We start from the raw sequence: 144,179 nt of genomic DNA, 5'->3' as shown, positions 1-144,179 counted from the left end.
AAGGATTTCATTTCCATGAGCTCATGTGTGATTTTTATTGCCATAATATACAATATTAAAAAACAGAAGACTATTCTAAAATATAAAACAAACACATGGCGCTCAGAGGGGTTCAGCTACAGAGCTCCTGCCCCTTTTCATTGTAGAATATGGACCAGAGTAATCCAAATTTACCATGTGGTAATTATATAGAATTACTCGTGTTTATGTCAGACACGTTACGAGACCTCAGGCTTGTAATTCTTATGTCAATATAATGGAATTTGCACAAAAATACAATACTTTACCTTGTAGCACAGAAACATTACAACCCCGCCAGGGTTCAGAATTTAGCTGCATCATCGCAGACTATAAAATCGAAACACTGTTAATCTCCGAGCTATTTTATTAGCCGCCTTGTTCTTAGAAACCAACTGACAGGTATGAAATGTTGTTTCCTTACGCCAGATTGGGCAAGGTTCACAACCCCATTGAGGATTATGAAAAAAAAAAAGCTAAAAATGTTGTTTGCAAGCAAAAATAAATAAATGGAATTCGAGATGAGTGAATCGATTCTCAGGACCCAGGCGCAGCAGCCACGTCAGTATTTTATGGCCAGTAGATGAGAACTGTCTTCTACTTGCTGGCATCCGCGGCTCCTGTAGCAGATAATTTGTGGAGCTCCTGTCCAGTGGCCATGGAAAACTGATCTGGACACTGGACAAGGGTCTTGCAAATCAATTTGTTCGTCTCTACATGGAATCTGTCAGCCTTGAAATGCTGTACAGTCTATGGGCAACAGGATATAGAGCGGGAGGACCTGAACAGAATGATACATAGGTTGTAGGAAAAGATTGAATGTTAGGACATGTAAAAAAACAGACCAGTTACATGCACTCATATACATGGTCTCTGTGCACAATGAGCTCTACACTAGCTGACAATATGTTGGAGTTCACAAGAACACTAAATTCTTTGGTTACTAATGTGCATAACTGTTTAAAGGGAATCGGTCAGTAGGATCAGCCCTCACAAGCCGTCTATATGGGAATGTAGGTCATAGGAAGCTGAATAAAATATTGATATTTGTGATCCGATGTGTTATTCCAGAAACACCATTTTCTTATATGTAAATGAGCTGTTATACATGCAGCCGACTCACTCCTGTCGGGAGAGTTTGCGCTGTGTCGGGTGATGCAATGCGATACTCGCACAGTGACAGTCAAAGTTCAATCGAGTCCATGAGCCATGGACTAGAGTGAACCCTGACGTCACCGCGAATATGGCCATAAACAGCTGAAGATTGCCGAGTGACGAGCAGTGCAATGAATGCCCCTGGAAGTTAACAGGACCTTCCATGATGTCATAGCCAAGTGAGCTGTCTGTAAGCCAATGTCTGCACAACATTCACACCAGTCTAGTCACATGGCTATGGTGTCATGGAAGGTGTTACGGGGAAACTGGCTTATTAGGATAAGGTGATATATATCCCAATCGCCAGTCGGGGCCCACCATGCTCCAGATGACAAAGGAGCTGCTGGCAACCCAAAGGTTAGGCGGAGAATACAGAGCTGGGTGGCTCTAAACTAAATAGGAGCCTGATCCAAGGGAAGTAACACTTGGATCAGGAGACTGTGAACCCTGTTAGCGTCACAGGGTCCATAATCCAGCCCAGGAACTCCCTGTTAACGCCATAGGGATCCTGAGGTATGCTGTCCATGCATGTAGTGCGCACAACCGGACAGATGGCGCAGCAGCCACAGCCCTGTTAATGCCACTGGGCTGCACTAGCATAACTGGACAGTAGGAGGGAAGCGCGGCGCCTGACCCTATCATGCCCAGCCACGGGTGTCTTGACGTGGCTGGCACCGGACACCTATCCTTACCTACTGCTTCCAATCTGACAGGCTGTAGACGCAATGGCCTCTATACATGGAGGTGTGCTAACCACAAGCATATGAGAAGACTGCGCACCTCCATGTTGTCTCCAGTCCTTTTATTACCTAGGGTCCGCCCCAAGACCACAATGACACCTCCAGGAGCCAATAGCAGACTGCCACGTCATCAGTGACATCACCAGCGGCCTATTTGGAACTGCCACGTCACTGATGACCTCATTGCAGCCACACCCCAAACACCTCACCAGTCATCGTCTGACGACCAATGATGAGATGCCAAGTCATAGGGTTGAGCTTCTGCGAGCCAGTCCAGCGTGGACACATCATCAGGATACCTGATGCGTGCCGGTCTATCAGGGCCTGCCACCTCACGGACATGCCCAGTGAGGTCCTTACCAGACCTAGCCTCTGATGCACTAAGTGCTTGAGCATGCTCAGTAGCCTGAACAACTGTCTCAGAAATCAGACTATCAGTCTGAGCATGCTCAGTAGGCACAACATAGGACTTAGACATGGCACGAAGTCCAAGTACCTGTGCAAACAGACTTTTTGCACTAAGTGTGGGAGCATGATCAGAAGCCTGAACTGAGGACTTAGCCTCAGAAATTACATAATCAAGCTGAATATGCTTACTAAGCGAAACACTGGACTTAGGCTCTGGCTGGGGTAAATCAGCGTGCGCATGTGCACTAGCTGTCTCTCCACACTTAGATATGGAGCAGGAAGCAGCCAGCTGGATGACCCAAGGCACGGCCAAAAACAGCAGCCGGCGCCTGCGCGCCTGGAACCGTAGCAGGCTGCTTGCGGCTATGGCGGCGCTGATTCGTAGCAGAAGGCCCTTTAGTCAGTGGTGGTTACCCAGGAGTACAGCAATGATTGGACGTGGAAGCAGGAGCGACCGGGAGACAGAGTCTGCAGGACACGTTTCGGGACCTGTATGTATAATCATAATGTTTTTTAATAATGTGCTTTTTTTTTTTTTTTACAACCCCTGGACCCAAACAGGACCCAAACTGTAATGCAAGCTTCCCAGGAAAGCTCATGTTTAGGATCGTGTGCACGATCACTATGTGCTCAGTACGGACCCCAAACTTTACAGTTCGGGTTCACCCATCACTATTAATCAGCCGAATAGGCAATATTAGACTTTGTCAATAAACATCTAAAAAAGCAAGTCCAGTTCTTGAAAAGCATTGTTCAGACAGATGAAACCAGAATAATGGAAAGAAGAAAGTATGGGGAAGACCTGGAATGGCTCATGGTCAAAAGCACACCACATCCTCTGTAACACATAGTAGAGGCAGTGTGATGTCTGAGCATACATGGCTTCCAATGGCCCTGGGTCACTTTTTTATTGATGATCTGACTGAAGAAAGAAGCAGCTGGATGAATTCTGAAGTTTACAGGGTTATACTTTCTGCTGAGATTCCACCAAATGCAGAAAGGTTGATTCGACAGCGCTTCACAGTACACATGAATAATGACCCAAAACATACTGCAAAAGCAACCCATGAGTTTTTTTAAGGGAAAGAAGTGGAATATTCTGCAATGGCCGAGTCAATCACCAGCTCACCCCACGGAGCATGTATTTCACATGCTTACCACAAAACTTAAGCAGAAAGACCCACAAACAAGAAAAATTTGATATCAGCTGCAGTAAAGGCTGGCAAAGCATCACAAAATAGGAGACCAAGCTTTTGGTGTTGTCTATGGCTCCCAAACTTCAGCAGTCATTGCAAAGGATTTTCTACAAAAGTATAAAAATGCACATTTTATTTATAGTAAAGAATTTTTTTTTCCAATTACTTTTGAGCCCCTGAAATAAAAAGCGTTTGTAGAAAAATGGTTGCAATTTCTAAACGTTTGACAGGATACTTTTGTTCAACCACTTTAATTAAAGTCTACACTTTAATTGTCTCTAAGTTATTTCATTCTAAAGAAAAAAATAGTGGCACCTGGAGCCCAAATAATGAAAATTTGGTCATTGTCAAAATATTTTTGGACCAAACTGTATATGTCTATCTTCCAATTAAAACTGCAAAACATTGAAACAGACAACGCGCCAGATCAGAAGCCTATCGGATCTACATTGACTTTAAATGCAGTTCATTGGGTTTGGTGAGACCAACTCTAACCTCTAACCTTTACCATTACTTATCCTTATTTTACCCACAGTAGGGGATTTTTTTTTTCACATTTTAACTGCTAAATATGACAATCTGTGACCGTGGTTATCGAGTCTGAAAAATAATGGGACAAAAATTCCATCAAATGTACGGCTAAGTAAAAATTTCAGTAACCATTTGGTTTAAAGTCTTTAATGCTTAGGTTAAGTTTGTTTTCACTAGAAAAAAAAAAAAAGAGTGGCATGCTGCACTAATTTTCTGTTAGATTGCGCATTATTCTAGTGAAAACCAAGCGGACACTGTTATAGCCAATAGAGTATGTCTAGTGTCCATCATGAGACAAAGCAGTTTCCTTAAATTTCTTTAATTTCCATTGTTCTGTTATTATAAAGAATCTCTATGGTTGTTTCCAAGGATGAGTCTTTGGTGAGTTTTTGATGCTGCGCATTTTTGATGTGGCAAAAACGCAACGTCTAACAGTTCTCTCAAAGTGTGGGAGCATGATCAGAAGCCTGAACTGAGGACTTAGCCTCAGAAATTACATAATCAAGCTGAATATGCTTACTAAGCGAAACACTGGACTTAGGCTCTGGTTGGGGTAAATCAGCGTGCGCATGTGCACTAGCTGTCTCTCCACACTTAGATATGGAGGAGGAAGCAGCCAGCTGGATGACCCAAGGCACGGCCAAAAACAGCAGCCGGCGCCTGCGCGCCTGGAACCGTAGCAGGCTGCTTGCGGCTATGGCGGCGCTGATTCATAGCAGAAGGCCCTTTAGTCAGTGGTGGTTACCCAGGAGTACAGCAATGATTGGACGTGGAAGCAGGAGCGACCGGGAGACAGAGTCTGCAGGACACGTTTCGGGACCTGTATGTATAATCATAATGTTTTTTAATAATGTGCTTTTTTTTTTTTTTACAACCCCTGGACCCAAACAGGACCCAAACTGTAACGCAAGCTTCCCAGGAAAGCTCATGTTTAGGATCGTGTGCACGATCACTATGTGCTCAGTACGGACCCCAAACTTTACAGTTCGGGTTCACCCATCACTATTAATCAGCCGAATAGGCAATATTAGACTTTGTCAATAAACATCTAAAAAAGCAAGTCCAGTTCTTGAAAAGCATTGTTCAGACAGATGAAACCAGAATAATGGAAAGAAGAAAGTATGGGGAAGACCTGGAATGGCTCATGGTCAAAAGCACACCACATCCTCTGTAACACATAGTAGAGGCAGTGTGATGTCTGGGCATACATGGCTTCCAATGGCCCTGGGTCACTTTTTTATTGATGATCTGACTGAAGAAAGAAGCAGCTGGATGAATTCTGAAGTTTACAGGGTTATACTTTCTGCTGAGATTCCACCAAATGCAGAAAGGTTGATTCGACAGCGCTTCACAGTACACATGAATAATGACCCAAAACATACTGCAAAAGCAACCCATGAGTTTTTTAAGGGAAAGAAGTGGAATATTCTGCAATGGCCGAGTCAATCACCAGCTCACCCCACGGAGCATGTATTTCACATGCTTACCACAAAACTTAAGCAGAAAGACCCACAAACAAGAAAAATTTGATATCAGCTGCAGTAAAGGCTGGCAAAGTATCACAAAATAGGAGACCAAGCTTTTGGTGTTGTCTATGGCTCCCAAACTTCAGCAGTCATTGCAAAGGATTTTCTACAAAAGTATAAAAATGCACATTTTATTTATAGTAAAGAATTTTTTTTTCCAATTACTTTTGAGCCCCTGAAATAAAAAGCGTTTGTAGAAAAATGGTTGCAATTTCTAAACGTTTGACAGGATACTTTTGTTCAACCACTTTAATTAAAGTCTACACTTTAATTGTCTCTAAGTTATTTCATTCTAAAGAAAAAAATAGTGGCACCTGGAGCCCAAATAATGAAAATTTGGTCATTGTCAAAATATTTTTGGACCAAACTGTATATGTCTATCTTCCAATTAAAAGTGCAAAACATTGAAACAGACAACGCGCCAGATCAGAAGCCTATCGGATCTACATTGACTTTAAATGCAGTTCATTGGGTTTGGTGAGACCAACTCTAACCTCTAACCTTTACCATTACTTATCCTTATTTTACCCATAGTAGGAGATTTTTTTTCTCATTTTAACTGCTAAATATGACAATCTGTGACCGTGGTTATCAAGTCTGAAAAATAATGGGACAAAAATTCCATCAAATGTACGGCTAAGTAAAAATTTCAGTAACCATTTGGTTTAAAGTCTTTAATGCTTAGGTTAAGTTTGTTTTCACTAGAAAAAAAAAAAAAAGAGTGGCATGCTGCACTAATTTTCTGTTAGATTGCGCATTATTCTAGTGAAAACCAAGCGGACACTGTTATAGCCAATAGAGTATGTCTAGTGTCCATCATGAGACAAAGCAGTTTCCTTAAATTTCTTTAATTTCCATTGTTCTGTTATTATAAAGAATCTCTATGGTTGTTTCCAAGGATGAGTCTTTGGTGAGTTTTTGATGCTGCGCATTTTTGATGTGGCAAAAACGCAACGTCTAACAGTTCTCTCAAAGTGGATGGGAGTTACGGAAATCTCCTGCTCACTGTGCTTTTTTGTTACTCTGTGTTTGCTGACCTGCAGTGTAGGTTTCAAATTTTCAACACGTCAATATCTCTTGTGGGTATGCTGAGTTTTACACACAGATTTTCCCTGTAGAACTGCATTAGATTTGGAAATTCTACAGGTAAAAAACAGATGTGCGCTTTTAGTATATTTCCGCTGTTGTGTAATCTGCACAATCTCAAATCCAAAATCTAGAAGGTATCAAAAACAAAGCTGCTTTATTTAAACATTACAGAACAAAAAGAGACCATCACACTGACAAAAATGTGATAAAAATACGTAAAAAAAAAAAAAGCATGTAACCTAATTTACTTAAGGCCCTGTACCCACACTCCGGATTTTGAAGCGGATTTTGACGCAGAATTTCAAAAATCTGCTTGTCCATTGTAAAGCCAGTAAAGTCTATGAGAATTCAGAAGTGCTCTGCCCACGTTGAGTATTTTTTCCTTGCGTATTTGGTGCATATTTCTTTTTTTCTGCACCAAATCTGCACCAAATACGCAAGGAAAAAATAAGCAACATGGGCACAGCACTTCTGAATTCTTATATACTTTGCTGGATTCACAATGGACATGCAGATTGTGCTGCAAATTTCTAAAAATACTCGTCAAAACTACACAGCGTGGGCACAGGGCCTAATAGGTACAGAAATGTTGTTAAGAGTCTGCAACATAACAAACTCACCAAAAGCTCATCATTGAAATGTGGCCTCAATGCATGCTCTAGTACCTGAAGCTTGTGGTAGGTTTCCAAACATTTTCAATAAAATAGTGATATTTCACATTTAATGGTAAATTTATTTATCTTTAATTGGATTGTTTCTCTTTTACACCTGATGATGTCTTAGCAAAGGTTATAAAACGCTTTGAAGATAATTAGATACCCATAAAGAGTTTACAAACTTACAACTTGGCATATCTATTTTGGCATTAGTTCTTGTTTTTATCACATTCTAAAGCTTTGTGATTCACCTGTCAGTAATGTAAGGTGTATTCATTGGATTAATAAATTATCGTGAAAAAACAGAATACAGCAAATAAATTTGGAAAAACTGAGAACACCAGTGGTGTCAAATCTTTATATACTATAATATAATATATATATAATATATACATAATATGCACTGCATTGGTGAAAATAACACTGTACAAGTCAAACGTATATCCGGAATCAGCCCAGACTATAGGGATATATTTCAGAATCTCAAAAAATTACATAAATTTCCTGACTTAATTTGATTTATTTTAATCATTTTAACTACTTTACCTAAACATTTTTCAACACCTTTGGGATATTCTGCAATGCCTTGAATGTTTCTCTGCATATTTCAAGTTCAGTTTCCACGTTTTTTAATCTCACTATTTATAGTAAATTCCATGTTTGTGTCTACAAAACAGCAGTTACTAGAAAGTAAAAATTTTACTTCAACAATGAAAAATAAAAATCTACTTTGTATGGTAAAATTACCCGAGTAACTGGAGGAACCAATACGTTATTTTTCATACGGAATTTCCAGCATTGCTAAAATAGTGGCTCTCCATTCATTCCCACTACCAAAGTGGATCAAATGTGCAGAAAGCAAACCAGTCTCCAGCTATCACGATGTGACTGTAGGATAGCAACGTGCAAGGGTCTGTCCTTCATGCTATGCAAGCGTAGGCTATTCCTGTCCTCAGGATTACCCTGAATAGTGGAAATGCCTGAGTCTCATGCCTTACTATACTCATACATAAAGCTAATCTGTTTCCATCCCAAGGAAGGATGGAGCTGGAGTGTAAAGGAAAACACAGATTTAGGCATCTGCCACACTTACGTGACAAAACGTAACGTTTTTGTCACGTACGTGTTAAAGGGGTGGTTTGTTCCCCGTGTGCCGTGTTTATGGCACGTACATGTTCTCCGTGTGTTATACGTAATAAGACACTGAGAATGGAAAGCCCCGCCTTACCTGCATCATCCAGCGCTGTCTGGGGTGCTGAATGACAGCGTCTGGCCAAAGCCACAACCCGCTGACGCTGCTTCCAGCCCCCAGTGAAGGAGAAGCGTTGTTCAAATTCACTGGGGGACGGATGCAGGGGACAGCCGCGACAGAGACTGCAGGTATGGTGGAGGTATGTGTTTTTGTTATTGTTACACTGACACGTGTCTTTCTCCGGCGCGTGTCACACGGGACCGCATCCACACTACATCCATGTGGAACGGGTGCGGCCCGTATGACACCCGTGCTGCCGGAGCAACATGGACATGTCAGCGTTTTTAAAAAACAGACACACGTAAGTACAGAACGGACACACGTTCCGTTCCTGAATACGTACGTGTGTCCAAAACAATAACAATACATAGGACCACGTGGACCCGTGAAAAAAAAGGCACACACGTACCGGAGGCACGGATGTGTGTCGTAGGCCTTAGACACACAGGAATAACAGGAACTCAGTCCCACTGCACAGTCTCAGGGATTAACAGTAAGAAACTAAAGTGAAAAGCAAGTAAAGCAAAGCAAAGCAGCAACACAAAGACAAAATGGGTTAACACCAAAACTGCTCACAGCAATATTACACACAACCACCAGTAAGCCTGGGTAAATCCACTTCTCCAGTCCAAAATAGACAAGCTATAGCTGGCACTATAAGAACAGTCCAGCCAGGATATATAGAAGGAGAGTGAATAGGACTGGTTCTCCCATAGCACATGACTGAAGGAGATTTTGCTAACCTGTCTAAAAGCAACAAGTTTAAGGGGTACTTTGCACGCTGCACCATCGCTAGCCGATTGTAGTGATGCTGAGCGCGATAGTCCCCGCCCCGTCGCAGATGCGATATCTTGTGATAGCTGCCATAGCAAAAATTATCGCTACGGCAGCTTCACACACACTTACCTGCCCTGCAACATCGCTCTGGCCGGCGACCCGCCTCCTTCCTAAGGCGCGGGTCGTGCGGCGTCACAGCGACGTCACACGGCAGGCGGCCAATAGAAGCGGAGGGGCGGAGATGAGCAAAACGTAAACATCCTGCCCACATACTTCCTTCCGCATAGCCGATGGAGGCAGGTAAGGAGAAGTTCCTCGCTCCTGCGGCTTCATACACAGAGATGTGTGCTGCCACAGGAACAAGGAACAACATCGTACCTGTCGCTGCAGCGAAATTATGGAAATGACCGACACTACACAGATCACAGATTTACGACGCTTTTGCGATCGTTTATCGGTGCATCTAGGCTTTACACGTTGTGACGTCGTTACTGGCACCGGATGTGCGTCACTTTCGATTTGACCCCGACGAGATCGCAGTAGCGATGTCGCAACGTGCAAAGTACCCCTAAGAGTCAACTCCCGAGTCTTCCTGCACTGATCACAGACATCAGAGAAGTTAGAAAACTGAGTGCAAATATCTGGAGTTTCCACAAATCCCGACAAGGCCATGACAGTCTGCAATGCTTGCAAATACCTCCATATGACATGAGCCCTCTGTAAAATATTAATAACCATGAACAATTAATACTTTCTAAAAAAAATAACAAGTATAACCCCCATCTCCACAGAACATGTGGTAAAGAATGCAAACAATATGTGTTGGTGTTAACCATATAAAATACAGTATAATTGGAGTGATAACATTATTTTGTCTTCTTTTTGGCATATCAGGGGCTGCTTACCGTATTTTGGATGAGAAAACATGAAAAGCCACCAATCATGGGTATGGGCGGGGTTATAGAGCTAACAAGGACAATGAAAACTATGACCAGGGTAAAAATATAACAATGGAGAAAATGAAAATTTTTACCAATAGTAACACAGATCAAAATGTTTGTTTAAGAACAAGTAAATCTATGCAAAGTCAGAAGGTGTGGATTTTTAGGCCACTGGTCTCCTAAAGCAAACAGATAGGCTAATAAACAAATGAGGCTGAAAGCTCAGGTTAAGGGACTCGCAGTAAAGGTACCGTCACACTAAGCGATGCTCCAGCGATCCCACCAGCAACCTGACCTGGCAGGGATCGCTGGAGTGTCGCTACACGGGTTGCTGGTGAGCTGTCACCAGCAACCAGTGACCAGCCCCCAGCCAGCAGCGACGCGTGGAAGCGATGCTGTGCTTGGTAACTAAGGTAAATATCGGGTAACCAACCCGATATTTACCTTGGTTACCAGCGCACACCGCTTAGCGCTGGCTCCCTGCATTCCTAGCCAGAGTACACATCGGTTTAATTACCTGATGTGTAGTCCGGCTATGTGTGCAGAGAGCAGGGAGCTGTCACTGACAGCGTGAGAGCAGCGGACGCTGGTAACGAAGGTAAATATCGGGTAACCAAGGAAAGGGCTTCTTGGTTACCCGATATTTACATTGGTTACCAGTGTCCACAGAAGCCGGCTCCCTGCTCACTGCACATTTAGTTGTTGCTCTGTCGCGGTCACACACAGCGATGTGTGCTTCACAGTGGGAGAGCAACAACTAAAAAATGGTCCAGGACATTCAGCAACAACCAGCGACCTCACAGCAGGGGCCGGGTTGTTGCTGGATGTTACACACAGCGACATCGCTAGCAACATCGCTGTTGCGTCACAAAAGTCGTGCCTCAGCAGCGATGTTGCTAGCGATGTTGCTTAGTGAGACGTGGCCTTAAGTCTTGGCATTTCAGTCCATTGACCGTGTCATGCAAAATTGTGGGCACCCCGGGTCAAAATTACTGTCATTGTGAACAGTTAAGCAAGTTTAAAATGAAATGCTTTCTAATGTTGTATATTTAACGGTCTTCCTTTAGTAGCTGTAAATATTTCATATTGTTGCTTGTAATGCCAAGTTTAAATGACACTAAATTTATATATAAAATCCTTTATTTCTATTTTCTTTGGCCACAAAATGCTGAAGCAAACCAGAATTAAAATAAAGACATCCTGGATTTGCCAGTGTGTCACATGCATTTAAGGCTGGTCCAAATATAAATTCAGATCTACAGGTCCTTAATAGGATATGGGCTGTGGAAATAAGAGTGCAATAGGATCTTACCTGATATAAAGGATAGAGGTAGTACTTGGATTGTACTCACCTGACAGGGTTGTGAGAGTCAGAATCCCTTATAACGCTTGTAATAATGGTGGTCACCAGCAGCCCCGATATTTTTTGGAGATGAACCATTCAATAGGAAGGAATACGGGTTAAGCCGCACTAAAACCACAGGGTCTGCTGTTCCTTTTATGTCCTGATGAAGGAGATGGATGTCTCTGAAACACGTTGACTTGTGAACAAATAAAAAGGAATTGATCAATCTTTTGGACCCTGTGGTTTTAGCACGGCTTAACCCGTATTCCTTCCTATTGAATGGTAGATCTACAGGTCCAGGAGCACTTGGGCAATAGTGACCATAATACGGTAAATTTCACTGTAATATTCAATAGAACATTTGAAAGGGAAAATGATAAAACCTGGAATTTTAGAAAAGCTGATTTCAACAAGTTAAAGTAAGATCTTAATGGCATAGAATGGTTCAATGTCATAGTAACTGGGGTTACCGAATATAAAAGGGGCAAGTTTAAGGATATAGTACTAGAGTCCTGAAAAAATGTATACCCTCTGATAATAAAATGTCCAGGAATAAAAAGAAACTACTATTGATAAATAAAACTGTACAAAGTATAATAAAACAAAAACAAAGGGCATTTAAAATCTTGAAAGCTATGATTACAGAAATAGTATTTTAGGAGTATAAATTTCTCAATAGGAAATGTAAAAAAAGAAATCAAGCTAGCAAAATTAGCTACTGAAACAAAAATCGCCAAAGACATTAAAATAAACCTCCCAAAATTTTATATATACATTAATGCCAAAAGGAAAAAAAGATGGTATCTGCCCAATAGAAGATAACAGGATAATTATAGAGGACAAAAAAAAGGCTAAGATATTAAACAGGCACTTTTCATCAGTGTTCACCAAGGAGCTAACTGTTGCAGGAATCATTCAACAAGGCAACAATCAAAGAATCCCTTTGAAATACTATTTTTACACAAGAAGTACTTTAGCGTCTGAGTAAATTAAACATTGACAAATACCCCGGGCCAGATGGCATTCATTCGCAGATATTGGGAGAACTGAGCTCAGAAATTGAATGCCACTGTATATTATTTTCTTAGACTTACTTCTAATAAGATTGGTATCTCAGGATTGGAGAATGGCCGATGTGGTACCGATATATAAGAAAGGTAAGATGGTTTATCCAGGCAGCGGGAATGAGATGCGCAAATATAAGAGATTTCCATGAGGTGGCAGTGATGTCAGCTCATGGAAATCATGTTATCATGCCCACAGAAGCGTGATAACACAGAAGGAAGGCTGACTAGTTGGGGCTAAGCAATGCCCTTGCGACTATTCACAGCCCTAATTAGCATAGAGAAAGCGTAACTTATAAATCCTTTTTTAAAAACATTGCTTTTACACAATATTATTAGACAGGGCTGGTTAAGCAGGGATTTTTGGCCCAAACATGTCCATGCTGCTAGGTTAGAGGGCATAGGGGACGTGACAGGTTCCCATTAAACATCACAAGGATGAGAACATAAAAAAAAACAAGTGTCAGATTTTTTTTTTTTCTGAAGATGTGAGATTCCCCTGATCTGGAAGTTGTTTCTGTTTTCAACATGAGTAATGGCTAAGGAGAAATATAACCTGGGTATTTCTAGTAAAATCACAGTTTTGTGTAGTATCTGAAATGGTTTTATGTATCATGGTTGATCTGAAGAGGCATATTTTGGAGACTTGAATCTGCTTTTTAAGTTCCTCAATTGTGTTTAACAAGACCGATCGTTGCAGCTCTAAAGCGCGGACAGATTGCTTTAATTTTGCTTCATTGGTCTGCAAGTTATCAATCGTTCTCTCGAGAATATGGATTCTGCCCTTCAATACCTAAAAAGAAAATTAAAGAATGTATTTAAAAAGTAACAGTCTTTTTAATGGTCATTCCATAAATCAATGGAATATGAGATAATAAAAACAAACTTTGTAATATATCTTATGATAGTAATCTGTTTCTTTGTTCACCAGGACTAACCATTCTTTCTCAAAATTCCAAAATTCTCAATTCTAAAGGTAAAAACTGAATTCAGTGAAGACACATTTTCAAATAACTGACATATTAGATGATGGTTGGTGCTTATAAACTTTTATGGAAAAGGGAGGGGAGGTTAAAAGGGTAACCTTTCTTCCAAAAAATATTTTACTATTGTGAGTACAGGGCTCATATACAGATCTATATGTCTTCATGGATACAGACTTCTAACTGGCTTCTGCTTGTCAATTTGGCTGTGCACCACAGCAGCGGTCCTATCTCCGCATGACAAGAGCAGAATGTGCAGAGACAGCTTTGTACATCCTGTTCTGGGCATATGAAAATATGACCACTGTAGCCTATCACTGACAGTAGCAGTGGTGCCTTCTGCAGCACTTTGGTTATGGACTAGTTGCAGCGGATTCATGCCTTTACCGGCCAGTGGAGGAAGAAAGTTGGACAAATCTTTTAACAAAAGTAGCTATGGATGGAAGGGAGATTTATATCTGCAGTGCTTGTATGTGTTGGTTTGCAAATGAGCATTTTTAGGTGCAAAAAAACAAAAAAGTTTGAAAAGTTACCGTAATGTTTATGTAGGAGAGAAGAAGGTTGGACTGCCCTGCCTTTAGGTCATACATGGATTTAGAATGCGCTGTGGTCCCAGGAGATCTACCCTGGGGGAAAGACGGTGCCCTTGTCCTGCCAATGGTGAGTGGTCCCCCTATCTGTACATCGACATTCTGACGTAATCCAATGGAGTAATGTCCCGCAATGCCCATTAATTCCTATGGAGCTGCATTATGAGAACGTTCTCAGAAGTACGCTCCATAGGTCACTGCCAATCAGCAGCAGCCCAGAATTTCTCACGAGCATTGACGTCACTGAGTTACTGACAGCACCGCCCATGAGAAATTCAGAGCAAAGACTGATGCAGGGTCTCTGACCATCTCTGCTCTGCAAAATCTGACCATCTCACTCAGATGTAGCAGAACTGAGATGGTCACGGAGAGGAGAGCTGAGATGGTCAGGAGGAGGAAAGGAAGAGGAGAGCTGAGATGGTCAGGGATGGGAGAGGATAGCTGAGACATTAGAGAGAGGAGAGGGCAGGAGAGGGAGAGAAACAGGGAGAGAGAGAAGAAAAGAGAGAAAAAGAGACAGACAGGGAGAGAGAGAGAGAGAGACAGGGAGAAAGGCAGGGAGAGAGACACGCTATTAGTAATGTCACTGCTCGTGAAAAACGAGGCAGCATTGGCGTTACTGCCGGTCAGTGGTAAGTACAGAATTTCTCATGCGCATGAGAAATTCTGGGCTGCCACTGACCGGCAGTGACATAGGGAGCTGCATTTTGTGAAACTTCTCAGAACGCCATTCCATAGGAATGAATGGGCGTCATGGGACATTACTCTTCGGTTTACATCGGAACTTAATTTTCAATAATAAATTGGTGAACGAGGGAGTGTTTATTTCCAAACTGGATTACGTTGGACCTTCTAAGATTTTTTATTAATAAATTGGTGAACAAGGGCATTTGGGGTGTGTTTATTAAAAAAAAAGTTATTTATTCTCGACTACCCCTAGGCTTAATGCCAGCTGCCAATTCACAGCTGACATCAATCCCAAAAGTATTACCCCGATTGCCACCGCAACAGGGTAATAGGGAAGAGTTGGGTAAAGCGCCAGAATTGTCCCATCTAAAGCAAGCGCCACTTTCGGGGTGGATTGGGGCTGCTATTTTTAGGCTGGGAAGGGCCACATTACCAAGGACCTTCCCACCCTTATAATACCAGCCCCCAAGTGCCTGCTTTACCTTGGTTGGTTATCAAAAATAGGGCAGAGTCCATGCCGTTTTTAAAAATAATTTCAATAATTTTAAAAATGCTATGGGATTGCCTCTGCTTTTGATAACTAGCCAAGGTAAAGCTGACAGCTGAGGGTTGCAGCCAGTCGCTGCTGCTCTGCTCACTCTGGTTATTAAAGATAGGTAGGATCGCAAGTGTTTTTGTTTTTTTTTCATTTATTCCCTATCCACATTTGTTTCTAGGGCAATTGTCCCCTTTTTGCTTCCTTTTGCAGCCGCCTAGACCGAACTACAACCATTTTACAGCACACAAGTTTGGATCTCCACTGACTTATCTGAGGTTTGGCGTCCAGGGTCACGTTCACATCACAAACCAAACTTTTTTTTTTTTCTTTTTAAAGTCCGGCCAAACCAGGCAAACCCGAGCATCAATGGGTCCGTTCATTATCATTATACATTACATGTTACATGGATAAGAAAGAAGGCAAACACTGATTCAGCAGAAAAAAACAGAAGTGTTGTAACAGACGGGGTTATTTGTATCTCTTGTTGTGTACATACCTGTAACTCCTTCAACAGGTCAAAGTTCTGTTTGCGTAAGGTATTGTTTGTCTTTTCTAACTTATTTATTCTCTGGTTGTCACTGAGCGGAGAAGAATCAATCAGTTCATCCTGCAGTACATGATATTCCACCTCATAGTCCTGCAATGTCCAATTAAAAACCTAAAGAATGAAAGAACACATGCTATTCTAAATATCAGATAAATTAAAAAGAGCCTGTGGAGGAAAGGGCACAATAGGGTCTTACCAGGTAGACAAGGGGAGAGATGGTGACTATTGTACTCACCTATAGGGGTTGAGAAAGGGTCACAACACCTAGAACAGCATGTAATGGTGGAGATAGCTGCAGCACTGGAGATTCAGGCAGATAAAGACATCAAATGAGACTAGTTGTCATCGCCGCGCTTTTCACCACTCAGTAGACGAAAATTAAATCATCTGAGTCTTTATTGAAAGACCTAATACAAGTCAACACGTTTCTGGGGTCACAGCCCCCTTCTTCAGGACAAAATAGCAGGACAAGGATAGATAATTAATAATAATTTTATTCATTTATATAGCGCTATTAATTCCACAGCACTTTACATACATTGGCAATACTGTCCCCATTGGGGCTCACAATCTAGAGTCCCTATCTGTATGTCTTTGGAGTGCGGGAGGAAACCGGAGAACCCGGAGGAAACCCACGGAGAACATACAAACTCCTTGCAGATGGTGTCCTTGGTGGGATTTGAACCCAGGACCCCAGCGCTGCAAGGCTGCAGTGCTACCCACTGAGCAACCGTGCCACCCATAGAAAGACTTTTTAATACACCAACCAGTGAAAGCAGGAAAACCATAGGCATAATTCACCTACTGGTACATCATAGGTCGTGTCCCTCCCTTGATGCATGCGCTCATGCTGAGCTTACATCTTTCCCTGCACATGTCGGCTGATCTGTTCAGCTATCATATGCCTCTAACAGTAGCGGGCATATCTGAAATCTGCCCATCACTGTTAACCAGTTAAATCCTGCTGTCAAACACTTGCCAGAGAGAAGCACATCATTCCCCGCTTTCAATGGCGGCCCCCCTGACATGACTGTGAGGCACCGATGGGTTGACATGACAGCTAGGGGTCAGCTGATGACCCCTGTCACTGTCATGATGAAATTCCTGTGAATGCCGACTGTGACCGGGCGTTCATAGGAAATCAGTATTTCTGCTGTACAGAGCGATGCTGATGCACTGCTCTACACAGCAGAAGCGATCAGAAAATAGCAGCTTCAAGTCAACTTAGGGGACAAGGAAAAATAATAAAAAAGTGGGGAAAAAAGTTTTAAAAATATATATATAAAAAAAACAAAACACAAACGTTCAAATCACCCCCCCTTTTGCCCCATTGAAAATAAAACAATAAAAAAAATAGAAAAATGTGGTATTGTCGCTTTCAGAATTGTCAGATCTATTAAAAAATAAAGTAAAATTAATCTCATCTGTAAATATCATAATGAAAAACAATTAAAGACGCCAGAATTCGTTTTTTGGGCCTTCGCAACATTGCATTAAAATGCAATAGGAGGCAATCAAAACATCATATCTATCCAAAAATGGTATTTGTCAAAACGTCAGCTCAGGGTGCAAAAAATAAGCCATTTCAAAGCCTCATATCCTGAAAACTTTTATGAGTCTAGGAAAATGGTGACAAAAGCGCAATTTTTTTTATTTTACACAGTTCTGAATTTTTTTAATTAATTACATTAAAAAAAAAAAAGCTATTCATGTTTGTTATCTAATAATCTAATAATAAAAAAAAAAAACAATCATGGAATTGCACTTTTTGTGCAATTTCCCCACACTTGGAATTTTTTTACTTTTTTCCAGTACACTATATGGTAAAATTAATGTTTTGGATTTTTTTTTTTTTTTTTTTAAAGTACAGCTCATCCCGTAAAAAACAAGCACTTATACAGCTATGTTAATGGAAAAATAAAAAAAGTTATAGCTGTTGGAAGAAGAGGAGGAAAAAACAACGAAAAACGGAAAATCGCCCGTTTGTAAAGGAGTTAACATGCTCAAATTGGGGAAGAGACCTCTAACTCAAACTTTATACTTTCTGGTTATGTGATCACACTCTAGAGGTAGGCTTCGATCAGTCTTTTGAGCTTACAAAAGTTTTCTACAAAGGTCAAGTGTATAGACACAGCTGTTTTCTTGTATCTCATTCACTTTCAGAACCACACCATAGTTCGGAGCTGAGCTCTCCATTCTTGACGCTTTTCTAAATCCTTAGGTGTTACTTCCTTTACCTGCAGCTTAACCCTCAGCGAGGGAGCGTCTCTGTGTTGGCCACAACCTGTCCCTTAACACAATACAAGTGACATACTTTACCAAGAACCTTCACATTGTACTGAGGAATATACACAACGGATCCTATAATTATGCAAAAAAGAATTACTTGCTTTACCTTTACTTAACCTCACCATATTACCTTCCTACAGTCATTTCTGAGATATTTCTGTCCTTAGAAAAGTAGCTGCTCCCATTTGACAAGGGAAAATAGTCTTCAGAGATAGTTTATAGGTTCATACCTTTAAAGAGTAACTAAACGTTCTTTTTAATTTTTCATATTTAGCAGACACTTGAATGACCTACAAATTGGTGGAGGACCGGATCCTGAGACCACGATCATACAATGGACCCCTGACAAATGCACAACTTAACAGACAGGAACTCCTGTTGAAGCGAGGACAGAGACTGCTCTCTCCAGATAATTGCTTTCTATATAGTAGATAGATGTTCACCTCCCTCCTCTCCTTTTCAGCTTCTGTAGAGGTGCAGCTTTCACTGCAGGTCTACTAACCACGGTTCTCCACTCTTGCTATCTGACCTGTGTGCTAAAGGCTGCTTTACACGCAGTGACATCGCTAGCAATGTCGCTCGTGAAAGCACCCGCCCCCGTCGCTTGTGCGTCACAGGCAAATCGCTGCCCATGGCGTACAAAATCGCTAGTACCCGTCACACATACCTTCCTAATGACGTTGCTGTGGCCAGTGAACAGCCTCTTTTCTAACAGGGTGGTTCATGCGGCGTCACAGCGACGTCACACGGCAGGCATCCAATAGAAGCGGAGGGGCGGAGAGCAGCCACATGAAAGTCACGCCCACCTCGTTGCCGGAGGACACAAGTACGGTGTTGTTCGTCGTTCCTGGGCTGTCACACGTAGCGATGTGTGCTGCCTCAGGAACGACAAACAACCAGCATCCAGAACGAGCAACGACCTTTGGGAAATGGACGACGTGTCAACAATCAACGATTTGGTGAGTATTTTGCATCGTTAGCGGTCGCTCGTACGTGTCACACGCAATGACGTCGCTAATGAGGCCGGATGTGCGGCACGAATTCCGTGACCTCAACAACATCTCGTTAGCGATGTCGTTGCGTGTAAAGCTCCCTTTATACCTAAATGCGCTATAGCAGAACTTGTGCTGGGTGTAAAAGCCAAAGTCCTACTAATACTTCAGTTCTATTCACCAGATCGGTTACTCAACGCGAAGAGCCTGTCCTGACAGAAATAAGAAAGTAAGGTATCAGTGAAGAGATTGACGAGACAACCAGAGAATAAAGCGGGCTTTACATGCAGCGACATCGCTAACAAGATGTCGTTGGGGTCACGGAATTCGTGACGCACATCCGGCCTAGTTAGCGATGTCGTTGCGTGTGACACGCACGAACGACCAAAAATACTCACCTTATCGTTGATTGTTGTCCGGTCGTTGTAATCCCGATTATCATTGCTGCTTTTGCACGCAGGTTGTTCATTGTTCCTGAGGCAGCACACATCGCTACATGTGACATCCCGGGAACGACGAACAACATCTTACCTGCGTCCTCCGACAACGAGATGGGCATGTCTTTCCTTCGGCTGCGCTCCGCCCCACGCTTCTATTGGCCACCTGCCGTGTGACGTTGCTGTGACGCCGCACAAACTGCCCCCTTAGAAAGTGATGGGGCCAAACGATATTGTGCACCACGGGCAGAGATTTGCTCGTAACGCACAAACGACAGGGGCGGGTGCAATCGGCAGCGTGTAAAGCCCGCTTAACCCCTTATATAGGTTCTCTCAACATTTTGCTTCAGGAACACACCGCTCTCCCGTTTTCTGGATTTCTGCTTGCTAGAGGACAGTGTATTTATGATTGATTAACAAATCAGACCAGCAGCATGTTTGCATCACTGGGCTAAACTGTGGACTCTTTGATGCACCAGCAGAGGCAGCTTTTTCTCTGCAGCATCAGAAAAGCTGCCGCAATTCTGAAGATGGCTAGATTTAGCCAGCTTTAGGGTAGCCTTTACAAGCTCTATTGGAAAGAGATTGTAAGCACTGTACTCCTTGCAAAGGACAATAAATTAGAAATTCCTTGGTCTTGGAGAACCAAGAGGACTTTTAATGACTAGTAAGTTGGAGGAAAAATTACTGTTTTTTTACAAGAACGTTGCGATTTCTCCCAATAAAGAACTTTATTATATTATTAACAGGCTAATCTCACTTGCAAAATAGACAGAAATACACATAAAATCAAGCTGAGTGGCTTAATTGATGATCACAACACAAGTAGTTATTTAGTCCAAGCATAGATCAAAACTGCTTCTCAGTTGCGACCCCCAATAACTACTGGGGCACCACATGTCAAGCCCAAGCTCATAGTTTGAGAAACACTACATTTGTTTGCTACTCTCCATGTTTCAACCCACATAAAGTTGATATCACTAATGAATTTCTACTCTCCGCAACTCTATATCACTTGCTCAGACACTTACCTCCAGGGCGCCACTCAGGACTTTCCCTTTCCCTTTCTCCAGCTCTGAATACTTTCCTTTAAATCTCCTTTATCAGAGAAATGCATGAATTGACTTAAATCTGCCACCACTTCTGTTCCAATATCTATAACTCCTCACAAAAAAACACATTAAATGGAACCAGTTTAGTGATTTATGTCGCCCAAACCACGGGCAATATGAATCAGAGCTTGGGTTCACTAATGCACCCAGATATATAGACAAATTTGCAGATCGTGATGGGGACCAGAGGCAGAGACAAGATTAGTCTGGCACCGACCCAAGTTGGCTTTTTCCCACCCCTTTTTAGTGATTGACAGATCTCTCCCTATGTATATGTGGCGCCCCTGACCTGGTCAGGTAGAACTGAGTACTGCACCCATGCAGTAGTAGAGGGGACCCTTGGGCAGACCCAAGAGGGGGCTTGCCTCCATATCTCATCAAGGGGTGTAATGGAGGGGCTGAGAGCTAAGGTTGCAGAGGCTGTCAGGAAGGAAGTGGAGTGAGCCAATCTGGTAGCAGTGAGTGTGGTTGCTAGGAGACGCAGGCGCTCGCACACTCTACTCAGACCCTGCACGTGAAGTAGCTGTTAGAGGGGGAGAACAGTTACCAGTCAGTCAGTCAGAAAGACGCTGAGGGAGTCAGCCGGTCGAGTACGATGACTGCTGGTGACTAGGCACGCACGGGGAACAGGTCCCTAGAGTAGACATCCATTTATTGATCTGCTAAACCTGCTGGTGAGGGGAACTAGAAGTCCCTCACCAACCATCTAGAGTCCGAGCCTCAGCAGCAACGAGGGGGCCCATAAGGGGGATCAAGCCTGGAGCCATCTCCCTTTGTCCACGCTGCCAGCAAACAGGCCAAAAAGGGGAGAAAAGGCAGTAGCGACTTCCCTGGATGAATCCCACGGTACTTCAAGTCAGGGGTTATCCGAAACAAGAAGTGCTAGGAAGGCGAGTTAATGGCTACCCTTAGACCGTCCTAAAGGATACCTGGTTTCACCTGGTTTAATCTCAGCATCGCCCGGGTACCTCACAGAACATCTAAAAGTGAGTAAAAGCAAGTTGAAAGACTTTCCGGACTAAGACTGAGTTATTCTGGGAACTGTTGTTCTACACACCCGAGCCCCTGGAGCCAGCCTCACTCACGGGAGGCCACACCATCCGACTGCAGACTCCATCAGCCCCAGACGCTCGTTAAACCTGCAGTGGCAGTCACCCATAACCCTGACCGCAAACTGTGAGTGGCGTCACGACTCCTATACATACAAAACCGACATACCTGTTGCCAGAAATACCCAAGTGAAGACCTTATGGCGTTTCTGAAGGTGGAGTGATGTCCCTGGGGCGATTGCTGCGGGTGGGCTCCACATATACATATGGAAGAGACTGCAATCATCTAGAGTGGTGTCGGCACATGATGGCAATTGGGGGTTCCAGACTAGTCTGGTCTTCAGTTATGTTATATCCCCATCTGGATCATCAAACCATATTTTATATACTTCACCTCAAGCATGCAGTCAGGTTGCGATTCTTGCTGTCCATGGTTTGGGCAACATACATCAGCTGAGTGGTTCCTATTAATGCAGTACCCAAACTATTTTACCTACCACTATATTACTAGGTGGCAAAATAATGCATCTAAGTTCACTCTATTGACAAGGGTCCCGGTGTTTTTGTACCATAAGCTTTACATCATCTATAAAATCATAAAAAAAGATTTATTTCTCCACCTTAGTATTCAGGGTTCAGAAACACTAGGAAACTTGTATTACCAGCCAACAAAATCAACCTCGTGTGTCTTCCCAATGCCAAGACTTTTCCATCCTGTCTTAATATGTAAGGCTACTTTCACACTTGCGTTGAACGGTATCCGTTGCATTGCGTTGTGTAACGGATGCAACGGATGTGTTGCATATAGTGACACAACGGATGCAACGGATGCTGCAAAACAACGCAATTCGTTTTGATTTTTTTTTTTTTTTTTTTCCCGGTTTTACCAGCGGCAGACTATAGTGAACGATCAGCTGATCGTTCCCTGCAGCCGGCCGCTGGGTGATCAGCTGATTGCTCCCAGTAGCCGGCCGCCGGGTGATCAGCTGATCGCTCCCGCCCGCCGGGTGATCAGCTGATCGCTCCCGGCTGCCGGGTGATCAGCTGATCGCTCCCGGCTGCCGGGTGATCAGCTGATCGCTCCCTGCAGCCGGCTGCCGGGTGATCAGCTGATCGCTCCCGGCTGCCGGGTGATCAGCTGATCGCTCCCTGCAGCCGGCTGCCGGGTGATCAGCTGATCGCTCCCGGCCGCCGGGTGATCAGCTGATCGCTCCCTGCAGCCGGCCGCCGGGTGATCAGCTGATCGCTGTCACTTGCCGGCGCCCGGGCATGCCGGCGGGCGGGCGCTCAGCTGAGCGCTGTGACTTGCCGGCGGCCGGGCATGCTGGTGGCCGGTCATTCAGCTGAGCGCTGTCGCTTGCCGACGGCCGGGCGCTCAGCTGAACGTTTGCCCACCGCGAGCCAAAATAAAGTTTGATTTAAAAAAAAAAAAAAAAAAAAAAAAAGAGCATGCGCAGTGAAATCCAGAGGATTCCGCTGCTCAAAATAACGTTACATGCTGCGTTCCTCCCGCTGGGCGGAAGCAACGGAGCGTCGCCCAGCGGAAGCAACGCAGCTCCTTTTGGTACAATCCGTCAACCATACAAGTCTATGGGAAACAGCGGAATCCGTTAACGGATTCCGCTGTTTCCCAAAAGGGCGGATTGTAACGGAAGGAAAATAACGCAAGTGTGAAAGTACCCTTAGGCAGTTGCTGCAAATGCTCTGCTAACCGATTGCTCAGAAGAAAACATGGAGAGTAGAGATCACTCTATTTCTCATCAATCGTATCTATAGAAAATGCCAGAGCAAATTTAAAGAGAAGACGTCTGTACAAATAAGATATTGTTATTATGATAGAGGTTGTTTCTTTAGGCTACGATTCATCAAATAAAATGTATAAATGGGAAATATCTGCAAGTCTAGCGGCAATTCCACAACATTCTGCCGGACAAGCTTGGGAATTACTGGGGGGGGGTCATTTAATTTATTTGTCCATATTAAAAAATAACTACACTTTGCCACTTAAGTCCACCGTATAAGTTAATTTCCTGTTGTTTCAACAAACTTGCCATACATTAATAATAACATTATTAAACTAGGAAAAAAAATAAAAGTGCAATGAAATTGGAAAAAAACTGCAATTCCCCAATATTTTTTTATTTCTTTTTTTTTGGGAGGGGGGGTTTAGTTACAATGCTCACTATACTGTAAACATGACCAGGCTTTTTGATTCTCCAGGTCAGTACGAGTATGCTGATACCAAACAGGTGTACTTTTACTTTTATTTAAGTGGTAAAAAAAACCCCAGAAATTTGTATATTACAAACAACAAAAAAAAGTCCCTTTTGTCACTATTTTCTGAGACCCGTAGCGTACTCATTTTTTGAGATCTGGGGCTATGTGTGGGCTTTTTTGCTCCCTAAGCTGACATATTTATGGATACCATTATTTGGGTCGATGCGATGTTTTGTTCATTGGCATTTGCATTTTATTGCAATGTTGTGGAGACCAACAAAACATTATTCAGGAGGTTTCATTTTTTTTTCCCATTACGCTGTTTACCGATCAGATTCATTTATTTTATATTTTTGTGACGCCCTGGCCGGGCCAGGGAGTCACAAAAAGGGCCGCGCATTACACCTGTCCCTCATAGGTAACATACAGCCAAACATTAAAACCCTAGTCACCCTTCAGGGCTTGATGGACACACCAGGGGGCGTAACCAAGCGGTTGGAAGATGCCCACCTAGGAGTCTCAGACAGCCCGGGGCGGGGAAAAGTCAGTTTAAGTCTAGAGTTCAAGTTGGAGAGGTGTGTGGGCTGGAGCTGTGGGCAGCTCCAGCAGAGGAGAAAAACCAGTTTGAGCAGGTGCCGGGGTAAGAGCCTTGGTACCTTTGGCTAGAAGGCAGATGGTGGTCTCCGTCTGCAAGAGCCGGGAAGACGGCTCGGTGGAACCGAGGTGGACCGAGACAGGGTAGTGGCCCACCGGTACCGACCCGGGGAACCGACTCGGAAACCGGAGCATAAAGGGGCGTACTCAGACCCTGAAGCTAGGTCCAGAAGTGACTGGGGGCTAGCTAATTAACTGATTGCGGCCAGGACTAGAGGTCCTTCCCACCCAAAGTCCCGACTGAAGGCAACAGCCCAACAAGGGGGATAAACGGCCACTGCCACGGCTCAGAAATCCAACGGGCCAGCGTCTGTGGGCAAGGGGCTCCTAAGGTGACAACAAGCAGGGAGCGGACTCCTGAAGTTGCAAGCACAGGCAGTCCACCATCCAGCACAGGTGCGGGAGAAAGACAGAGACCACCAGCCGAGTGGGGGACCAGACCGCAGCCGGCTGCGGGCACCGACCACCATCACCTTGGTTTACCAGAGACTCGTGTGTTTACTAATAGTGAGTACATCAGCATCCTCCGGTCGCCCGTCTCCCTGCACCGCCAAACATCCCCCAACGGGTCCGGGGCCACCATCCCTGCCCACGGAGGGGTTAACAACTTGCTGTGCAACATCTCCCCCGGGTGCCCCGTAACTGCAGCGGTGGTGTCCACCTTCCCCACATCCCGTGGATGGCGTCACAAACTTAATACGGCCTTGGCCATACATCTACGTCCCCAAACCACAACCCCCCTTTTAGTTGAAGTGACCGCGAGACCCCCGGTTCCGGACACCCTCGAGCCACCCACTGAAGGTCCAGATCCGAGTGGCTCGGTTGCCGAGCACGGTGCGGTACATTTTTATAGATCGGACATTTCTGAAAACAGCAATAATAGAAATGTGGGGGGTTTGCATTGTTTCATTTTCAATGGGGCAAAAAGGGGGCATAAGCACTCCTCAGTATACATGAAAACATCATCTCCACCGGTGTTCACAGGATCATCATGTCAGACATAGGGGTCATCAGCTGACCTCAGGTTGTCTTCACAACCCATCGGCGCCCTGTGATGCCATTATAGGTGCACCGATGGAGGCGGGGAATGAAGCGCTGCCCACAGGTGCATTTTAAATCCGGCTGTCATAGTTTGACAGCGGAAATTAACTGGTTAACAGTCGTGAGTGGATTTCCAATCCATGGCCGTTAGAGGCACTTGTCGGTTGATCAAATCAGCCATCATATGTGGGGAAAGATGTGGTCTCCGCATAAATATACGTCATATGTCATGAAGGGATCAAATCTATAATGATTCTAAAGCTAAATTTTGCTGCGTAATTACAATGGAAAAAATCCAACGTGTAGACTTATCTTTAGTTCTGAAAGTATCCATTGTATATAAAGCGCTCGCTCACACTTAGCAAGTTTTATAGTTTATGAATGCAAAAAAACACTTCCACAGTAACAGCAAAATTGAATCAGATTTCTAATTTCTTTGGTTTGTTTTCTAAATGCAGCACGGAAACACTTTTAGCATTTTTGTTGCAGATTTTCCCTGTCTAAACAGATCAGAACCCCCAAAAATGTGAATAATTTATGTTATGGTTTTCCTGTAATAGCGTGCAGTTTTCATGGAGAAAAAGTACATCCAAATAAAGCTATGTGTGACTATACCCTTACAATCAAAATAAGCAGCAATAGGAAACAGCACGCGAATAAGAAAACATTACTACCTACATTGAACGCTTTCCAACACCTCTGCTTCTACTAATCTAATTTAATCCTTTTAATAGTGATGAGCGAGCATGCTTGTCACTACTCGGTACTCGCACGAGTATCGCTGTACTCGGGCTGCTCGGCGGGGACCGAGTAATCTCGCGATACTCGTGCTGTACTCGTGGTCTTCATTTCTGCATGTTGGCGCTCTTTTGAGAGCCAGCCCTCATGCAGGGATTGGCTGGCAGACCACTGCAATGCCACAGCCCTGTTAGTTGTGGAATTGCAGTGATTGGCCGGCCTGCACAGCGTGACCGAGCCTTTATATCGGCCGGCGCGCTGTGCTCTGCTCACAGCTATTCAGACAGTCAGTGTAGGGAGAGTGTCGCTGATTCAGGGAAAGCTTTGCGGCCCTTTATAGCTTTTTCAGTTGCAGGGCTGCAAACAGTGTGACCAAAAGTCCTTCTCAGGACTATTCTAGTTGTATACAGGCAGGCAGGGTATAGGCAGGTCGGAGTACAGTAGCAGAGTCCTTCTCAGGACTATTGTTGCTATATACAGGCAGGGTATAGCCAGGTCTGAATACAGGCTAGTGACCAAAAGAGTCCTTGTCAGGACTATTGTACCAGTATACAGGCAGGCAGGCAGGCAGGGTAGTGGTGACCGTATACCAGCCTTCATCATATCTGGGGCTGGTGTACACAGTGTAAAACAGTCCAGATAGTGTCTGACTTGTCTGTAATTGTCGCTCCCCAAAAAAACCTGTTAGGTTATTATTGCGTCCGTGCTTGGTTTTTAAAACCGCACGTGTGTGCCTGTTGGTGGCAGCGTACAGGTGCACTTGTGTGCAATTTCCACACACTTTGATATAACGCACAAGTAGTGAATATACACGTCAGCAGTGCACAGCATTGCAAAATGCGCAAGGGCATTGGCAAGGAACAAGGAAGTGGACGTGATGGTGGTGCAGGCAGAGGCCGAGGTCGTGGGCAAGCTCTAATTTCGCCACAACAAAGGGCCACATCTAGTCGCTCGCACGTCCTGTCCCAAATTCTTGGGGACCGCAGCAGTACACCGCTCTTGAACCAAGACCAGTGTCAACAGGTTGTTAGTTGGATAGCAGATAATGCTTCCAGTCAGATTGGCACCACCACAAACACTCTGTCTTCCACACGGTCAAGTGTCAGTAGCCGTGATACTGCACCGCACATTTCTGAACCTGATCCTCCTTCCTACCACCAGGCTGAGTACACGTCCTCCTCGGACATTAATGATCCCACACTTGGACACTCGGAAGAGCTGTTCACGTTTCCATTCACACATTCTGGCCTCTCGCCAGCTCATATTGAAGTGGGTCATGAGGAGATCGTCTGTACAGATGGCCAAATATTTGAGCAGCCACGTTCTCACGAAGTTGGCAACGTGTCTCAACAAGTGGTGGACGATGATGAGACACAATTGTCAGCAAGTCAGGAGGAGGAGCAGGGTGCGGAAGAGGAAGACGACGTGGTGGATGATCCAGTAACTGACCCAACCTGGCAGGAGGATATGCAGAGCGAGGACAGCAGTGCACAGGGGGAGGGAGGCGTAGCATCACAACAGGCAGTAAGAAGCAGGGTGGTGGCCCCAGGCAGAAGTCAGGCAACCGTTCCCCGGAACAACACGACGACACAAGGTGCCTGTACAAATGTTAGGTCTTCCCGAGTCTGGCAGTTTTTTAAGTTGGATCCAGATGATTCAAAAAAGGCCATTTGCAACACCTGCCGTGCCAGCATCAGCAGGGGTACCAAAACTAGCAGCCTGACCACCACCAGCATGATCAGGCACATGTCAGCCAAGCACCCGACTTTGTGGGAAGTACAACAGAGTCGAGGAGCAGTGCTTGCTGATGTCACTGCTACGTCTTCGCTGGTTGTGCATGCGAGCCAATCCTCTGTCCATGCTGCCTGCGAACAAGCCTCCTCCACTCCTGCACCTGCAGTTGCCTACGCAGAAAGAACACCATCATCAAGCACGTCCTTGTCCCAGCGCAGCGTTCAGTTATCCATTCAGCAAACCTTTGAACGCAGGCGCAAATACACTGCCAACACCCCACATGCCACAGTTCTAAATGCTAACATTTCGCGACTGCTTGCGCTGGAAATGTTGCCTTTTAGGCTGGTGGAGACTGAAGCATTCCGTGACCTGATGGCGGCAGCTGTCCCACGTTACTCGGTCCCCAGCCGCCACTATTTCTCCCGGTGTGCCGTCCCCGCGTTGCATAACCACGTGTCACAAAACATCACACGTGCCCTGAACAACGCTGTTTCACCCAAGGTCCACCTAACCACAGACACGTGGACAAGTGCTTGTGGGCAAGGCCGCTACATCTCGTTGACGGCACACTGGGTTAATATTGTGGAAGCTGGGACCCAGTCTGAGCGAGGGACGGAACACGTCCTTCCCACACCAAGGTTTGCAGGCCCTACCTCAGTCAGTGTTTCACCCACACTCTACAGCTCCGGAATGTCATGCTCTTCAGCCTCCTCCTCCTCCTGCGCATCCTCATCCACTGTGCCCTCCACACCAGTCACAAGCTGGAAGCACTGCAGCACTGCCTCGGCGAAGCGGCAACAGGCTGTGCTGAAGCTAATCTGCATAGGTGACAAACCCCACAATGCAGAAGAGCTGTGGACAGCTCTGAAACAGCAGGCAGATCACTGGCTCACACCTCTGAACCTAAAGCCAGGAAAGGTCGTGTGTGACAATGGCCGGAACCTGGTGGCGGCTTTGAGGCGAGGCCAGCTGACACATGTTCCATGCGTGGCCCATGTGCTCAACCTCGTGGTTCAGCGGTTTATAAAGTCATACCCAGAGCTGTCTGATCTACTGGTAAAAGTTCGCCGCCTGTCTGCACATTTTCGAAAGTCACCTACTGCTTCAGCCGGCCTTGCCGGCTTTCAGCGCCGTTTGCATCTTCCGGCTCACAGACTGGTGTGTGATGTCCCCACGCGTTGGAATTCAACTCTGCACATGTTGGTCAGGATATGTGAGCAGAAGAGGGCAGTTGTTGAGTACCTGCATCACCTAAGCCGTCGGGAAATGGGTCAAACTCCACACATAACACCTGAGGAGTGGAGATGGATGTCAGACCTATGTACCATCCTCCAAAACTTTGAGGACTCCACCAAGATGGTGAGTGGTGATGACGCCATTATTAGCGTCACCATACCGCTACTCTGCCTTCTAAAACGGTCTCTGCTGAAAAACAAACATGATGCATTGCAGGCGGAGCGCGATGAGTTGCAGCAAGAAACAGTAGTGGGTGTGGGTGATAAAACACAGCCCAGCCTCGTCTCATCACAACGTGCAGTGGAGGACTATGACGAGGAGGAGGATGAAGACATGGAGCAACTCTCCGGCCAAATTGAGGATATGACATGCACACCAGTCATATCCTCGGTTCAGCGTGGCTGGCCAGAGGACAGGGTAGATGAGGAGGAGGAGGAGGAGGAGGAGGAGGAGGAGGACAGCATGTTCAGTCATCTTGTTGGTCAGGCTACTGAAGTCCTGGCTGTTAAGAGTCTGGCGCACATGGCTGACTTTATGGTAAGCTGCCTGTCTCGTGACCCTCGCGTTAAGAACATCTTGGCCGACAATCATTACTGGTTGGTAACACTGTTAGACCCACGCTACAAGGAGAACTTTTTGTCTCTTATTCCCGTGGAGGAGAGGTCAACCAAAATGCAGCAGTTTCGGAAGGCCATACTCACGGAAGTAGGCAAAGCATTCCCCTCACAAAACGCTAGCGGCATAGGTCATGAATCAGTGGACAACCGAGGCGTACAGCCGAGAGAGGCACAAGTCCAATCCGCCAGAGGTAGGGGAACAGTCTTTAAGATGTGGGACAGTTTTCTCAGCCCCTCACGTACCACAGCCCCTGAGGTGCGGGGTAGTGCCACAAGAAATCCTAAGTTTGCCCAGATGCTGAAGGAGTACCTTGCAGATCGAACAACAGTACTCCGACATTCCTCTGTGCCTTACAATTATTGGGTATCCAAGCTGGACACGTGGCATGAATTGGCTCTCTACGCCTTGGAAGTCCTGGCCTGCCCTGCTGCTAGCGTTTTGTCAGAGCGTGTTTTTAGTGCCGCAGGTGGAATCATTACAGATAAACGCACCCGCCTGTCAACTGAAAATGCTGACAGGCTGACTCTGATCAAGATGAACAAGGGTTGGATTGGGCCAGACTTCACCACACCACCAGCAAATGAGAGCGGAATTTAAAGTTTGCCATGTACCTCCACTCACCCATGGGTACACACTTCTGGACTTTGGATAATCGCTGGACTCCTCCTCCTTCTCCTCATGCGCCACCATGATGATGACCGTTACAAATTGCAATACTTAGGCCTTTGTTTCAGGTATACCCCCAGTGGTAAATTTTTTCACCCATTCTTTGCAGAATGGACATTACAACGACAGGAGACCCGCTCCTTTGCAATGGGAACAATGTTTTGAGGCCCTCATGCACGTTTCTACCCAGGGACAACGTGGAGCCTCCCAATTTTTGGCTGCCCTGCCTAAGGGCTATACTATAATACACCCACTTCCTTAAAATGGACACTTAATGTTTTGAGGCCCTCATGCACGTCTCTACCCAGGGACAATGTGGAGCCTCCCAATTTTTGGCTGCCCTGGCAAAGGGCTATACTGAAATAGACCCACTTCCTTACAATGGGCACTTCAGGTTTACAGGCCATCATGCACGTCTCTATCCAGGGACAATGTGGAGCCTCCCAATTTTTGGCTGCCCTGCCTAAGGGCTATACTACAATAGACCCACTTCCTTCCAATGGGCACTTCAGGTTTACAGGCCATCATGCACGTCTCTATCCAGGGACAATGTGGAGCCTCCCAATTTTTGGCTGCCCTGGCAAAGGGCTATACTGAAATAGACCCACTTCCTTACAATGGGCACTTCAGGTTTACAGGCCATCATGCACGTCTCTATCCAGGGACAATGTGGAGCCTCCCAATTTTTGGCTGCCCTGCCTAAGGGCTATACTACAATAGACCCACTTCCTTACAATGGGCACTTCAGGTTTACAGGCCCTCATGCACGTCTGTATGCAGGGGCATTGGTGAACCTCACAATTTTGGACTGCCCTGGCAAAGGAAAATACTACAAAGACTCACTTCCTCAAAATGGGCACATTAAACTCAAGAGGCCTTCATGTACGTCTCTTCTCAGGGACATCGGAGTGCCACACAATGTTTTCACGTAAAATCTTTCATGTATTAATCTCAAAAAGTAACATACACCAGCTCTATCTCACTATTGGGTATGTGCCCTTAACATTTCCGCCATGAAAAATCATTTTGGGGTCATTTTGGAAGGTTTTCTGGTGAGTCCGTAAAAATGGCGTAAAACGCGGACAAAATTGTTCACAGCTGTGACTTTTCAGTGATAAATGCTTCAAGGGGTCTTCCCCATGCTGTTGCCATGTCATTTGAGCACTCTTCTGAGACTTTTGTGACATTTTTAGGGTTTCTCCATGCTGCCGGGGGGTCATTTCACAAAAATACTCGGGTCTCCCATAGGATAACATTGGGCTCGTTGCTCGGCCCGAGTACACGAGTATCTTGGGAGGCTCGGCCCGAGCTTCGAGCACCCGAGCTTTTTAGTACTCGCTCATCACTACCTTTTAATAATAGACAAATTTTAATTCTCTTCCAATAATAAACAATTGGTTAATCAAACAATCCACACACATCCCGTTAAAGCCACATAAACCGCTATAAGTATCTCATAAAGGAAACACTAATTGGAGATGGGAAACTTTTGAAATTCAGACTTGAAACCTTTCTCAAAATAATCAGATTTTCCGCAAATCTAAAAGTACTGGAAAATGTCCAACTGCCCTGAAAGGATGTGTGCAACACTCTGAGGTCTCCTAGGGCTGCCTCTATACTGCAAACACAGCCTTGGTAATGTCAAAGTGATCTTCACATATATGACTATGGGCAGGTCCGCCACTAGGAATTTCAGGGCCCCATACTGGCAAAATTATGGGGCCCCCTTGAGATTCCGCCCAGGCTCCATCCCCGCTCCGGCTCCACCCCAAAAACATTCCACAGTCTGCCATTACTCTTGGAAAAACATGATAAAAAAAAAATATATATTACATATTTTTACTCACCCTCCCCGGCTCCCAAGTTGCGCGGCGTCCTCTCTGAGTCACGATGCATTTCAGCTGGATATGCGCCCTCCAACGCACATCCAGCTGAAGCAAGGTGGGGACCGGGGTCAGCGATCGTCCCGCACCTGTCTTCGGCTCACCGAGCGAATACCTGTCTCCGCCGGTTATCGAGTCCTCGCCACCTCCACGGCTCTGCTTTCCTGCAGCAGTGTGATGACCTCATCACACTGCTGCACGCTAAGCCCTGCTCTGCCCCTGCCTCCAGCACAGGAGCGGACACTGAAAGCTGTGCAAGAAATTGTGCCTGGGCATCCCTTTTCTTATGGTTTCAAAGCTGCAGATTTATAAATATATACATACAGTACAGACCAAAGGTTTGGACACACCGTCTCATTCAAACAGTTTTCTTTATTTTCAGGACTCTGAAAGGCATCAAAACTATGAATTAAAAGATGTGGAATGAAATACTTAAACTGTGAAACAACTGAAAATATGTCTTATATTCTAGGTTCTTCAAAGTAACCACCTTTTGCTTTGATTACTACTTTGCACACTCTTGGCATTCTCTTGATCAGCTTCAAGAGGTAGTTACCGGAAATGGTTTTCCAACAGTCTTGAAGGAGTTCCCAGAGATGCTTAGCACTTATTGGCCCTTTTGCCTTCACTCTGCGGTCCAGCTCACGCCCAAACCATCTCGATTGGGTTCAGGTCTGGTGACTGTGGAGACCAGGTCATTTGGCGTAGCACCCCATCACTCTCCTTCTTAGTCAAATAGCCCTTACACAGCCTGGAGGTGTGTTTGGGGTCATTGTCCTGTTGAAAAATAAATGATGGTACAACTAAAAACGCAAATTGGATGGAATAGCACGCCGCTGCAAGATGCTGTGATAGCCATGCTGGTTCAGTATGTCTTCAATTTTGAATAAATACCCAACAGTGTCACCAGCAAAGCACCCCCACACCATCACACCTCCTCCTCATGCTTCACGGTGGGAACCAGGCATGTAGAGTCCATCCGTTCACCTTTTCAACAAAGACACGGTGGTTGGATCCAAAGATCTCAAATTTGGACTCATCAGAACAAAGCACAGATTTCAACTGGTCTAATGTCCATTCCTTGTGTTCTTTAGCCCAAACAAGTCTCTTCTGCTTGTTGCCTGTCCTTAGCAGTAGTTTCCTAGTAGCTATTTTACCATGAAGGCCTGCTGCACAAAGTCTCCTCTTAACAGTTGTTCTAGAGATGAGGTGTGTCCACACTTTTGGTCTGTACTGTATATATCACATAGTGCCCTCTTTTGTTATGTACAGCACCATTCCTTACATATTGGATTGTCTTGTCCTTTTTGTTATTTATAGAGCTGTGTCTTTATTTAATAGCGTCCTCTCGTGTTAGATATAAAATGGCATGACTGCTGATGGAACATGGTAAGCTTCTTTTCTGATGGACTGGTCTTCTGGTCAGATGCTGCTCCATCAGCAGTCATTTTATATCTAACAAGAGAGGATTATATAATAAAGAGAGGGAGCTGTGAATAACACAAATAACGAGAATATGCTATATAGGAGATGGTGCTATACAGAGAAAAAGAGGACACTATATTATAAAGGACAGCACCATACATAACTAGCGAGGATGCTAATAAGGGACAGTGTTATACATAATAAAAAGAGAAACAATGTACTTAAGGACGGCGCTTTACATAGTGAGTACACTAAATAATGAGGTTGCATCCTGCATTCGTGTGCAGTGTCAGTGTGCTGCCTGACTTTTCTTTCTCGGACAGCGCACAGACCCATGGAGTTTGTCCTATTCCTCATAATCAGATCAGAACAGCACATGCTCCGAGTCTCGCAGATCTCATTGTCAGAGCTGTGATTTTCACAGATATGTGAATGGATCTATGAAACTCTAGGGGTCCGCATGCCGTCTGATAAAAAAAAGTCTGGCAACACACGAAAATGTCACACAAATATGATAATGTGGCCTAACGGATTTAACAAATAACAGCAATACTCCAAGTCATACAGTACAGAATAAATGTTTTCAGAAAGTTACTTACCGCTGACGTCTCATCTGGTAAGTTATTTTCTGTTGTCTCTTCTCCATCTGCTCAGACCTTCATGTCACCATCTTACAGCCACTACTCCTCTTGTCACATTGATCACCGCAGCCCTGAAAATAACAAGGTCACATATATTGTATGCATACATTTACCCCACACTGTGCCCCTGAATATAAATATGTACCAGACTATACATTATACAATGAGACACACACCATTCAGAATATAAGGTGATAAATAAGCCGCACTGTGCCCCCCATTAGCTATAATCTGTCGCCTAATAAATATAAACTAATCAGTCTCTGTGACACTCCCCCAATTAATTATAAGGCTATGTGCACACATTGCGATTTTGTAGTGGGAAAATACGCAGCGTTTTACAGTCGCAAGCAAAACGCATATTTATGCAGTGTTCTTCTGCAAACACATCAGCACTTGCAGCACAATTTTATGCTGCAAATACTGAATGTGTGCACAAAGCCTTAGTCCCTGTCATGTGTCCTCCCCCCACAATTTATCATACGTCCATAATAGCTTCACAATGAATTGTGTGGGGACAAGACACAACCAGGGCTATATAATGAATTTTAGTTTGGGTAGGAAGTTATCAGGGCCATATAATACATTTTGTAGCGGAAGCTATGAGGAACTTTGCATCCTCACCCACCATCCAACTCATTTTAAAGGAAACCTGCTGTCAGGTCCTCTATTCCCTCCAGCAGCATTCACGTCTGTATGTAAAAATTCCCGGCCTCACTAGCCCTGTGTAATGTAATTCACTAAAATAAATGTTTTAAAAAAGAGGATTTATAAACTGAGCTGTTTCCATGCTAATTAGGTCTATGACTAGTCGCAGGGGCATTGCTTCCTTAGACTAGTTGGACCTCTTATGCTATCACGCCCCTCTGGACATAATAACATGATTTCCACAAGCCAGTGTCATCGTCAGCCCCTGGAAATTTTGCACATGCGTCGCTGTGTTCTCTCACATTGAGCCTCATCTGAAGTTGGGTGTACACGTCCCGGCTTCAGAGAGGCGCACTGTACATGATCGGAGCAACAGCTTCTGCACCTCTGACCATGCTCAGTGCGCCTCTCTGTAGCCGGAACGCGTGGGTGAGTGAGCACAGAGGTGCGTATGCACAAAATTTCCAGGAGCTAGCGGTGACGCCAACTTGTGGAAATCATGTTATTATGCCCACAGGGGTGTGATACCATAGAAAGATGGCAGACTAGTCTGAGGAAACAACGGCCCCTTCAACTAGTCACAGGCCTACTTAGCGCAGAAACAGCTGCTAGCAAAGCTGGTGAGGCAGGGAATTCTGAGAATATATATATATATATATTTATATATATATATATATGTTTATATATTATATATATACACACACATACACACATTTTTATATATATATATATATATATATATATATATATATATATATATGCTGTATATATATATACACATACATACAGTCATATGAAAAAGTTTGGGCACCCCTATTAATGTTAACCTTTTTTCTATATAACAATTTGGGTTTTTGCAACAGCTATTTCAGTTTCATATATCTAATAACTGATGGACTGAGTAATATTTCTGGATTGAAATGAGGTTTATTGTACTAACAGAAAATGTGCAATCCGCATTTGAACAAAATTTGACCGGTGGAAAAGTATGGGCACCTCAACATAAAAGCGACATTAATATTTTGTAGATCCTCCTTTTTCAAAAATAACAGCCTCTAGTCGCTTCCTGTAGCTTTTAATGAGTTCTTGGATCCTGGATGAAGGTATATTTGACCATTCCTGTTTACAAAACAATTCCAGTTCAGTTAAGTTTGATGGTCGCCGAGCATGGACAGCACGCTTCAAATTATACCACAGATTTTCAATGATATTCAGGTCTGGGGACTGGGATGGCCATTCCAGAACATTGTAATTGTTCCTCTGCATGAATGCCTGAGTAGATTTGGAGCGGTGTTTTGGATCATTGTCTTGCTGAAATATCCATCCCCTGCGTAACTTCAACTTCGTCACTGATTCTTGCACATTATTGTCAAGAATCTGCTGGTACTGAGTTGAATCCATGCGACCCTCAACTTTAACAAGATTCCCGGTGCCGCCATTGGCCACACAGCCCCAAAGCATGATGGAACCTCCACCAAATTTTACTGTGGGTAGCAAGTGCTTTTCTTGGAATGCCGTGTTTTTTTGCCTCCATGCATAACGCCTTTTTGTATGACCAAACAACTCAATCTTTGTTTCATCAGTTCATAAGACCTTCTTCCAAAATGTAACTGGCTTCTCCAAATGTGCTTTTGCATACCTCAGGCGACTCTGTTTGTGGCGTGCTTGCAGAAACGGCTACTTTCGCATCACTCTCCCATACAGCTTCTCCTTGTGCAACGTGCGTTGTATTGTTGACCGATGCACATTGACACCATCTGCAGCAAGAAGATGCTGCAGGTCTTTGGAGGTGGTCTGTGGATTGTCCTTGACTGTTCTCACCATTCTTCTTCTCTGCCTTTCTGATATTTTTCTTGGCCTGCCACTTCTGGGCTTAACAAGAACTGTACCTGTGTTCTTCCATTTCCTTACTATGTTCCTCACAGTGGAAACTGACAGTTTAAAATTCTGAGACAACTTTTTGTATCCTTCCCCTGAACAACTATGTTGAATAATCTTTGTTTTCAGATCATTTGAGAGTTGTTTTTGAGGAGCCCATGATGAACAAGACATGCGGGAGGGCACCAAGGGTAAGAAAAAACATATAAATGGGATCAAAAAACCACTAGCACATTTTGAACGAGCAAATTGAAAAACAGAGGAGAAAGAAAATGTGCAAAAAAGTGGGATCACCAGAAATAACAATGCAGTAACATTTTATTATATCAAAAAGACATACAAAAACACAGATGTGCGATAAAAACAATTAAAAAAGCCAAAGCTTATACACATGTTTGGTGCCAATGGTATATGCCACCAAAATACACCCCACCCTCTCAACAAGCCACAAAAAAACCAAGATAATAAGTCAGGGCAAATGTAATAGCCAAAAACTTGCTCAATCTGTAACAAGCAGTAAGTATAACATAGTAGATTAAACTCAAGCAAGATAGATGATAATACTGCATACAATTACATCAAAGCCACACAATAATGACCTGCCTTAAAAGCACATGCATAGAACAAATTTAGAACCTAGCACATACCCAGAAAAATTTGCAAGGGGTAAATGGCAAAGAGGGTGCGTGAGAAGGGTGGGGTGGTGACAAAAAGTTGTAGCTTCCTCAGGGGAAAGTGAGGCATACTGTGGTGAGTATGTCTTAAATATCTGTTTTAATCAGAAGAGATTGCTTACCAGCATGAACACGGAGGGAGGAGAGGAGTGACCATGCGACCGGAGGACGCCGGTGGATGCCGCCATTGTATGCCACGTGACCTGATCATGTGATCCTGTGACGTGAAACGTCCCAGCCAGAGCGCATGTGCCAAAATACCGGCGCTACGCATGCACAAGACGATCCCATAAAGAATAGAATAGGCGTGCAAGCACGCACCAGCCTATTAAGGCAAAAATATCCTCGCAATCGCAAACCCATAATCTGTGCGCACAGAGCAGATAATACGCATGTGCTGAAAAAGGTATCGATGTGAATTATGCAAATTATTTATTCAGAAAACCCCACATATAAATGCGCATGCGCAGTAGCCATAAGGTGTCCCTGAAAGGACATTTCCACATAAAGGATGGATCCTACAAGGGAACAATATGCACAGCACATGAGCAGATCACGAGGCACCATTGAAAAGACATAAGATGCAATACAGTCGCCCAGACAGCTGTCATATATTTGCGCAATACTGGTATATCAAAGATACCAATTACGACCTGTGCCTCGTGACCTGATCATGTTATCCTGTAACATGAAATGTCCCACCCAGGGCGCATGCGCCAAAGTACTGGCGCTACATATGCATAAAACGATCCCATAAAAGATGGAATGGACACAAGGCACGCACCAGCCTATTAGGGCAAATATATCCTGGCAACGCAAACTCATAATCTGTGCGCACAGAGCAGATAATATACATGCGCTAAAGAGATGTCGATGTAAAATAGTGCAGATTATTTATTCCAATAGCCCCACATATAGATACGCATGCGCAGTAGCCATAAAGTGTCACTGGAGGGACATTTCCACCTAAAACGTAGATCCTACAAGGGAACAATATGGAAATGCACAGTACATGAGCAGGTCACGAGGCATTGCTGAGAAGACATGATAAGATGTGATACAGTCGCACAGACTGCTGTCCTACATTTGCGCAGTACTGGTATATCGAAGACACCAACAGGATATAATGTCCAATATCCTTGGGAAAGCGCATGCGCAGTAGCCATAAGGTGTCCCTGAAAGGACATCTCCACATAAACAATAGATCCCACAAGGGAACAATATGCACAGCACATGAGCAGATCACGAGGCACCGTTGAGAAGACATAAGATGCAATACAGTCGCCCAGGCAGCTGTCATGCATTTACGTAATGCTGGTATATCAAAGACACCAATTACGACCTGTGCCTCGTGACCTGATCATGTGATCCTGTGACATGAGATGTCCCAGCCAGGGCGCATGCGCCAAAGTACTGGCGCTACATATGCATAGGATGATCCCATACAAACATGGAATGGACGCAAGGCACGCAGCAGCCCATTAAGGCAAATATATCCTGGTAACGCAAACTCATAATCTGTGCGCACAGAGCAGATAATGTACATGCGCTCAAGAGATATTGATGTAAATAATGCAGATTATTTATTCAAATAACCCCACATATAAATGCGCATGCGCAGTAACCATAAGGTGTCACTGAAGGGACATTTCCACCCAAAAAATAAATCCTACAAGGGAACAATATCAAAATGCACGGTACATGAGCAGGTCACGAGGCATTGCTGAAAAGACATGATAAGATGTAATATAGTCGCACAGACAGCTGTCATACATTTGCGTAATACTGGTATATCAAAGACACCAACAGGATATAATGTCCAAAATCTATGGGAAACGGAGTCCTGTTTAGACAAGTTTCTTCAAAAAAGGTTGGCAGCTTGAGTGTAATCACCATCAAAAAATAGGCATGCTCCACTTTAGGCCATGATTCAGATGATCCAATAACTCCCGGAACCGGAGGAGGAGGACATAAAGAGGCAAACTCCAATCAATGCGCCGGAATGAAGACATCAGGAAAAAGTCTTCGCAAACCAGAGTCGACATATGTTAAGGAGGAGCCCATGATGCCACTCTTCATAGGAGATTCAAATAGGAGAACAACTTGCAAGTGGCCACCTTAAATACCTTTTCTCATGATTGGATACACCTGCCTATGAAGTTCAAAGCTCAATGAGGTTACAAAACCAATTTAGTGCTGTAGTAAGTCAGAAAAAAGTAGTTAGGAGTGTTCAAATCAAGAAATTGATAAGGGTGCCCAAACTTTTGCACCGGTCAAATTTTGTTCAAATGCGGATTGCACATTTTCTGTTAGTACAATAAACCTCATTTCAATCCAGAAATATTACTCAGTCCATCAGTTATTAGATATATGACACTGAAAAAGCTGTTGCAAAAACCCAAATTGTTATAAAGAAAAAAGGTTAACATTAATAGGGGTGCCCAAACTTATTCATATGACTGTATATATATATATAGCTGAATGTGTTTGTGCGTGTGTGTGTGTGTATATGTCCGGGATTGGCATCTGCACTGTCGCAGCTACAGCCACAAAACTTTGCACACTCACACGTCTGGACCCCGAGAGCGTCATAGGCTATGTTGTGAGGTGAAATTTTAACCCCGCGAGTTCCAATTTACTAATCAATTTTTCCCTTATCTACATAATGGGAAAAAAAGTGAAACGAAAAGTGTATCCACACCGTCGCATTTACAATCACGAAATTTTGCACAGACACCTCATGTGACCCAGGGAACATCGTAGACTATGTTTGACAGGAAAATTTAACCCCGCGCTTTCCAGTTACTCTACAAAAAACATGCCTCCATTAAAGTAAATGGAGCCTGGAACTACAGGTTATTAGTAGGAGCTGTGATTGGTTGCTATAGGAACAAAAGACATTCATAGTATAAGAAGCTTATATGTGAGGTAATAAGATGTCGGTAGGGAGACGGATAGAGAGAGACAAACAGAGACAGACAGAGAGAGACAGACAGAGACAGACAGAGAGAGACAGAGAGACAGACCTGGAAAGAGACAGTTAATTAACACATTAGTCCCAACTTCAGATTAAGGAGCATCACTCAATTTAAACATCTACAACCTTGTCTCCGGATTTCAAATCAGGAGATACTCAGAGTGTATTTATGGATGATAATAAATTTAATAAACTTTTTTTAGGATAAAACCCAAAATTTTATTAAGCAATCAGATATACAAATATTAAAATAAACAGGGAGACACACCTTGTTGAAGGACGAAAATAAGCCCCTATTTCAAACACACATCAGTATTACTAATCAGATAAAGTACAAATATCATTAATCTTTTTTGCTCTTATTCATACATCCAGTGATTACTGTCAATAAAAGGTCAATACTGTTGCCCAGACATTAATGCTGTACAAATGCAAAATGCCACTATTTCAGTGAATTATTTTACCACCAATATGCTCAAACTCCAAATCTTAAATAGTGCACATCATTGTTGCCCATAACTGGCAATAGCCAACAACATAAATATGTATCATCAATTATCCATATATAGATGTACCAATGAGCACACAATAATCAAAATTTTGGACAGTGCTGTCAAACTAAAAGGCAGGTATAGTACTAAGCTATTGCCTACAAGTATGTATATGCCGTTGCTGTCAAAAACCGGCTGTATGCAGCGCTCATCATAGGAGATATTACCACATATGTATATTACAATAAGTAATCTATAACTGCCATATACATCCAAGTTAATTCAAATCACATGCAAAATGAAGTGCCACAGCATGCACATGGTCAGAGGCACAGATAGCAGTGCATAAAAAGGACTTTTCATTATATCTATAAAGGCACCACGTCAATATCGTGCTCAGCCCAGGTGCATGTAGCACACATATTATAGTTCTTTAAACATATAGATAAATCAGTTGTTAAATATACATAATATACTATTACTCGTATATATGGACTGCCATCAGTGCACTCAAACCATGCGCATCTAATGCCCTTAAGGTTGAAAAAATATATAAGTTATTTATAATTGCAGACAAATTTATACCGCACCATGGATGTGCATCCTTAGATGTTAATGCATAAGTGTACTCATGGGCATATTTTAGGAATAATCAGTATACTAATTTATATTTAACCCATGGTATCTTCAAAATCTCACAGGGTTTTTAGTTTTAAAAACATATGTCAGTGTATATTAACACTATTGTAACCCGGCTATGTATTATACTCCCAATGCACATCCACGTTGCTTGGTCACTTATAGATTTATAACATACATATAATCACATGCGCAGCCAGCACTATAATGAACAGACTGCCTGCTGTCGCGCTCAATTAGGGTGTAAATAACACACCTGTTCACAGTCACTGAGCGCACATATATACCTAGTAGTACAAGATAAAAAAATTGTTTAAAAGAACAGAGAGTCCTCAGTGGTTGATACCTTTTAAGGGCTAACAGAAAAGATGGTAATAATAGGAAGCTTTCGAGACTACTCAGGTCTGTTCATCAGGCATGGTATAACACAAAATCTGAAGAGTCACATATTTATACACAACAGGACTTAGAATAGTGCAGTAAAAAAAAAAAAAAAAAAAAAAAGAACAAGTTATATGAAACAGAACTATCTCTATGGCAGGGGGCAAACTGTTGTGGGGCCATAAATACTGCTGCAGTTCAGTGTGAAAGTTTTATTGTCCTCTGATCAGGGTCTGGTCCGGGCTGTGACATGCTCGGATGGTCAGAGGAGCACATCTCTTAACTGATGTAAAAAGACATGAATCCATGTGACATATTCATTCCTTCTCTGAATGTGTCAAAGGTCATCATAAGTTTGTATTCCCATAGTCTCCTGTCTCTCTGGGACTTGAAATTTCCTTTCAATACCAGCAATTTCATGTCCATGATGCTGTGGTCTGGGTTACAAAAATGTTTGGCCACAGGTAGATCCATCCTTTTTTCTCTAATTGTGTGGCGGTGAGAATTCATCCTTGTCCTGAGCTGTTGTCCTGTCTCCCCTACATACAGACCCCCAGTTGGACATTTGGTACATATAATTAAGTACACCACATTGGTTGTGGTGCAGCTGAAGGTACCTGGGATCTTGTAGTCCTGATGTGATCTGGGAATCTTTATCTTGTCCGTTGTCAATATTAACCCCTTAACGACCGCGGGCCGTAAAATTACGTCCTAAATGACATAATCTTACTGCCCGCGGTCCTCCGGCGGCAGCATGCCGCGATCGGCACACATCTCAGCTGATTTTCACAGCGCGATCGCGGTAAAGTTTTACTTACCGCCGAAACCGGAAGTCACGTGACGCGATCACGTGACTCCCGATAGTTGTCATGGTAGCACAGGGTCATGTGATGACTCCTGTACTACACATGAATTGGTTTCACTTTCGCTGTGCCCGGGGCACAGCAAAAGAGAAAGACAGCGTATCTGCTGTTTACAGCCTTCCAGCTGTGATCAGCAGATACTGCAGAGCGATCGGAATGCTGATCGCAATAGCCCCCTAGGGGGACTAGTAAAATAAAAAAAAAAGTAAAAAAATAAGTTTTAAAAAATTAAAAAAAAAACAAAAAAACCTAAAAGTTCAAATCACCCCCCATTCGCCCCATTGAAAATGAAAGGGTTAAAAAAATAAAAAATATACACACATTTGGTATCGCCGCGTTCAGAAACACCCGATCTATCAAAATATAAAATCAATTAATCTGATCAGTAAACTGCGTAGCGGCAAAAAAAATTCCAAACGCCAAAACGACGTTTTTTTGTCGCCACAACTTTTGCGCAAAATGCAATAAGAGGCGATCAAAACGTAGCATCTGCGCAAAAATGGTACCGTTAAAAACGTCAGCTCGAGACGCAAAAAATAAGCCGTCATTGAGCCTAAGATCCCGAAAAATGAGAACGCTACGGGTCACGGAATATGGCGTAAAACGTGCGCCACTTTTTTCGGACAAACTTCCGATTTTTTTTTAACCCCTTATATAAAAGTAAACCTATACATGTTTGGTGTCTACGAACTCGCACTGACCTGAGGCATCACACCCACACATCAGTTTTACCATATAGTGAACACAGTGAATAAAATATCTCAAAAACCATAGTGCTATCGCACTTTTTTTGCAATTTTTCAGCATTTGGAATTTTTTTGCCATTTTCTAGTACACAATATGGTAAAACTGATGGTTTCATTTAAAAGTACAGCTCGTTCCGCAAAAAATGAGCCCTCACATGACCATATTGACTGAAAAATAAAAAAGTTACGTCTCTCAGAAAAAGAATGGCGAAAAAAAAAAACGGAAAGCGAAAAATCGGCCGGTCGTGAAAGGGTTAATGGACAGGCCTGTCCATTAATATTGACAACGGACAAGATAAAGATTCCCAGATCACATCAGGACTACAAGATCCCAGGTACCTTCAGCTGCACCACAACCAATGTGGTGTACTTAATTATATGTACCAAATGTCCAACTGGGGGTCTGTATGTAGGGGAGACAGGACAACAGCTCAGTACAAGGATGAATTCTCACCGCCACACAATTAGAGAAAAAAGGATGGATCTACCTGTGGCCAAACATTTTTGTAACCCAGACCACAGCATCATGGACATGAAATTGCTGGTATTGAAAGGAAATTTCAAGTCCCAGAGAGACAGACTATGGGAATACAAACTTATGATGACCTTTGACACATTCAGAGAAGGAATGAATGTGTCTCATGGATTCATGTCTTTTTACATCAATTAAGAGATGTGCTCCTCTGACCATCCGAGCGTGTCACAGCCTGGACCAGACCCTGATCAGAGGACAATAAAACTTTCACACTGAACTGCAGCAGTATTTATGGCCCCACAACAGTTTGCCCCCTGCCATAGAGATAGTTCTGTTTCATATAACTTGTTCTTTTTTTTTTTTTTTTTTTACTGCACTATTCTAAGTCCTGTTGTGTATAAATATGTGACTCTTCAGATTTTGTGTTATACCATGCCTGATGAAGAGACCTGAGTAGTCTCGAAAGCTTGCAATTATTACCATCTTTTCAGTTAGCCATTAAAAGGTATCAACCACTGAGGACTCTCTGTTCTTTTAAACAATTTTTTTATCTTGTACTACTAGGTATATATGTGCGCTCAGTGACTGTGAACAGGTGTGTTATTTACACCCTAATTGAGCGCGACAGCAGGCAGTCTGTTCATTATAGTGCTGGCTGCGCATGTGATTATATGTATGTTATAAATCTATAAGTGACCAAGCAACGTGGATGTGCATTGGGAGTATAATACATAGCCGGGTTACAATAGTGTTAATATACACTGACATATGTTTTTAAAACTAAAAACCCTGTGAGATTTTGAAGATACCATGGGTTAAATATAAATTAGTATACTGATTATTCCTAAAATATGCCCATGAGTACACTTATGCATTAACATCTAAGGATGCACATCCATGGTGCGGTATAAATTTGTCTGCAATTATAAATAACTTATATATTTTTTCAACCTTAAGGGCATTAGATGCGCATGGTTTGAGTGCACTGATGGCAGTCCATATATACGAGTAATAGTATATTATGTATATTTAACAACTGATTTATCTATATGTTTAAAGAACTATAATATGTGTGCTACATGCACCTGGGCTGAGCACGATATTGACGTGGTGCCTTTATAGATATAATGAAAAGTCCTTTTTATGCACTGCTATCTGTGCCTCTGACCATGTGCATGCTGTGGCACTTCATTTTGCATGTGATTTGAATCAACTTGGATGTATATGGCAGTTATAGATTACTTATTGTAATATACATATGTGGTAATATCTCCTATGATGAGCGCTGCATACAGCCGGTTTTTGACAGCAACGGCATATACATACTTGTAGGCAATAGCTTAGTACTATACCTGCCTTTTAGTTTGGCAGCACTGTCCAAAATTTTGATTATTGTGTGCTCATTGGTACATCTATATATGGATAATTGATGATACATATTTATGTTGTTGGCTATTGCCAGTTATGGGCAACAATGATGTGCACTATTTAAGATTTGGAGTTTGAGCATATTGGTGGTAAAATAATTCACTGAAATAGTGGCATTTTGCATTTGTACAGCATTAATGTCTGGGCAACAGTATTGACCTTTTATTGACAGTAATCACTGGATGTATGAATAAGAGCAAAAAAGATTAATGATATTTGTACTTTATCTGATTAGTAATACTGATGTGTGTTTGAAATAGGGGCTTATTTTCGTCCTTCAACAAGGTGTGTCTCCCTGTTTATTTTAATATTTGTATATCTGATTGCTTAATAAAATTTTGGGTTTTATCCTAAAAAAAGTTTATTGAATTTATTATCATCCATAAATACACTCTGAGTATCTCCTGATTTGAAATCCGGAGACAAGGTTGTAGACTGGAAAGAGACAGACCTGGAAAGAGACAGACCTGGAAAGGGACAGACCTGGAAAGGGACAGATGGGGAAAGAGACAGACCTGGAAAGAGACAGACCTGGAAAGGGACAGACCTGGAAAGGGACAGACCTGGAAAGGGACAGACCTGGAAAGGGACAGATGGGGAAAGAGACACACAGACATGTAGACAGGGACAGAGACAGGCAGACAGGGAAGGAGGAGACAGCCAGAGAGACAGACAAAGATAGATGGGGAAAGACACAGACCTTGATAGAGACAGACAAGGAAAGAGACAGAGACAGGCAGACAGGAAAAGACACAGACAAAGAGACAGACGGGGAAAGAGACAGACCTGGGAAAGAGACATACCTAGAAAGAGACAGATGGGGAAAGAAACAGAGATAAAGACAGACAAAAAAAAGAGACAGACAGAGACAGGCAGACGGGGAAAGAGACAGACGGGGAAAGAGACAGACCTGGAAAGAGACAGATGGAGCACATTACTTGGACAATTTAGTTAAATCTGTGCGGAATATCTGTGGTGTTGAAATATATGTTGTGAAATGCTTCTACTAGCTTAGTTTTTGCCTTTTAATTACATTTCTATTTGTTTTGTTTTTTTGTGTGCAGAATACATTTTTGTTAATACATTCTATTTTGTTAATAGCAGTTATTAACCCGGGCGAAGCTGGGTAGTACAGCTTATATTATATATATATATATATATATATATATATAATTGCCTTATTCTGTCTGTCTGTCTGTCTGTCTATCTGTCTGTCTGTCTGTCTGTCTTGCTCCAAAATTGTGTCCTTACGGTGACACAAAGCTGATTGGCCGCTGGGCTCGCCATGGCCCCGCCCCCCCGCACGGATTGGCCGCTCGCCCAGGCTGCGCCCCCACACGGATTGGCCGGCCGCTCGCCCAGCCTCCGCCCCCCCCCACAGATTGGCCTCTCGCCTCGGCACCCTGCAGGCATTGGCAACTCGGCCACGCCCCACCCCCCTCACGCAATGCACGCTAGCTCTGGCCCCGCCCCCCCCACGCATTCCCCGAACAGACACGGAGCCACGACTACCAGGTGAGTACTGTACCCCTGGGAGCCCACATCAGCGTACGCCGCCAAACCAGCCGACACATACCCTCGCATTGCTGGGGCTGGCCGGCGTATGCTGGTGTGGGCTCCCGTGCGAGCGGGGGACGAGATGCGCTGGTAACCATGGTAGCATAGTTACCAGCGCATCAAGGTCCTGCAGCGGCGGAAAATACACACACACACGCACATAACAGCACACACACACACACACACACACATCAGATCACACTCACTCTCACACACACCTCACACACACATCACATCGCATCCACACATCAAGGTCCTGCAGCGGCGGAACATACACACACGCACACACATAACAGCACACACACACATAAGATCACACTCACTCTCACACACACATCACACACACACATCACACACACATCACATCGCATCCACATACTCACAACATCCTGGGATATCGCTTGCTTCTCGGCCGCGATACTGTGCTGTGAGCTTCCAGGACCTGCCGGAGGATCACATGGCCAGAAGCATGTGGTATCTCCGGATGTTGTGAGTATGAGCGCGTATGTGCAATATCGTCAATGTGTGTGTGTGTGTGAGTGTATGCGATCGGGTGTGTGTGAGTGTATGCGATCGGGTGTGTGTGAGTGTATGCGATCGGGTGTGTGTGAGTGTATGCGATCGGATCTGTGAGTGTCGGCAGAGGAGCACGGCGTGCTGGAGGAGGCTGGGAGGAGAGAGGCTGATCCTGGGGAAGGCTGGGATGGGGAGGCTGAGAGAAGAGAGGCTGATGCTGGGGGAGGCTGAGGCTGGGGTAGGCTGGGAGGAGAGAGGCTGATGCTGGGGACCGAAAAGGCTGATGCTGGAAGGAGACAGGCTGATGCTGGGGGAGGCTGAGGCTGGGGTCGGCTGGGAGGAGAGAGGCTGATGCTGGGAGGAGAGAGGCTGATGCTGGGGGAGGCTGAGGCTGGGGTAGGCTGGGAGGAGAGAGGCTGATGCTGGGAGGAGAGAGGCTGATGCTGGGAGGAGAGAGGCTGATGCTGGGGGAGGCTGAGGCTGGGGTAGGCTGGGAGGAGAGAGGCTGATACTGGGAGGAGAGAGGCTGATGCTGGGGGAGGCTGATGCTGGGGGAGGCTGAGTCTGAGGCTGGGGTAGGCTGGGAGGAGAGAGGCTGATGCTGGGGACAGAAAAGGCTGATGCTGGGAGGAGAGAGGCTGATGCTGGAAGGAGAGAGGCTGATGCTGGGAGGAGAGAGGCTGATGCTGAAGGAGGCTGTGGCTGGGGTAGGCTGGGAGGAGAGAGGCTGATGCTGGGAGGAGAGAGGCTGATGCTAGGGACAGAAAAGGCTGATGCTGGGAGGAGAGAGGCTGATGCTGGGGACAGAAAAGGCTGATGCTGGGAGGAGAGAGGCTGATGCTGGGATGAGAGAGGCTGATGCTGGGGACAGAGAGGCTAATGCTGGGATGAGAGAGGCTAATGCTGGGGACAGAGAGGCTGATGCTGGGGACAGAGAGGCTGATGCTGGGAGGAGAGAGGCTGATGCTGCGGGTAGAGAGGCTGATGCTGGGAGGAGAGAGGCTGACGCTGCGGGCAGAGAGGCTGATGCTGCGGGTGGAGAGGCTGATGCTGGTGCAGCATGGGGGATGGAGTACGATGGGGGGTGCACAGCATGGAGGATGGAGCACGTTTGGGAGTGCTCAGCATGGCGGATGGAGCACGTTTGGGAGTGCGCAGCATGGCGGATGGAGCACGTTTGGGAGTGCGCAGCATGGCGGATGGAGCATGTTTGGGAGTGCACAGCATGGCGGATGGACCACATTTGGGAGTGCGCAGCATGGCGGATGGAGCACGTTTGGGAGTGCGCAGCATGGCGGATGGAGCACGTTTAGGAGTGCGTAGCATGGCGGATGGAGCACGTTTGGGAGTGCGCAGCATGGCGGATGGAGCACGTTTGGGAGTGCGCAGCATGGCGGATGGACCACGTTTGGGAGTGCGCAGCATGGCGGATGGAGCACGTTTGGGAGTGCGCAGCATGGCGGATGGAGCACGTTTGGGAGTGCGCAGCATGGGAGATGGAGCACAATGGGGGGTGCGCAGCATAGGGGATGGAGCACGATGGGGAGTGCGCTGCATGGGGGATGGAGCACGATGGGGAGTGCGGAGTATGGTGGATGGAGCACGTTTGGGAGTGCGCAGCATAGCGGATGGAGCACGTTTGGAAGTGCGCAGCATGCTGGATGGAGCACGTTTGGGAGTGCGCAGCATGGCGGATGGAGCACGTTTGGGAGTGCACAGCATGGGAGATGGAGCACGATGGGGGGTGCGCAGCATAGGGGATGGAGCACGATGGGGAGTGCGCTGCATGGGGGATGGAGCACGATGGGGATGCGCTGCATGGGGGATGGAGCACGATGGGAAGTGCACACCTCCCCCCAACACACACACACACGCGCGCGCACTGCACAACACACCACACACACACACTGGGAACCACAAACAACTGCCCTACACAGACACCCACACACACAGACAACGCTGCACACACACAACACCCAACACACAAACACCGCGGCACACACAAATATACGCACATACCGCACAACACACACATTGCACAAAACATACCTCCCCCAAAAACACACCACACACACACAAACCGCGCAACACACACACACACACAACGCGACAGACACACAGCGCTCCACAAACAACGCAACACACGCAACACACATACAACACCGCTCTCACCCCCCGCCACACCCAGACAACACCCAGAACATGTACAGCGCCCTACACAAACACTTGGTAACTACACACAACAACATCTATATATATATATAACAAAAATCATACATGAACTACACAATATGTAAATTCTAGAATACCCGATGCGTAGAATCGGGCCACCTTCTAGTATATATATATATAATTGCCTTATTCTGTCTGTCTGTCTCTCTGTCTTGCTCCAAATTTGTGTCACCGTGACAGTGTCGTTAGCGTGACAACTGTCGGATTGGCCGCTGGGCTCGGCCTGGCCCCGCCCCCCCACGGATTGGCCGCTCGCCTCGGCCTGGCCCCGCCCCCCACATGGATTAGCCGCTCGCCCCGGCTTTCCACACGCATCGCCTGCTCCAGCGTGCACCGGCTCCCGGTACACATGTGCAGGGAGCCGGCATACGCTGACGCATCGCCCGCTCGCCCCCGCCACACGTTGGCACACTCGGCCCCGCCCCCGGCGGACATAACCTTGCGATGCTGGGATTGTGACGGAGCCGGTGTACGCTGGTAACCATGATACACATCACGTAACTATAGGTAGCACTTCCCTTAGTTACCCGATGTGTATCATGGTTACCAGCGAACACCGGCTCCTGGTACACATGTGCAGGGAGCCGGCATACGCTGTGGTCAATAATGAAGTGTCATGCAGCGGTGAAAGAGTTAAAGACACTGCAAGACACTGCATTATAGGCAGCGGGCACCCCCAGAAGACAGAAGAAAGAAGACCCCGCAGTCATACTCACCAGACACCGACCGGGAGCAGGTGAGCGCATCAAGGTCCTGCAGCGGCGGAACACACACACATGCACACACATAAGAACAGACACACACACATCAGATCACACTCACTCACTCTCACACACACCTCACACACACATCAGATCGCATCCACACACTCACAACATCCAGTGATATCGCTTACTTTTCGGCGGCGATACTGTGCGTGCAGTGACCTTCCAAGACCTGCCGGAGGATCACATGGCCGGAAGCATGTGGTATCTCCGGATGTTGTGAGTGTGTGAGCGCGTATGTGCGATATCGTCAGTGTGTGTGTGTGTGCGTGTATGCGATCGGATGTGTGCGTGTATGCGATCGGATGTGTGCGTGTATGCGATCGGATGTGTGAGTGTTGGCAGAAGGCAGAGGAGCACAGCGTGCAGCACAGCTGCTGGGACCGCCCACCGGAGGGCACAGGGAGAAGTGGGGTGTGAGTGTATGCGATCAGATGTGTGCGTGTATATTGTCTGATGTGTGACTGTGGAGCACGATGGGGAGTGCGCAGCATGGGGGATGGAGTACGATAGGGGGTGCGCAGCATGGGGGATGGAGCACGATGGGGGGTGCGCAGCATGGGGGTTGGAGCACGATGGGGGGTGCGCAGCATGGGGGATGGAGCACGATGGGGAGTGCGCAGCATGGGGGATGGAGCACGATGGGGAGTGCGCAGCATGGGGGATGGAGCACGATGGTGAGTGCGCAGCATGGGGGATGGAGCACGATGGTGAGTGCGCAGCATGGGGGATGGAGCACGATGGGGAGTGCGCAGCATGGGGGATGGAGCACGATGGGAGTGCGCAGCACGGGGGATGGAGCACGATGGGGGGTGCGCAGCATGGGGGATGGAACACGATGGGGGTGCGCAGCATGGGGGATGGAGCACGATGGGGGGTGCGCAGCATGGAGGATGGAGCACGATGGGGGTGCACACATCCCCCCAAAACACACACACAGCGCCACACGCGCACCGCACAACACACCACACACACACTGAGAACCACAAACACCGCCCTACACAGACACCCACACACAAACAACGCCGCACACACACAACACACAAACACTGCGGCATACACAAATATACGCACATACCGCGCAACACACACTGCACAAAACATACCTCCCCAAAACACACACACACACTCCACACCCACACAAACCGCGCAACACACACAGCACCACACACACAGAACGCTGAAGACACACAGCGCTCCACAAACAACGCAACACACAACGCAACACACATACAACACCGCTCTCACACACCCCCACACCCAGACAACACCCAGAACATTTACAGTGCCCTACACAAACACTGGCAACTACACACAACAACATCTATATATATATATATATATATATATATATAACAAAAAACATACATTAACTACACAATAAATTCTAGAATACCCGATGCGTTAAAATCGGGCCACCTTCTAGTATATATATATATATATATATATATATATATATATATATATATATATATATAAAATCTATTCAGGGACATCATATGTGAATTTACAGGCATCCTGTCACATCCTCTCTGCCCTCCAGCAGCATTCACACACTATATTATATATTTATTTATATGCATGCAAGACACAGCCGACCCGGAAGTAGCTGCTGCGGAGGTCAGCGCCGGCCGGATGCTGCACCGCGGGAGCCTTCAGCACCATGGAGAGCGGGGAGCGGGCACAGGTGAGTTAGGACGGCTTTGCACACTACGACATCACACGTGCTATGTCGGTGGGGTCAAATCGAAAGTGACGCACTTCCGGCATCACTTGCGATATCGTAGTGTGTAAATCCTAGATGATACGATGAACAAGCGCAAAAGCGTCGTTATCGTATCATCGTTGCAGCCTCCGACATTTCCATAATGCCGGTGCAGTGACAGGTACGATGCTGTTCCTCGTTCCTGCGGCACCACACATCGCTGTGTGAAGCTGCAGGAGCGAGGAACATCTCCTTACCTGCCGCCGGCCACAATGCGGAAGGAAGGAGGTGGGTGGGATGTTTACATCCTGCTCATCTCCGCCCCTCCGCCGCTATTGGCCGCCTGCCGTCGCTATGACGCCGCACGACCCGCCCCCTTAGGAAGGAGGCGGGTCGCCGGCCAGAGCGTCGGTCGCAGGGCAGGTGAGTGCATGTGAATCTGGCGTAGCGATAATTTTCGCTACGTTAGCTATCACACGATATCGTACCTGCGACGGGGGCGGGGACTATCGCGTGCGACATCGCAGCATCGGCTTGCGATGTCACAACGTGCAAAGCCCGCCTAAATCTCTATGTGCAATCACGGAGAACAGAGCCCGGATTGCACTTAGACAACCCACGTGTGCCGTGAATCACGGCACACGGAGGGACATGTGCGTGTTTTACACGTCAGTGAAGAACGTCTGTGTTTTTCACTGACGTGTGAAACGGGCCTTATATGCATTGTACAATAGAAAAAGACAGAATGAAAACATTCAACATACGTACATTTAGAAATCTTCCCTTACGGGAGGTGCAGTGCTTTAACGTTTCAAATATTGAACATGTTTATTAAACGGACGGGTTCGTGGTCATCCGCTCTCCCACTCAAATAACCTGATCCTTGATGCTGCCCCTAGGAAATGACTCGCCCACCCCAGGGCTATGGGACACCCGGTGCCGGGCCGGACTAGTCCGGTGGTTGTCAGTGGTGGCGGGGCCCGACTCCGTGGCCCTGGTGGGTGTCAGTTAAATATGGCTGGTGACTTGGGGTTTGTGTTCGTGACGCCACCTGTGGTATGCGGCTATAAAGCCGCCGCTGCTGTGTGAGGCCTCCGGGGTGATGATATGGCAGCAATGATGGTACTGCTCCCCACAGGTGGAGCAATGCCCGGGGCACTGTTGGTGCTTGTGAGAGTCTATGGTGTAGTGAAAGTCTAAGCAGACGGAATAACAGAGGCAACTCCAAGGGTGCAGTTTCAAGTTCTTTACTCACACGTCCTGGTAGGAGCTCACTGGTGCCCTCAGACGACTGGAACCCACTGTCAGGGACCTCCGCCGTTTCTGGGTGATTCTCCGAGTAAAAACCGGTACCCTTCTCTCTAAGGTATCTCTGTCTTCAGCTGTCTTCCTAAGCCTAGCTCTTTTAGGATGAACCTGCTCGGCCTCCACTACAGCCTCCAGGCTGGGGGGTCACCTGTCGGATGATTCTCCCTTTTCTAGAGGTTCTGCTGTGGGCTGTGGCCCGGGGAGTTTACAACTTTCCCTGGGCCTCGGTTTTTACTGTTTGGAGATGATTTTGCACTCCTCCGGTTTCTAGGGACCGTCCCCTGTTGCAGCTTGATCCCTCCACCGATGTTCCTGTGGAACAGGCCACCACTGCTCTACAGCTATCCGTGGCCCTGGAATCCCTTCTTCTCTCTGCTTGGTGTCACCTGGACCCTCTGAGTCCCAGGATCTTCACCAGGAAGTGTCTCTTTCTTCTTCTCAGCTCCTGACTGACTTGGAGCTCTCTTTCCTTCCCTCCTTCTCGTCTGCCTCCTGCAGACCTCCTCCTCCTTCCCCACTCTCTCTCTTTCTTCTGTTGCTTTCTTTGTGCGGACACTCTGAGCTCACAGAGCTCCTTTCTCTTTCACAGCTAAATGCTGTCTCCTCACTCTCTCACTCTCTGAGGTAAACTGCAACTCTGACCTTCCTTTCCTTGACTGCTCTCTGGTGGCTCCTCCCACCTCCCCAGTTGCTAAGCTGTACCCTATAGGAGCAGGGATGGGTCTTACGGCCCCTCCCAGCATGCAGCATGGGAGGGTTACTGCCACTGTCCCTGGTCCCAGTATGTACCTAACAATGGGTGTTGTGTAGATTTACCAGGGGACCGGTGTTCACTCCTTTCCTCACCCAGAATGGGGCATCACACCGCTGGATGGGGTGCAATGTCCTGTGGCGACGGAAGCCTCAGGGGCGCCACACTCCCCCACAGCGAATCCCAGCACGTCCTCGGGCTGAAAAACAACAAGAAATGTGGGACGAAACTGCAAAAACATTTTTGGTATGCATACATAAAACAATAAAACTTTTCTTCCCTTTATGGGAGGCACAGGTACCTGAACGTTGCAAACTTTCTAATAAAGAAACTCTATATGTGCACTTCCAGTCCATTGCACGGTTTGGGCACATCCCCCATAATTCTGGTAGGGGGCACAACTGGTGCAACTATATACATCTTGGCTACAACAAGTCCAGTAGCCTGGCAGTTCTTTCAGCTTTCTTAAGCTACAAAAGGGCAAAGACAAAACCAGCCACTAAGTCCAGTGGCCTGGTTACACAGGACACATTACACATTCACATTCACATTCACCGGGGACCACATTCCAGTTCCGTGGCCCGGTACATATAAACATGGGGGGTGACATCTTCAAAAAGTACAAGGGGCAGTAAGGCAGGAAAGGTGTCATCTTCAAAAAGCACATTCGGGCAAAACAAAAGGGACATCTTCACAAAGGATGAGGGGCTGACAGGGGCTATATACAGTTCAGCATCTTCTTACTTCTTTACATGTAGGGATTCTTCTCCGGCTCCCCACCTGGCAGCAGGTAGACAGCGGTCAACACAGTCTGCGTCTGCTGGTCTTGGCGGGCCGCGCCTGGCATGGCGGCGGCCTGTATTGGAGTCGCTGCTGTGACCGATTCTTGACGGGCCGCACCTGGCGTGGCTGCGGCCTGGGCTTGGCGGGCCGCATCTGCGGCGTGGATTAACGTCGCCGCTGCGGCGGGATCTTGCTTGTCCGAGCGGGGTATCGCTGCTGGGGCCTGAGCTGGACGGGCTGGGCTTGGCGTCGCTGCTGCGGTGTGGATGGGCGTCGCTCCGGCGGCGAAATCTTGGCGGGCCTCACCTGGCGTGGCTGCGGCCCGGATCGGCGTCGCCATGCCGGGCATCTCTCCAGGGACCGCGGGCATGGTAGCGGGGTTGGGGCACTCGCGCCGGCAGGGGCATTAAATGACTCACCCCTCAGTAGCATCTCCGGTGTTCTGGCGGTCGCTGCTCCGCGCGTCGCTTGCCGGATCTGCTGCATCACCTCCGCCTGCAGCCTTTCACACCACTGGTCCATCTCCCAGCCCCACCAGTCAGCGGAGTCTAGCTCTGGATCGCTGCGTGTGGACGCCATTCTCTCTGCGTCTCCTTCTGCACGATCTCCCAGCAGCAGGCTCGTCGCTTCTTCTAGTAGCAGACTTTTGATGTTGCTCAGCAGCAGGCTGGTAACTTCCCGCTCCTTCATCCTGTCAGCCATCCTCCCGACCTCAGCCTTCAGCTCAGCGGCGGTCACAGGCCTGATCCAGGTGAGCTCTTCCTGGCCTCCGCTTACAGGAGCCATCTTCTCTCTTCCTCTAGGCAGCATTCTTAGCGCGCCATTTTTCATCCGCTACTCTGCATAGCGGGCACTGCTTCGCGCTCTTTTCTTAGACAAGGGGGTGGGGCTTCTTTTCGCGCTCTTTCTGCAGGCACGCCCCCCTTCTTCCCGCTCTCAGCAGCGCTAATGGCGGCGGTTTCCACAGTAAAACACAGTCTTTTAAGCACTGTTTTGTCACACGGTTCTTCAGGCGCACAGTACCCGGTGGGACCGGGCACGAAATCCTGTTCGTGACGCCAAAATTGACTCGCCCACCCCAGGGCTATGGGACACCCGGTGCCGGGCCGGACTAGTCCGGTGGTTGTCAGTGGTGGCGGGGCCCGACTCTGTGGCCCTGGTGGATGTCAGTTAAATATGGCTGGTGACTTGGGGTTTGTGTTCGTGACGCCACCTGTGGTATGCGGCTATAAAGCCGCCGCTGCAGTGTGAGGCCTCCGGGGTGATGATATGGCAGGAATGGTGGTACTGCTCCCCACAGGTGGAGCAATGCCCGGGGCACTGTTGGTGCTTGTGAGAGTCTATGGTGTAGTGAAAGTCTAAGCAGACGGAATAACAGAGGCAACTCCAAGGGTGCAGTTTCAAGTTCTTTACTCACACGTCCTGGTAGGAGCTCACTGGTGCCCTCAGACGACTGGAACCCACTGTCAGGGACCTCCGCCGTTTCTGGGTGATTCTCGGAGTAAAAACCGGTACCCTTCTGTCTAAGGTGTCTCTGTCTTCAGCTGTCTTCCTAAGCCTAGCTCTTTTAGGATGAACCTGCTCGGCCTCCACTACAGCCTCCAGGCTGGGGGGTCACCTGTCGGATGATTCTCCCTTTTCTAGAGGTTCTGCTGTGGGCTGTGGCCCGGGGAGTTTACAACTTTCCCTGGGCCTCGGTTTTTACTGTTTGGAGATGATTTTGCACTCCTCCGGTTTCTAGGGACCGTCCCCTGTTGCAGCTTGATCCCTCCACCGATGTTCCTGTGGAACAGGCCACCACAGCTCTACAGCTATCCGTGGCCCTGGAATCCCTTCTTCTCTCTGCTTGGTGTCACCTGGACCCTCTGAGTCCCAGGATCTTCACCAGGAAGTGTCTCTTTCTTCTTCTCAGCTCCTGACTGACTTGGAGCTCTCTTTCCTTCCCTCCTTCTCATCTGCCTCCTGCAGACCTCCTCCTCCTTCCCCACTCTCTCTTTCTTCTGTTGCTTTCTCTGTGCAGACACTCTGAGCTCACAGAGCTCCTTTCTCTTTCACAGCTACATGCTGTCTCCTCACTCTCTCACTCTCTGAGGTAAACTGCAACTCTGACCTTCCTTTCCTTGACTGCTCTCTGGTGGCTCCTCCCACCTCCCCAGTTGCTAAGCTGTACCCTATAGGAGCAGGGATGGGTCTTACGGCCCCTCCCAGCATGCAGCATGGGAGGGTTACTGCCACTGTCCCTGGTCCCAGTATGTACCTAACAATGGGTGTTGTGTAGATTTACCAGGGGACCGGTGTTCACTCCTTTCCTCACCCAGAATGGGGCATCACACCGCTGGATGGGGTGCAATGTCCTGTGGCGACGGAAGCCTCAGGGGCGCCACAGAAATGGGCAGCACCCCTCTTCCCCAGTCCAGGTCCAGGTTACCCGAGCGGGAACGGGTACGGTGTCTCGCACCCGGCTGTCACTTCAGGGGACCCCACGTCCAGGGGGACCCCTGACCCCCGGAGGATGGCCACCGGTCCTGGTGGTGGCCGGGCCCCAGCCTCCTCTGCTGCGGGCCCTTCCTCCAATCTGCCTCTCCGGAGGCGGCACGGACGGAAACCAGCCCACAAATTATTTACAGGCCCACAAGTTCGTGGGTGGCCTGCAAGTTCTCGGCCATGTTCATGAGCAGTTTCTCATGTGGGCGGTAAAACGCCGGGATATTCACTGTCGACAATCAGATGAAAACTTGGTTTGATTTGCATTCATTCATTCAAAGTGCTGAGGGTCTCAACGGGGACAACTTGGTTGCAACGGAGGACCGCTGCCTTACTTGAGGTCACCGTCGTCACTTGCTTCCTCCGGACCTGCCTTGGGACTGTACGGCGGAGGAGGTGACCGGGGATGCTCGAGGTCATCATGGCTCACCCTTCTCTGGACATCCAGGGCGAACCAGCCTCTCTATCCTAGGTGGCAGGTGTAGGTGACCAACTCACCCGCACGGAGGTCACGCTCTGGATGGCCCAGGGGCAGCTGGCTGTGCACATCTCGCCGGGAGAAGAACGCCTCGACCACCAGACTTGGCTCATGAATAAACCCCCATCCACGCCGGGGGTAGAACTGCCGGACGTGACCTTCAAAGACCGGGCCCGAGCTTCAGTAGAGGCCCTCCAGAGAGCGTCCTTTGCCTCTACAGTGCGGGCCAGGATAGCAGCCTTCTCCTTCTCCCGGCCCTCTGTCTCTCGGCCCATCAGGTTTGGCAGCCGCTCCCGACATGGCGGCTCCTCTAGCGCGGGGGTTGGGCCCAGCAGGTACCCCCCGATGCGGGCCACGACAGGCACCTTCTGGGTAGGGGGGCATCGCTGTGTCGCGGCCTGCTTTGCTGCCTTGCAGCGGCAACCCTCCGCAGCCTCAGCCGAGGCCTGGAGCTTGGGGGCGGTCAGCGTCACTTTCCGGGCTTGAGGCGGGCTATCTTCCACCTCTGTACCGGCCGGGCGGACTGCCGGGCCTCTTCGGGTGCGGCCGACTCTGGGCTGGATGGCTCCCTTTGGTGAGCGAGCACCTTCCAATGGAGCGGGGTCAGTGCTGGCCGGGCAAGCTGTCGTTCGCGGGCAGCGCCTGCAGGTGGGTCTTCGTGGGCAGGAGCGATGTCATCTGTTGCCAGGTTCGGAAGAAACGGGCCGACCGGCTGGGTGGCGCCGACCAATACGGGCAGCGGGGAACGCAGCAGGCTGAGCAAGGGCAGACCAGGCCCCTCGGCCACAGCGACCGGTCCCTCCGGGACACAGGGGCGTGGGTCACTCACCCGCTCTTCCGACTCTGCTTTCGCCTCATGGGCCTGCACGGTCATCACCACTTCCACCATTCCAGCCTCCCATTCTTGCACCAGGAGCTGGAGTCGGGTCTGCAGCCTGCGGCTTAACTATTCCACCCGAGCTTCCACGCTGTTCCGGGCGTGGGCCTGCTGTACGGAATGAACATCCTGCTTGCTCGGCCTCCAGGAACAGAATATGTTTCAGGGTCCTGGCGTCCCCGCTTACTAGGCCCTCGGCTACATTAGGCAGGCTTTCGCCCCCCCCCCCCTTGGTTCTTTCTAGCACTTCCGCTTGTTGGGGGCGGGGCTTCGCTTTCGCGCCTTCTCCGCTCGGGGAAGACGCTCGAGCGGGAAATCTTCGCGCCAAAGATGGCGGCGCTTCAAATTTTTCGGCCGGACACCGCCGGCAGAGACCACAAGGCGCACTTCTACTGGTAAGTAGATCAGTTCTATCCTGTTCATGACGCCAAGTTGTCGCGGGCGGAGGGGACGCGCTCGCCATGCTCGGGTCCAGGGCTTCTGCTGCTGCTGCTCGGTGGCTCGAGCAGTGGACCGGACCCGGGGACTCGAGCAGCGCTCCTCACCCGTGAGTGAAAAGGGGGTGGTATGTTTAGCGAGATTGTTCGTGACGCCACCCACGGGACGTGGAGATAATGGCACCACCGCTGCTAGTAACGGGGATCCCGGGAGAGATGGTAGGGAGCAGCTAGGATGTAGTCCCCTCCGTGGGTAGGGGGTTGGTGATCCCGGGGCCCGATGGTGTAACAGGGAGGCCGGATGGCTGGGGTGCAGGGACTGCGCGGCGCGGTGCCGGACGGCACTGGTGTACTCACTCAGACAATCACTGACAGAGTTGTTGGTAAACCAAGAACGGCCGGATGGACGGGTCCCGCAGCCGGCTACAGTGTTGTTGTTGTACTCTCCCCGGATGGCTGGTGGTGGCTGTCTTTCCCTGCACCTGTGAAGATGTTCTTGACTCCTGTGGTTGTCCACCGGTAGCCCGCTCCCCGGCGTATAGGTGCCGTAGGAGCCCGTTTTGCCCGCAGGCGCTGGCCCTTGGATCTCTAACCTGTGGCGGTGGCTGTATAGCTTCTCTGGGTGGACTGTTTCCTTCAAACTTGGTTGTTAGGAAACCCCTGGGGTGCCTGTCAAATTCGGATTTGACTATTGACGGCGGCTCCAAGCCTGGTCGGGGTCCGATGGCCCTGCCTGTGTGCTTAGCTTCACTCCGTTCCCCGGTCCAGTACCAGCGGGCCGACGCCCGACCCCGGTCCTTGCGGCTCTGCGGAGTTCCACCAACTCCTGCAGATGGCCACCACCGTCTGCCAACCTTGCTGTCAGTGCCTGGGCTCCGACCCAGACACCTCAAATGTTTACTCCTCTCACTTCCACTTCCAACACTAAAACTGTCACTTTTCCCGCCTGGCTCCGCCCCACCTGATGTGGACATCAGACCCTGGAGGGAGGCAACAAGGATTTTTGATTGACTGTTATTGCTGCCTAGGGTGGGGGGGTGTGCATATTGTTATGTATGTGACTACCTGGCTAGTCCAGGGCGTCACATTTGCACTCCAGCTCCTGGCTGCTTCATTAGCCTCCTTTTTGTTCACCAGCTTATCTTGTAGGTTTTTAAAACCCAGAGAAGATGCAGTGTAGTGTAGGACCCAGCAAATGAGGTTGCCGTGAAGGGGCGCTGGGCTAGTATTGCAATGGCCATTATAATATTCTAAATACCTCCATTTATGTTATAAGGTAGAATTTATTTTGGTTTTTCACAGTGTGCGGCTGGAATTTTTTCTCATTCATATATATATATATATATATATATATATATATATATATATTCACACACTGTGTATGTGTGAATGCTGCTGGAGGGCAGAGAGGACCTGACAGGATGCCTGTAAATTCACATATGATGTTCCCCTACCCCGCGTTCACCATAAGTCCCTCAATCCCCTCTACCAATCCCAATCCTCCCCCTCCTGCTTATTATCCCCTCCTCAGTCTATTTAAAAAAAAACAAAAACAAAAAACGAAGTTAACCCTTACCTCTCCTGTACTGGCTATACGGGCCTGCGCCGCGCCGTCTCTTCACCCCCCAGCTCCCGGGTACTTTTCAAATGACACAGGCGCGCGCAGTGTGATGACGTCATCAAGGAGTGCGCGCCTGTGTAACACAGAAAGTGCAGGGCAGGAAGCAGAGGACGGACTCCTGAGTTCCGCTCTCTACACTGTACAGAGCTGCGGATCGCTCCCTGCCCGGCACGCTGCATGCAATGAGGGCAATCTGGCCAGGAGCCCCCAGAGCCTTGACCAGCTACAGGTCAGATTGCCCTCATTCCGGACAGGCCAGGAAAAGTCCCCCTGAACCTTGGGGCACAGTGCAGCTGCAGCGGTATCTCCAGTATATCTGGCTAATTTGCATGCGATGCAAATTAGCCACGTGTATAGTGGCTAAAGCAGCACTGCCACCCCCTCTGCTGTGGCTGTGACTGGGGCCTGGTGAAGAGGGGGGAGGGCCTGGCTGGCCCGGGGTTTAATAAAACTAAGTAATTGTCCCCGTCTCAGCCGGGCCCCCGGGGCCGCCCCTCTTCACCGGGCCCAGTACACCAGGCACAGTAGTAATGCCCTGATGACGGCCCTGACTATGGGTAACCATATGATAACCTGTAGTAACAAACAGTCCTGCACTATTCTTTTTTATTCTTGTGCGCTCGAGCCACTGAGCAGCAGCAGCAGCAGCGCCGGACCCGAGCGTGGTGAGCGCAGCGCCCCGCCGCCTGCGACATTATCATCCATCTACTATGAAGCCTCTCTCCCCATACACTCTCAATAGTACTTCTTGGCTATGAAAGAGCCACTGGCAGACATTTCTGGCAGCAGCTTCTCTCTAGAGAACAAAAGGATCAGCAGTGTGAAATAGGAAATGTGGGATCCTTATGCCCCACAAATTGATGGGGGTCTATTCAAATTTGGTGGCACAGAACATATGAATTAGGCAAATGCAGCACTTTGCTATATTAGTCAGAATGGAGAGGTAGGATGCATCCATGACCTGTTGCTTTATTCAGTTTTCCCCAGTGGATAAGGGATAATGTGTGGAATGAGATAATCTGCATTTATTACAAATGCTTGTAATTGACAGCGCCAGTACCTGTAAGGTGACCATATCAGGCCGGTACTGCTTCCGTAAGCGTCCTCTTCGCTCATGTGTAGTAGCAGAACCCCAGCGACAAAGCTGAGCCCTTGGCAGTATCCAACTTCAGGATCAAGCAAGGAATAGGCCTTTAATATATTGTAGAGTGACAGCTGTCCTGCCCCCAGCTGGGCCGAGAAGTAAGGGTGTGTGGGGAAGGTGCGACCCGGGAATACAATGTAGGTTAGTAAGGCTTACCTAAATTTATTTGAAAAGCTATCAGGGAAGGTCAAATAAAACACAAATCTTTTGAAGCCACTTTATCATCTTAAGTAAACTTTAAACACCAATTACTAGGTAAACAGCATAAAATCAACCTGCCTTTGGCCCCCATGAATTATGTTCTGAGGTAAGGAAAGCGAGCCACTTCATAAGGTTCACTGCTGCACATCAGATAAAGAAATTATAAAATAACTCTTCGCTATCTTTACACCCGTGGAATGGTGTATTACACTCTTCCTTTGCTTCATGGTCTTGGTAATGTGCCGACATGGAATGTACAAACATTACAAGATTCCTCAGTGACACCCGCTGGTGACCGGCGGCACTGACAAATATATTCCCTCCACCAGTGTTCATCTAAGTGTTCCTCCCTCTTTGTGTAGTCTTAGCTCAGTCAGAAGAAGTTAGACTCCGTAATAAAATTGTAGCTAATTTCACTTTTACCACTGATACTTCAGTGCATGTATTATCAGGCACTATTCCAGTAATGAAATATATTTTTATGCCCCAGGTTTATGGTCTACTGCTGGGACGTGTGGAAGAAAACACGACCTAGCTCATCTGAATCTTTAAACTCCTATGCATTTAAAAAAAAAAAAATCTGAAAGGCCACAGAGGCTGCAACACCATTAAGCAATAGACACCACTAACCAAACAACACCATAAAAACCAAGAAGATCTCCAAACAAGTCAGAGACAAAGTAGTTGCGTCAGGGTTGGGTTCTAAAAAAATATCCCAATCTCTGATGATGCCCAGAGCAACATCAAATCCATTATCATCAAATTGAAAGAACATGGTACTACAACAAACCTGCCAAGAGAGGGCCACCCACCATAACTCTTAGCCCGGGCAAGTAGGATATTAATCAGAGAGACAACATAGAGACGAAAGGTAACCCTGAAGCAGCTGTAGAATTCCCAAGCAAAGACTGGAGTATCTGTCCATATGCCTACAATAAGCCGTACACTCCATAGAGCTGGCCTTTATGGAAGAGTGGCTAGAAAATTTTTTTGCTTGCAATCAAGAATTGGAAGACTCGTTATGATTTTGCCAAAAGATATGTAGGAGACTCCTCAAATGTATGCAGAAAGGTGCTGTGATCAAATGAGAGCAAAATTGAACTTGGCCACCAAGGTAAACGCTATATTTGGCGCCAAACTAACATAGCTCATCACCCAAAGAGGATCACCCCACAGTGAAACATGGTGGTGACAGTATCATGCTGTAGAGATGTTTTTCGGCTTCAGGGACAGGTCTGAGTTGAGGTGAAGCTGGATAGTACGAAATCGAGATATTCTTGAGCAAAATCTGTTTCAGTCTGTCAGTGATTTGAGACTGGGTGAAGGATCACCTTTCAACAAGGCAATGACCCAAATCTACTGCTAAAGAAACACTCGAGTGGTTTAAGGGAAAATGTGTAAATGTGTTGTAATGGCCTAGTCAAAGCCCAGTCCTTAATCCAATTAAGAATCTGTGATCAGACTTGAAGTTTGTTGTTCACCAGAGGAAACCATCTAACTGAAGGAACTGGAGCAGTTTTGCCTTGAGGAATGGGCAAACATCCTACTGGCAAGATGTGGAAAGCTCAGAGACTTATCAAAAGCAACGTATAGCTGTAAATGTTGCAAAAGGAGGCTCTACAAAGTACTAACTGTAGGGGGATGAATAGTTATGCACAATGACATTTTCAGTTATGTTGTCCTACTTGTTGATTGCTTCACAATAAAAGGAAAACCAAATGTTCACAGCTGTAGGCATGTTCTTTACTGAAGCAAACCCTTAGAAATGTTTAATTTAATAAAATTTGGTATATGGCCATCCACCATACCATCAACTACTCAGAACGCTGGGTTCACAGAGGGCGTCAGCTTCAAGTGACAGAAATTCAGTTCCCAGATAAATTGCCTTGTGTATGGAAAGGGGGTGGGTTAGTCCTTATGACTGAAGCACTCATGTTACAAGCTTTAAACTAGTCAGACAATTTTCGTGCCTAAGGCTATGTGCCCACATAGCGTATTTTCATGCAGTTATGCTGCGTTCTGCACTGCAGTGTAACTGCATGCGTCCTGCGTCCCCAGCACAATCTATGAAGATTGTGCCTAATCCATGCCCACGTGGCGTATTAGAACGCAGCGCTGCTGCCGAAGCGCTGCGTTCTAAAAAGCAACATGTCACTTCTTTCATGCGCTTTGGATGCAGCCCCCTTCTCTGTCTATGGGAGAGGCTGCAGTCAGAGCGCATGAAATCGGCTTTTCAGTACGCACTGTTTCTGCAGCGATTTGAAGTGCACGTGTGCTGTTCAAATCGCTGCAGAAATTTCTGCAGGGACAGAACACAACGTGGGCACATAGCCTAAATATGGAGACCATGGAACTAATAGACAATATTGTACTGTAGTAGATCAATTACATTTGTTTCTGACACTTAAAAGATTGTTATTGTTTATAAGAGATTACGTTGTTTGACATTAGAGCAATTCTTAAAGTGCGCTCATTCCTCAGGTGAAATTATCTTTTGGTTGGTTGGTTCTCGGCAGCTCATTATCCTGTTTACACAGGATTTGTGCCGCCAACAACAATAGCAGCCTGTGTGCACTGAATGATCTATTACAGATCATTCTATCATCATAGTAAATGTGGTCGGCCACTGTAAACGGGCTATTAAATGTCCAACCAATCAGCCAACAAGTAGTCGATCAGAAGTCATTTGGGGCTGCCAGTCAGCTGGCATAAACCCCTTTACACAGGACTATAATATGTAGAGCGACATTATAGGATCACTCATTCCCAATTACCGTTCTATAGACTGTAAAGCTGTGACAGAAAGGGTTAATGCCTTGCTACACGTTTCAGAGATTCCATCTCCTTTATCAGGTAACAGTGTGATTGTGATCTGATGAAGTAGATGGAAACTCCTTAATGCGTTTTTTAATAAATCACCACTAAGACATCCCTGGATTGTCCTGTTCTTCATGGCAGTGCGGCATTAACCCTTCTTGTCACAGCTTTACAGTCTACATCCACACGGGGCTCCTGTGAGTAGAAGAATGAAAGACAAGGGGCCCGGGCTGCCAGCGTGTCCGGGCCCCGCTGTGTGCTTCTGCTCACCAGGTCCGCCCTCCGTCGCATATCTAGCTGAAGCAAGGCAGCGGCTGAGGTCAGCGACCCCCCGCTCTGCCCCATTGACCCAGTCTCCAGTCCAGCACATGGCTAATATGCATGCTCCACCCCTTTGCATGCAAATTAGCTGTACATAGTAGCTAAAGCGACACTGCAAGGCTCCTCTGCTGCGGCTGTGACTGGGGCAGGGTGAAAAGGCGGGCCCGGGGCTTAATAAAGCTAAATAATTACCTCGGGCCCCCCTCTTCACCGGGCCCCATACACCAGTCATGGTTGTAATGCCCTGATGGCAGCCCTGAGGCTCCAGCAGCCATGTTTTATACGCTTGCAAGTGGTTGACTTCTTCACAACCTAACAAGGATTGCATTTACAGTGCTTCACCCCTTGTTGTCCACCTGAGTAAGAACCTATTTGCACTTATTTGTCTTCCAGTTTTCTTTCAATTACTGGTCTTTGGGACATGCCAGGTGATCAGGAGACAAAATCATTTTTCGGGCTGATGGTATCTTTTATACAAATCATATAGTTACTCTGGATGCCAAGTGGTGGATGCTTTATCATACGGCAATCTCATGCACACAAAATGTGTTCCGTGACGTTTCAGCCCAAAACATGGATCTTCAACACTTCATCTTCTTTTCTTTTGCAATCCATGTCCAGGTAGAATGGCGCTGTAGAATCGATGACCCAGTCTAGGCATTGCCTCCTGCCCAATTAAATCATGGGTCTCTACTGAAGTTGGTAATTGATGGCCAAACCATGATATGTATCGCCATCACTGGACAGAGAGTTGATTGATCTATTTGCAGGTTCTTTTTCTGTAACATTCATATATTTGGTAATTAATTTTCCTTCATGCAGTGTTTTCCTTATTATTGTGGTTTAGAATTACTGTAGATTTCATTATTCTGTATTTAGGGCTTTGGGCTTTTATATATTTTGGTCTCTTAAATATGTGGCCAATTTTATCATTGATTACCACATTGTTCTGGTCTCTGCATCCAATTCTTTCACTATGAAGGACTGAAGTGTTGCTATGATTTATAATCATTCGATGGCCACTTCGAATGTATTCCCTTTTGTTTTATGGCTAATTTTTTGCTTGCGTCCGCCTATTTCTCTCTCGATGTTATCCTTAGGTCAGCTGTAGTTCCATGGAACTGTTTCATTTTGCTTTTATTGTTACCGAACACATTTTAACTGATATTGTATTTCCTGGTTAAATGACTCAATGACTAGTAAATTCTTGTTGTGTTCCGCAATAAAAATATAACATGATGGAAATACGTAGCTCGATTTTTAAGGTGGTGGTGGTAGGGAAGAGAAGACACTGAGGGCTGGGTCCCCGGATCGATGCGTGAATGATTACTTGGAATTAAGCATGCTGGGACTTGCTCCTGTACGTGAAATCATTATTGTCTTGACACTTAACAAGAGGGAACTTGGATACAGGAGTGGAAGAAATAGAGACTTATTGACAGGCAACGTACCAGGGTGCAAAGGACTGGAAGCATAAGTATATACTCTTCTGCACTGCCCATCTAGCTCGGCACAGACGTGAGGCACAGAACAGGGAAGGGTTCTTGTAAAGGTAAATGAAGCGTGCTTGAAGCAACCCTTTTAGTAAACACTACCCCACCCTGAAGTTTCAGGAATGCTGTGACAGTAATGCCGTTACAATATAAGATTACAGTTCCTCTTGCTGTTACAAAGCCTCAGATCAAAGACACGACATGGCCACTGCACCGGGAGCCGTGCACAAATATGGAATATAAATTTATGTGAATCCAATAAATAACACGTGACCTTAATAGACATCATATTATCACTGATATCACAGAGGAAGGTGGCAGAAAAAAAAAAAAAGTCTTTTCTTTCTTAAGTTGTGAAAATATATTTTATTTTTGTGTTTTCTGGTTTCCAAGGCCTGAAACCACATCCCACACACAGGAACTTTCATCAGATCTAGATTGTGATCTTTTACATCCTTGGCGTAAATATTATTACGTTCGTAAATACTGACGTTCATCAGGAAGAAAACTACATAATTTATTATTTTTTTTTAAGTTGGTAAGTTTCCAAAATTCAAGAAGTTCAGAGGACACACAGAAATGCACATCACGATGAATAAAGAGGGGCAGCATTTCTTGTTATGGAGACCACCGATTATAAGAAGTATTAAAGGCCAACCAATGTTCCATGGGAATAAAAAGGTATGGTTCTCCAGTATCACACAATCAACAGAGCGAGAGATGAGTAAGCAATCCAAAGAACATTTATTCCAAGCAAATCAGAAGGTCCATAAAAATAATCCACCACACAGAGGGTAAAGTAGTCCAGGAACATGGATAAAGGATAGTAAGCGAAAAATGTCCAAGTTTTTCTGGGGAGCCGCAGCTTCTCCCCCAGAAGATGAATCTTCCTGCTTGTCTCTTGAAGTTCTCAGACAGACTAAATAATCCCCCAGGTAAGTAGAGAGTTTGGGTGGGTTCCAGGCCCCCTTCCCCCACACCTAGGGACAGAAGTGAGTTGCAGTCTCGGGTGGAGGACTCCAGCTGGCCGCGGGTAACCTGAGTGACAACAGTCACTCAGGGGATTAGCGGTCACCAGTGAGTCCTTCACGGGTAACCGCTAATCAGGACGCGACACACAGAGCCGCGGTATGTCAATGGAGTCGGGTGAAGTTCATCCGAGTCCATTCTCAATGCGCGACTCTGATGTCAGGGGGCATGTAACAGAGCTCAATTGCCGTGGGACCGCACTGCAAAAAATGCTTCCAAAATGCATCCAAAATGCATGCGTTTTGGATGCATTTTTTTTTTACAAACGCAGTGTTTACAGTTTAGAGGGTGCGTTCTTTTCCGCACTGTCATGAACGCAACGTGCTCACATACCCTTTGAAGGCATTTTTAGAGTGCTCGATGCAGCAACCGGATTGAGAATAGTTTCAGTATAAAAAACAGGACCAGATCTAGAGAGGACTTCTGCACAACATTGAAGTACATGGAGTGACATATCGCTGCTTTCAACCCCTTTTGGACAAGGCGATTTTTATATTTTGCACTTTCATTTTTTTGTTCCCTTATTCTAAGAGCCATACATTTTGGATTTTTCCATGGATATATTAATGTGAGGGTTTTTACTTGTGTGAAGAAGTTGTACTTTTGAATGAAACCATTCATTTTATCATGTTAGGCTACGGGTTGAACTAGAGGGACTTAGAGTCTCCCTTCAACATTAAAAACTAAAAACTATGATATAATGTAATGGTAAGCTTGAAAAAAATTCCATGTTTGGCAAAATAGAAAAAAAAAACAAAAAAACTGAAATTCTGAAATTACGATGTTTTGATTAGAAATCATAATCTACTATGAACGCCAGATCGCCGCCAGCATTCACAGCAGGATCACCATAACAGACATAGGGGTCATCAGCGCCTTGTAATCACGTCACGGGAGCATCAAATGGGTGTGGTGAATGACACGCCCCGCCTACCTACCCGCTGTCAGAGATTGACAGTGAGATTGCCGGATCCACTAGCGGCTGTTAGAGGCACAAGCTGGCTGATTAAAATCAGGCCACATGTGGAGAGAAAATGCAAGCCCTCATCAAAGGGTGGCACAATTGCTCAGTGGTTAGCACCGTAGTCTTGCAACGCTGGGGTCCTGGGTTCAAATTCCAACAAGGACTACATCTGCAAGGAGTTTGTATGTTCTCCCCGTGTTTGTGGGGGTTTCCTCCCAAATTCAAAAAAACCAAAAACATACTGATAGGGAACTTAGATTGTGTTCCTCAAAGGGGACAGTGTTGCCATTATATGTAAAGTGCTGTGGAATTAATGGCACTATATACAGTGCCTTGCAAAAGTATTCGGCCCCCTTGAATTTTTCAACATTTTCCCACATTTCAGGCTTCAAATATAAAGATACAAATTTTAATGTTATGGTGAATAGTGAAGGAAAGCTGTGGAAAAATAAAGCACAATAGGGTCTTACCCTTATAAGCACAGGGCAAAGGAGGGGAGAGTAATAATACTCACCAACTGTAGTTGTGAAAGTCACAACTACTATATTCGCATGTAGAAATGGATCAAGGCAGCGGCAACCCAGTGGCTGATAACAGAGAAATTTGTAGAAAAGGGTTTCTATACCGCGCCAAAGATCACAAGTCTGGATGTCAGATTAATGTGGCTTTATTGTATCATAGGTCTACGCGTTTCAGGAGCTCTGCCCCCTTCCTCAGGACCATAGAAAAGACAACATCAAATCTACCGTAGTAGACACATGTATACATTAAATAGACCAAGTGACGTCAGAGACCCGCCCAGTATGGAAAAAAACGGGCGGGAAAGGGTGCATCGTGATCAATACATGACGCAATACAATAAAAATACAGTGAAACAAAAAAACATGACACTCTGTTCAATAACGATAACCCAATCACTGATTGAACATAGTAAATCAAGAAAAATTTTAAAAATTATATATATATATATATTCCCAGTATAATAGTCTGTAAAGAAAATGTGCAAACGTATATATACTATACATCCTTCACATTGGGATCACCCAGTCGTATTTACTAGATCCATAGATTGATAAACCTCAGAAGGTATCTAGAACTCAAGAAGGACAGTACGTATATGACCGTGAGTGAGTAAGGCTTCAGAATGCGGGGGCTCTAGCCCGCTTATCCACAGGAGATGTGATGGTCAGAGCCGTGTGAAGGAACCAACAAAAGAACCACCAATGACAAGTGTGCATTTATCATTATTGTCCCATAAAGGCTGCATGGTACACATCCATGAGTAATCCAAGATGACCAAAGTGTTTCATAAACTAGTAATATATAACACAATCCACCTATACCGGCGTGATAAGAAAAGTGCAGATATCAGTCTGTGAACAAATATATATAATATATAGGTGCTTGTGCATAGGGAAAAAACTCAACCCCGTGTGAGTATCATAGATGGTACAGAACCCGTCAATCAGACTTTGTGATTTACCTCATTGAATGTGATTGTGTTAAACGTTATGTGGGAAGAACCACCCAGGCTCTGCATAACAGGGTGAATTCCCACAGGCATAATATCAAGGTGGGGTTCATGCTACATGGCTTGTCCCGACATGTGACCCTATATCATGCTAAGAAAATCAGACTGAGGGTAACCCCTATCGAACAGATACCCCCACATCTACCTAATAGGATCGAGGTCTTGAACAGAAAGGAAACTTATTGGATATATAAGCTCAACACTTTGAAACCTCAGGGCCTCAATGAGGTAACAGACTTATTCCATTAAACTACTCCCTTCCTTTGATTGTTTTTCGCCTACACAAGGGTTCATATGGATAATGCTCATTTGCAGCAGTTCCCCCGGGGTGTTTTATAATTCTAATCTCTTAATACAAATTTTATCATGTTCATTTGATAAACATTTTATGGTTTTATGTCTTTTTATTGCTGGTTTTATCTCTATATAGTATATATAGCTTCCAATAGTTGAAGTTTAGGATACTAATAATACTTTTAGAATTTTATGTTTAGATTATATGTTGCTTGTCTGTGTTTTAACCTCGATTAGGTGGCGGCACGACCACCAGCAGCTATTAAAATACATATAATATATTTTTAGAAACTATCAGTATGTCTACGTGCATATGGGGCTTGGGGTAGAGAAAAGGGGAAAAAAGTTCATCTTTCCTCCCCATTCGCCTGAATTGTATACTAAATAATGTTTGCGGTTCTATGTTCGGTGTAGGCATATCCCTTCATTGGGCTTCTTCCCATCCCTTTCTTTACTTTTTCTCACAGGGTATTATTTAAACTTCTTGACACACTGACAGAATCTCCCCTCAGTTAGGGTCTTTCTGCTTTCCTTTTTCACATGGCCCGTTGTATATCAATTTAGTGATCCTTAATAATTTTATTTTCCAACACCACCCGTCTCTCTGATTCCTTCTACCCGTTTGTTCTATTGCATGTCAGACCCTGTGTTATGCGGCGGGTGACGCATGCGCACACATTTTTTTCCCACGGGTATGAACTCTGTTCACCTCTCTCCTCTGACACTCGCTGCTTGCGCAGCCGCGGTTGGGTTTTTTCCCACGGTATTGAACTCCTTTGAACTCTCACTCCTGATGAGAGTCGGGAGCGATTTCTGTACCATCTATGATACTCACACGGGGTTGAGTTTTTTCCCTATGCACAAGCACCTATATATTATATATATTTGTTCACAGACTGATATCTGCACTTTTCTTATCACGCCGGTATAGGTGGATTGTGTTATATATTACTAGTTTATGAAACACTTTGGTCATCTTGGATTACTCATGGATGTGTACCATGCAGCCTTTATGGGACAATAATGATAAATGCACACTTGTCATTGGTGGTTCTTTTGTTGGTTCCTTCACACGGCTCTGACCATCACATCTCCTGTGGATAAGCGGGCTAGAGCCCCCGCATTCTGAAGCCTTACTCACTCACGGTCATATACGTACTGTCCTTCTTGAGTTCTAGATACCTTCTGAGGTTTATCAATCTATGGATCTAGTAAATACGACTGGGGGATCCCGATGTGAAGGACGTATAGTATATATACGTTTGCACATTTACTTTTTCGTTTCTTTACAGACTATTATACTGGGAATATATATATATATATATAATTTTTAAAATTTTTCTTGATTTACTATGTTCAATCAGTAATTGGGTTATCGTTATTGAACAGAGTGTCATGTTTTTTTGTTTCACTGTATTTTTATTGTATTGCGTCATGTATTGATCACAATGCACCCTTTCCCGCCCGTTTTTTTCCATACTGGGCGGGTCTCTGACGTCACTTGGTCTATTTAATGTATACATGTGTCTACTACGGTAGATTTGATGTTGTCTTTTCTATGGTCCTGAGGAAGGGGGCAGAGCTCCTGAAACGCGTAGACCTATGATACAATAAAGCCACATTAATCTGACATCCAGACTTGTGATCTTTGGCGCGGTATAGAAACCCTTTTCTACAAATTTCTCTGTAATGTTATGGTGAAGAATCAGCAACAAGTGGGACACAATTGTGAAGTTGAATGAAATTGATTGCTTATTTTAAAAACTTTTAAAAAAATAAATACCTGAAAATTGGGGCGTGCAATATTATGCGTCCCCTTTAAGTTATACTTTATAGCACCACCTTTTGCTGCGACTACAGCTGCAAGTCGCTTAGGGTATGTGTCTATCAGTTTTGCACATCGAGAGACTGAAATTCTTGCCCATTCTTCCCTTGCGAATAGCTGGAGCTGAGTGAGGTTGGATGAAGAGCGTTTGTGAACAGCAGTTTTCAGCTCTTTCCACAGATTCTCGATTGGATTCAGGTCTGGACTTTGACTTGGCCATTCTAACACCTGGATACGTTTATTTGTGAACCATTCCATTGTAGATTTTGCTTTGTTTGGGATCATTGTCTTGTTGGAAGACAAATCTCCATCCCAGTCTCTGTTTTTTACAGACTCCAACAGGTTTTCTTCAAGAATGGTCCTGTATTTGGCTCCATCCATCTTCCCATCAATTTTAACCATCTTCCCTGTCCCTGCTGAAGAAAAGCAGGCTCAAACATGCTGCCACCACCATGTTTGACAGTGGGGATGGTGTGATCAGGGTGATGAACTGTGTTGCTTTTATGCCAAACTTATTGTTTGGCATTGTGCCCAAATAGTTTGATTTTGGTTTCATCTGACCAGAGCACCTTCTTCCACGTGTTTGGCGTGCTTCCCAGGTAGCTTGTGGCAAACTTTAAATTACACTTTTTATGGATATCTTTGAGAAATGGCTTTCTCCTTGCCACTCTTCCATAAAGGCCAGATTTGTGCAGTGTGTGACTGATTGTTGTCCTATGGACAGACTCTCCCACCTCAGCTGTAGATCTCTGCAGTTCATCCAGAGTGATCATGGGCCTCTTGGCTGCATCTTTGATCAGTCATCTCCTTGTTTGAGATGAAAGTTTGGATGCACGGCTGGATCTTTGTAGATTTGCAGTGGTATGATATTCCTTCCATTTCAGTATGATCGCTTGCACAGTGCTCCTTGGGATGTTTAAAGTTGTGGAAATCTTTTTGTAACCAAATCCAGCTTTAAACTTCTCCACAACAGTATCACGGACCTGCCTGTTGTGTTCCTTGGTCTTCATTATGCTCTCTGTGCTTTAAACAGAACACTGAGACTATCACAGAGCAGGTGCATTTATACGGAGACTTGATTACACACAGGGGATTATATTTATCATAATCCGTCATTTATGACAACATGGGATCATTCAGAGATCCTCAATGAACTTCTGGAGTGAGTTTGCTGCACTGAAAGTAAAGGGGCCGAATAATATTGCACGCCCCAATTTTCAGTTATTTATTTTTTTAAAAAGTTTAAAATAAGCAATAAATTTCGATCAACTTCACAATTATGTCCCACTTGTTGTTGATGCTTCACCATAACATTAAAATTTTTATCTTTATGTTTAAAGCCTGAAATGTGGGAAAAGGTTGAAAAATTCAAGGGGCCGAATACTTTCGCAAGGCACTGTAAATGAATAAATATTACTATATATATATATTATATATATCAAAGGCAAGAAGATGACCCTTGAAGTACATAGTACGTCATGGGTCGTTAAAGGTTTAAGTAACCAGGAGAGCTGCACCCTTGCCTAAATTATGCATTTTTATATAATTTGGCAAGTAGACAAATGATGGCAACTTGGCACATTTACAGTCTGTAATCCGCAGTATGCAGCTTGTTAATGTCATTCTCATAGTAGCTATAAATTACTTCTACTGACAGGAGACCCAGCCCAACATAGCACAGTTCAAAGAGAAATTTCCAGGTCGAAAGATCATATTTACCCTAAATCATTACACCCTAAATGTATTCTCAAAGTAACACCCTGTGCCCCAGATATCTCACCAATACTGCAAACCGTGGACATTTTTATGAACTGGAAGAGCAATTACCTGAAATATAAATCTAAATTAATGTTCCGGCAAGTGCTGTATATGACTTCTTAAGCAAACAGATCTGAAAAGCAAATACACCATTATGTTATACTGTATATGTGAATATGTGACAAAGTGCGTTGTGATTAAAGAAAAAAGTATTACATGGCAATTGGCCAAAGATAAATACATTATTTACAGTAAAAATCTAAGCCCTGGGAAGCATTACTTAATAGAAATATCTGAGTCCCCAGAGATTCCTAGTGACTAAGCAAACCACTGCCTTCACTTGGAAAAAGGCAGTTCTAGATATCTAAAGTGTGACGGTATGACGCTCCTGGAGATGATCAGCACAATGCCTTGTTAAACAATAATGCTGATAAGTTTGAGCTGGTGAGAGCCGCCTAGGCCGGATATACCCATTTTGCCAAACCTCCTATACGCCTATTAGATGTCAGGTGGCAGGGCTGTATTTTGCCTTCGTGCTGCCCTAGGCACTTTAAGTGGTCGCACCCCTTAGTGACAACGTAAAACTGAGTTTTCGTACACGACATCTGTTTAAGGCAGATCTACTCTGTAAAACACTTTAAAAAGTATCAATGAGAAACGAAGGGCACTAACCCCCCCCCCCAATGGGGATCACCACGGGCACATCAAAACATAGCATGAGTATAAAATATTCCCACCACACCGTCCCCACTTATATACTGTAACTGTCACACTGCCCGTAATAAACTACACACTGCCCTCCCTTATAAATTATACCCACCACACCTTCCTCAATTATGAAATATGATCTGCACATTGACCTCACATCATGCTGCCCCCTCCTCACAATGTCCCATGCATGCCGCCCCCTCCTCACAATGTCCCATGCTTGCTGCCCCCTCTTCACAATGTCCCATGCATGCTGCCCCCTCCTCCCAATGTCCCATGCATGCTGCCCCCTCCTCACAGTGTCCCATGCATGCTGCTCCCTCCTCACAATGTCCCATGCATGCTGCCCCCTCCTCACAATGTCCTATGCATGCTGCCCCCTCCTCACAGTGTCCCATGCATGCTGCTCCCTCCTCACAATGTCCCATGCATGCTGTCCCCCCTCACAATGTCCCATGCATGTTGCCCCTCCTCCCAATGTCCCATGCATGCTGCTCCCTCCTCACAGTTTCCCATGCATGCTACCCCCTCCTCACAATGTCCCATGCATGCTGCTCCCTCCTCACAATGTCCCATGCATGCTGTCCCCCCTCACAATGTCCCATGCATGTTGCCCCTCCTCCCAATGTCCCATGCATGCTGCTCCCTCCTCACAGTTTCCCATGCATGCTGCCCCCTCCTCACAATGTCCCATGCATGCTGCCCCCTCCTCACAATGTCCCATGCATGCTGCTCCCTCCTCACAGTTTCCCATGCATGCTGTTCCCTCCTCACAATGTCCCATACATGCTGCCCCTCTCCATGAGCTCCTAATGCTGCCTTCCTCTTTTTCATAATGACACCTCCATGCTGCCCCATTCATCATACTAAGACCACCACACTAACGCTTATGCTGAGACACCCCTCCCACACACACACACACACACACACACACACACACTACCCCACTCTTGATATTGACTCCCCTACATTGCTCCACTCCATACTGAGCCCACACATGCTGCCCCTTCTCCATAATGAGCTCCCAATGCTGCCACCCTCTCATTCTGAGTCCTTACACTCCCCCGCCATTGATTTTGTCATTGCACTATCCCTCAACCCTTGTCCTCTGTCTCTAGGATTGGCCCCTCTCTCCCATTCCCCCAGCAGCAGCCGCTCTCCCCCACCTTCACCAGCAGCCTCTCCCCCAGCATCAGCCTCTCTCCCCCCAGCCCCCCCAGCATCAACCTCTCTCCCCCCAGCGTCCCCCAACTTCAGCCTCTCTCCCCCCAGCCTCCCCCAGCTTCAGCCTCTCTCCCCCCAGCCCCCCCAGCATCAACCTCTCTCCCCCCAGCGTCCCCCAGCTTCAGCCTCTCTCCACCCAGCCTCCCCCAGCTTCCCCCAGCATCAGCCTCTCTCCCCCAGCTTCCCCCAGCATCAGCCTCTCTCCCCCAGCTTCCCCCAGCATCAGCCTCTCTCCCCCAGCTTCCCCCAGCATCAGCCTCTCTCCCCCAGCTTCCCCCAGCATCAGCCTCTCTGCCCCCAGCATCAGCCTCTCTTCTCCCAGCCTCCCCCAGCATCAGCCTCACTCCTCCCAGCCTCCCCCAGCATCAGCCTCCACCCTCCCAGCCTCCCCCAGCATCAGCCTCCCCCAGCATCAGCCTCCCCCCTCCCAGCCTCCCCCTCACAGCCTCTCCCAGTATCAGCCTCCCCCAGCATCAGCCTCTCTCCTCCCAGCCTCCCCCAGCATCAGCCTCCCTCTCCCAGCCTCCCCCAGCATCAGCCTCCCCCAGCATCAGCCTCTCTCCTTTCAGCCTCCCCCAGCATCAGCCTCCCTCAGCATCAGCCTCCCTCCTCCCAGCCTCCCCCAGCATCAGCCTCCCCCAGCATCAGCCTCTCTCCTCCCAGCCTCCCCCAGCATCAGCCTCTCTCCTCCCAGCCTCCCCCAGCATCAGCCTCTCTCCTCCCAGCCTCCCCCAGCATCAGCCTCCCTCAGCATCAGCCTCCCTCCTCCCAGCCTCCCCCAGCGTTAGCCTCCCCCCATCCCAGCCTTCCGCAACATCAGCCTCCCCCAGCATCATACTCTCTCCTCCCAGCCTCCCCCAGTATCAGCTTCTCTTCCCCCAAGTCTCCCCCAGTATCAGCCTCTCTCCTCCCACCCCATACGCAGATCTCCAGTCTGCATTAGCGACACCCCCACGCTCCTTATGAATCTTCAGCTCTGCGAGCACTTACCTGCTCCAGGGCCCGCCGTCATCTTCCTGGCTCACGTGAGTATCCTCTTCTGACACCGGCTTCCATCGCGGCGTCCTCTGCGGCGTCCTGCAGTGAGATCTGCATGTGAAATCCACACAGCATTGGACGCAGCACAGAGGAAGGAGCTGATTGGCGCACCTGTGACCCCGGAAGTGCAGGCGCCGGCAGTTCCGGGGTCAATCAGCTCTCTGTGCCCGGCCGCCGCAGTTTGTCTGCATTCGCGTCTTAATTGACGCGGATACAAATAAATAAAGGTGCGCCTCTCCCCCCTCTGAAAATACAGCGGATTTTATGAATGTGTAAAAAAAAAAATTTTTTTTTTACTGCTAGAAGGTGCCGCCCCCTGCATCCTGCCGCCCTAGGCACGGGACCACAGGTGCCTAATGGTAAATACGGCCCTGTCAGGTGGTCTAACTCACTACAATAATCTCCTCTTAAAATGATCCCTTCCCAGCTCTCTATCAGGCCCCTCTTACTTGCCAACACCTCTAACATCCTACTTACTTGATTACTTAGGCTGGGGCCGAACGGGCATATAGCATGCCATGTGAGAGCTCCTGCTCTGCTGTGTCATTATACTGTGATGCGACCCTTAGATCGGATCACAGCTGCGGAGGAGAGGTAGGGACTATCTCCCCATCTCCTCCATTATCAGCTGATGCGATTATCACATTGCACTCCGGTGTCATCTGAGTGCAGTGCAATGTTTCACTTGCACCCATAGACTTGTGTGGGTGCGAGTGAATATGAATCAGATTACATCCGCAGCATGCTGTGACTGTTTTCTTGGTCCGACTAGGGCTGAGAAAAAAAAAAATCACAGTTGGGAACGGTCCCATAGAGTAACATAGGTCCGAGTGGAATGCGCTTTTTTTATTGCATTACACTAGGCCCGTTTTACTCTCCATGTGTCCTTACCCTTATAACTCTACCCAACTGTCCTCTAATTTCTCTTTTTCAATGTGCAATGGATGTCCTTGGTGGGATCTCCTTATTTCTAGGGTGATCCGCTAGTTTGGTTCAACTCTTGGCATTGCATTGAACCTCAATAGTGATGAGCAAGCACTAAAATGCTAGAGTGCTTGGTACTCGAATCGAGCAGGTCGGACATTCGAACGGGCAAGACTCGAGTAATGAGTATAATGGAAGTCAATGGGAAACTCAAGTATTTTCTCGGCAGACCCCCCAGAAGGGCTATAGGGGAAAGAAAAAAAACGCTGAAATTAATGGAAACATCACTCAAATGGAATAGGAACAGCATGGGAAAATGCATGAATACATCTCCCTGTCACTGCTGGAAACAATGTTGAGCATTAGGATATGTGCTCAAATTGAGTTTTTCTCACTTTTTTATGCGTTTTTGAGTGCAGATTTGTCATAACATGTGAAGGGAATCCTGATGCCAGAAAAGTTAATGAGAATTCTGAAGTGTCACGCAAACATTACTTATTTATAACTTGCAAATTTGGTGCAGAAAACTAACCATGGGCCTCCTCAGCTGACAATACCAGCCCTTAACTGTCTGCTTTATCTTGGCTGGGCATCAAAATTGGGTGTTTATTTAAATTACTTTATTTAATTTTTTTAAAAAGCTGCATGTGGGCCCTCGTGTTTTGATACACAGCCAAGATAACGCACACAGCTGGGTGCTGAAACCTCCAGCTGTCTGCTTTATTTGTACTGGGTATCAAAATATGAGGGAACGCACAACATTTTTTCCAATTATTTATTTATTTTTACACTCCACTTTGGAGACCCAGACAGCTAGTGTATGCACCCAATCACAGACGCCGGCAGTCTGAGTGCAACTATTCACAGACGCTGTCACAGAGGATGGGCGGAGGAAGCAGTGAATATCCATGAGGTTAATGAGCTACCCCGCAGAAACTCGATAAGTATAATTGTCCTACTCTAATCCCAATTTTTTAAGCATTCAGCCAACAGCCTTATGTGTATGGGGGCCTCAGACAACTGATTGTCGGGAAAAGAGATTGATCAGGTATTTTAGATTTCATACTGCCAATAGTTTTGTTCTCTTGGAGATAAGCCACAGGCAGATATTTCTTACAACGACTCTCACAGAAAACACATGAGTGCTCGGCCAAATGAGTGCTCCTTTGTTACGACTGAGCCCTTCCACTCACATGGGGGCAAACTAATCAGAGGACATGTTAACCGCAGGTTCCTAAACAGATAAGGAGTACCTTAAACCTCACCCTGATTTGTGCCTACCTGACCACGGTTGTTGGCACCTTAAAGTTAAACAATGGTACCCCCAATCAATGTCACCTAATCCTGGTTGTCCTTAACTGTGTCATTAACTATAAGCAAAGTGTAACACAAAACACCAATAGACATAAAAGAAATGTACACAGGCAGAGGGTGAGAAACGGATTAAAAACATGTTCTCTAAGGGTGGCTTTACACGCTACGAGATCGCTAGCCGATGCTAGCGATGGCGAGCGTGATAGCACCCGCCCCTATCGTTATGCCGATATGTGAAGATCGCTGCCGTAGCGAACATTATCGCTACGGCAGCGTCACACGTACTTACCTGCTCGGCGACGTCTCTGTGAACGGCGAACCGTCTCCTTTCTAAGAGGGCAGTTCGCTCGGCGTCACAGCGACGTCACTAAGCGGCCACCCAATCAAAGCGGAGGGGCGGAGATGAGCGGGACAAAAATCCCACCCACCTTCTTCCTTCCTCATTACTGGCATGTGGCAGGTAAGGAGAGGTTCCTCATTCCTGCGGCGTCACATGTAGCGATGTGTGCTGCCGTAGGAACGAGGATCAACTTCACCCAGGCGACAGCAGCGATAATTGGGAGAGGACCCCCATGTCAACGAGGAGCGATTTTGGACGTATTTTCAACTATCCAAAATCGCTCCTAGGAGTCACACACAACGAGATCGCTACAGCGGACGGATGTGCGTCACTGTAGCAATCTCGTAGCGAGTAAAGCCCGCTTAAGTCATACAGGTTTGACGAAACTGAAGGAAACCCAAAAAGACTAGCAGAGTATGTGGAACCCCTCCAAATTTGAAATTAAACAAAATGAGACAATACCAGAAACGGAAACACACAAACAAATGACATGGAAAAGTAAGATTAACCTAAACTGAGGAGCAGGGACACCAAACATCCATCACGATTGGATTATAGCCAGCACGTAAATCAAAAGAATGGCGAGTATAAATATCCCCTGCCAAGATCTGATAGGGCAAACAAAATGAGGAAGTGAACAGAAATAAAACAGAATGGCAAGGCAGAGGAGAGGAAAAACAAGAGAACTAACAGCAGTTGGACTGAGACAAAAGAGGCTGTGGTCCAACAGAGGAAAATGGACCACACAACCAGAGGCCACCAGATCAAGCCCCAGAGTCGAGCCATTATACCCTGTTTATGGTAGAGCTGGCCGAGATGGAAGCTGTACATCAGCCATCTAAGATCTATAGCTTTACAGGAGGAGAAATATCAATCCAGAGGGTACGCCTTTGTTACTTGAGGGTGCGAAAACAAAAAAAAGTCTATGGAGTATGGACATCTACCAGTTCTTTGAATATACTCACTGTTTTGCAATATTGCCACAATCTCTTGTCTTTGTTTAAGAAAGACCTTTCCACAATTTTTTTTCATATTGAATTGGACACACAATGTAATAGTGGATGCAGAGATGAATCATTTTTATTTTTTATTTTTTCTAAATTTTACTTCTCCATTGCAGAGAAATTAGCAATCAAAGTATTTATAACCTAATGAGTTACCTTTTGGTAAGTTCAAGTGGGTGTTATCACATGTTCAGTGGCGGCGTGTGCTTCTTCTCCCTGTATGATGAGGACCAATCAAAAGCATGCAGCAATATAGCAGAAAAAGAACACACCCCCACAACAGTATAGGTTTCTCAGTGTGGGAGATTTAATGATACAGCTCCAATCTCCTGGTCTAACCTCCTGCATAATTAGAAAGTCCTGGGAGATTATATTACAGATGACTTGCATCTTACAGTAAGGCCGTAGTTCCACTTGCGTACGACTTGTGCGAGTCTCGCATCAGTATCACCCAGCACGGCCGCACACTCTCCTGACTGGTGTTTGGAAAGCGTCAGGCCCTGCTGGGTGATACCAATGCGAGACTCGCATGAGTCATACACAAGTGGAAATTTGGTGTTAAGGTCAATGTGGCATGAAGGGCAGCACAGCTGAGTTTAGCTTTGTCACTTCCATCTGTTCTCTGCCTTTCAGACCATGGTCACCCCTTCCCCCGACACTGCCTGTCTGGAGATTTATAAACATTTATGTCTGTTGTGCAGGGGTAACCTGTAATCACACTGCACTGGGAGCACAACAAGATACTCCTGTGTGGGATGTAAGGACACCCAGCTCTGTTATCACTGCTGAGGAATAATAGGATGTTGCAAGCTCAGCAGACAACTATGACATACCTGGATAGGCAGAGAATCCCAAGTCATGGTGGGGGCATGATTTTTCTCCTGCTTGTTGCTGCCTGCTCATGATTGGTCAACTCATACAGGGAAGGAGAAGTACATGCCCCCAGTGGAAACTGTCTAATAACACACACTTGGACTCACCAAAAGTTAACTAGGTTCTAAATACTATGATTGCTAATATCTTCACAACAGAGAGAGAAAATTAGGAAAAAACACATTTTATTAATCTCTGCATTATATCTTGTATCCAGTTCAACATGAAAAAAATTGGTGACCGGTCCTGAGAATTGATCATTTTGCATTAAAATTAAATGGTGCCAAAAGTCAAGAAATGAGGACATTTTAAATGCCAGCCGGCTGAAGGAAAGTCTGGGCCGCAGAGTGATGTGTGGTTAGAAAACTATTATTCAGTGTGAGAACCACAACACTTGTTAATATTTAACAATGGCGCTACCTGCAATGGACAAGAGGCATGCAGAGGTCAAACTACACAATAAACACCGTCATAGCTGTCTGCCTGGATCTGAGGAAAGTGCAAACACAGTGAGCACATACAATGGGTGAGAACTACGAATATTATATAAACAGAGGCGCGGCCAGAATCCTCACCAGTTTTATAGGATCTGCTCACTTATCTTTACTATGCAACAATTGTTTTGTTGACCTGAACACAACTCAGACCCGGTCACCAATTGGCTGCAGATATAAGTCAACATAAATCATGTGATCATGAAAAATTGTATAATTCTGATTTAGTCTGGGGTTACATGTCATCTTTGGCTGTGACACAGGTCTTGTGGTCAACGATCACTATGTGCAGTTATATATGGCAACATATTACAGCTGAATGGGATAGGATACCACTACAAGAAAATCTAATTGGTCCTGATTTTTTGTGACGTGCTTGTTGCTGTATCCAACAGATGGTAGAGTGACCCCATTCACCTGGATAACCCTGCAATGTAGCATCTGCACACTGCGATCTTTGGCTGTACCACCAGTGTTGTGAACAAAGGGTGCCATGTAGCCACTTATACATATATCTATGTCGCGGGCGGTGGGGCGCTGCGCTCGTTAACGCTCGGGTCCGGCGCTGCTCCTGCTCGGTGGCTCGAGCGGTGGGCAGGATCAGGGGACTCGAGCGGCGCTCCTCGCCAGTGAGTGAAAAGGGGTAGTTTTGTTTGGGGGTTTAGTCCGTGACGCCACCCACGGGTTGTGGTGAAGATGGGCACCACCGCTGCTGGTGACGGGGATCCCGGGAGCGATGGTAGGGAGCAGCTGGGATGTTGTTTTCCCCCTCCGTGGGTAGGGGTTGATGGTCCCGGGGCCCGGTGGTGTGACGGGGAGGCAGGGTTGGTAAGGTGCAGGGTCGCAGGGACAGAGCGGCGCGGTGCCGGATGGCACTGGTGTACTCACTCAGCAACAGATGCACAAAGTCTCTGGTAAACCAAACGGCTGGATGGACGGGTCCCGCAGCCAGCTGCAGTGTCTCTCCCCCGGACAGGTGATGGTGGCTGTCTTTCCCTGCACCTTTGTGTGATTTTTTACTCCAATGGATTCCCAACGGTAGTCCGCTCCCCGGTGTATAGGTACCGGAGGAGCCCGGTTTGCCCGCAGGCGCTGGCCCTTGGGTCTCTAGCCTGTGGCGGTGGCTGTATACCCTCACGGTGTGGACGGTTGCCTTCTAACGGGACTTGGGTAGTTAGAGGACCCTTAGGGCTCCGGTCACTTTCAGATTTGACTGTTAACGGCGGCTCCAAGCCTAGTCGGGGTCCGATGGCCCTGCCTGTGTGTGCTGGCTTCACTTCGCTCCCCGGTTCAGTACCGGCGGGCCACCGCCCAACCCTGGTCCTACGGTTCCTCATCGATTCACCACTCCTGCAGACAGCCACCACCGTCTGCCAACCTTGCTGTAAGTGCCTGGGCTCCAACCCAGACACCAGCAGTCACTCCTCTCACTTTCAACTCCAAACTCTAACTACTGTTCCTGCCTCCAGGACTGTGAACTCCTCAGTGGGTGGGGCCAACCGCCTGGCTCCACCCCACCTGGTGTGGACATCAGCCCCTGGAGGGAGGCAAGAAGGATTTTGTGTCTGACTAATGTTACTATCTGGGGGTGGGGGTGTGTGTGTGTTACCTGTGATGACCTGGCTAGTCCAGGGCGCCACATTCCCCCTTGGTAAAATGCAGACCGTCCGCGGGCCACATCTATATCCTTCCTATAAGATCAGCCATGCCCACCATAAAACCATAAAACCAAAGGATCCTACAGTTGGCCCAGGCTATAACACAATAATGGTCATCAAAGGTTGATGTCAACGTTATTTGAACCATATGTGGTACAAAGGACCTGTCCTCTGCCTTCTACACAGTAGACCATTCCCTCCTACTACAGATTCTCTCATCTCTGAGCATCACAGACTTGGCCGTATCTTAGATTTCTTCATACCTAACCGACCGAACTTTCAGCGTCTCCCATTCTCACACCACTTCCTCATCTCGCCCCCTATCTGTCGGTGTCTCCCAAGGCTCAGTTCTTGGACCCCTGCTGTTTTCCATCTACACCTTTGGCCTGGGACAGCTCATAGAGTCCCACGGCTTCCAGTATCATCTCTATGCCGATGACACACAGATCTACCTCTCTGGACCCGACATTACCTCTCTACTAACCAAAATTCCACAATGTCTGTCTGCTATTTCATCCTTCTTCTCTGCGCGATTCCTAAAACTTAACATGGACAAAACAGAGCTCATTGTCTTTCCTCCTCCTCACTCATCTCCTCCAACAAGCCTTTCCATCAAACTCGATGGTTGCTTACTCTCCCCAGTCTCACAAGCTCGTTGCCTTGGCGTGACCCTCGACTCTGCTCTATCCTTCAAGCCACACATACAAGCCCTCTTCAACTCATGCCGATTACAACTCAAAAACATCTCCCGGATCCGTGCTTTCCTTAACCAAGAATCAGCAAAAACATTAGTGCATGCCTTCATCATCTCCCGCCTCGACTACTGCAACCTCCTGCTCTCTGGCCTCCATTCCAACACTCTTGCACCTCTCCAATCTATCCTAAACTCTGCGGCCTGATTAATCCACCATTCCCCTCGCTATTCCCTGACCTCGCCACTCTGCTAATCCCTTCACTGGCTTCCCATCACCCAACGACTCCAGTTCAAAACACTAAAAATGACATTCAAAGCCATGCACAACCGGTCTCCTCCCTACATCTGTGACCTAGTCTCCCGGTACCTACCTGCACGCAACCTCTGATCCTCACAAGATCTCCTTCTCTGCTCCTCTCTCATCTCCTATTCCCACAATCGCGTACAAGATTTCTCCCGTGCATCCCCAATACTCTGGAACGCTCTACCTCAGCACATCAGACTCTCCGCTACCGTGGAAAGCTTCAAGAGGAACCTCAAGACCCACCTCTTCCAACAAGCCTACAACCTACAATAGCCCTCAGTCCAGTAGACCACTGTGCAACCAGCTCTGTCCTCACCTATTGTACCATCACCCATTCCCTGTAGACTGAGCCCTCGCGGGCAGGGTCCTCTCTCCTCCTATACCAGTCTGTTTTGTACTGTTAATGATTGTTGTACGTATACCCTCTTTCACTTGTAAAGCGCCATGGAATAAATGGCGCTATAATAATAAATAATAATAATAATAATATGTGGAGCCAAATTGCTAGCTACAAGATCCGGAAACTTTTTTTAATTTTTTTTTTTTTTAAAGGGTTAATTTACTTTTAGCCTACTAAATATTATTGATGATATGACTCTTGTGCAAGGATATCTTTTAGGAAAAGCTCACATGTATATGTGTCGTGGATTCTAGGTCCCCAAAATCTGCTGCAAAATCATTGAGTGTTCTCTATAGAATTTGCTGTCACTTTTTTGGATTTAGATTTGTCCCATAGTGACTAGAGATGAGCGAACCGGTCGTGGTTCGGCTCGAGTTCGGTTCGTCGAACGGAGGTCCTGTTCGAGTTCAGTTCGTCGAACGTTCGACGAACCGAACTCGAACCGCATAGGAAACAATGGCAGGCATTCACAAACACATAAAAACACCTAGAAAACACCCTCAAAGGTGTCCAAAAGGTGACAAACAACTCACAACACAACACAAACACATGGGAAAGTGACAAGGACATATACTCATGCGAAAACAAAAGAGCTGGACAAGGAAAAAGAGGAGGAGACACAGATATAGGAATGGCACGCCCTTCTAAAATCATGTAAAACACCGCAAGGTGACTCCAAGCGGAGTCTCCCTTTTTTCCAAAAATTGGGCCCCACACACACCCACCCCTTCAGTGGCAGCAGTTGTGCCCCAGTTGTACACTTCACAGCTAGATTTGCATCAAGCACATTCAAAAATACGCCATCCTTAACCGTCCCCAGGATGACACCGGGGTAGGTAGCAAAGTCTTTGCTGAACCATGACTTGTTCATCTTGGCTCCTTTTAAAAAACACAGCAAGCAAGGGTTACTCCAAGCGGAGTCTCCCTTTTTTCCAAAAATTGGGCCCCACACACACACACCCCTTCAGTGGCAGCAGTTGTGCCCCAGTTGTACACTTCACAGCTAGATTTGCATCAAGCACATTCAAAAATACGCCATCCTTAACCGTCCCCAGGATGACACCGGGGTAGGTAGCAAAGTCTTTCCTGATCCCAGCTCTGTTCATCTTGGCTCCTTTTTAAAAACACTGTAAGCAAGGGTTACTCCAAGCGGAGTCTCCCTTTTTTCCAAAAATTGGGCCACACAGACACCCCATCAGTGGCAGCACTTGTGCCCTAGTTGCAAACAGGATGTTTTGATTTGCATCAAGCACATTCCAAATCCACAAGCATTTACTCTCCCCAGGATGACACAGGGGTAGTAAATTCCTTGTGGATACATAACTTGTTCATTTTGATGAACGTTAGTCTGTCCACATTGTCACTGGACAGAAGCGTGCGCTTATCTGTCAGCACACACCCAGCAGCACTGAAGACACGTTCAGAGACAACGCTGGCAGCTGGACACGACAAAATCTCCAAGGCGTAAGTGGAGAGCTCTGGCCATTTTTCAAGATTTGAAGCCCAAAATGAGCAAGGCTCCATTTGCAAAGTCATGGCATCAATGTTCATTTGGAGATACTCCTGTATCATCCTCTCCAGCCGTTGACTATGTGTCAGACTTGTTGTCTCTGGTGGCCTTGCAAAGGACGGTCTAAAAAAATTATGAAAAGATTCCATAAAATTGCTGTTACCAGCACCAGATACGGTGCTACTGGTACGGGTAGACTGTTGAAGATGACGAGACCGTCCCATGTTTGTCAAGTTAGAACTGGGAGATTCACTTCCTGCACCTGCACGGTTGTTTGGTGGAAAAGCCGAGCTAAGATCGAGTAACAGCTTCTGCTGATACTCCTGCATACGTGCGTCCCTTTCTATGGCTGGAATTATGTCACAAAATTTGGACTTGTACCGGGGATCTAATAGTGTGGCAAGCCAGTAGTCATCATCACTTCTAATTTTGACAATACGAGGGTCATGTTGGAGGTAGTGCAGCAAGAAGGCGCTCATGTGTCTTGCGCAGCCATGTGGACCAAGTCCACGCTGTGTTTGTGGCATAGAGGTGCTAACCGTTCTTTCTTCCTCTGACATCTCCCCCAAACCTCTTTCAACTGAAATTTGACCGAGGTCTCCCTCATCCGCTGAGTCTTCCATGTCCATGGACAGTTCGGCATCCATTTCTTCATGTTCTCCTGCACCTTCCTCAACATTTCGCCTGCTACCATGCGCCCTTGTTGATCCCTGTCCCCCATGGTCCCATGCCTGCCGCGTTGGTGATGATGAACGTCTGGACCTTGGTGATGTTGTTGTGTCTTGCGCATATGAATCCTCCTGTAGTTCCTCCCCTTCCTGTTGTCTCACCCCCTGACTCCGAATAGTGTTTAGCGTGTGCTCCAGCATGTAAATGACTGGAATTGTCATGCTGATAATGGCATTGTCAGCGCTAAACATATTCGTCGCCATGTCGAAACTGTGCAGAAGGGTGCATAGGTCCTTGATCTGAGACCACTCGATCAGGGTGATCTGCCCCACCTCCTAATCTCGTTGGCCCAGGCTATACGTCATGACGTGTTGCACCAGGGCTCGGCGGTGCTGCCACAGTCGCTGTAACATGTGGAGAGTCGAATTCCAGCGTGTCGGCACATCGCATTTCAGGCGATGAACCGGCAGGCCAAAAGACTTCTGGAGCGATGCAAGTCGCTCAGCTGCGGTGGTTGAACGGCGGAAGTGAGCAGACAGTTTTCGTGCCCTGGTCAGAAGGCCATCTAGGCCGGGATAGTGTGTTAAAAGTTGCTGGACAACAAGGTTCAACACGTGAGCCATACAAAGCATGTGTGTCACCTTGCCCAGGCGAAGGGCCGCACCCAGGTTTAAAGCATTGTCGCACATGGCCTTACCAGGCTGCAGGTTGAGTGGAGACAACCATTTATTAAACTCGGACCGCAGAGCTGACCACAACTCCTCAGCTGTGTGACTCCTATTCCCAAGACATGTCAAGCTAAAGACCGCCTGATGCCGTTGTGCTCTGCTGCCAGCATAGTAATGAGGGGTGCGTGATTCCTTCTGCGCAGTGCGAACGCTGGTGGCCTGACCAGGCAGGCTTGGGGCGGAGGTGGAGGACCCAGATGAGGTGGAGGAGGCAGAAGCAGTGGCGGAACTTGGACAGACAGAGGATTGACACACAAGTCGTGTGGACTGCAAGACTTGTGCAGCAGACCCTTCACCATCTATCACCATAGTTACCCAGTGCCCAGTCAGCGACATGTAACGTCCCTGTCCATGCTTACTGGTCCAAGTATCGGTGGTGAAATGCACCCGTTGACACACAGAGTTTCTCAAGGAAGCGGTGATGTTGTGTGTGACATGCTGGTGTAGCGCGGGCACACCTTTCTTAGAGAAGTAGTGGCGACTGGGCATCTGGTACTGGGGCACAGCGACAGACATAAGGTCTCTAAAATCCTGTGTGTCCACCAGGCGGAAAGGCAGCATTTCGGTAGCAAAGAGCTTACAGAGGGATAAAGTCAACCTCTTAGCTTTGTCATGGGTCGCAGGAAATGGCCTTTTATTTGTCCACATCTGAGGGACAGAGATCTGGCTGCTGTGTGTAGACGGTGTTGAGTAGGGTGTCCCCGGAAAAATACAGCTTTGTGAGGAAAGTGCAGGCGTAGACATGATGTCGCCTTCATCCAACGTTGGTGCTATCGATGTCTGAGAGAGCTGTACACACGTAATTGTTTCCCCTTCCAAACCAACTGACGACCTACCAAGCAAACTGCCTGTTGCGGTTACAGTGGTGGAAGTTGTGCGTGGAAAACCAGGTGTGACAGCTGTCCCCACAGTCCTAGAAGATGAAGAGCGCGCGGATGCACTAGAAGGGGCAGGCGGTGGATGGTTCGCTCCGCTAGGCCGCATTGCAGCACGGTGAGCTTCTTACCGGGACATATGATATTTATTCATGTGACGATTCATGGAAGAAGTTGTCAAACTGCTGAGGTTTTGCCCTCTACTAACAGAATCATGACAAATTTTACAGATCACATAATTTGGGCGATCTTTTGCTTTGTCAAAAAAGGACCAGGCTAGGCAAGGCTTAGAGGGCATGCGACCTGCTGATCCACCCCGACTAGTGCTCAGAGGCACAGTGGTGGCTGAGGATGCAGTTGTAGACGTGCTACCAGTACTCCTACTGTGTCCAGGAAGGCGCAAGGTAACTTCGTCGTCAGTTGCATCCTCCTCCACCGTCTCTGTTGACCACCTCGAGGGCATGACTGTGGGTTGACAGTAGGTGGGATCTAGAACTTCCTCATCAATTGTTGTGTTTGCACTCCCCTCACCCTCAGACCAAGCCTCTTCTTGCCCTGACCGAATATATAAGTTGTCATCCCAATCTGGTATCTGCGTCTCATCGTCATCAGTATGTTCCTCATTGTCTATAACAACAGGTGTTACAGTTTGTGAAAAAGGGTCAACATTATGCTCAGAAACTTGGTCCTCACGGCCTGAATTAGAGTCACAAAGGTTCTGGGCATCACTGCAGACCATTTCCTGGTCTGTACTCACTGTAGCTTGGGAGCAGACCTCTGATTCCCAGGCTATAGTGTGACTGAACAGCTCTGCAGACTCAGCCATCTCAGTTCCACCATACTGTGCAGGGTGGATGGAGACTTCAGAGCTGGGAGAAAGCAAGTTTGATTGGGATGACAACTCAGAGGACTGGTGTTTTTTGGATGCGGTAGTTGAGGTGGCGGAGAGGGCACTTGTTGGACCACTTGAGATCCATTCAAGCATTTTCCTTTTTTGGCCATCATCTACCTTTGTTCCAGTTGTTCGTGTCTGTAAAAAAGGGAGCAAATCGGATTGTCCACGGTAAGTAGTAGACATCTTACTTTTGCTGGAAGATGGTCTATCTTCAGCAGATGTTAATGGAGCTTTGCCACCTTCCCCACGGACAAACCCTTTTTTTCGTTTTCCAACACGCCTCTTCCCCTTTCCACCAGCATCTGTCATTTTGCCACTCATTTTGATTGCGACAAGATTGTGCACTTAAAATGTGGTAGTAAAAATTGAGAGGTGGTGTAGATTTCAGCAGTGGTCTAGCTTTATTAACAGCAGAATAAACAACAATAATTATCCCTGACAATGCAACTACGGCCCTTAAACTGGCAGCAGTGTTTGCTAAATGGCTTAGTAACAATGAGTTTGAGTGTGCAATGCAGGCAGACGTGCTGCAAATATCTTTGCACTAGTGGGACAATACAGAAGTCCAACAGCCACGTTTAGGATGCCACTAAGTTCACTCAGTGTTTGCTAGTATAATGGCTTAGCAACAATGAGTTTGAGTGTGCAATGCAGGCAGACGTGCTGCAAATATCTTTGCACTAGTGGGACAATACAGATGTCCAACAGCCACTTTTAGGATGCCACTAAGTTCACTCAGTGTTTGCTAGTATAATGGCTTAGTAACAATGAGTTTGAGTGTGCAATGCAGGCAGACGTGCTGCAAATATCTTTGCACTAGTGGGACAATACAGAAGTCCAACAGCCACGTTTAGGATGCCACTAAGTTCACTCAGTGTTTGCTAGTATAATGGCTTAGTAACAATGAGTTTGAGTGTGCAATGCAGGCAGACGTGCTGCAAATATCTTTGCACTAGTGGGACAATACAGAAGTCCAACAGCCACTTTTAGGATGCCACTAAGTTCACTCAGTGTTTGCTAGTATAATGGCTTAGTAACAATGAGTTTGAGTGTGCAATGCAGGCAGACGTGCTGCAAAAATCTTTGCACTAGTGGGACAATACAGAAGTCCAACAGCCACTTTTAGGATGCCACTAAGTTCACTCAGTGTTTGCTAGTATAATGGCTTAGTAACAATGAGTTTGAGTGTGCAAAGGGCAGGAGGGTACAGTGGCAGGGTTGTGGGTCTCTGGGTAGAGGAAAGGAAGCCTGCCTTTCTATCCCTCCTAATGGGGAAATGCAGCGAGGAAATCCCTGACCTTAGCTACACAGACGCTGTCATCTTGTGTAGCTGTTAAACTCTGTTTTCACGGACTTACACTATTACAGCGGAAAGCCAGCTAGTAATTAGCTGGTCTTTTTGCTGCTAGAACCGTTCTCGAACGTATCTAGAACTATCGAGCTTTAGCAAAAAGCTCGAGTTCTAGTTCTATCTAGAACAGCCCCCAAAATCACTCGAGCCGTGAACTGGTGAACCTCGAACCGCGCTCAACTCTAATAGTGACCAACTTTTTATTATGTAGTCCAAAGGCTTATAGTTATATTTTCCTCCCTACCATGTCTTTACTAATAATAGATTCAGTTTTGTGGGAAAAAAAATATGACTTGGGGTCAGCCTAAAAATAAGTCGCAAAAGAATACCCAAATTTAATATAAAAATCTCTCCAATTGATCTCTATAACAAGAGTGCATCATCTACATGAAAGAAGGTTTCTACACCAACATTGCCAGAATTCTTCACTGTAACAGCAGTGAGATTATGGAACTTTTTGCCACAGGACTTATTTTTAAGGTCATGTCATTGAGCATCTAAAAGGCACCTTGGAGTGCAAGAATACTATATACACACACACGTGGTCAAAATTATTGGTACCCCTCGTTTAATGAAAGAAAAACCCACAATGGTCATAGAAATAACTTGAATCTGACAAAAGTAATAAAAAAAATGTATGAAAATGAACAAATGAAAGCTTTTCAACCATGCTTCCATAGAATTTAAAAAAAAATAAAACTCATGAAACAGGCCTGGACAGAAATGATGGTACCCCTGAAAATAATGTGACAAAAGGGACATGTTTAAATTATGGTGTGGCCACTAATTAGCATTACAGGTGTCTACAATCTTTTTTTTTTCTTCAACTTTTTATTTTCCAAAAAAGATTATTAAACATGTTTTACAATAAATGAGAAAACAATAGTACATGTAAAGGGAACATTTCCCAAGTATGCAGGTAGATACATTGTGTAACACACATATTAGAACTCAAATGAAAGGTGGGCAGCTTCGCATCGCACATCAGACTCGGAAAGGGGAAGGAGATCAACACTACGTCTAAGGCCCCCTTCACACGTCCGTGATACACGTGCGTGTTTGGTCCGTTTCCGTATATACCGGAGACACGGCCAAACGTGCACCAATGTTAATCTATGATTGTGGTCACACGTCCGTTATTTCATTATGTCCGTGTGTGCGTGTCCGTGATCCGTATGTGTTTGCGTTTGGCACGGATGCATGTCCGTTATCTGCACGGAGCACGCACACGTGGACACAATGAAAGTCTATGGGTATGTGCACACACGTTAGTAAACACGTATGCATATACCTATAGTCCGTGTCCGTTTGGTGTTTTTATTTCTAGTGATGTCGGCTATTCTTTCTATTTCTGTGTATGTCGGTCAATCTCCCTGAGTCCGTCGGTCAGTCTCTCTGTCTCTCTGTTGGTCTCTCTGTCTGTCTGTCCCTCTCTCACAGTCTGTCGGTCAGTTTCCCCCCCCTCTCTCATACTTACCGTTCCCCGATCTCCGGCGCAGCGCTGCACGGCATTCACACTGCTGCGGCGGCTTTTACTATTTTGAAAAAGCCGGCCGCCCATTAAACAATCTCGTATTCCCTGCTTTCCCCGCCCACCGGCGCCTATGATTGGTTACACTGAGACACGCCCCCACGCTGAGTGACAGGTGTCACACTGCACCCAATCACAGCAGCCGGTGGGCGTGTCTATACTGTGCAGTAAAATAAATAAATAAATAATTAAAAAAAAACGGCGTGCGGTTCCCCCCAATTTAAAAGCCAGCCAGATAAAGCCATACGGCTGAAGGCTGGTATTCTCAGGATGGGGAGCTCCACGTTATGGGGAGCCCCCCACCCTAACAATATCAGTCAGCAGCCGCCCAGAATTGCCGCATACATTATATGCGACAGTTCTGGGGCTGTACCCGGCTCTTCCCGATTTGCCCTGGTGCCGTTGGCAAATCGGGGTAATAAGGAGTTATTGGCAGCCCATAGCTGCCAATAAGTCCTAGATTAATCATGTCAGGCGTCTATGAGACACCTTCCATGATTAATCTGTAAGTTACAGTAAAAAAACACACACACCCGAAAAAATCCTTTATTTGAAATAAAAAACACACACAAATTCCCTCATTACCAATTTATTAACCCCGACAAACCCTCCATGTCCGGCGTACTCCACGGACCTCCAGCGTCGCGTCCAGCTCTGCTGCATGGAGGTGACAGGAGCAGCAGAAGACACCGCCGCTCCGGTCACCTCCACACAGCAAATGAGATGAGTAGCGCGATCAGCTGCTGTCACTGAGGTTACCCGCGGCCACCGCTGGATCCAGCGGTGGCCGCGAGTTACCTGACTGACAGCAGCTGATCGCGCTACTCACCTCATTTGCTGTGTGGAGGTGACCGGAGCGGCGGTGTCTTCTGCTGCTCCTGTCACCTCCATGCAGCAGAGCTGGACGCGACGCTGGAGGTCCGTGGAGTACGCCGGACATGGAGGGTTTGTCGGGGTTAATAAATTGGTAATGAGGGAATTTGTGTGTGTTTTTTATTTCAAATAAACGATTTTTTCGGGTGTGTGTGTTTTTTTACTGTAACTTACAGATTAATCATGGAAGGTGTCTCATAGACGCCTGACATGATTAATCTAGGACTTATTGGCAGCTATGGGCTGCCAATAACTCCTTATTACCCCGATTTGCCAACGGCACCAGGGCAAATCGGGAAGAGCCGGGTACAGCCCCAGAACTGTCGCATATAATGTATGCGGCAATTCTGGGCGGCTGCTGACTGATATTGTTAGGGTGGGGGGCTCCCCATAACGTGGAGCTCCCCATCCTGAGAATACCAGCCTTCAGCCGTATGGCTTTATCTGGCTGGCTTTTAAATTGGGGGGAACCGCACGCCGTTTTTTTTTAATTATTTATTTATTTATTTTACTGCACAGTATAGACACGCCCACCGGCTGCTGTGATTGGGTGCAGTGTGACACCTGTCACTCAGCGTGGGGGCGTGTCTCACTGTAACCAATCATAGGCGCCGGTGGGCGGGGAAAGCAGGGAATAGGAGATTGTTTAATGAGCGGCCGGCTTTTTCAAAATAGTAAAAGCCGCCGCAGCCGTGTGAATGCCGTGCAGCGCCGGTGATCGGGGATCGGTGAGTATGAGAGAGGGGGGGACACTTCAGTCAATCGGGGGATTAGCGGTCACCGGTGAATCCTTCACAGGTGACCGCTAATCAGTACTCGACACAGACAGAGCCGCGGTATGAGGATGAAGTCGGGTGAAGTTCACCCGAGTTCATTCTCATCGCGCAACTCTGTCTGCTGTCAGCCGACATTTATAAACGACATTGTGCATCACACACACGGACATTACACACGGACATTACACGTACACATACACGTTAATTCCACACGCACACACGGACGTTCTGCACACAAACACGGCTAGCATACGCAATTCACACAGGTGCCACACGGACCATAAAAACGGACACAAAAACGGGACACGGACCCGAAAAACGGCCCGTAACACACGTGCGTGTTTTTCACGGAGGTGTGAAGGGGGCCTAAGGGATCCAAAGATACGGGTGTCAACAATCTTATAATCAGTCAGTGGACCTGTATATAGGGCTACAGATAATCACTGTGCTGTTTGGTTACATTGTGTGTAATACATTCAACATGGACCAGAGGAAGTGAAGGAAAGAGTTGTCTCGGGAGATTAGAAAGGAAATTAAAAACAAGCATGTTAAAAGATAAAGGTTAAGACTATGTCCAAGCAGCTTGAAATTCCTGCGACTAGAGTTGCACATATTATTCAGAAATTTAAGATCCATGGGACTGTAGCCAACCTACCTGGACGTGGCCGCAGGAGGAAAATTAATGACAAATGAAAGAGACTTAATACGAATGGTAATGAAAGAGCCCAGCATAACTTCCAAAGAGATTAAAGGTGAACTTCAAGCTCATGGAACATCAGTGTCAGATCGCACCATTCATCGTTGTTTGAGCCAAAATGGACTTCATGGGAGACGACCAAGGAGGATACCATTGTTGAAAAAAAATTTCATAAATAAACCAGACTGGAATTTGCCAAACTACATGTTGATAAGCCACAAAGCTTCTGGGAGAATGTCCTATGGACAGATGACAAAAAAAATGGAACTTGTTGGCAAGGCACATCACCTCTATGTTCACAGACAGAAAAATGAAGCATATCAAGAAGAGAACACTGTACCTACTGTGAAACATGGAGGAGGCTCGGTTATGTTCTGTGGCTGCTTTGCTGCATCTGGCACAGGGTGTCTTGAATCTGTGCAGGGTACAATGAAATCTCAAGACTGCCAATAGATTCTAGAGAGAAATGTGCTGCCCAGTGTCAGAAAGCTTGGTCTCAGTCACAGGTCATGGGTCTTGCAACAGGATAATGACCCAAAACACACAGCTAAAAACACCAAAGAATGGCGAAGAGGAAAACATTGGACTATTCTGAAGTGGCCTTCTATGAGCCCTGACATAAATCCTATGGAGCATCTTTGGAAAGAGCTGAAACTTGCCGTCTGGAAAAGTCAACCTTCAAACACCAGACAACTGGAGCAGTTTGCTCTTGAGGAGTGGCCAAAATACCTGTCAAGAGGTGCAGAAGTCTCATTGACAGTTACAGGAATCGTTTGACTGCAGTGATTGCCTCAAAAGGTTGTGCAACCAAATATTAAGTTATGGGACCATCATTTCTGTCTAGGCTGATTTCATGAGTTATTTTTTTTAAAAATTCGGGTACAGTTGAAACCAAAAGTTTGCATAAACTAAAAAGACACGTCTGCAGGTTTTTCTCATTATATGACATAAATCAGAATAAACCTTTCCTGTTTTAGGTCACTTAGGAACTAAAATGATTTATATTTGCTAAATGCCACAATAATGAGAGAGACAGAGAGAGACAGACAGCGAAAGACAGAGAGGATGTTTCAAGGTGTTTTAAGGCATTTTTAACACGTTCTGTAAAGTCAAACATTTACATACACTAAAGGTCCATTTATACGCTGCGACATCGCTAACGATATATTGTCGTGGTCACGGTGGTTGTGATGCACATCCGGCGCCGTTAGCGACATCCCAGCATGTGACACCAAGGAGCGACGCTCAACGATCGCAAAAACGTTAAAAATTGTTGATCGTTGAGACGTTGCTCCTTTACGAAATATCGGTGATGCTGCATGCCGCAGGTTGTTCGTCGCTCCGGCGGCATCACACATTGCTATGTGTGAAACTGCAGGAGCGACGACCATCTCCTTACCTGCGTCCACCGGCAATGAGGAAGGACTGAGGTGGGCGGCATGTTACAGCCGCTCGTCTCCGCCCCTCCTCGGCTATTGGGCGGCCACTTAGTGACACAGCTGTGACGCCGAGCGCACCTCCCCCTTGAAGGAGGGATTGTTTGGCGGTCACAGCGACGTCGCTGCACAGGTATGTGCGTGTGACACTGCCGTAGTGATAATGTTCGCTACGGCAGCGATCACCACATGTCGCACGTACGACGGAGGCGGATGCTGTTGCGCTCGACATTGCTAGCAATCGCTAGCGATGTTGCAGCGTGTAAAGCACCCTTTAGAGTACTATGCCTTTAAACAATATGGTATATGGAGAGAAGGTATGCACACCAGTGACTATGTAAGGGGAATAAATGAAGAGCAGAAACTGCTGTGTGAATACTGACATGAAAAATCCAATAGCTATATGTAAGAATGAAACTATGAAAAATGGAATCTGCATTACTGCCATGAACATATGAGTAAAGAGACATTTAGCTATTGAATTGATCAATGTAACAGAGCCCCAACACTACGCCAAAGTATTTCTCTACGTTGGGGTCCCTAGCTAGTGTGTGTCCTCTCATACAGTTAAAAAACTTACCGTGTATGGGAAGCTGAGACCCAGGCTATATATGTGTATAATGTGGACTCAGAATGGTGTTCCGTTATTTCTTAATTGATTTGTAGTCTTTTGTTTGTGAACCCGGCCCCACCCACACCTATTGCCAGTCCACATTATACGGTTGAAAAATTGAACGGTTTGGCCATAAAGACCATTGTTACGTTTAGAGGAAAAAAATGAGACGCTTTGAAGCGTAAGAACATTGCAAATGTGAAATACGGCGGTGGCACCATCATGTTGTGTAGTTGTTTTGCTGCAGTAGGGACTGATGCACTTCACAAAATAGATGGCATCATGAGGAAAGAAGATTATGTGGCAATACTGAAGCAACATATCAAGACATCAGCCAGGAATTTAAAGCTTGGGCGGAAATGAGTCTTTCAAATGGACAATAACCCAAAGCATACTGCCAAACTGGTTACAAAGTGGCTTAAGAATAACAAAGTCAATTTTTTTTGGAGTGGCCATCACAAACCCCTGATCTGAATCCTATTGAAAATTTGTGGGCTAAGCTGAAAAGGCAGTGTGAGCAAGGTGGCCTACAAACATGGCTCAGCTGCACCAGTTCTGTCAGGAGTAATGGGCCCAAAATCCTACCAACCATTGTGAGAAGCTTGTGGACGGATATCCAAAATGTTTGACCCAAGTCACACAGTGTAAAGGCAATGATACCAAATACTAATGTATGTAAACATTTGACTTTGCAGAAAATAATAAAAAATGCCTTAAAACATCATCTTGCTCATTATTCTGGCATTTGTGCAATATTGTAACATTACCCTTTAAAAACAATTTTTATTGAATATTAAAATCCAAAAGACTGTGAATTCAGTGAAAAGTTATCTGAAAGTGCACAGGAAAAGGGAGATGATAATACTGGCCCTGTACAAGTCACTCCCTCCTGTGCCCTACCTCTCTGAGGAGGTCGGCACACTATTTTGCGTATTGGCACCCCCACTCACCGTAGACTCACCTACCTGACCCTGTATGATCCTGCCAGAAAAAGTGCAGTGCCTAAAAAGTGCTACAGTGATATAACAAAGGGCACAGTGCTTATGACTTAATAATACAATTGGCAGTACAGGGTAGGTGTAATCAAAGGGTACTCATCACTTTCAAAACTTTGGATTTTAATATTAGTTCAATAAAAATTGTTTTCAAACGGTAATGTTACAATATCATAGACTAGTCTTATGCCCTATATATATTGAGAAATAAGGTCAAATCATTTGTCCAATATAAATAATGTTGGTTCCTAACTGACCTAAAACGGGAAAGGTTTATTCTGATTTCATGTCAGTGAGAAAAACCTGCAGATGTGTCTTTTTAAAGAGTGGATGTAAACTTCTGGTTTAAAGTGTAGATGTGCAAAACATAAATGAAAATCTGTGGGGTAATTTACTTTTTCGGTTAGCTTGATGTTCCCCCATGAGGATTTGACTGGGAAGAATATTAGTTTGTATTTAGATAATATGCTAAAAAGGTTTCCATAACACAGGTCTGCAAAAAAATTTTTTTCGAGAGCTGTTTTGGTTATTCCACGTAATCTTTATGTTTTTGAGTGCGCTGAATCCGAAAATGACCTCCGTTTTGTCATAGGACTCACGTTTTATGACAATTGAAGTAACTATGTTAAATAAGACAATACCTCAAAATAAAATGAAAATAGACTTAAAATTAATTTGATTACAAATGTTTCATGAAAATCATTTTTTTAACTGCAATGAGCTCACTAACACACACTAAAATCGATTCTTCTTCCCTGTGAGGCTTCTCTTGGTACATTTACGCTTGTGAGTAGGATCTGTCATGTCTCTCTGAAGCGTCCAACAGTAGTCCGCCATCATTGTAATGCTCCATCTTCCCTGGTATCTTCTTTCCATCTCTTTAATGTCCTGGTGGAATCGTTCACCTTGCTCTTCACTCTCAGCTCCCAAATTTTCAGGAAGGTTGTCAAGGTGGGAATGGAGGAAATGCACTTTCAAACTCATCAGGCAACCTAAAGCTTGAAATGCTTTCAGCATTCGTCCAACAATTTATTTGTAGTCAGGGTCTTTGTTATTGCCTAAAAAAATTTCTACGACCTCTTTAAATGCTATCCACCCTTCTTTTTGAGGATGTGTCATGGTATTGATAAACTCTTGATCAGCTATAAGCCTTCTAATGTCTGGTCCGACGAACACACCTTCCTTCAATTTTGCCTCCGAGAGGCCTGGAAACTTGGCAACCAAGTATTTGAAGAATTCTCCATCTTTTGGAAGTGATTTTATGAATTGCTTCATCAATCCCAATCTGATGTGGAGAAGTGGTAGAAGAACTTTATGGGGAGGAACCAAAGTTTCTCGGAGGACATTTTTTTCACCAACTGTGAGCACCCTCGGCTGCCAATTCTTCTTGGTCCAGTGATTTTCTCGGTCTCGACTGTCCCATAGACACAGAAAACAAGGGTATTTGATACACCCAGCTTGTTGCCCTTGTTGCCCTTGGACTTTCAAATCCCCGCACACTTGCCAACCGTGGTCTTCATATTTAAGTTTACGAAGAACCAATTCCAAGTTCTCGTAGGTTTCCTTGAGGTGTACGGAATGACCTACAGGGATGGAAGCATAAAAAACGCCGTTGGGGAGTAAAACTGCTTTGAGACTTTTTGAAGAATCTATAAAAAGACGCCATTGCGCTGAATCATGTTGGATTTTGAATTGACCCATCAAACCTTCGACATCGATGCAATAAACCAACTTATCTTCTTGGGCAAAGTAAGGAACGAACTCGTCTTCACGATGTCTGAGCCATGAAAAAAGACACTCCTTGCAACAATAAATTCTTGCTTTTGAGTCTTGAGCCAAGTAACTTAGCAGCATCTTTGGGAAGATTTAAGTTTCTTACCAAATCATTCATCTCTTCCTGGGAAAACAATTTTGGTTTTGTATCATCTTCAAAGTCAGAACTTGATTCATCTGGTTCAGGTATGACTCCACCTTCATCGGACTTAGTTATCTCTTCCAAGGTAGCAGGGGCCTTGGGTACTGGTATATCTGTGCCATAGGGGATGGGACGAATTGCTGAGTGAATATTGGGGTATGAAATGGAATGCTTCCATTTTGAATTATACCCTTTCACATCGCATGAACAAAAGTAACAATCGTCACTATGGTTTTTTTGCTCTCGCCATACCATAGGAATCCCACAACGGAAAGCTTTTTTCTTACCCTTGAATTTTGGAGGTCCTCAACACACAGTTTGCACACTTTATGATGCGCCCAAGCTTTATCTTGATCTCCAAGCTTTAGTCCAAAATATGCGAAGTATACTTTTTTCACAAAGTCTGTAATATTCAGCTGTTGCTTCACACTGTATATTCACCACAATGTAACAAACTGTTAGACGAATTAATACACTTCCGCTGAGCCATAATGCTAATTTTGGGAAACACTGTTGAATATGAAGAGCTAACACGAACTGAGATTAAAAAGTGTGAACAGGCGAGAACAAAGATAAAACAATTGAAACAAGCCCGGGCATGTCAGAGCCCGCTCATTCAGCTTGCAAAATGTTGATGCTGGTTTAATTAGCTCACTCTGAAAGTTCTTTTCTTTGAAAGTTATATTTTTTGGCATTATGTATCTTCAATGCATTGATGTGAATTAATTAATAGTAATTTTGACTTTCAAAACCCTAAATGAAAATAAAATTATTTACTTACTATTTACTAAATTTGAAGAGATTTTTGCATTTTGTGGCAAATCATGACGTCCAGGGATTTTTTCAATATTTTTTTTTTTCATTTTCAGCACACCAAAATACATGGAAATTAGATGAAAATAATTAAACAGCAGACCTGTGTAATGTAACAAAATAAAGAGTCTAGTAACAACTTGACTAAAAAGTAACCACTGCATCCAATCACAACCATGGCGGTAGTGATCAGGAGTGTGTACATCACATATTTTCTGCAGAGCTGTAAAAAAAAGGCAGGCAGGTGACTAAAGGATTACAGACTCTGGAATAAAGGGGGCTTTAAAGAGCAGGGTGTGTGCATTTTTAAAGCTTTTTCAATTTGTTACAGAATATCTGAACATTTCATTATTCAGTGATACATCTGTAAGAAATGTGCAAGCACACACTTTTTGGCATGTGAATGGCTTTCTGTAAATATATTAGTGGAGATTTACAGCGAGATTGTGGATCACATGCTCTCAGGTGTTTCTAGTTTCAGAGTAAATCACAAGTGATGCAACAAGTTTCTTCCTTGTATTAGCAAACCAGTAAGGACAGCACTCAGTCAATATGTCGATACTTCTCCAGAACTGCAGCTTATCTGGAGATTTGTGTACGCCGCATACAGACAACAAAACAAGACTACTCAGGACATTTTTAGGACCTTCTGATTTTAGTTTCTGATATATTACCCTGTTCACTACAATAACTTATAGGTACATAGTTTTGTTTCTATTGCCATTGTTAGAACAGGACCTTCAGCCATATTGATTGAGAAGTATGAATTCCCTTCTTCTCAAAAAAGAATCAGAGGTCACTTTTTCACACATTAGGTCAATAAATGGGCAGGCTAAAGGGGGGGTTATACGCAGCGATATCGCTTGCGATATCACTGTTGTAAGCACCCACCCCCATCATTTGTGCGTCACGGGCAAATCGCTGCCCGTGGCGCACAAAATTGTTAGGAGCTGTCACACGTACTTACCTGCCTAGCGACGTCACTGTTACCGGCGAACTGCCTCCTTTCTAAGGGGGCGGTTCGTGCGGCGTCACAGTGGCGTCACTAAGCAGCCATCCAATAAAAGCGGAGGGGCGGAGATGAGCGGGACGTAACATCCCGCCAACCTCCTTCCTTCCGCATTGCCGGCAGCTACAGGTAACATGTAGCTCGTTGTTCCCGAGGTGTCACACGTAGCGATGTGTGCTGCCTCGGAAACGACGAACAACCTGCGTCTTCTACAATCAACAATTTTTTGAAAAGGAACAACGTGTCAACGATGGACGATAAGGTGAGTATTTTCCATCGTTAACGGTCGTTCCTTGCTGTCACACACAACGACGTCGCTAACGATGTGCGTCACGGAATCCGTGACCCGGCGATATATCGTTAGATCCGTCGTTGCGTGTAATGGGGCTTTTACTGTCAGTGTCCAAGTATAGGATTCTAAAGTGATAACCAGTATGGCCGCATCTTCCTGATAAAAAGTTAATCATGGTCAACCCCGGTAACAATGGCATAATCAAGGCAGCATATACTTATATTTGGACTTGGTGTGTGTATATCTAAGGCTATGTGTAGCACCCCAAGGGGCCTAAGGGGTTACGTGTCACTGGGCCAGTGGTTTTGTGGGGTTCTGCTGTGACTGGCCTGACCCGGCTCCCTGGCCCCGTCAGCTACATGTAAATGACAAACAAACAGGTGCAAGTTAATTAATAACCAGATTTCCATGTGTAACGAGGGGGAATAAAGTCACCCCACACTAGCACACACTGGAAAATTATGCAAAACAAACAGGAGGAAAGACAGAGTAAAGTGCAAATTAAATCAATTTATTGTGAACAAATGGCACATAAAGGCCCCGTCACACTAAGCAACATCGCTAGCAACATCGCTGCTAACGAACAACTTTTGTAACGTTGCTAGCGATGTTGCTGTGTGTGACATCCAGCAACAACCTGGCCCCTGCTGTGAGGTCGTTGGTTGTTGCTGAATGTCCTGGGCCATTTTTTAGTTGTTGCTGTCCCGCTGTGAAGCACAGATCGCTGTGTGTGACAGCGAGACAGCAACAACTAAATGTGAAGGCAACAGGAGCCGGCTTCTGCGGAGGCTGGTAACCACAGTAAACATCGGGTAACCAAGAAGCCCTGTCCTTGGTTACCCGATATTTACCTTTGTTACCAGCCTCCCGCTCTCACTGTCAGTGCCGGCTCCTGCTCTGTGCACATGTAGCTGCAGCACACATCGGGTAATTAACCCGATGTGTGCTGTAACTAGGAGAGCAAGGAGCCAGCGCTAAGCATTGTGCGCTGCTCCCTGCTCTGTGCACATTTAGCTGCAGCACACATCGGGTAATTAACCCGATGTGTGCTGTAACTAGGAGAGCAGGGAGCCAGCGCTCAGTGTGCGCTGCTCCCTGCTCTCTGCACGTGCGGTGGTAACCAAGGTAAATATCGGGTTGGTTACCTGATATTTACCTTAGTTACCAAGCGCAGCATCTTCCACGCGGCGCTAGGGGCTTGTCACTGGTTGCTGGTGAGCTCACCAGCAACTCGTGTAGTGACGCTCCAGCGATCCCTGCCAGGTCAGGTTGCTGGTGGGATCGCTGGAGCGTCGCAGTGTGACAGCTTACCAGACCAGCAACCTCCTAGCAACTTACCAGCGATCCCTATCGTTGTTGGGATCGCTGGTAAGTTGCTTAGTGTGACTGGACCTTTAGGAAGATTGGCAGAACGATCCATGGACAATGTGTGACAGAATACAAATGATGGTACAAGAATTACACACATGCAGTAAAAAATTGTAATAATGATTCAGTCAGTGGGAAAAGCCCGCAAACATAAAACAGATTTTACAAGTGTGAGGGAAACCCTGGGATATGAAGATGAATTATGACTTCCAGTCATAATCGCTCTCATCACTCCCTGGCAGTGCCCCCTCCCTTCTTGTTCTCAATGTCCACCATCTGGGAAGGTGTCACATCCCAGCAACACATCCCATGGCCATCTCCTGTGATATGGAGATTAGGTGATGTGGGAACAATGGACACAGGATGATTCCCTGCCGTGACCCTGTAGTAGGGGCTGCTATCTAGTTAGCAAGCTTGGAAGTATCCAGACAGGACGACTCCAGTAAAAAAATGGTTCATATCTCGCAAGCCATATTTCCGATAAATATGGCAACCATAAAAATGGTGTCTCCGCATGCGGACGATGCTGGCACACCCTTTTTATGGGAGCAGGACCTGGGGAAATACCCCAGGCGTGATATCAGCCAATGGGGAACTAGTAGACAAGTCATGAGTCCTCTCGTTCTGTAGCTAAATTCATAACTGTCACAATGAGAGCGTTGGCGTCTGCCTACGACGCTCCCAGGCCAAGTTATGGCCATATCCCCTGTTGTGGATATTGTCCATAACTCCAGCCAGGGGTGGAGCAGTGCTCCCTGTGAGGTCACTAAGGTAGGAGGGGACCTGGATTTGCCCAGGTTGATAACCCTACTTCGGCCATTTTCCAGTGTTCTTTCGCCGGGGGTCACGTGTAGGAAACATCTGTGGGAAGGATCCTAGAAACCTGGTCTACAGCGCCCCACTGTGGCCAGACGCACAAGGTAACTGCTGGAACTGTGTATGCCTGTTTGTAAACCATGCTTTATCTGTAACTGTACTCTGACATATGTATATTCTGTAGATTCCCTATTGTATATATTGTAGTTTCTAGTGTGCTTTAGGCTGATTAAATTATATAATTAATCTTGGGCTGTTCTGTTATCTCGATCTTGAATCCCACGTCTGTGTGTTCGGCTAATAGTTACCGTGAAGCGGTTGGTGGCAGCGAGTTGTGCCAAGGATTATTGTGGGGAGGCCAGTGAGATTCGGGGAGGTTTTATATATTCCGCCCGCGGAGGTCGAGGAATATATACCCTACTCTCACCGAGGACCCTTCAATAATCGGCATAAGTAGTATAGCGGCCTCCTTGCTTATTGTCGGGCAATTCCATAATTGGCCTGACTATAAGAGGGGCGCTAGAGAGCGCGTCACGTGCTCTGTCTGTCGGTCGGGAGGTATAAAGGAGGGGTGACCCCCACTTGTTACCCCCCGATTGTGACGTACTGGTAGCCAGCGCGGGGGATTTCTGAGTGACCCCCCCGGTGGTTCGTGACATATTGGTGGCATAGCGGTGGGATCGAGATAATAGTGTGTGTGAGTGTGAGACCCATACTCCCAGACACTAAAGACTGCCTGCAGCAGCTGTGGCTGCTGGGGTCTTCAGACTAGCTCAACACTAGAGTGTCAGAGTGCAGATACTGTAAGGTGTGTGGAGGCATCAGGTGTCAGTTCTGTGTCAGTGACCAAAGTCTGCAACAATGGCTGAGAGCACCAGGAGCAAAGCCAAAGGAATGGCCGATGCTCAGGCCAGAGACGATGAGGAGGTTGTCCACGAGCCCTCCAAGAGCCCGACGCCAGAGAACAGCTCTGCAGAGGACATTGCACAACCTGGCACTGCTGGACAAGATGAGGAGGAGCTCGCCCAAGGGTCCTCAACGAGCCAGATGCCAGTCCTCCGCTCTGCAATGGACAGTGAATCACCAGGCTCCGCAGCGTGCCGCAGATCACCACTTGCCAATCCCTCCGGCCTGAGAGGTGCAGAGGCCCTCCTTCAAGCTGCCTTGGCCAGGCTTATGGCTGGAGACCGGGATACCTACGAGATACTCATGGCCGAGCGTGAGCGACAGGCAGCGCGTGACGCTGAGGCTGCGGAGCGGCAAGCAGCGCGTGACGCTGAGGCTGCGGAACGGCAAGCAGCGCGTGAGGCTGCGGAGCGGCAGGCAGCGCGTGAAGAGCGAGAGCGAGAGCGACAGGCAGACCGTGACTACCAGCTGCAGCTAGCTCAGCTCCGGCCCTCATCAGCCACATGTGACCTTCAAAACACCAAACTTCCAAAGGTCCGTGTTGAGGACTTCCCAGTGCTGGAGAAGGATGGAGACTTGGACTCTTTCTTGACTGCTTTTGAACGGACTTGCCTGCAGCACCATCTGGACAAGGACCAGTGGGCCAAATACCTGACCCCCCGTTTAAGGGGTAAGGCCCTGGATATCCTTGGGGACTTGCCTGCTGAGGCAGATCAGGGCTACGACACCATCAAGCGGGCCCTGATCCAACAGTACAACCTCACTCCAGAGTCCTACCGCAAGAAGTTCCGGAGCCTACAGAAGGGACCAAAGGACTCCTGGGCTGACCACCGGCGGGCACTTGCCCGAGCTGCCGACCACTGGACCCAAGGCCTGCAGCTTTCCACCAGACCGGAGATCCTGGACTTGTTCATCACGGAGCAACTCTTGTGGAACTGCCCTGAGGATCTCCGCCAGTTCATCCGAGACCAGAAGCCAAAGGGGTCCACGGCTACAGCTGCCCTGGCCGATGACTACACCAACAATCGGGCTCCTGAGGCCAGGAGAGCAGCCACCAGCAGCACCTGGAGAGGGGGTAAGATGAACTCTGCGACTGCCCCACCTGCCCCTAGACTGCAGGGGGTGTCCCCCTCACCTCCCCTCTCCAGGCCCGTGGCAGAACCAAGACGGTGCCACCAGTGCAACTTACCTGGACACTTCAAGGCCATGTGCCCTCAGCGTCCCAAGGCCCCGGCTCCGTCCCCGTCCCAAGGGCCGCCCAAGGTGTATTGTGTGGGTGGGGGTGGTGGTAGGTCCCTGGACAGCTTCCAACCTGTCACCGTCGGCCGGTCTGTGACCATAGGACTGCGAGACAGCGCCTCGGAGGTGACTCTGGTGCGGCCTGAGATGGTGTCCCCCCAAGACTTGATCCCTGGAAAAACCCTCGCTGTCTCCGGGATTGGAGGCATTGACCCGGCGCTGCCTGTTGCTGACATTTATGTGGACTGGGGCGCAGGGCGAGGGGTGAGAGAGGTGGGGGTAACTGATCGGATCCCCGCAAACGTGCTACTTGGGACAGATTTGGGGCAGATAACCTCCCAGTTTGCCCCCCCCCCCAAGGGCTGAACCTTCAGCCAGTACTGACGTGCCTCCTTACAATGTTAATGTGTTATCTATGAATGATGTGAGAGAGGGGGTAGTGAACTCTGATATTTCTGCTTGCATAGACACCATAGACACACACACAGCTGCAGCTGTGACAGGGGAGGGGGTCAGAGAAAGGTGTGACAATGCCTCTACAAGTAATCAGCCTGTGAGCTGGGATCTGTTGCCCTCTGCAGGGATAAGCAGAGAGCAGGGTGCTGCAGGGGGAGGACCAGTGTGTGGGGTGGGGGCTACCACAGCAAATGTGGGGTCCCCAGAGATTTCACAGCGGGGTTCTGTTGCTGCAGGGGGGGAACAGGCAGGTGAGATTGGGGCCGGTCCCGGAGCGGAAGTGCTCCCAGGTAAGATCTCGGTGCAGGGTTCCCCCACAACCGGGGTGTCAGGAAGCCAGGTAGGTCTGCCTGAACCGGCGACTTGGTCAGGAACGGAGGAGGAGCAGGCACGACCCACGGGCGCAGCGGCTGTGGCCGCTGTCACCCGCAGTGGGAGTGCTGGAAGCCAAGGGGCCTCCCGGAGGTCCGATAGCTCTTCCCCTCCTGACCAAGTGGCAGCCGAGTCAGGTGGAGGCCAGGACACAGGTCCCGGGGTACTGACCGAAGATGTGACAGTCTCGTCGATTCTGGCCACATCTAGTCAGGGGTTTCAGGCAGCGTTAGAAGCTGACGACAGCCTGAAAGCTCTTAAGGAGCAGACGGCACAGCCTCCCTCGGACTCGGACCCGGAGCGAGTGGTCTGGGACCAAGGACGGCTGTACCGGGTCACGGTCCAGCAGGGTTCACCGGAGGCGTGGCCCAGGGACCGACAGTTGGTGGTACCCTATCCGTTCCGGACGGAGTTGTTGCGGATCGCACATGAGATTCCGATGGCCGGACACCTAGGGATCGCTAAGACCAAGGCCAGGTTAAACCAGCATTTCTACTGGCCAAAAATGGGGGCCGATGTGGTTGCCTACTGCCGTTCGTGTGAAACCTGTCAGAGAGTGGGGAAGGCGGGGCCACACCCCAAAGCCCCACTGGTATCTCTGCCAATCATCGATGAGCCTTTCAGGAGGGTGGCTGTGGATCTGGTCGGCCCGCTGGCCATCCCCAGCAGCTCCGGGAAACGCTTCATACTAACGGTAGTGGACTATGCCACCCGGTACCCAGAAGCAGTGGCCTTGTCGTCCATTCGGGCTGACAAGGTGGCCACCGCATTGCTGGAGATTTTCTCCCGAGTGGGTTTTCCCCAGGAAATGCTCACTGACCGGGGGACCCAATTCATGTCCCAGCTGATGGAGGCCCTCTGTAAGCAAGTCCAGGTGCGACATCTGGTGGCCAGCCCGTACCATCCACAGACTAATGGCCTGTGCGAGCGGTTCAATGGCACCTTAAAGCAGATGCTTAAGATGTTGGTCGACTCCCATGGGCGTGACTGGGAGCGGTATCTCCCACACCTGTTATTTGCTTACCGGGAGGTTCCACAGGCCTCAACAGGATTCTCACCGTTTGAGCTCCTGTACGGGCGACGTGTGCGGGGCCCCCTGGCTCTGGTGAAAGAGGCTTGGGAAGGGGATTTGGCCACCCCTGGAGTGTCGGTTATCGAGTATGTCATGCGCTTCCGGGACAAAATGCAGGCCTTGACGCAACTGGTACACGACAATATGGCTCAAGCCCAGGCCGATCAGAAGCGTTGGTACGACCAGAACGCTTGTGAGAGGACCTACCAAGTGGGTCAAAAGGTGTGGGTACTGGTCCCCGTACCACAGGACAAGCTTCAGGCAGCCTGGGAAGGCCCATACCTCGTGTACCAGCAGCTCAACCCTGTAACGTACCTGGTCACCCTGGACCCTGCCCGTGGAAGGCGGAAGCCCTTCCATGTGAACATGATGAAGGCACATCATGAGCGGGAGGCGTGTGCGCTCCCCGTGTGCAACCTGCCCGAGGAGGGAGAAGCGGAAACCCTCTTGGATATGCTAGCCCAGGTTAGGGCAGGCGGATCCATTGAGGATGTGGAGGTTGGCCACCAGCTCTTGGAAGACCAACGGTCCCAGCTGTGGGCCACCCTACACCCCTTCCGGGGGTTGTTTACCAACCAGCCCGGAAGGACTAACTTGGCTGTCCATCACGTGGACACTGGGGATCATCCCCCAATCCGGCGTTCAGCATACCGGGTCTCCCTGGAGGTGCAGCAACACATGCGCCAGGAGATTGACGAGATGCTGAAGCTGGGGGTGATCCAGGCATCCAACAGCGCTTGGGCCTCGCCTGTAGTCCTCGTCCCTAAGAAGGACCGAACCACTCGGTTCTGCGTGGACTACAGGGGGCTCAATGCTGTCACGGTCGCCGATGCGTACCCAATGCCACGCATCGATGACCTGCTCGATCAGTTGGCCGGGGCTCAGTACCTGACCATCATGGATCTGAGCCGGGGATATTGGCAGATCCCCCTGACTCGCAAGGCCAGGGAACGCTCTGCCTTTATTACCCCATTTGGACTGTACGAGTCCACGGTGATGCCATTCGGGATGAGGAATGCCCCTGCCACCTTCCAGCGGATGGTCAACACCCTGCTCAAGGGACTTGAAGGGTACGCGGCCGCGTACCTGGATGACATTGCCGTCTTCAGTCCCACCTGGGAAGATCACCTAGAGCATCTAGCACAGGTGCTCAGGCGGATCCACCAGGCAGGTTTGACCATCAAGCCGGGAAAGTGTTAGCTGGCCATGAGCGAGGTCCAGTACCTCGGTCACCGGGTAGGCGGGAGAACACTGAAGCCCGAGCCTGAGAAAGTGGAAGCCATCGCATCCTGGCCCACCCCCAGGACCAAGAAGCAGGTGATGTCCTTCTTGGGGACCGCTGGGTACTATAGGTTTGTTCCATGCTATAGTAGCCTGGCAAAGCCCTTGACGGACCTCACCAAGAAGAAGCTGCCCTCTGCAGTCGATTGGACAATGGACTGCGAGACAGCCTTCCGGGCCCTAAAGGACGCCCTGTCCAGCCCGCCCGTGCTACAGGCAGCCGACTTCACGCGGCCGTTTGTAGTACAGACCGACGCCAGTGACTTCGGCCTCGGTGCGGTGCTCAGCCAGGTGGACTCTGCGAGCCAAGAGCACCCAGTCTTGTACCTGAGCAGGAAGCTGTTACCACGGGAAGTGGCCTATTCCACGATGGAAAAGGAGTGCCTGGCCATAGTGTGGGCCCTGCAGCGTCTGCAACCCTATCTATACGGGCGCCACTTCATCGTGGAGACGGACCACAATCCCCTCAGCTGGTTGCACACCGTCTCTGGGACGAAGGGGGCGATTGTTGCGATGGAGCCTTGCGCTCCAGCAATACAACTTCACCATTCGCCACAAAAGGGGCCGGGACCACGGTAACGCAGACGGGCTGTCCCGACAAGGAGAGGTCGCGGACGGGCGCACGGGGGAACACCGGAGTGTGCTGCCCCCTAGCGCCCTCAAAAGGGGGGAGGTGTGAGGGAAACCCTGGGATATGAAGATGAATTATGACTTCCAGTCATAATCGCTCTCATCACTCCCTGGCAGTGCCCCCTCCCTTCTTGTTCTCAATGTCCACCATCTGGGAAGGTGTCACATCCCAGCAACACATCCCATGGCCATCTCCTGTGATATGGAGATTAGGTGATGTGGGAACAATGGACACAGGATGATTCCCTGCCGTGACCCTGTAGTAGGGGCTGCTATCTAGTTAGCAAGCTTGGAAGTATCCAGACAGGACGACTCCAGTAAAAAAATGGTTCATATCTCGCAAGCCATATTTCCGATAAATATGGCAACCATAAAAATGGTGTCTCCGCATGCGGACGATGCTGGCACACCCTTTTTATGGGAGCAGGACCTGGGGAAATACCCCAGGCGTGATATCAGCCAATGGGGAACTAGTAGACAAGTCATGAGTCCTCTCGTTCTGTAGCTAAATTCATAACTGTCACAATGAGAGCGTTGGCGTCTGCCTACGACGCTCCCAGGCCAAGTTATGGCCATATCCCCTGTTGTGGATATTGTCCATAACTCCAGCCAGGGGTGGAGCAGTGCTCCCTGTGAGGTCACTAAGGTAGGAGTGGACCTGGATTTGCCCAGGTTGATAACCCTACTTCGGCCATTTTCCAGTGTTCTTTCGCCGGGGGTCACGTGTAGGAAACATCTGTGGGAAGGATCCTAGAAACCTGGTCTACAGCGCCCCCCTGTGGCCAGACGCACAAGGTAACTGCTGGAACTGTGTATGCCTGTTTGTAAACCATGCTTTATCTGTAACTGTACTCTGACATATGTATATTCTGTAGATTCCCTATTGTATATATTGTAGTTTCTAGTGTGCTTTAGGCTGACTAAATTATATAATTAATCTTGGGCTGTTCTGTTATCTCGATCTTGAATCCCACGTCTGTGTGTTCGGCTAATAGTTACCGTGAAGCGGTTGGTGGCAGCGAGTTGTGCCAAGGATTATTGTGGGGAGGCCAGTGAGATTCGGGGAGGTTTTATATATTCCGCCCGCGGAGGTCGGGGGAATATATACCCTACTCTCACCGGGGACCCTTCAATAATCGGCATAAGTAGTATAGCGGCCTCCTTGCTTATTGTCGGGCAATTCCATAATTGGCCTGACTATAAGAGGGGCGCTAGAGAGCGCGTCACGTGCTCTGTCTGTCGGTCGGGAGGTATAAAGGAGGGGTGACCCCCACTTGTTACCCCCCGATTGTGACGTACTGGTAGCCAGCGCGGGGGATTTCTGAGTGACCCCCCCGGTGGTTCGTGACAACAAGGTTTTCAGCCAAAATAATTTCAAGGGCAATGAATTCAATAAAGTGCCAGAGTGAAGTGGAAAAAAAGTATATCCTCCACATACCATATGTATATCGCATATAAATTTCACGCACCCATACAGCCTAATGTAGAATGGGATTATTAACGTCACAAAAATCATACAAGTTGTAGGTGTGCATCCAAGATCACCAAGAAGGTGCATGTGTGCATAGGACAAAAAATGGCTATTATAAAATGTAATGGGACCGAAACATAATGAAAAATATTATTTCATAATTGTATGTAACCCAAAATATTGCACACATGAGTATGCTGGTACACAGGTAATTGCCATGTCAAACACCAATGGGTTAAGAATTATCAAGTGCACAAAAGTAAAAGTGGAAAAAGACCACAGATATAGGTTGCACTGGAAAATTGAACTCAGCCCTAGCAGCACAACAAAGTCATGGAGCCATCATACCCATGAGTGTGAGCACTCAAAGTCCAATAGAAAGCAGCAGAGGTCCCCCGATACCTGGACCCCGACGTACATTTCACAATCTATGCGGTAAGATCATTTCATCAGGGGGGGAATTTTTAACAGGTGCAAGGTGTAGAGAGGGATGGAAGGAGGGCGAAGGGTCCCTGGAAAGCAGGTCACCGGTTGCAGCGGTGACTGGGGTCTCGGCCTCCACCGCCGCTGACCCTTCCTGTGACTTTTCCTCTTCCAGGGGCGATGTTGGATGGGAATGGTGGATGCTTTGCAGCGCCACCTGTGGTATACAGCCAGGGATTAGCCGCTGCTGCAAGATGTTACTCTCCTCTGGGGCTGATGTTAACGCAGCTCAGATAGTTCAGCTCCTCACAGGTGGAGCGAGCCCCAGGGAGGATAAGGATGATGGGGACAGCTGATGGCGCCGAAGTGAGGGGCAGTGGCACCGGCAATGACGAGGGCGACATAGGGGGCTGCGGTTCAAAGTTCTGTTCACTCACAGTTCTTAAGGTGCCGCTATCCGCCGCCATGGATGGCTACCAGCCGGTCTCGGGTGAATCAGAGGCAATCACCGGTGTCGATGGAAATGTGTGAGGTCTTTCTCCTTGTGCTGACACATGGTTCCCCGTAGCCTGAAGCAATTTGGGGACCCCGCTGTCTGTGTTAACTGTCCCGTCCCGTATGCAGGTGGCGCGGGTCCTTGCTATGAGGTCCGACCATAGCCCTGAGCCCAGATCCTATATGTCACTGTGCTCCGGAAAAGTGGGTAGTGGACGATGGCACATGAAAACCCCATCCCCTGCAGATTTGTTGGAGTCCATGAAGGTGTCCCCAACTGAGGATCCTGCACCCCGACTGCGCTGGCACTGTGGGAATGGTTAGGCTCGACCTCAGCTACCATCTCCTCTTGTCCAAACATCTCCACCGGCTGCATCTGTCTCTCGCCCTCTTTCAGTCTCATTCCTGCAGACTCAGTGTGGTGTTGTGGCCCCTGGCCCTATCTCCACCTATCTCCCATCCCAGGGCCAGCCTGTTAAACGCTGCTCTCTCAAGGCTGTTTGCTCTGTTCTTTGTCCTGAGCTGTTCTGACTCTGAAATGAAACTGTTTGTCTTTCTACTCCCTGAGAGCAGCCCCCACCTCAGGAATGACTCAGCAGTGCTGGGGGATTTACCAGCCTGGTTTCCTGTGTGTAACTTATGAGCTCAGGATTTGTAAGTGAAACAAACCAGTGATTAACCTCTTCTCACCCGGGAGAGAATTACAACTTAACACAATACTCTGTGGCGACTTAAGCCTCAGGGGCGCCACATATGGTCACACAAGCAAATGAAAATTAGTTTTTCCATCCAGAAAAATTAACACTTTTTCATCCTTGTTGTCACTCGTATGCCATTCATAAGTCTATAATTAACATTAACATGGCACCAATGATAAATTGAAAAGTAAATCTGAGCATTTTAGTTTGAAGGAGGGTGATGGCCCGTGGCCAAGGAGACTCTGGGAACTGATAAATTTCGGGCAGGTTGCATGGCACTTACTTGCTGCTTTGAGCTGGTGTCCATCACCTCTGCTGCCAGTCATCTACGTCAAACTAAAGAATGTATGTCTGGAACACCAATGGTGTGAACATGGTGCAAGACTCAAAAAACATAACAATACAATAGGATAAAGAGTTGCACACAAGTCACAATGTATATGGGAATGATGAAAAGCAAAACTGCTCTGGGAATACAAGACTGAAAAATACAATGAACTATCCGAAAGAGTGAAAAAACATGAAAAATGGAATATGCATAACTGCTATGAATAATAGGAACATAAGAGAGGTTTAGCGATTGTATTGATCAATGCAAAACCAAAAAAAACTTACTCTGTATGGGAAGCAAAGGACCAAGCTATACAGTGCTGGCCAAAAGTATTGGCACCCCTGCAATTCTGTCAGAGAATACTCAGTTTCTTCCTGAAAATTATTGCAATCACAAATTCTTTGGTATTATCTTCATTTAATTTGTTTTCGATGAAAAAAAAAAATGTCAAAAAGCCAAATTGGATATAATTCCACACCAAACATAAAAAAGGGGGTGGACAAAAGTATTGGCACGGTTTGAAAAATCATGTGATGCTTCTCTAATTTGTGTAATTAACAGCACCTATAACTTACCTGTGGCACCTAACAGGTGTTGGCAATAACTGAATCACACTTGCAGACAGTTGACATGGATTAAAGTTGACTCAACCTCTGTCCTGTGTCCTTGTGTGTACCACATTGAGCATGGAGAAAAGAAAGAAGACCAAAGAACTGTCTGAGGACTTGAGAATCCAAATTGTGAAGAAGCATGAGCAATCTCAAGGCTACAAGTCCATCTCCAAAGACCTGAAAGGTCCTGTGTCTACGGTGCACAATGTCATCAAGAAGTTTAAGGCCCATGGAACTGTGGCTAACCTCCCTAGATGTGGAAGGAAAAGAAAAATTGACGAGAGATTTCAACGCAAGATTGTGTGGATGGTAGATAAAGAACCTCGACTAACATCCAAACAAGTTCAAGCTGCGAGGGTACAACAGTGTCAACCCATACTATCCATCGGCATCTGAATGAAAAGAGACTGTATGGTAGGATACCCAGGAAGACCCCACTTCTTACCCAGAGACATAAAAAAGCCAGGCTAGAGTTTGCCAAAACTTACCTGAGAAAGCCTAAAACGTTTTGGAAGAATTTTCTCTGGTCAGATTAGACAAAAGTAGAGCTTTTTGGGAAAAGCCATCAACATAGAGTTTACAGGAAAAAAAAACAAAGAGGCATTCAAAGAAAAGAACACGGTCCCTACAGTCAAACATGGCGGAGGGTCCCTGATGTTTTGGGGTTGCTTTGCTGCCTCTGGCACTGGACTGCTTGACCGTGTGCATGGCATTATGAAGTCTGAAGACTACCAACAAATTTTGCAGCATAATGTAGGGCCCAGTGTAAGAAAGCTGGGTCTCCCTCAGAGGTCATGGGTCTTCCAGCAGGACAATGACCCAAAACACACTTCAAAAAGCACCAGAAAATGGTTTGAGAGAAAGCATTGGAGACTACTAAAGTGGCCAGCAATGAGTCCAGACCTGAATCCCATAGAACACCTGTGGAGAGATCTCAAAATGGCAGTTTGGAGAAGGCGCCCTTCAAATCTCAGGGACCTGGAGCAGTTTGCCAAAGAAGAATGGTCTTAAATTCCAGCAGAGCATTGTAAGAAACTCATTGATGGTTACCGGAAGCGGTTGTTCGCAGTTATTTTGGCTAAAAGTTGTGCAACCAAGTATTAGGCTAAGGGTGCCAAAACTTTTGTCTGGCCCATTTTTGGAGTTTTGTCTGCAATAATCAATGATTTGATTTGTTTCATTCTCTTTTGTGTTTTTTCATTGCAAGCAAAATAAATGAAGATAATAATACCAAATAATATGTGATTGCAATCATTTTCAAGAAGAAACTGAATATTATCTGACAGAATTGCAGGGGTGCCAATACTTTTGTCCAGCACTGTATATGTGAAGTGAAACAAATGGCAGTGGGTGGTGCAGGGTTCTCAGACAAAAAGTGCATCAACATCAAGCACGTAACACCAGAGTTCACTTGGCCAACCAGTCTTGTTTAATTTTATTCTTCACATGGAAATGACAGACATGGCCTTCCTTTCTCTCTCTGTGGGCTACTATTCCTCGCTCTGGCCCTCGCTCTTTCAGACCTCATCCTCAATACTCTATGTCTATGCCTCATTTCCCCTAATACCGCACACCTTCATCCACTTCTGAGTTCTGACAACTTCTCTAGCAGGACAACTCTCTAAACCTGCCAGGGTGAGCAGTAGGCTCCGGACCTCCAGAGGTTTCCTCGGGGTTCCCTGACTGGCCCTAGCACCGAGGCCATGTCTTCTCGCTTTGAACCAATTTTCGACTGCCCTCATTTCTACCACTGCCCTCACTTCTACCACTCTACGATTCTATGTGTAACAGGCTACCACCGGAGGTAGTGAGCTCTCCCTCAATGGAAATCTTCAAGTTGAAACTGGATAACATATAACTGGGATGATTTAGGAAAACCTGCACTCGCATGGGGGTTGGACACGATGGCACTTGAGGTCCCTTCCAACTCTACCATTCTATGATTACTCTGGAACTCCCCCTTCTAGCCATTCGCTATACTACCTGCCACTCCTCCCTTTACTACTTTAACCCTTTCTAATCTAACAGGGCTTCTAAACTCGCTTTACCATCGACTAAACCCTACTGCTAGATGGCAGCATTTGGCAACTTGATACATTCCTAATGCTGCTACTTCCAGGACCTACTTTTCTCAAACATTTATACCAACACAAGCATTTATATTATTCAACACTATACACATAAGACATAGAATATTTACATCATGGGGCATTGCCCATCTATTAAAAACTCACAATAATTAGGAACATGTAAATGTGAGAAATGTGTGTGGGATGGCAGCTGAAGCACTGTCACTCCTATGAGGTTGCACAGTCATACCAGACACAACCTGTGGGTAAATATGGAGAAGCCATTTTTTTCCTGCACAACCAATATAAGGCAGGAGACCTATGGAGCATAAATGACGTCCAATTGAAGGAGTGACTGATTTAAAGCTAAGAAAAATTTGCACCATAACTTTTTATACATTAAGCATTTCTTCTAAACTGCAGAAAAGTAGCTATGCACACAAAACACTTCATGTCCCGTCTTGTAGCTCGTGAAGATGGAAATACTTGGAAGTCTGGGGCTTCTTTAGAAAACAAGCGTGTATTGATAAAGAGGAGATGTTAATTAAAGGATGTACATTTATTACAGCAGCTGCTCTCTGAAAGGCGAGTAAAACAAAGGCGTTTTGTGCGAGCCGCTTCTGTGCCAGTGCAGGTGATTATGTCAGCCATTTTTAACCCGAGGCATTTTATACTTGCTTCACTGCCTCTTCACGGAAGCTGGATTGTGTGCGAACGACAGGTCATGTACAGTTTTTATATGTTGAGTGACAAGATGCTTAGCCTACACTCGGAGCTGTCAACCAAGAAGGTATAGGGGACAGTGAAGATAAGAGGTGTAAAAGATGATTATATGGTAAATTATCAAGTATTCTTCATTTGATGTACACGGGTAAGAAAAAGTAAAAGTGGCCTTACATGTTACTAATCTGAAAAAAAGTTCTCCCTATGGTGTGCATACACCTTTGAAAAGTCTGCTCATTTGACTCCAGCTATCCATCTCTCGACTCCTCTGTAGAGGTGGTCAAGTCCCTACGCTGTTTTAAGCAATCCACCTGTACTGCAACAGATGTTCTATACTTCATGTATTAGATGGTAGTGATTGTTATAAAAGGTATGTTAACATGTAACTGCTACTAACGGAATGTAGGTTCCCGATGTAGCAGAGCCAGGCCATGCGCCACTTAGGGGGTGGGCTGGAGCAGCGGTAGATTGGATGTTAGATAATATAGGGTTAAGTTGAGGTAGAGGAGGAGTGAAAGATAGCAAAATGGCTTGACTAGCGGTGCAGGCCTTGTGGTGTTCCAGATCTGGATAAGGTTCAAGTAAGAAAAGACGTGGCTATGGTGTCAGGGAAGCCTGAAATAACCTCAAGAGATCCAGCGCAAACGGCTCACCCCGGTGGGCTCAGGGAAGTCTTGCCACTAGACATGCTTTATGTGTCCATGTGTTTTCATAGAGGGAGGGGAAGAAGCAAACAATTGTGAGTATTAGAATACAAACTTTTGCAAAGCTTCCCACCCCACACAGAAGTAAAGAGGAGTGATAACCCCATACAGAACCGACAAATAGCCGATCCCGCTAAAATCATTGTGTTTGGAGGACTTTTTTCTTTTAGTTCAATTTTATTTTCAGTTAGGTCTCTATCCTCATTTCACAAAGTGTCCAATCTGTGTTATTTATTAAAGGAGTTGTCCGACAAACTCAAAATTTTTTGGTAAGCTAATCTGTGCTGTATTGTCATATAAAACACCCCTACATTGTTATTTTTTGTTGTCTAACTTTTGTTCCTCTTGAATTCACCCTTTATTCTCTGCAGCTCCTTGTTTACATTCAGCTCCAGCAAACTAACCACTTCCTGTGCAAAACCTCCCAGTCACAGCTGGCACCGCCCGCCCTCAGTGTCCAGCCTCGCCCCCTGCCCGCCCCCTGCACACACATTCCCTGTCAGTATTCTTCCCCAGCACCTGACCTGTTATCACTACATCATTGCAAATAACAGCCCCACATCGGGCTCTGCACCGCACACGCACATCGGGCTCTGCACCGCACACGCACATCGGGCTCTGCACCGCACATGCACATCGTGCTCTGCACCGCACACCGGGCTCTGCACCGCACACGCACATCGTGCTCTGCACCGCACACCGGGCTCTGCACCGCACACGCACATCGGGCTCTGCACCGCACACGCACATCGGGCTCTACACCGCACACGCACATCGGGCTCTGCACCGCACACACACACATATGGTTCTGCACCGCACACACACACACACACACACATATGGCTCTGCACCGACCCCCCCTACCCTCATAGGGAACACATGTAGGGAGTACATACTCACCCGTCCCCGGTCCCCGCCGCTCCTGCACGTTCGCGCGCAGTCTGTGCTCTGGACATATCAGCACAGTAGTGACGTCACCGCTGTGCTGAAGAGAGCACAAACAGCGGGAAGGACAGTGATGAGAAGCAGCGCTGCGCTGCTTCTCATCAGCGCTTTCAAATGTACCGGCATCTGTGATCTGCGATGCCGGTACATTTGAATGTGCAATCCTGAGCAGGGGGCCCGCTGCTGGCGCTGACACCACGGCAGCCGCCGCCAGGCCCCTCCCCCAGGTCACGGACCCCACAGCAGTGCAGGGGGAGGTTGCGGGGAGAGTAAGGGGTGCGGGGGAATGTGTGGGAGGGTGCAGGGAGGGGGGGCGGGGCTCATCGCACTGTACCCGACCAGCAGGGAGGCGACATGCTGTTCCAGATTTGCATGTCAACATGGTACATCTCATGTTGACATGAAATGACCGGAAGCAGCAAAATCATGGCAGGAGTGGTCACATGACCACTCTGAGCCGGGGGAGAGGGGCTGACAGCAGAGCAGGTAAGTGCTCACTATCTACTTACCTGCCCCAATGTAGCCCAATAGGGTAATAAAAAAGAAAAAAGTCAAAAGAAGCCGGATAACCCCTTTAATAGACCAAGTATAGACAATGCAGTGTACACGTGCCCCATACTTATTAAATTCAGGTTGGCAGGACTCACCGATATCCACAATCCAGCTTGCATGGGGGCTTCCCAACTCTTCTCTGACAAATTATAAAACTTTTGATTTTGCTAGCCATCATGGAAAAAAAGGATTGAATAAGTAAAACAGACAGTGGGGAAAATAGGTATTTGATACACTGCCGATTTTGAAAGTTTTCCAACCTACAAAGAATGGAGGTCTGTTTTATTACGCTAAGTTCACATTTCCGCTAAAATGTATCAGTCACAATCCGGCGCTCTGGTAAACAACGCTATTCATTTAGCGGATTCCGTTGTGTCCCATAGACTTGCATTAGTGGCGGATTGCGACTGATGACCCTGCGTTGCGTCCGCTGCGTCGCGGTCCGTCGTTTTTTGACTGACCGCTGGGCGGGGAGCAACGCAGAATGTAACGTTTTTCTGGCTGTCAAAATTGACGCACCGCGCAGGAATCCGCCGCTGTCCGTCACGCTTGTAATGTATGTCTGTCTATGGTGCTGGATTCCGTCGTAATCCGTCTTACGACAGAATCCTGCGCTGGATTCCGTCATGCTCTACTGAGCATGCCCAGCAGGTTTGGCACACCCACTGGGCTGTCCCAAACACAAACGGATCATGACTGATCCGTCAGAAAACGGACGCACAGTGGATGCAACGGATCAGTTTTTTCACAGGATTCCTGTGAAAGGAATCCTGTGAAAAACACATCCGTTGCATCAGTTGACAACTTAACGACTGATCCGTTGTGGACGGACCTGACTGATTTAAAACAACGGAAATGTGAACCTAGCCTTATAGGTACACTTCATCTGTGATAGAACGGATCCAAACAAATCCAGGTTTTTAAATAATGAATTTGCATTTTATTGCATGAAATACAGTAAGTATTTGATACAATAGAAAATTAGAACTTAACATTTGCTAAAGAAACCTTTGTTTGCAGTTACAGAGGTCAGACGTTTCCTGTAGTTCTTGACCAGGTTTGCACACTGCAGCAGGGATTTTACCCACTCCTCCATACAGATCTTCTCCAGATCTTTCAGGTTTCGGAACGGTCGCTGAACAACATTGATTTTCAGTACCCTCCAAGGATTGTCGATTGAGTTCAAGTCTGGAGTCTGGCTAGGCCACTCCAGTACCTTGAAATGTTTCTTACTGAGCCACTCCTTAGTTGCCCTGTCTGTGTGTTTTGGGTCATTGTCGTGCTGGAAGATCCAGCTACAACCAATCTTCAATGCGCTTACTGAGGCAAGGAGGCTGTTGGCCAAAATCTCGCAATACATGACCCAATCCATCCTCCCTTCAACAGTCATCCTGTCCCCTTTGCAGAAAATCACCCCAATGTCTGAGGTTTCCACCCACCATGCTTCACAGTTGGGATGATGCTCTTGGGGTTGCACTCAGCCTACTTCTTCCTCTAAACATGGCTAGTAGAGAAGACACCAAAACGTTCCATTTTGTTCTCATCTGACCACATGACCTTCTCTCATGCCTTCTCTGCATCATCCAGATGATCATTTTAGAATTTCAAATGGTTCTGGACATGTGCTGATGTGAGCAGGAGGACCTTGCATGCCCTGCAAGATTTTAATCCAGGACAGCGTAGTGTGTTACTAACTGTAATCTTTGAGATTGTGGTCCCAGCTCCCTTCTTGTCATTGACCAGGATTTTCCATGTAGTTCTGAGCTGATTCCTGACCTTTCTCAGAAACATCCTTACCCCACAAGGTGACACTTTGCATGAAGCCCCAGACCAAGTAAGATTGATAATCATCTTGTGCTTCTTCCATTTAATAATAATTGTGCCTACAGTTGTTGCCTTCTCACCAAGCTGCTTGCCTATTGTTCAGTAGCTCATCCCAGCCTTGTGCAGGTCTACAATTTAGTCCCAGGTGTCCTTAGACAGCTCTTTGGTCTTGACCATAGTGGAAAGGTTGTAGTGTGATTGATTGTGTGAACAGTTATCTTTTATAAAATGTAAAAATAGTTCAACCAGGTGCAATTAATACAAGTAATGAGTGCAGAGTAGGAGAGCTTCTTAAAGAAAAATAGGTGTGAGAGAGCCAGAATTCTTGCTGGTTATTAGGTGATCAAATACTTATTTTATGCACCTACGATAAAAATTACAGACGACTTCATTGTTGTAGGTGGGGAAACTTGCAAAAAGTATCAAATACTTATTTTCCCCACTACTAAATATATATGCTCTTTTTCAGAATGTAAAGTGTTGCACGTTAGGCCATGCCACATTCCTGGTTATCCACAGCCTTTCCAAAGAGTCCATGCTCCTTTATCGCAAACAAAGACAGTTTTGGGTGCATTTAGCTGCCTAAATCCAATGTTTTAAAAATGCATTTTCATACAGAAAATGCTGGCACTTGGAAATGGTATGGAGCAATCTGCAATGCCCTAAATAAGTACCATATTTTTCGGCTTATAAGACGCACTTTGTTTCCTTCAAAATTTGGGGTGAGTTCAATTGTCCGATGCAAAAAAATAGGTTGTCTTATCACTATTAAATTCCAAAGAGAACAGTAAATTTAGATACAGTATATATTGTGTACAGAAATATTAGACAATTTACAGTCATATGAAAAAGTTTGGGCACCCCTATTAATGTTAACCTTTTTTCTTTATAACAATTTAGGTTTTTGCAACAGCTATTTCAGTTTCATATATCTAATAACTGATGGACTGAGTAATATTTCTGGATTGAAATGAGGTTTATTGTACTAACAAAGAATGTGCAATCCGCATTTAAACAAAATTTGACTGGAGCAAAAGTATGGGCACCCTTATCAATTTCTTGATTTGAACACTCCTAACTACTTTTTACTGACTTACTAAACCACTAAATTGGTTTTGTAACCTCATTGAGCTTTGAACTTCATGGGCAGGTGTATCCAATCATGAGAAAAGGTATTTAAGGTGGCCACTTGCAAGTTGTTCTACTATTTGAATCTCCTATGAAGAGTGGCATCATGGGCTCCTCAAAACAACTCTCAAATGATCTGAAAACAAAAATTATTCAACATAGTTGTTCAGGGGAAGGATACAAAAAGTTGTCTCAGAGATTTAAACTTTCAGTTTCCACTGTGAGGAGCATAGTAAGGAAATGGAAGAACACAGGTACAGTTCTTGTTAAGCCCAGAAGTGGCAGGCCAAGAAAAATATCAGAAAGGCAGAGAAGAAGAATGGTGAGAACAGTCAAGGACAATCCACAGACCACCTCCAAAGACCTGCAGCATCATCTTGCTGCAGATGGTATCAATGTGCATCGGTCAACAATACAGCGCACTTTGCACAAGGAGGGCTGTATGGGAGAGTGATGCGAAAAAAGCAGTTTCTGCAAGCACGCCACAAACGGAGTCGCCTAAGGTATGCAAAAGCACATTTGGACAAGCCAGTTACATTTTGGAAGCAGGTCCTGTGGACTGATGAAACAAAGATTGAGTTTTTTGGTCATACAAAAAGGCGTTATGCATGGAGGCAAAAAAACACGTCATTCCAAGAAAAGCACTTGCTATCCACAGTAAAATTTGGTGGAGGTTCCATCATGCTTTGGGGCTGTGTGGCCAATGCCGGCACCGGGAATCTTGTTAAAGTTGAGGGTCGCATGGATTCAACTCAGCATCAGCAGATTCTTGACAATAATGTGCAAGAATCAGTGACGAAGTTGAAATTACGCAGGGGATGGATATTTCAGCAAGACAATGATCCAAAACACCGCTCCTAATCTACTCAGGCATTCATGCAGAGGAACAATTACAATGTTCTGGAATGGCCATCCCAGTCCCCAGACCTGAATATCATTGAACATCTGTGGGATGATTTGAAGCGTGCTGTCCATTCTCGGCGACCATCAAACTTAACTGAACTGGAATTGTTTTGTAAACAGGAATGGTCAAATATACCTTCATCCAGGATCTAGGGACTCATTAAAAGCTACAGGAAGCGACTAGAGGCTGTGATTTTTGCAAAAGGAGGATCTACAAAATATTAATGTCACTTTTATGTTGAGGTGCCCATACTTTTGCACCGGTCAAATTTTATTTAAATGCGGATTGCACATTTTCTGTTAGTACAATAAACCTCATTTCAAATCCAGAAATATTACTCAGTCCATCAGTTATTAGATATATGAATCTGAAATAGCTGTTGCAAAAACCCAAATATAAATTATAAAAGGAAAAAAGGTTACCATTAATAGGGGTGCCCAAACATTTTCATATGACTGTATATATTTGATGAATAATTTTATTATTGAACAACTTTTTTTTTAAATGTAAAAATTAAGTTGTGTCTTTCTGTGGAGAATATCCACAGTAGGTGTACAGAATTATCATACAACTAAATGAAAAACGTACTTTTTTGCATCTTAATTGTAATACCAATATAGCCATCCTTCCTTTCAATACCAGTCATTATCCTTCCATCCATGGAGTCTGTCAGTTTGTTGATGAGCAACTTTTTGAGCAGTGTGCCGCCCCCGCGACAGCAGACAGGTTGCTCGGACCCAGATCCGCAGTGGGTCAAGGGGTCTCCGGACCCAAGGCGGGGTCGCGCGGCCTCGAGGAGGAAAGAAAAAAAAAGGGGGGAGTTTTGGATAGTGTTCATGACGCCATCCATGGTGTGTGGTAACATGAGGGACCACCGCTGCTGGTGTGGGGCAGCTGAAGTTGTTAACCCCTCCGTGGGCAGGGGAGTGGTGTCCCAGGGCCCGGTGATGGATGGCGTGAGGAACCCGTCGGGTGCAAGGGGGGGTAACGTGTACTCACACAGTCCAAAGTCGCTGACACCAGGTAAACCAAACTCTTGAGCACTCTGTGGTCCTTGTACGGGCATGCTGGGTCTGTGTCCTCTTGGTGTTGCCTGTTGACCTGAATCCTTGTCCCTTGGCACTGTGTCCTACGTGTGGATCCCTTACACTTGAAGTGTTTTGGGTCTCGCTCACCTGCGTGGCTAGCAGGGTGAGATTGCTCTCAGGGTTCACACTTGGGATTCTCTGGATGGTTGTGGGAAGTCCTATCCCCCTCATTGCGCTAGTACCCAGATTCTGGAGCGGGTGGGGCACGGTTCCTGAAGATTCCGTTCCCGTCAGGTGAATTTCTGGGCTGCGTGAAACTACTTCCCAGCCTAGGGTCCACGTATCCTGTCGTGCCCTGGTCCCTGCCCAGCTGTAGCACAAAGCGAAATAAACTGTGGGAAGAAAGGCGCAAATAGGGTCTTATCCGGTATAACAGATGGAAAGTGAATGTGCAATGGAAGCACTCACCTAATGGGGTTGTGCCAGTCACAACTCCTTTAGCAGCATGAAACAAACGTGGAAGGCAGCAGTCCCGCAGAAAGCAGAGTAATTTCGGATGATGGGAGAAAAGCAGGTTAAATACCGTGCCAACCACAGGAATCAGGATGAAAAAGTAAATCTCTTTTCTTTATTTTCACAGGTCTACGCGTTTCAAGGACATATCCGTCCTCTTCCTCAGGACAAATGCAGAGAAAACTATCTATCTATATTTTTCTCTGCATTTGTCCTGAGGAAGAGGACGGATATGTCCTTGAAACGCGTAGACCTGTGAAAATAAAGAAAAGAGATTTACTTTTTCATCCTGATTCCTGTGGTTGGCGCGGTATTTAACCTGCTTTTCTCCCATCATCCGAAATTACTCAGCTGTAGCACAAGGCAGACTGCCTGCTCTCTGTAGCAGCACAGTGTTTCCTGCCACTACCCCCTGTGACCGGGGTTCCACCTCCTTCTGGCCAGGCCAACGTCTGGCACCTGGGACGGGTACAGGAGCCCAGCTCCACAGCGTGACCAGGACTGTCACCGCTGTCTCTTCTTCCACCTCCACTCTACAACTCACTAACTACACTGACACTTCTGCCAGCCCTCCATCTGGGTGGCCATATTCCCCTCAGGCTGCCCAATGGCCGTTTGGTGGGTGTGGTGCAGAGTGTTTCTCAGGATTTGTGTGCACCTGTTGGTAACAGCACCAAAGGGCAGGACCCGTAACCAAGGAGGAGCGGGTACCATGCAGAAGGGCAGATTGGACGGCACCCTTGTGACGACCTGATAGGCCAGGGCGTCACAGCAGCAGCAACCGCAGCACCCCACACAATGCTTAGAGAGGTGTCTCTTTTACTTCACTGAAATCACTCATCTCAGTAGTCCCTAAAACTTTTGAGTAATCTGTCTGCAGATATTTCTTGGCCCGGTCTTGACGTTTCCCTTTCAGTGTTTTGCTCAGTACTGGCCGTTTTCAGCCTTCTTACTTTGGCCGTGTCTCTGAGCACGGAACACCTTGTACGTCTGGGGCTCCGGGGAGATTGCAGGTCTGGGATAGGACACCACTGGAGGATAACGGGCTCCTGATCACTTCACTTTTGGCACTTCTGAAATCTTTGGCAGTTAAAAGGGGTTTTCTGGCTAAAGTGATTAGACTGCAGACTTATGAATCCTCCCAGCAAACGAATTGTGCAGTGCGAGGATGCGACGATTTCTGAGCCGGGAGCGGTGGTCAAGTGACCACAAGTGTGCTATGCACATTCCTAGCCAGGACCTGACTAGTGGGCATGGCATCACACTGTACAAATGTATGAAGTGGTCCTCCCCACTAGTGGGCATGGCTGTCCAGTGGTGTATCACTGCTCAATAAATTTGTATGGAGCAAGGCCACAGCCTCTGATAGGGTTCTGGCTAGGAACGTGCATAGCGCACAATTGTGGTCACATGACTACCGCTCCTGACTCAGAAACCAGCGAATCCTCACAGCGCACACTGCTGCAGTCATAAGTCTGCAGGCACAAAGAGGGACACCTAGAGCAACTTACAGAGTGACTGTAGACTTATCACTTTAGCCCGGACAACTCCATTAATGTGAGTTTTGTTTTGTTTTTTTCAAAACTTCTTGACTATTTGCAAAAAACTATTGATGGTTCTATGATCACACCCCAATATCTTAGCAATTGCAGTGTGTGGCATCACTCTGTAAAACTGTTAATTTTTGACTTCTCAAAGTCATTTACTACATTTCTTTTTTGGCCCATTTTGCTCGAGGAAAAATAAGCTGCCTAAAACTTATGCACACCTTGATCAGTCGCACATCATCAATGGTGGCAGATGGGGCCCATGAGTTGGGGGAAAACCAGTGTCAGCATCGGGCCGCCCTCCCATCGTTGCATGTTCAACTGTATAGGCATCATGGATGTTGATAGGGTTGAAAGCAATTTTGCTCCCTCCTCCTTCATTCTCCATCAGTCTGAGCTCTGACAGCTCAGCCCATAAGATGAAGTCACGTTATCACACCTGAAGGCAGTGCATTATACTATATAGAGGACTATGGGGGATGCATTATACTATATAGAGGACTGTGGGGGCATTATACTATATGGAATGTGAGGCTCATTTAACTGTATGGAGTACTATAAGGGCCCATTATTCTGTATGGAGGGCTACGCGGGGCCTATTTTTCTGTATGGAGGGCTACGTGGGGCCCATTATTCTGTATGGAAGGCTATGTGGGGCCCATTATTCTGTATGGAAGGCTATGTGGTGCCCATTATTCTGTATGGAGGGCTACGTGGGGCCCATTATTCTGTATGAAGGGCTACGTGGGGTCCATTATACTATATTGAGGCCTATGGGGGGCCCATTATACTACATGGAGGACTATGAAAGCATTATACTATATGGAAGGCAATGTGAGGCTCGTTATACTGTATGGAGGACTATGGGGGTCCATTATACTATACGAGGACTATGTAGGGCCTATTATACTCTATGGAAGGCTATGCAGGGGCCATTATAATATTTGGAGGCCTATGAGAGAGCCTTTATGAAGCATTATATGGTATGCGAAATGCGATGGTTTGTGTAGGGTCCATCATACTGTTTGGAGGGCTGTATAGGGCCATTATACAGTGTGAAGGACTGTGTAAGGGCCATTATACAGTGTGAAGGGCTGTGTAGGGGCCATTATACAGTGTGAAGAGGTGTGGGGGCTACTACTCTGTATGTAGGTCTTTATATTGGATGGAGGGCTGTGTGGGGGTTAATTTTGGAGATCATGCTATGTTGGGGTAATCTGACCTTGCCAGGGGAGTTGAGGGGGGGTATAGTAGGGTCATCATACGGTGTGTGTAGAGAGTACGATTTCAGAATTCATTGTGGAGTATCATACAGTGTTTGTGGGGCACTATTGTTGGCATCATATGTGACGCCCTGGCCTATCAGGTCGTCACAGGGTATTGTGCAATCTGCCCTTCTGTGCAATATCCACCTCCTCCTTGGTTATGGGTCCCCAACTAACGGTGCTGCCAACAGCAGTCAAAGTCCTTGGTACACTCTGCACCACATCCACAAGCCACACCAGTTAACGGCTTGAATGGAATAGGGCTGCCCACTTGGGGGGTTGGTTAAAGGGTGGCCAGGAGCAGTGTAGTGAGAGTTTGGAGTTTGAGAGAGGAGGACAGGAGCCGGGCTCCTTGGAGAAACTAGGCGACAGATGGTGGTCTGGACCTAGTAGGAGCTGGGGATCGTGGCAAGGGGCACGGAACTGTTGAGGACAGCCGGCGGCCTTGCACCAGCACCGGGCTGGGACCAGGGCACGACTAGGTACGTGGACCCTGGGTCAGGGAGTAGCTTCAGGCAACCTGACAATTGACCCGACGAGAATGGAGCCTTCAATATCCGTTCTCCACCTACTCCAAAATCGGGGAACTAGCGCAACGAGGGGGATAGAACTTTCCACAAATATGGTCCAGAAAATCCCAAGCGTGAACCCTGAGAGCAAGCTCCCACAGTTAGCCATACTGGAGAGCAGGACCCGGCTAGTTCCACACTACCGGGACCAACAGAGAAGTAACTTAGTGCCAGGAGGCAGGTCATGGATCACCAGGCAACACCATCGGGGACGGGACCCAAACTAGCTCCCCTCAGCGGCAGTGGTGTCCAGAACTTTTGTTTATCCGGTTGTCGGTGTCAGCTTTATGGACTGAGTACGAAAGTGGCATCCTCCCAACGCCATCACCGAGTCCTGGGGCATCCCCCCTACCCCTTGAGGGTCCTAACACCTGGCTGCCCCATTCCATTCCCCCCAGGTACTCCCATCAACAGCAGTGGTACTCCCCAAATTACCACAAACCACGGAAAGCGTCACAAACTCTAACACATCCCCTGTAAATAACTCCCCTTCGTTTGAGGAGCCGCACGACCCCCCCGGGTCCGGAGACCACTCGAGCCACTGCGGATCCGGATCCGAGCAGCCCGGCTGCTAATACGGGGCGGCAGACATAGTTTTTGGGTGCAATGAAAGAAGATCTAGGGGCTTCAATAGGAGGAAAAGTTGCAAAGTTGTGACGTACGCTCTTCTGATAATTCTGCACACAGTGTATGTAAGATAATATCCAAAAGATAATGTAACAGACAGAACAAACTGAAACACTAGATTTTAAGACAGGTTTAGTTTTAGCACCCACTGCAATGTTATACTGCCCCCTCCTGACTTTCTGTGAGAAGGCAGGGGACATGAAGCTCTTGTCAACGGATCACGATGAATAATGTAAAAGTCAAGAATATTGATCACATTCACAAAATATGTTGTAGGGAACCGAACATTACAAAGATTTGCATTATTTATTTCAGAAACTAACACACAGGCATTATTTTGTTTTTCAATCAGAAGCCGTTATTTGTATGGATTATTCACAATAAATTACTATTTAACACAATAGGAATAGTAAAAAAATAAATCATCACGTACAACCAATGGTAATCAATCATGTCTGTATATACAGACAGTGGTACAACTAACTAGTAATTGCATATCGGACCAATTTTTAAAGACTCAGTAAATGACTCAAAATCGCCCACAGAGACCACCAAAATCTTGTGGGAAGCCTTCCAAAAAAGTGGGGGCTATTCTAGTTGCAAAAGGGACAGCGGAGGGACCATGTCTATGCCTATGTACTTAGAATGGGATGACATAAAAGCTCCTCTAGCTGTGAGGTCTCAATAGTTTTGCCCGTAGTGTATATTAAAAGTATTACAGCGCCACCATGTGGTTTCAAAGTGTTACTGTAAATTTCACTATATATAACAGTCCGCTCTGCACTACTAACCTCGCCTCTAAAACTGGATTTGGATCCAAACCATTGCTAACACGTGCATGAAAACAAGCACACAGCGATTACACACACACATGAGATGAACGCACTTATATCCTCAGTGACTCAACATTTCCAAAAAGTCGAGTTGATCACATCTGTGTCCTGCTGAAGGAAAACCTACAAGAATTGTTATTATGCAGTGGAAACACATAGGAATAAGAAATATGTGTGTACTACACAAGTCCTTATCACCCGTGTACAAATCACCAGCTGCAGAGCTGTAATCTAGACAAGTCCAAAGAACCAGACACTCCGTCATGAACAATATATGCTGCTATACTGCCTATAATAGTCTATGGAGTTTGTCTCACCATGCCACACCTGATATGTTCTTCTGCTCTTTTTTGTATTAATTTAATCTCCATAGTACCTTATAATGTAATAGCAATCCCCAGTCAGGTCTTATGGAGTGTTTGTACTGCTAAGATATATTTACCGGCTATAATTCACTTTTATACTGCGCCTGATGAAGGTAGAAGTTAATGACAGAAACATTGTACTCACACCCACATTTTGGATTACAAATCAATTGCCTTTTCATATCCATTTGAGTGCATAGTTCCTTGGACTTACATAATATAAGGGTTAGGCCCCTACTATCGCACCATTTTATCTTTGTGCCTTGGTTAACGGGAAGACGGGAATCTGTCATTGGAAGAACCATCTGCACAGTAAGGAAAGGCCCCTTCCGCAAAGGTATTCTTAAAGGTTTTTGCACTTTATTCTACATGAATAAAAGCTTTAAACAATCAGTTTTTTAAATGGTGCTCTTCTTGGTCAGGTTTTCTAGTTTGTGTAATTTTGTCATTTCTTTATCAAATCTATAGTAAATTTTATTGGAAACGCCATACCCCAGATGTAAATCAGATACATATGAGTATACCCTTTTTGTATATCGCTAGGAGACACCATACATAATGCCAAGTACAATACCACACTTGAAGTAACTAATGCACTAGAAACTTGCCACTGGCATAGCTCTTTATGAGTATCCTTCATTTCAGGTCTTAAAATGGAAAAGTCAATATACTGTGATGGTGAAAAATCATGTTCACCATCTGACAATTGAAGAAAATCTACTTGGTGAGGGCATAAAATAAGATCGCACTACTATTTGTATGAATAGGTAACATTACAGCCCTTCCCGCCTGCATTTTTGTTTTCAAAATAAAATACCCCCATAGCCAAAACAAAAAAAAAACAACACACCTGCGTGGTCTCCAAGGTATGTGGAATAATAGTCTATACAGAAAATGTGTTACATCACCACCGGAGTCCGCTCCAGCGACTTCTGCTCCGATCGCCAGGCGACGCAGTGTTCCTGCCGGGGATGGTGCTGGTGATGGGAGAGGAGTAGATGCCGGCGGCACCGGTGGGCGCAGGCTCCGATCATCCACTGGGCTGGGTTATCTTGGGATCTGCAGTACCACTGGTTGACTGTGGGTGGCATGTGTCTTCCAGCTGAAGTTGCCAGCGTCCAGCTATAGCCAATGGGAAGACACAGCACCCTCCTTAGTTCCCCTCCTGTCTGCTGACCTCTGCCAGAGATAGTCCTGATTTCCTGGCTCCTGGGTCGCCCTATTCTGTTTTGTGATTCCTGTGTGAGGACTTCTGCATGTTTTCTGACTACCCTCCTGCCTGCTGTTTTTGTACCTCGCTGCCTGATCCGAATTTGACCTCTGCTATGTTTCCAGATTACGTCATTGCCTGCCGATTCTGTCCCTGTTCTGCTATTCCTGGTTTGACCCTGCCTGACGACTACTCTCATTGGACTGCAGCCTTCCACAGGTAGCGATCTCCAGGGCCCTGTGTAATTCCAAATCCCTGTATAGGGGTTAAAGGGTTTCAGGGTTCTGGGGGTCCTACTTGGTGAGTGTCTTTCCTCTAGTCTGTCCATTACATCCCACCTGAGTGTTGATCCAGGCAAGCGTTACAAAATGTGATACAGCATTGTATGGTAAGATGATACATATTAAGTCTTGTTGAGAGTCGTGTGAAGCTGAGGGAGGATTCAACTCTTTAGACAGGGTCTTTTCATTCCAGAATTGTTGGCTACATTGCCTTATTTTCTATGTACAACCTGGAGTGACAACGGGTAGAAAATCTAAATTATATTCAAAACCACATCAGTCCAACAAGAAGCTTAATTTTTATTCACACAGTAGAACGGTGCTAAATTTCAACCAGCAATTTGCCATCACTTTACGAGATGGGAATATACAATAAGCCAGAGGACGGCATATAAGAGTGCCAAAAGCGCCACTAGTGCAGAGTTTTAACTTGTGACTCTTAGTTGCATGCAGCACCCCCTGCCCTTATACAATGCTGGCCAAAAGTATTGGCACCCCTGCAGTTCTGTCAGATAATACTCAGTTTCTTCTTGAAAATGATTGCAATCACAAATTCTTTGGTATTATTATCTTCATTTAATTTGTCTTCAATGAAAAAAAAAAAAAAATTGTCATAAAGCCAAATTGGATATAGTTCCACACCAAACATAAAAAGGGGGTGGACAAAAGTATTGGCACGGTTTGAAAAATCATGTGATGCTTCTCTAATTTGTGTAATTAACAACACCTGTAACTTACCTGTGGCACCTAACAGGTGTTGTCAATAAGTAAATCACACTTGCAGCCAGTTGACATGGATTAAAGTTGACTCAACCTCTGTCCCGTGTCCTTGTGTGTACCACATTGAGCATGGAGAAAAGAAAGAAGACCAAAGAACTGTCTGAGGACTTGAGAATCCAAATTGTGAGGAAGCATGAGCAATCCCAAGGCTACAAGTCCATCTCCAAAGTCCTGAAAGTTCCTGTGTCTACGGTGCGCAGTGTAAAAAGGTTTAAAGCCCATAGCACTGTGGCTAACCTCCCTAGATGTGGAAGGAAAAGAAAAATTGACGAGAGATTTCAACGCAAGATTGTGCGGATGGTGAATAAAGAACCTCGACTAACAACCAAACAAGTTGAAGCTGCCTTGCAGTCCGAGGGTACAACAGTGTCAACCCGTACTATCCGTCGGCGTCTGAATGAAAAGGGGCTGTATGGTAGGATACCAAGGAAGACCCCACTTCTTACCCCGAGACATAAAGCCAGGCTGAAGTTTGCCAAAACTTACCTGAGAAAGCCTAAAACGTTTTGGAAGAATGTTCTCTGGTCAGATGAGACAAAAGTAGAGCTTTTTGGGAAAAGCCATCAACATAGAGTTTACAGGGAAAAAAAAAAAAAAAAAAAAAAAAAAGAGGCATTCAAAGAAAAGAACACTGTCCCTACAGTCAAACATGGTGGAGGTTCCCTGATGTTTTGGGGTTGCTTTGCTGCCTCTGGCACTGGACTACTTGACCGTGTGCATGGCATTATGAAGTCTGAAGACTACCAACAAATTTTGCAGCATAATGTAGGGCCCAGTGTGAAAAAGCTGGGTCTTCCTCACAGGTCATGGGTCTTCCAGCAGGACAATGACCCAAAACACACTTCAAAAAGCACTAGAAAATGGTTTGAGAGAAAGCACTGGAGACTACTAAAGTGGCCAGCAATGAGTCCAGACCTGAATCCCATAGAACACCTGTGGAGAGATCTCAAAATGGCAGTTTGGAGAAGGCACCCTTCAAATCTCAGGGACCTGGAGCAGTTTGCCAAAGAAGAATGGTCTAAAATTCCAGGAGAGCATTGTAAGAAACACATTGATGGTTACCGGAAGTGGTTGTTCGCAGTTATTTTGGCTAAAGGTTGTGCAACCAAGTATTAGGCTAAGGGTGCCAATACTTTTGTCTGGCCCATTTTTGGAGTTTTGTGTGAAATGATCAATGATTTGATTTTTGTTTCATTTCTCTTTTGTGTTTTTTCATTGCAAGCAAAATAAATGAAGATAATATTACCAAAGAATTTGTGATTGCAATCATTTTCAAGAAGAAACTGAGTATTATCTGACAGAATTGCAGGGGTGCCAATACTTTTGGCCAGCACTGTATAGGGGTTAGTTTCTTGCACATGGCAGGGAGGGAGCAAAAAGGACAGACAGAAGAGCCCAGCCCTCCGCCCGCCAGCCAGAAGAGCCCAGCCCTCCGCCCGCCAGCCAGAAGAGCCCAGCCCTCCGCCCGCCAGCCAGAAGAGCCCAGCCCTCCGCCCACCAGCCAGAAGAGCCCAGCCCTCCGCCCGCCAGCCAGAAGAGCAGAGCCCTCCGCCAACTGCGCGCCAGCCAGAGAAGGAAAGGGAAAAGGTGGAGGGGGAGAGATCATTCAAGGGGAATAAGAAACAAAGTATATAAATTTGGAAATACAGTCATAGATAAGAAGCTGCGGAGCAAAGTAAAGAATGAAGATAATGGTAACAGGTGATTAATGCAGCAAATAAATCACTGTCTAATTAAGCAATTGCATGTGTATGTATTAAACCCCGACACGACCTATGGTGTACGAGTATGTCATAGGTCGTGAAGGAGTTAAAGATCACATGTCAAAAAATGCTTTTAACATGAAGATAATGGGTTAATCTGCAGGTTAATATCATTCTAAAGTTGTGCGGTCATAAAATAAATTAAGTTTGTTCCTCCCGCTAGCCTTGGGCTTTCAGGCGTGATCGGAGTAGCTTAAGTCACCGTTCAGTATATAGTAAGCGGCAGCTTTAATCATGCCCCAGCACTGAGAAACAGCCAGTTTTGAGTTGGAAAAGTACAGAAGCAGCTGTCTTTCAGTGCTGGGGTGTCATTACAGCCATTGCTCATCAAGTACTGAGCGGTGAGTGAATAAATGCTGGCCAACTGACAGCCTGAGGCTGCAGGGAGGAATTAACTTAATTACCTCCCAGCAGCGGGGCTCTCAGTGTATCGGATGCATGGTGTAAAAATGCTGTTAACCTACAGATGAACCCCATATCTTCATATGAATGGCATTTTTTTATTTTATTTTTTTACATGACAACCTTTCGCTTGAAAGGTTTTTGCAATGTAATCTGAGAGCACCATAATGAAGAGATCCTGTTTACAGTGATGTATCACTTCCTGGGCTGTGTGCTGCCATTTAAATTTAATCTGCTTTATCAGCAGATTACCACTGCAAGACATCAAGCCTCCTACCCGATAGTCAAACTACGTCCATTTCACTGATTAGCAACTCTGTCACTATGCAATGTACACAGAAAGCTGCGGTGTTGGCAGGAGTTATGCACAGCTCAACATCTCAGCTAAATATGCAGCAGAGAAAACTGACTAACTGCTGCACCCAGGAACTGACACATTGCTGGAAACAGGGTCTCTGCAATCACACAGCAGCATTATGAAGGGACATACCAAAAACCCGCTGACAGATTGCCTTTAACCTCTTCACAACATCTGACGTACCAATACGACATGGTCAGGAATAGGTTCCCCACTTATGATATATGGGTAAGTCATGGCAATCAACAGAGCTACGGTTGTCACAGCCAGGGCCCTATCCTTGGCTGTCTAAGGCTGGTTTCACATCTCCGGTATTTTGCCAGAAGCCGGATCCAGCACAAATGCAATACAGTTACATTCATTTACAATGGAAGCACAACACCATGCAGACACATGCTTCATACACAACCGCATATGTCCGCATGGTGTCGCGCTTACATTGTAAATGAATGTAACTGTACTACATGACCTCTGGGTTTGCTGGCTACGCTGGCCTGTATTGCATTGCATTATACCAGCAATCAGACTAATAAAAGTTATAAGTTAATAAAAGTCCATAGAGGGACTGAGTGAAAAAGTTAAAGAGTAAAAAGTAATATTAGAAAAATAATTTTTAGAAAACCCCAAAATAAGTAAAAAAAAAAAAATAATATACTAATATGTACAGTAGGTATATTTTAGTGGACACAAAAACAAACAAACAAGTACATATTTGGCATCACAGTGACCGGAGCACACCAGATCTATAAAACTCACTAGTTAACTCTTTCAGTGAACACCGTAAAATATTAAAAAAGTGGCAAATAACTTTGCTTATCATCATATTGCAGAAAGAAAAAGAGGAATAAAATCATGACTAGTGATGCGCAGACCCGCAGATACTCGAGAAAATAAAACAAAAACGGTTCCGGCCCTGAATTGATCCCAAATATCTGGCCGGACACCAGTCCCCATATAGGTCTATGATTCAGTCCCTGAAAAATGGTGGTAGAAAAGATAGAGGGATTGAAGCAAGCGCTCCCTACTTACTAGTCTCTGCACTGCTCTAATGTTACTTCCAGGCCGCTCACTCTACTTCCGGAGCTGCTCATTAGCTTCATGCATATGCACTGCTTTCCCCGCCCAGCATCTCTGATTGGTTGGTTGTCAGACAGCGCCCCCAAGCTTTGACAGCGTGTTTGACTGAATTAATCACAGGTGTTGTCTGCATCTAGATTGGTGTTAAAAGAAATTAAAAAACAAAAAAGGTGTAGGGTCCCCCTATATTATGATACCCAGCCATGATAAAGCTACAGGCTGCAGCCCCCCAGCCGTGCATGTTATCTTGGCTGTGTTGCAAAATATAAGGAACCGCATGCAGCTTTTTTTTTTTTTTTTAATATTTAAATAAATAACTTTAAAAAACGGTGGTGTGGTCCCCCCCCAATTTTGATACCCAGCCATGATAAAGCTGACAATTGAGTACAATAATCATGAACAATAAAAGACACAGACAGGTACAGGAGGAGAGAGGACCCTGTCCGCGAGGGCTCACAGTCTACAGGGATCTACAGGGATGGGTAAGGAAACCGTAGGTGACGATACAGTAGGTGCAGCAGTATAGTGGACTGAGGGTTACTCCAGGCTGTATGTTGGCTTGTCGGAAGAGGTGGGTATTCAGGTCCCTTTTGAAGGTTTTCAGGTTTCCAATTTGCAATCTTAAATAAAGAATCTTATCACCAGGTAGTGAAGTGGTTTTTCTGGTTTCTCCTCACTTTCTTTGAAGAGGAATAACTATATTTTCCCATATGTATAGCCATTTGAAGGCTTGTTTTTTGTGGGATGAGTTGTGCTTTTGAATAACAAGAAAAAAGACAAAGCCCAAAAAAAAAAAAAAAAGGATATTCAGCCTACCAGAATGGTTTTGGAGAGATCAGTGCTTGAAAAGGGTCTCTTTTTCTCCCGGAGCAGACCATTGATAGGTGTATATATATCCTTAAGGACTGTGAACTTATTTTGCAGAAACCTTAGGCCGGAGTAATACGCTTGAGTCTCGCATTGCATCACCAGGCACGGCCGCACACTCTGACAGGAGTGGGTCGGCTGCATGTATTTCTATGCAGCGGAGACGCTCCTGCCTCGAGAGCAGCAGGCCGTGTCGGTTGATGCAATGCGAGACTCGCGCATATTACATGTGAGCCACTCACAAGCGTGACTCCGGACTTACTTTTAAGGTCATGTATCAGGATCCGGCAGCCATTAAAGCACTCCTAGATGTGGAGCAGCAGACTTTCCAGGACCTCTTAGACCTTCTCCAGGAAAATGAGGAAAGTAAGAGACCATTCTGTTTAAAATTGCCATCCCAACATACTCCTCCTCTAGGTATTTCCCCACCATCAACATGTTTTTCATTACCATGGTGCATGATAGCACATATGATATAAACAGACAGCCTCTCACACCTGCTGTGTATTAAGTTTAATCTTGTTTATCTGTTAAATACTCTACATGCTGAACCATCAGTTCACTCCTGATGAAGCCTTCTGGCGTAACGCGTGGGGATGCTTGATCTCAATACCCCTCCGACCTTCCCATCTGTACATATTCAAACTTTCAGGTCATATTGGTCTTATTCATGGCTGGTAAATATACCCTGCACAATTGTGTGATAGGTTGGCTAGTTGATCATTGTTAGATATTTTCAGTATATCCTTGTATTAGCTATTTTGTATTCGGGTGTTTTCATCCTTTTGTATGACGTCTTCCCTTTTTAAAGGGAACCTGTCAGGCCCAATATGCAGCCAGAACCACAAGCAGTTCTGGGTGCATATTGCTAATCCCGGCCTAACCGTCCCTGTATACACTAGCATAGATAAAGAGATCTTTAGAAAAGTATTTCTAAAGATCTTTCATCGTATGCTAATGAGCTCAGGGATAAGTCCCCTGGGCGGTGCTTCCCTTGCTAGTCGGCCCAATTAGCATGTTAGCACACCCACGGGGGTGTACTAACATGCTAATGAATGTGCAGCATCACAGGATGATCTCACTCACCTCTCCACCGCCATCGCATCCGACGCTGGATTTCGGCTCAGTACGCAGGATACGGAACTTTCGGTCAATCGCACTATTTCAGTTTGAAGCCAGGGTGTGCATGACCAAAATTCCGGGGTCATGTGCACAGAGCCAAAATCCAGCAAAATTAATCCATTTAAAATCACTATTAAAAATTAAAACAGTACAGACACCATGAGTGTCTATACGGTCTTGTTTTAAAATAGTATTTTAAATAGATTAATAAACTTTGCTTTTTTAATTAAAAGAAAAAAATAGAAAATTAAAAAAATTCACGTTGTACTGTTCTTTTGACACCATTTTCCGAGATCTGTAATATTCTAATTTTTGGGATATCCGGCTCTGTGACGGCTTATATTTTGTGTCCTGTGCTGGTGTTTTCAATTAAACCAATTTGGTATAGATATGTTTTGATCACCTGTCATTGCAATGTTACAGTGACCAAAAAATGTATTTCTGGCATTTTGATTTTTTTTCCCCGTTACTGATCAGATTAATGGTATATTTTGATGGATCAGGCATTTCAAAAAGCAGCGATACAAAAAGAAAAACACTCCAATGGAATACAGCAAATACATTTGGAAAAGAAGATGAGAACACCAGTGGTGACAAATCTTTATATATTTACACGTGCTACTTTATACATAATATGCACTACATCGGAGAAAATAACACTGTACAAGTAAAACGTATACATGGAGTCAGCCCAGACTATAGGGAGTTTCAGAATCTCAGAAAAAAAACATATATATATATTAGTAAATGAAATGGAATTAGGAAATTTCTTTTCACTACTTTGCCTAACCATGTTTCCACACCTTTGGGATATTTGGGATATTCTGCAATGCCTTGGAAGTTTCAGGTTCAGTTTCTAGGTTTTGACCTCTTTGAGAATAAATTCCATGTTCGTGCCTACAAAACATCAATTACTAAATAGTAACAATATTACTCCAACAATGAAAAATAAAAATCTACTAAATCTGGTAAAATGCTAATTGCCTCATTGGAGGAAAAAAATACATAATTTTTCATACGGAATTTCCAGAATCGTTAAAATAGTTACCCACCATTAGTTCCCACCACAAAAGCGGATCAAATGTGCAGAAAGCAAACCAGTCTCCAGCCCTGGGTGAAAAATTAAAAAAACTATGAACAATGAGTATTTTCAATAAAAGAATACGACCCCCCAAGGACACAGATCAGGTGGCAAGGATGGCAAATGTTAATGTTGGTGTATTTCAATCTAACATCAGGAAGGTGAGAAGGTTGTAAAGCTTAGGAGAAAAAGGAGCAGAAAACAAATTGTCACTGACCCAATGTCACAATTGAAAATCCCAAATTTTATAGATGTTGCCCACCAGTTAAAGTTAAACTCAAGAAATTTGGTATACATTATTTAGACTTCCATTTTAGCCATCCTCCACCCCAGTGGTCCCGTGCATCATGATGACTTGACCTGCAATACATACCGATTATTCACACAAGACCGCTGGACCCAAAGGTGATGGTACAAGATCATTGAAGACGGTGATGGGCTGCAGCAATGATGTGTCCATAGTCAGTGGGGCAGTATAAATTTTGACCCTTGCTTAGGCCACTCGTATGTTGTCCTATTTCACCAAAATATACTGCCACTCATTAAGATATGGACACTAAAGGCCCCGTCACACTAAGCAACATCGCTAGCAACATCGCTGGTAACGAACAACTTTTGTGACGTTGCTAGCGATGTTGCTGTGTGTGACATCCAGCAACAACCTGGCCCCTGCTGTGAGGTCGTTGGTTGTTGCTGAATGTCCTGGGCCATTTTTTAGTTGTTGCTGTCCTGCTGTGAAGCACAGATCGCTGTGTGTGACAGCGAGACAGCAACAACTAATGTGCAGTGAGCAGGAGCCGGCTTCTGCTGAGGCTGGTAACTAATGTAAACATCGGGTAACCAGGAAGCCCTGTCCTTGGTTACCCGATATTTACCTTTGATACCAGACTCCTCCGCTCTCACTGCCTGTGCTGCCGGCTCCTGCTCTGTGCACATGTAGCTGCAGCACACATCAGGCAATTAACCCGATGTGTGCTGTAACTAGGAGAGCAAGGAGCCAGCGCTCAGTGTGCGCTGCTCCCTGCTCTGTGCACATTTAGCTGCAGCACACATCGGGTTAATTAACCTGATGTGTGCTGTAACTAGGAGACTGGGGGCTGGTCACTGGTTGCTGGTGAGCTCACCAGCAACTCGTGTAGCCACGCTCCAGCGATCCCTGCCAGGTCAGGTTGCTGGTGGGATCGCTGGAGCGTCGCAGTGTGACAGCTCACCAGCAACCTCCTAGCAACTTACCAGCGATCCCTATCGTTGTTGGGATCGCTGGTAAGTTGCTTAGTGTGACTGGACCTTAACAATTTGTTGATAACCACCATCAACCTAGATCAACATCATGGTTAAGTCAAAAGCAAACTAAATAAAATTCCCGAAAACAGGACCTACTGAGTGTGGGGTAGGAAGATGGGCAATTAGAAAAAACCTGATGACAGATTGCCTTTTATGTAATCAGAGAGTAGTATAATGTAGACGCAAAGATGTGTCACTTACTGAGCTGTGCGTTGTGGTTTCAATAAAATCATTGTTTTATCACTAGATCATCAGTACAGGACTAGGTGTCTTGTGCCTCCTAGTCAACGGTTCTGTGCAACCCCAGCCCCACCACTGATTGGCAGCTTTTTATCAGTGTAGTGTAAAGAGAAAGCTTCCAATCAGTGGTGTGTGCGGAGTTACAGCTGCATCTTAAGTTAGAACATCAAAAAGTTAATTTATTTAGTACCACAGAATTTTAGTTAAATACAAAAAGGGAAACATATATTATATAGAGTCATTACACACAGGGTGAACCATTTCATGTGTTGATTTCTGTTAATGTTGATAATTGTGGCTTACAGCCAATGAAAACCCAAAAGTCATTATCTCAGAAAATTAGAATATTATATAAGACCAACTGAAAAAAATTATTTTACACTCAAATGTTGACGCCTACTGAAGTCTGTACAGTAAATGCCTCAATACTTGGTCGGGGCTCCTATTGCATGAATTCCTGCATCAATGTGGCGTGGGATGGAGACGATCAGCCTGTGGCACTGCTGAGGTGTTATGGAAGCCCAGGTTGCTTTGATAGCAGCCTTCAAGTCGTCTGCATTGTTGGGTCTGGTGTCTCATCTTCCTCCTGACAATACCCCCATAGATTCTCTATGGGCTTTAGGTCTGGTGAGTTTGATGACCAATCAAGCACAGGGATACTGTGGTTATTAAACCAGGTATTGGTACTTTTGGCAGTGTGGACAGGTGCCAAGTTCAACTGGAAAATTAAATTTCCATCTTCAAAAAGCTTGTCAGCAGAGGGAAGCAGGAAGTGCTCTCATATTTCCTGGTAGACGGCTGTGCCGACTTTGGTATGATAACACACAGTGGACCTACATCAGCAGATGACATGGCTCCCCAAACCATCACTGATTGTGGAAACTTCCCACTAAACCTCAAGCAGCTTGGATTGTGGCCTCTCCACTCTTCCTCCAGACTCTGGGACCGCGATTTTCAAAAGGAAATACAAACTTTACTTTCATCTGAAAAAAACACCTTGGACCATTGAGCAACAGTCCAGTTTTTTTTTCTCCTTGGCCCAGGTAAGACGCTTCTGGCATTGTCTATTGGTCATTATGAGTGGCTTGACACAAGAAACGCAACACTTGTAGCCCATGTCCTGGATACGTCTGTGAGTGGTGGCTCTTGAAGCACTGACTCCAGCAGCCGTCCACTACTTGTGAATCTCCTCAAATTTTTGAATGGCCTTTTTTTAACAATCCTATCAAGGCTGTTATCCTGGTTGCTTGTGCACCTTTTTCTACCACACTTTTTCCTTCCACTTAACTTTACTTTAATATGCTTGGATACAGCCCTCTGAACAGACAGCTTCTTCAGCAATGACCTTTTGTGGCCTACCCTCCTTGTGGAGTGTGTCAATGACTGCCTTCTGGACATCTGTCAAGTCAGCATGGTTTCCCCATGAATGTGTAGCCTACTGAACCAGACTAAGGGACCATTTTAAATGCTTAGGAAGCCTTTGCAGGTGTTTTTTTTGGTAAATATTACCATTTTCTGAGATAACTTTTGGGTTTTCATTGGCTGTAAGCCATAACCATCAACATTAACAGAAATAAAACACTTGAAATAGATCACTGTGTGTAATGACTATATAATATATGCATTTCCCTTTTTTGTATTGAATTACTGAAATTAACTTTTTGATATTCTAGCTGCTAAATCTGCACCAGAGGAAATGGTTTGCAACAAAAGGACAGCAAGCAGCCCAGTATAGGCCCAGTCACACACAACGACTTACCAGCGATCCCGAAAACGATGCGACCTGATAGGGATCGCAGGTAAGTCGCTGGGAGGTCGCAGGTGAGATGTCACACAGTCAAATCTTACCAGCGATGCAGAAACAATACAGGTCGCAGAAGCGACCTGTATAACGATCTCAGCAGTCACTGTGACCCTGTCACACAGTGTCAAACACAGCGATGTGTCCTGCCCAGCAGGACATCGCCTTTGAAGAAAATGGCCTGAACCATTCTGCAACGACTAGAGATCTCACAGCAGAGGCCTGATCGCTGGTAGATGTCACACATAACGAGATCGCTAACGGAATCGCTACTGCGTCACCAAAACGGTGACTCAGCTGCGATCTCGCTAGCGATCTCGTTATGTGTGACGGTACCTTAAGTGACATCACTTTAATCAGTGTATCAGCTCCTACATTGTGATGCTATCAGATTACATAGCAAAAACCCACTGAGATTCCATTTTACCAACATCAAGAAACCCTTAGACCATACAGCTCTAAGTAGCTGAGGTACTATGGAAATCTCCTGGTAAGGAGAGCCACATTTCTTCATGGTCAGTGTCAAAGAAAAAAAATAATATTGATTCAGAAAGATTATCAGAAACCACCAAGTTTGTAGGGATGCTACAAAGAGCAAGACCGCACGCAGCATCTCAGTCCCCTGTTTGATTTAGGAAAAGACGGGAGAATAAAACTGGAATTAGAACTTTTCTTCCATACCAATATTGGAGTCTAAGGCACATTTAAAACTATTCTATATTTATAGCAACACATTCAGAAACCCAAAATTCTTTTAAAGGTTTGCAATAAAAGTGAGAAATTTGTACAAAATGTAAATAAAGTTAGCTTAATTTTTTCTCTTTTAACAAATGCACATAAGAATACCACCTGTTCAAATGCAAGAACCGAACTCATGTATTTTTTTAATATATTACATTGACCAATCTCAAGCCTACAGGCATTGCTGAAATCAAACTGTTCTATGTATAATTTCTACAGTGAAGATAAAAAGCACAATGAAGACTAGGACCAGGATAGAAATGTAACAGAAAAAAAACAAACAAACATTTTACCAATAACAACAACATAGGTGATAATGTTTGCTTAAATGGAATTTTTCAGCAGGTTTTTGCTATGTATTCTGAAGACTGCATGCTGCCAGGGTTAATATACAGAATACAGTCAGACATCTCTTATCACAAAGTGTGTTTTTGTTTACCTGTAATGTTAGTTTAAGCTTCCGTAGATTTATCATTAGTGAACTCCGGAGCACATGAGCTCAAGTCAGATTCTGCCCCCTTCTGTGATTAGCAGCTTCTGGCTTTAGAAATGTACAATGAAAGCCTGGTGTGGGTGGCGGCAGCTTGCT

At 46.3% G+C, this 144,179-nt stretch overlaps 1 protein-coding gene across 3 annotated transcripts in view; it reads right to left on the bottom strand.

The window, feature by feature from the left end:
* Positions 1-139,031: 139,031 nt before the first annotated feature.
* The window catches only part of TBC1D1 (TBC1 domain family member 1), a 209,185-nt gene continuing 204,037 nt past the window's right edge, over positions 139,032-144,179 (bottom strand). For all 3 annotated transcript variants that reach the window (XM_075346959.1, XM_075346957.1, XM_075346958.1), the window contains one exon: positions 139,032-144,179. This exon is cut by the window's right edge and continues 3,171 nt beyond it. The gene's annotated coding sequence lies outside the window, so the exon portion shown is untranslated.

Source organism: Anomaloglossus baeobatrachus, chromosome 1 (genome assembly GCF_048569485.1).
Source record: "Anomaloglossus baeobatrachus isolate aAnoBae1 chromosome 1, aAnoBae1.hap1, whole genome shotgun sequence".
NCBI lineage: Eukaryota > Metazoa > Chordata > Amphibia > Anura > Aromobatidae > Anomaloglossus > Anomaloglossus baeobatrachus.
Note: the sequence above shows the minus strand (reverse complement) of the source record. Positions and strands in the feature narration are given on the sequence as shown.